General features: G+C 42.2%; 1 protein-coding gene across 1 annotated transcript; it reads left to right on the top strand.

Moving 5' to 3' along the window:
* Positions 1–47,686: 47,686 nt before the first annotated feature.
* On the top strand, positions 47,687–110,962 carry ZNF366 (zinc finger protein 366). The gene is made up of 5 exons (XM_090276371.1): positions 47,687–47,822; positions 91,008–92,353; positions 95,257–95,448; positions 105,348–105,522; positions 107,274–110,962. Exons 2-5 carry the CDS (start codon positions 91,022–91,024, stop codon positions 107,825–107,827), a joined length of 2,253 nt encoding a protein of 750 aa, XP_090132497.1. The 5' UTR covers positions 47,687–47,822; positions 91,008–91,021; the 3' UTR covers positions 107,828–110,962.
* Positions 110,963–144,179: the final 33,217 nt, after the last annotated feature.

The raw sequence follows: 144,179 nt of genomic DNA, 5'->3' as shown, positions 1-144,179 counted from the left end.
GTCATCTCCATTATCAGATTGGTTATCAGAGGAGGAGGGAAAGGCCACATTCACAATACTTTTAGAACAATGTATTGTTATAATTATTATATTTTATTATTACTTGTTGTTAATGTCTTACTGTGCTTAATTTAGAAAGTAAACCTTATTATAAGTATGTATGTGTAGATAAAACATAGTATATTCATGACTTCAGGCATCCACTGGGGGTCTTCGAATGTGTCCCCCATGGATAAGTGGGGACTAGTCTATCAAAACGAGATGGTTCCAATAACCATAGCAATAAGAGTGTTACAGAAGCTACCCTAAAAGTACTTCTAGACCAACTACCTGATGGGAAAGGAGGGTGTAAAGAGAGCCTTTTTAGGAATGATGACAAAAATTTTTAAATTTTAAATGTTTATACCCCATTTAACTTCTCAGTAACACAGTTTTATCAGTGATTGGTAGTTTATTATTTTGGTGGCTGTTAAACTATTCCTAGCTGCTGCTTTCCCCACCATTGAGATTATATTTTAAAAATATGTTTTCATTATTAGACTTCCTATTTGATTATCTTACAACTCTCTCTGCTTTTTTTTGTCAAAATTCCCTATTTTGACTAATGCGTTCTATTTCTACCTCATCTTGATGAACATTTTAAACATATTTATTTTAAAATTACTTTCAGATTACACTAGTATTTGTAATTGTTTGGGTATAATTTCTCTTATTTTTGCACCAGTTGATCATTTCTGAGCAAATTGCATTTCCTTATTTGCTTTCAGATCATCTGCAGTGGAAATGATCTTTAAGTGTCCTGTGCAGACCTGGGTTGTAGGGACAGCCCTGTAGCTCAGTTTGGTGCTCACCTCTGAGAGGGTCCTAAGAGGTTTGCCAGTTTCTCAGCTCTTTCTCTGTGTGTGTGTCTCTCTCTTTCTCTCCCAAAAGTCTGGCCACCCAGCTGCATGCAGAGCAGTGTGGGAGTTCTGATTTTTCAAGGCTGACTCTTCTACCAATAATAGGGAATGGCATTTGTTTCCAAGCCAAGTCTTTGAACTGCAAAGATTTCCCCAACTCCCAGCTTTGTCCAGGAAGTCAAGTCAATTTCTCCCACTTGTGCCAGGACCATGACCTCTGCTTTTCTCTGCCTTTCCCGCATAACTCAGTCTGTAAACTGTAAGAAAATCTGATGTCAGGTTTGCTTACTCCTTGGGTCACGAAACCCCAATTCCACTCAGCACCCAGGGGACCCTATTCATTTCTGGCACCAAGAGCTTTCTCTTGTTTTTGAACTTGACAAATATTGTTAAAATATTTACCCAAACTGCCCAGGCTGGTGTGGCTCAGTGGATTGTGCACCAGCCTGTGAACCGAAAGGTCTCCAGTTCAATTCCTGGTCAGGGCACATGCCTGGGTTGCCGGCCAGGTCCCTGATGGATGTATCTCTTATGCATCAATGTTTCTCTTCCTCTCTTTCTCCCTCCCTTCTCCTCTCTCTAAAAGTAAATAAATAAAATCTTTAAAAAACATCTACCCAATATTTCTGTGTATTTGCTGGGGAGGGAGCTGAATCCATAGAATATTTTCTCTGTTTGCATTTCTCTAGTTAGGGATGTGAGCAAGCTTGGGAAAAACTTTTGTCTGTAGATTTTAGGGATCTGGTGGCTTTAGAGGGAATTGGAGCAGAGATTATCAGCAGTAGTGACCTCATATATTCTAAAATGGGTTTGAAATTAGTCTTGATGTAGTTATTGTTGTGTTCTATAAATTTGGGAGGCTAGGAAGACAAGAAGTTAGAAGCTGTTTTCAGCATTGGATTTGGGGAGATGTAACCTAATTGTAAGGGTAATGGGCTTGTGCCTCCTTGATTTCAGGAACTATTTCAGACTAGCAGCTCCTGAAAAAGGAACCCATAATCTGAAGAAATGTGCACCCACCTCATCCTAGCCTGGAATAATCAAAATGAGAAAAATAACAGAAGTCCTTTTTGGTATGTATCTTAGGACTTCATTTTTCTGTTTTAATCTATGAAAGAGTTTCTCAACCTCAGCACTGTTGACATTTAGGCCAGATAATTCTTTGTTGTGGTGAACTGTTCTCTGAGTTATAGGCTGTTGATCAGCATGTCTGGCCTCTATCCACCAGACACCAGTAGCACCCTCCAACTTTAGTTGGACATAGAAGTTGCCAGATGTCCCTGTGTGTCTGTTTGGGGTGGGAGGGGACCACCCTCCCTTCACTGAGAATCTCTGACCATTGAGAACAAGGGGTTGTCAGCCTTACCTAACTGGATCAATCAATCATTTGACCAAGGTGTGCTGTGAGTGTCCCAGGTAGCAGCTGCTGCCACACAAAATGAATACCTCATATAAGTGGAATCATGCAGAATGTCTTTTGGTGACTGATTTATTTCACTTAGCATAATGTGTTCAAGGTTCATTTGTATTCTAGCATGTATAAGCATTTTCTTCCTTTTAAAAGCTGAATAATATTTCATTGACTGTATATACCACATTTTGCTTATCCATTCATCCATTGACGAGCACTTGAGCAGCTTCCACATTTTAGCTGTAGTGAATGACCCTTGTGAGCATGAGTGTACAAATATTTCTTCAGGAGTCTGCTTTCAATTCTCTTGGGTATATATTCAGAAGTGGCATTGCTGAATCAAAAGGTAATTCTATTTTTAACTGTCTGAGGAAACACCACACTGTTTTTCACAGGGACTATACCTTTTTATATTCCCAAAAACAGTGCACAAGGGTTTCAACCTTCACCAACACTTGTTATTTTCTGGATTTTTTTGTTCGTTTGTTTATTTTGTTTTTTATAGTAGTCATCCTAATGGATGTGAGGTGGTATACCTGCAGTACGAATTTTGGGCTTGCCATAAGTCTGTGAGACAATTTTTTAAAGTAAATTAATAGATAGATAAAGATATGAATATGGATATGAATATAGATATATAGATAGATTATATAGATATAGATGATATGTAGATATATCCAATTGGTTATGCTTCTCTGGAAAAGCCTGGTTAATACAGCTCCCACAACAGTTCTCTGCATACAGTAGTCAGAGGGAGCTCCTTCAAATGAAAATCAGCTTGCCACTCCTCTGATCAGAGAAACACCCCAATAGCCTCACATTTCAAACAGCACAGAAACCAAGCATTTACATGACCTCTGAGGCCCTAGGTGCTCTGACCTGTGTATTCCTCTTCTAATGATATTTCTTTCTATCCTCCCTTTGAAGCTGGTTCATGTTAAAGCGTGTTTTGTAACGAAAGAGTGGATCAGATTCCGTTCATTCGTCACTCAAGGATCAAGGCTGCCCTTTCTGTCTCTCAGGGGTTCACTTTGCTCTCCTCTCCACCCTACCCCTATGTCTGTTCTCTTCTCCTTTGTCCCCCTCTGCTTGTTCATATTGCACTCCGCCTCCAAGTGGCTGGTCCATGCTCCAAGTCACCCAGTCATTTAGCAAGTGCTAAATAAATGCCTATATGTGACAGGCCCTGTGGACAAAGCTGTGAGAAAAACTAACAAAAAATGCTGTCTTTCTAAAGCTTATGTTAGAGTGTGTGTTCTGGAGGTGGAAGGTTAGGGGTAGAAGTGAAATACAAAAATAAAGAAGGTGAATATGCAAAGCATATGTTACATCACACGGTTAAAAGGGTTTCAAGAAAATACAGCTGGGAAGAACAGAGAAAATCAGAGGGGCATGATACTCTCCAAGGTGGTAAGGGAAGGGCTCATTGAGATGACTGGAAGAAAATCTGCTGGAAGGAAGGCAAAGGCAAAGGGAGGAGGGTGGCTGGGCAGAGGAAGAGTGAAGTCAGATTACTGTGGGACAGAGCAGGTTAGGAACGTCCCTGCAGACCAGGAAGGTTCTGACTTTTACTTTTGATGAGACGGAACATTTCTGGAGGGTTTTGAGCAGAGGAATTCTGTGATCCAATTCACATTTTAACAGGGTCACCTGGACCATTGTGTTGAGAACAGACCACAGGCAAACAAGGACAGAAGAAGGCAGTCCATTTAAAAGGTAACTCCAATAATCTGCAAGAGTGGTAGGGCAGCTGGGACAGTGGAAGCAGAGTACCTCCTACTACTCTCGTGTGGTTTGGAATAGATTCTTTGTAAGGGGCTGTGGAAGGAAGGGGTAGAGACCAGAACTTGATCAAAACATGATTCACAATCCTGACTGGTGTAGCTCAGTGGGTTGGGCATTGGCCCGCAAACCAGAAGGTTGCTGGTTCAATTCCCAATCAGGGGGATGTGTGAGAGGCAGCCGATTGATGTTTCTCTCGCACATCAATGATTTTCTCTCTCTCTTTCTCCCTCTCTTCTCCTCTTTATAAAAATAAATTAATAAAATCTTTAAAAAAATTATTAACATTCTCCTTTAATAATCCCACATGGTTGCCACACCATCTGTGAGCAGATAATCAACAAATCCTATCACTAAAATCTTATTCATCATCCACCTTGCCCTCTCCTTGGGGTATTGGAGAGCACTTGTTCTAAACAGGGGAACTAAATTTTAACAAATTTTGTTCAGTGAATTATTTAATTAGAAAAGAACTTTTGCATACCTCACAGGCTTTTTATCTCTATTCTGAAATTAGTTGATGACTCCTTCCAGGACACCTATCGTCATCCCGTTGATGTTAAACAGATCACAATCACCCTGGTGGATTCCAGAGAAAGATTATACTATAAGGTATTAACTTCTCACAGACCTCACCATTTATCTAGTTGATGCAAAGTGCCTTGAGGTAATTTAAAAACTTTTTTCCATCTTATCTTAAGAAGATAAATGAAATGAATTGAAATACTGGAAAATGTATTAAGATAGTTTGAGGATTATTTGAAGGGAAAAGTAAGAATGTCACTTTGGAGGACTCATTCATAGTCCTGGGCTTCTTTCTTTTGTGCACAGTAGGACCTCCAGGGACAGACAGCAGACAGAGCTCCCCGATAACACATTATCTTTGTGCATCTTAAATGGTGAGAGTAAAGCTGCTTCTGCTCAGGGCTTGTGAAGAACAGAAGGAACTGGTCCTGGTCCCAATTCCAGAGTCCCAGAAGACACACCTGATTCTCAAAGTCACCCCCAACATGCCTCAGACTTGGGCGTTTTGGAGGAATGGGAAGAAGGCCTGAATAAGGGCTTGGGAACCACGTTAGATCTACGTTCATTGTCCCTGAGCACGGAGCAGTGACAGGCAGCATATGGGGAGAAAGTGGCCCATCTGTCATTTCCACGGTGCCCACAGTCCCATTCAGAATCAAACAGAAAGTTGCCTCCATGTCGCTGCTTCTGAGACAGGTGAATATTAACACTTGGTGCCTAAAAGGCCATGGCAATTTTTCTTTGGTTTTGTTCTATTCATTACTGTAAATGTAAGTTGAAAGAATACACAGTCCCATAGGAAGCCATGAAGCCATACTCACTTTGAATGAAACACAGTATAGGCTGTAACAGCAGAGAACTTTCCTGAACTGAAAAACAATTGCTCACTCTGGGACAGAACAAAGGCTCTAAAATGAGTAAGGAGATTCAGGATGTCTCAAGGCCAACATGGAGCAGAAGGTTACCTGCCCGGTCTCACACCCACTGTGGCAAAGAGACTCCCTGGCACAGCTCTGGTCTAACTGGAGGGCTGGGTGGGATACCAGTTTCACCCTTATTGACAGCTTGTATACAGTGTGTATAAAAGGACTGTTAGCTAAAATGAAGGGACTTTGCCATGGTGATGTGTCCTACACAAAGAGATGCCGAACTGAAAGGCTCAGATGACTATGAAAGGGGATATGGGGAACCACTGGGGCAATTTCTATAGGAGCTCACTGGTTTGGGTGAGAAGAACAGAAAGTAGGTGGGGAAATCCAGCCTGGGTTCAAGCACTGTGGCCCCAAACCCAGCTTCTCCTATTGAGTTGAATAGCCAGGCTGAGCCTGTGAGGTAGAAGAGAGAATCTTGACTTTCTCCCAAGCAGCCTGCAGAGGGCTAGGAGGCAGTGGATTTTGTGACCACAGTAAGCACCCAGGATGCTCTGGAACTGACAATAAGGCTTGAAATCAAATTATTCTTACATCACACCCAACAAGGTGAGATTTCCTTTCCCTGAAGACACAGGTTAAAGATATCTTTTGCACTGGGGGCTATTCTGAATGTCCCAAGGTGGCTGTTGTTCCTGGGACTTGAGAGACCTTTCTGACATTGTTTTAGGGTTGGAATCTGGGGGCTAGAGCCAGAAGGGTGCGTTTGGAAAATTCAGCAAGCAGACCTGAGACATATATGTGAGCAAACTGGGAGTGTCCAAAAGAAAGAGGAGGCAAGAGCAAAATATGTGAGCCCGCAGGAATAATGGGGCAGCAGGTTGAGGCTCCCAAAAGCCTGGCTCAGTGGGCAGGCAGTCTGATTAGACACTCCAGACCTAACAAGCAGCGGGTTATTATTCCTCACTCTGTAGGGTGAGGTGTTAAGGAGAAGCCTTACCTGTCTCAGTGTCTCTTTACTCTCCCCTCAGGAAAGAGAGGTCAGCGTCATTTCTAAAGTTGGAGAAGTCCTCACATTATACGCTGTGCCCAAAGGACACCGCCGCCACACCATACACAGGCACACATAGACACACACAGGCACACAGACACTCATGCACACACAGGCATTCAGGCACACACAGACACACAGTCACACACACAGGTACACATAGGCAGACATGTACACAGACACGCAGGTACTTACACCTCTGGGAAGGAAGTAAAGAGCTTTCGTGTTTTTGAACCCCTTGGGGAAGTTTAAACTGGGTAGTCCCTCTCGGGGGAGGGTAGGTCTTGAGGCAGCGACCTAAAAGGTATTGCTGGGGGAGCTCCCTGACACTGGGAAGATGGAGGGGGAGCAGATGGAGGATCATGGCATGAGAAAGTGAAGTGGATTTGCCCTTCATCACCAGCTCCAGCCCACCCTCTTCCCTTAGGGACATGTTCGCTTCCCACTGCACACTAAGTCTTTGACTTCTCATTGAGCATTCAGGTTCCTCAGTTCAGAACGTAGTGAAATAGCCATGACCTCAGGAACACAGAGGCTTAAAACAATCTTCACTAACAACCCCTTTGTCCAGACTGCAAGCTCTACTTTTGCATTTAAGTGTCAAGACCCAAGAACCTTTTTCAAGAGTAGCCATCCTTTGGAATGAAGCCTCTTTCAATAGTAATCTTTTAAACTGAAGACAGATTCCAGTGTCGAAATAAAAGATAGCCCCAGTAAAGCCAAACTCACTAGTTAGCACTTTCCAAAGTTCTCTTCCTCTTTTGTTCTTTGCAGTATAAACATGTGTTTACATATGGTCCAGAAGCATTCTACATTAAACGACGGAGTAAGTTTGTTTTCAGCAATAATACAAATGTCTGAAAGTCTTCAGACTCTCAAACAACTTCTACTTTCTTTCTGCTGTTCATATATAAAAAAGGAAACTTTATTACATGCTGTTTTGAGTCCTTACCATAAAAACCGTCATCTCATTTGGTTAGCTGCAGTGAAAAACTAAATGTTTGTTGATTTCCAAAACAAGTTTCCACTCTGGGTTCCCATTGTTTACATGTGATCATGTGTCTTGTTGTGAAATTAAACTCAGAAAGAAAGTTTCTGTCCTGACCAGTGTGGCTCAGTAGGTTAGGCATCACTCTGCAAAGCGAAAGGTAGGGGGTTCCATTACTGGTCAGGGCACATGCCTGAATTGTGGGTTCAGTCCCTGTTTGAGGGCGTGCAAGAGACAACCAATCGATGTTTCTCTCTCTCATTGATGTTTGCTTTCCCTCTCTTTCTCCCTCCCTACCCATCTCTCTAAAAATAAATAAACAAAATCTTTAAAGAAAAAAGATAGATAAGTGATTTAATCTACCACTAAAAATGACATATTTCATACATTTTAAATTATTTAAAATTGTCAGGTTTAATTTTGTAGATTGCTATGTTCCTGAATATTATAACTCCATGGAACTTTAAATGCACAATTTTTGAATTTTACATTATCATGAATAAGTTGACTGTGTGGTTCACCCCTATTGTTTTGGACTGGCAGCAGGTGTCATACTGGTTTTCACTCATAAGCATCAAGTACTGAGGAGAATCTTATCAATTGTCTTTTTACTCAGCAGGTTGGCATGGATGCTACTTTAATTGGAACCCTTTCATTGCATACTCCATACGCAGCTTTCTCTCTAATTGCCCCTTCCTTTTGGGGGTGTCTTCCTCAGATTAATACTTAACTTTAGCTCAACTATTTCTTTCTATGTGATTAACTATTTCTGAAATTTCCTCACAGTTTTCCATTGCAGCTTCCAAGGTCATTTGAAATCTATGTGCTAATGATTATTACCATTCTGATATAATGTTGGAGTAAAAGCAAAATTTTAATTCATTTTATATTGGCCTTTCTTAGACTATATTCCACACAACACTAGTTCCTCTAAATGTTAATATGTGTTATGAAGAAAGGTTCTTTGGTTCACATGATTTGTGTAATGCTGGTGATTATTATACATATTAGCATTTTAAAGACTCCAAGAAGTTCTACAGTAAAGAAGTTTCCTTAATTTGGCTTAACGCAGCATTTCTCAAATTTATTTGCTACAGACCCTCACAGACTGCTCCACCCCCAGCTACCTTCATGAAATACAGTTTGGGACATGAACGTTCATTAATCTTGCATGGGGTAGACAGTCATTATTCAGATAACATAGATAAGGATATATTTACAAATGGAGACAATTACTATTATGACCTCAACTTTGGCAGGGGGTTGGAGATTCTTTTCCCAAGGATGTCATTCTTCTGCTGAGACCTGAATGGTGGAGATAGCTATCTGCTGGTGGGGGTGGAGTGGAGGGAGGAACCTTCCCTAGGCCATGTAGTCCCCCCTTCTGTCTCAGTGGAATGGCTTCTAGGCTTATAGATCTACTCAGAAGACAAGGATTCATAAAAGATATTTATTTTCTGACATAGGGCCATCCCTTTTAATTTCTGGCAACACTGAGATTTCCTTAGAGAGAGAAAAGGAAAGAGCAGAGAAACCACTAAAGCTTTTCGGGGAAACAAAAACCCTCATAGGATTAGGAGACAGCTGGGATGTGGGAGGTGGTAGCTGGCGGCAGTGAGGAGGGAAATGCCAAAGATAACACCCATTTTTCTAACAAGACTTGGTTATTTTTACAAATAATTGTACAGATTGTTCAACTGTGGTCTATGAAACATAGACTGTCACTCGTCAGTAGTTAAAGGATATTGTATAGTACAAACCTCAAGAATTTAGCATATTTCCCATCATGCATTTGTTAATTGAATGCTGAAATTATCTACCTTCACCCATGAATGGACTAAACTTAGTGTTTAAAGGATTGAGACCAGGTGCAGGAGGCATTCACAATTAGGGGAGTGATTATGGGTTTATTTAAAGACCATACAGTTGAAGCTTTTTTCTTTGATTTTTTAAAAAAGATTTTCAGGGAAGATGATCTGAACATTCTCTTTCCTCTGGCAGAAAATCTAGTTTTGAAAAATCTGACATTCACCTTCTTTTAGGCTCCCCAAAATGTAATCCAGTACAGTAAGCCAAACATCACTGCATCATGAAATAGGTGATGGTGGCTTGTTAGGAGCAGCATGGAGTTTGATGATTGATCAACAGAACACTATTGATAAAAGATTTACCCTAGCAGGCACCTCCTGGTCTGTGAGGTCAGATAGTCAGAAATGTAGGAATCTTGCAGACAGAGCCAGAGAAAGAGAGAGAAAGAGAAAGAGGAAGGAGAGAGAGAGAGAGGGAGGGAGAGAGAGAGATCAGCATGTGTGCAAGAGAAAGTGCACAAACAAAACACTTAGACGTGGGTGTGTGAGTAGAATGGATTATCATGAAAGAATAGGGTCTCCAAGGGTTGAAGCTCAAAGGAGGGGCAAAAGACCAATAGCAGTAGGAAGAAACAGTATAGCTCTCAAACACTGGTAGCTTGCTGAGCAACGTGAGATTTCAACCTGCCTTAATGGTGTACACTCAGTGCCATAGGATTTCTCCCCTCATAGCAAATCTAGTTCTACTGTATTGACCCTGAGGGTTCAGGGAGCAGAGGCAGAACAGAGTAAAGGGTTGTAGTGCCAGAGGCAGCCCTCAGACAGGAACTCTTGCAGCCCCGTTCTGATCTGTGTGTTGGTGGCTTTGTAAAGTTAAGCCGTGACTGTGAGCAGTGAAAGCATGAAGTGGGAACCCTTTTCATGTGCTTGCTCTGGGGAAACAAACATCTCTGGTGTGTAGTTGAAGTTCAGAGAACCTCTCTGTGACTTAACTGTCGATTATAATGTGGTCTTCAGAGTGTAGCTTCTGGAGTCAAATGGACTAAACTTTGAGTCCTGACTCAACCACTTATTAAATGCTGTATCAGTCAGGGTCTGTTCAGGAAAACAGAGCCAGTTAGTTACTAGATGCCAGCTACTAGATGAAATTTAATGTGGAGAACTAATTACTAATGGAATGAAAGGGCTAAAGAGCTACACAGGAGACAGTGAGACCACCCAAAGACTAGGAAAAAGGAAGCTGCTTTCACCCCTAGGCCTGGAGGGTAAAAGAGAAGGTTGGGGCTTCCTGGTGGGAACTGGGAACATGGAATAAAGGCACTCTCATGGGACCTGGGACATGAAAAAGGGGAAGCTATTGCCAGAGATATCAAACACAGGGGGAAAAATATCTTGGCTTCTCCCTTTGTCTTGCTATTTAATTTCTTGCCAATGAACCACATGGTGCGTCAGAAGCCAGTTGGCCAGGGAGCCTGGGAAATATAATTTGCACAACCAGCAAAGCAGAGGAAGGCTAGGAAATAGATGTGAGAGCAAATAAGCAAATGACCAGCCTAGGAGCTATGTAATTCAACTTCTTAGTGCCTTGTAACCTCAGTTTCCCCATTTGTAAAATGGGAATATTATTCATACCTCTTAGTTATTGGGAGGATTAAATAACTTAACATATGTTTCAGTTGGGTTTTCATGGTTGTAAGGAACAGCCTCATTCAAAGAACCTCAAGTAATTGGAAGATCCCAGTGAAACCAAGGAACTAGAGTTCCAAGCCCAGGACCAAGCTTAACAGTAACTGATGAGGAGTCAAACCAGCAGCCTCTGGGAGGAAAGGCAGCAATGACTGCAGAGCTGGGTCTCCTGAAGGCTGAAATCAGAAAGACCTTCACCTCCTCTGGATCTCAGTGGTAGGAGTTGTAAACTTTCACTTTTCTTTTCTACATTAACATCAATCAAAATTTCTCTGTGGGTCTGGTTTCCCCATTTAGGTGTCAGGTGGCATCTCCATCCTCCACTCTAAAGCTTATACATTTGTGATCTCAGGGTTTCTGCTTCCTCATGACTCTGTCTTGACGGTGATTCATCTGAGAACTTTGCCCCTCTCTGCCTCAAGATCTTTCAGCTTCAATTTTTACTGAAAATTGTTTACTTCTCAATGTACTTCCTGATGTAATTTCATTGGAACACGAAACATCTGGGACAGTTCTTTTACATTTGGTAGAACTTTTCATTCCAGGCCCCTCATAGGACCCCAAATGCTTGAATGCCTTGGTCCTTGGTCCAGTGTGCAATTTTGGAGGGAGTAGGGCAGGGTGATGTGGTCCAAAATATGGCTTCCAAGCACTGTCCCTTTAGAAGGGGCTGTGGATAAGTAATAGCCTGAGGTCTCACTTCTGTCCCCACGTTCTCTGGGGCATTTTGTTTCCCACAGCCCCACAAGAGTTAGAACCCATGACCATCTCTGCTTACTGATGGTCCCACTGTCCATTTTCTCCTCATTCTATTCTAGTACACAGAGATATCTATCTTGTTTTGAACATGGCCATACTTTTTTATTTTCTTTTTTCTATTTTACAAATCTCACCAGTGCTTTTGGAGCAAAACAAAGCCTCAGATTTTGAACTTCCAACACCATCTTGACTAGAATTCATGCCAATAATGTCTAAAATTTATGACCAATACAAAGCTGGAAGTTTTCAGAGTTAAGTTTTTACAAGAAACTCATTTTAATAAGAATGAGTGGCCAAGTGGAGAAAAGAGGAGAGAGTTGAAGATAATCTAGCTCACAGATAGAGAGAACATGAAAGTGTTGATGTCACTGAAGACAACTGAAAAATTAGAGTGTTGTGAGGATGATAACTGTAGGCACAGGCAGTTTGGGGACCAAGGTAAATATGGACTCTTTATCTTAAAATCAATAAGTTTCTAACTAAAAATCAGAAACCCATAAATAACAATAAAATCAATATAAAATGGAGGAGTGAATATGTTGAGTGATGAAGGGAAAATAAGCTCAGAGACAATTTTAGAATTGAGACGAGGGTGAGACATTTTGTCTTAAAATCATCAAATCCTATTTGTTTCTCCCCACCATACACTGGCCAAAAAAATCGCAAAACAACCACCACCAACAAAAAACATCAAGAACAGCTGCAGTGGGGGTGTGTGGCGGGATCAAGCAAAAAAGAAAAGGGACATAACAACAGTGTGGTGATTATGGGGAGGAGGGGGTGGGTGGAGGTGGAAGAGTGTATAAGGGGAATAGATGGTAATGGAAAAATATGCTAAAAAATAAACTATTAAAAACAGAATAAACCAGGATAAGAAATATATGGAACCATGTGAAAAAATGACCTGCATGTGGAATTTATTGCTAAGTAAATAGAGTTTCTAGGGAGAAAAGGATCACAGTAAAGGATTTCTCAGCATATCGCAGTTCTGCGGTGGAGGTGGACAGAAAGGAGGGAGAGTCGGACCTATCCCACTCAGCACAGTCCCCCACACTTCAGGGCTACGTGGGTCTAGAGCAGTGCTCCAGACTGGCTGTGAATGAGGACACAGTCTTTCCTCAGCCTCCCTATGGCCTGTCAGGACTTAAACCTATTGCTTTCTCCACAAAAGCATTGGGGCCCTCCCTCTTTCTGGGGCAAGAGCAGGCAGGGCAAAGAGAAATGAGAAAGGACTGGCCTTGGAAGTCCCAGGGAGAGAAAAAGAAAGTTTTCTGAGGATTAGCATGTACACTGTGGGGCTTTCCCTTGACCCATTTCCACTGCATGTCAGACTTATGGAGTGAACCCAGACTGGTTAAGGAGTGAAGTAACTGTCTTCAGGGATGGGCGACTTCCCTCATTGGAAATACTCTGGCTGGACGTGCTGACTGGAGAGAGGAGGCTCACATAGTGCTGCCAGAAGAGAAAGGTCTTGGCTGACATCTGCGGTGTTGTTCTTGCCTTCAAACGAGACAGAATATTGACTAGCTGCCTCCTGAACTATTGTCCTGGAGCTGAAAAGTAGGTCAGGCCCTGGTGATTCCGAAGAGACAAGTCAAAGCGAGTTGAATTAAACACGGAGGAGAAGGTTAGCTGGAGTATCAAGAGACGTGGAACCCCTTCAGGGTCCTGAGACCCTCTCACAGTGACCTGGAATTCTTTTTCCTCTTCAGCAGAAGGAAGGATTGGACAACATTATCCTCAAAGTCTTTCCAATGCTAATATTCAATCACATAGGTGGGTGGGGGTGGAACACAGAGCATAGAGAGTGGTTCAGTTGGAAGCCCGGGGAACAGTTTAAGTTTAAACAACAAAATGGCAAAAATGGTGCAGAGAAGAAAGAACCTGATTTCTCTCCTCTCCGAAAGATCAGGACATTTTAGATCTGATCTCATCAAAGTTTTTTATCTCTTTTCTCTTGCGCAAAAAAAGAAAAAAAAGAAAAATCACACTATACTTTATTTTACCTTATAATACCTTACCAGTCTCTGTGTAGCTATTGGTTTTCACATTTAAGGTGGGAGATCTTCATTTAATAATCTTAAACAATCTCTAATGGCCACACTGGGATATCACAGAAGTAGTGTCTAAAGTTTTTGTCACTTCATTATTTCAGATTCATCCCCTCACCTTTTCTTCCAGAGGAAATTCCTTTTGAGATTCAAGGCATTAAATCTATTCACTATTTATCCAATATTGTTAAAAGCTAGCACTGAGATACTGGTAACAAAGGAGGGCACCAGATGTGATCCCGATCTTCTTAGTACCTATAGATATGTGTGGGTGTGGAGGGGCCACATCCTGGAAGCAGGAAAGCAGGAACTGAGTTAGGCAGCTGTGTACTGTGGCGAGCATGGTGAAGTCCACAACAGGCTGAGACAGGAGAGGGCAGGTGATGATGTGCCCTGCTGTGTGTTGAGAAGGGGTGAGGGGAGTTCTTCTGAGTGGGTGGTCATGGAAGGTCTCGTTGCAGAGATGACATTTCCTCCGAAATGTGATAAGGGGAAGCAGCTATGCCAAGAGTGCAGACCGAGCTCTAGGCAGAGAAAAAGTGCTGCGGCTTCTGGCGGGTGAAGATGACTAATGGGAGGAATGGGCGGATCCCCAGTGCATCTGGGAAGATGGATGCATGTTCTCTTCTCTACACACTAACATGTGGAATTTCCATTTGTAAGACTTAATTTAACTGTTGAGAACAACTTCCTAAGTTTATATATATGAAACTTTAGGGAAGGCTCCTTGAGACATGTCTGGAACAGCTCAGCAGGACTGGCCTTCTTCAGCATAGGACCCCGAAGAAATGGACCTGGTGGGCTGTCTCTGTCAAAGTGTGAACACCAACCACATCTGGGCCTAGAAAAATATCCACTTAAAACAAACAAACAAGAAAACAAAACCCTTCCATCAACAGGAGCCCAGAGAATGGAAAGTGTATTCAAATGATAACAGTTAACCTTTATCGAACCTAATCCATGCCATGCTCTTTCTAACTGTTTTACATGTTTACTTTAAGCCTTGCTTCATTTCTATGAGATAAGAATTATTATTAGCCCAATTTTACACATCAAGACAGGCACAAGAGGTCCATATGCTTACCCAAGTTCCCACCGTTGTAGACTCCAGAGCCTATCTCCTTAAACCCTGGGCCACACTGCTTGAAGGATCAGTTTCATAAGGACTCCACCTTGCGCAGCATTACAAAGGAGAGGTGGAGTTTCTTCCTCTTTGTGGAGTTCTTTAAGAGAATACCAATATTCCTTTTAAGAGTGTGATTGCTGGGACCCTCATATATACTCAATTAGAATTTCTAGGGGTGAAATTCAGGAATCTGCATTTTTAGATTGTTGTCCAGTTAATTCTAAATGTTATCTGGTAATGTTTGAAAAACAGAGATGTGGGCATTTACATGTATGGAGCCAAGAGGCCAGACTCTGAATTTCTTCAATAATAACAGTAATAATAACAATAATAATATTTTAAAATTATTATTATTACTAAGTACCTTCTCTGGGCCAGACATTATATTAAGTGTGTCCATGTGTGATTATGTTTAATCTTGATAACTCTGCACAGAGCATATAATTTTACATTTTACAAATGAGGGAATCAACTCAGAGTAAGTAACTTGTCTAAAGTCCTGCAGACAATGAGTTGCAGAACTGATGTTCAAGCCCCATCTGCCTGTTCATGTTCCACAACATCATATACTTGGTATCAATAATTCTGTAGGGTCATTTTTAGAATACAGTGTAACCAGATCAACCTCAAAACTTTTTTTGTCTCATCTCAAAACATAACCAAATAATTAAATGAAATCTTTCTAGATATAAGGCCTTTAGCAAATTGTTTAGTCTCTCCTTCTCTTATTTGCAAAATGGGTAAAAAATAATGCTTACGTAAAAATGTGTTTTAAGGATTAACTGAGACAGTCTATGTAAAGCCTATAAAGAAGTGCCAGCATTTGGTAAATAACTCAACAAATGTTGCTGCTGTTAATATTACTGCTGTTATACTGTCCAACTCTTCCGCAAGTAAATTTCTACAACCAAGATTGATTGCTGGTTTCCTCTTGGTCCTTTTGAACCTTAAAAAGCAAAAGCAGAGTTCTCAGATGTTGTCTTTGACCACCGCTTGCAAGATATCCAGCATGGTGTAATGTTTCTCAACTTAGAACCTTCCAATGGCCACTAGCGTTCTGGTTGTGCATCTGCAAGTTCACCTTCTCATCCCTTTGTCAGGTAAACTTCCACTTTTCACTAATCATTAACACCTTATCCATCCATCCATCCAATATTTGTTGAGGACCTATTCTGTGACAGGTACTCCCTATTCCGGGTACTGTAGATGCCATAGTAAAAAAAAAAAACAAAGATCCTGCCTTTTTGGAGCTTACATTCTAGTGGGGGCTGAGGAACTGCCATAAATACACAAATCAAGTATAAAATAGATTATATGTTGATCAGGGGAAGGATATAAGGAATCCCAGGATGTTGGAATGCAGTTTTAAATAGCATTGCCAGGGAAGCCTTCACGAAGAAGGGAATATTTCAGCGAAGCCTTGAAGGTAGTGAGGGAGTGAATCATGTGGATTTCTGAGGAAAGAACTTTCCAGGGAGAATTTCAGCAAGCGAACAGTGCTTGATGCAGGTATGTTTGAGCAGCTCCAAGTTGAGTGCAGGAGAAGATAATGGCAATGCGGTCAGAGGGACCACGTAGGGACTTTTAGGCAACAGTAAAAGTCTTTGGCTTTTACCCTGAGTGAGAAGGGATGCCACTGGAGGGTTCAGAACTGATCAATGTTAAGCCATGATGACATTTGCGCAAAACCTACTAGTTCCTCTGTTGATAATAGACTATAGAAGGGCAAGGATTGAGTAGAGCAACAATCACACGACTGTCACAAAAATCCAGGTTCACTTAAGCAGAAAAGAAAATTTTTATTGAAAGGATATTGGGTAGCTGATGAAATATCTCAGCAATCCAAAAGCCAGCTCCATCATAGTGTAGAACTGGCCCCACGACACCCTTCCACTGCCAGCACTGCACCCTCACTGGTGTAGCCTGCACCCAATGCCCATCTTAATGCCATCTTACGTCACTTCCAATCATTGACCAGCCTGCTGATCCTAGGCCTGGAGGTTACCTGTGATTAGTGGAGCCTAGGTCAGGTAGTTATGTTCATGCCCTAATGACAAGGGCAGCAGGCAAAATGCACATATGATATTCTTAGCCTTTGTAGTGGAAAGTGGGTGATTCCAGTCTATAGGACAGGGATTCAAAATGTTAATTGGCCAAAAGGAATGACAAGTCCAACACTGGTGGACTCTTCCTGTTCCTTAGCCCTTGCACTTCTGCCTGGTTATGCACCAAATGGTACTGTAGGGTAAGTCTCTCATGGTTTTTCCACAATGGCAGCAGCAATGGAATATCATTGTTCCCATAGTTACCCACACCACACCCTCTCAATGTTGGTAATTCAGGTACATAATGTGAGTTATGCTGAGATGTGACTTCCATACTTTTCCATTGCTCTATAGCATTTTACCTATTCCATCATTTGAGGCATATTGATTGCCTCCTTCTGCTTCTGCTACTATAATTGACAGTTCAGAATGGTAAATAGACGTGGAAATTGAAGAGATATATGGAGTCAGGGATGAGTAATAAACACCCTGCTATTCTCACAGCTGTCAATAGTGTGACCTTAACCACTTTGTTATCAGTTGACTCATGTTATTAGATGAACCAAACATTTGAGATAAAGAGAATTTAGAATCTGCCATTTCTCAAATATCTTAGAGAGACTGGACAACCAGGCATTGTGTTGCATTCCTTAATCCCTTCTCTCCCCCACCCATTTTCAACTCAAAATTTAATATTAATAACACAATGACCGAGGAGGAATTTATATGACTTTCAAACCCAGAAGATGAGAAGGCCCAAGGGCTAATGTTAAAAATTAATATTTGCACATAGTTTATTAGAGATTGGGAGTACATTACCTTCTTCCATGCTTGTTTGATATTATGCATTCAATTTTTACTCTTTGCTTAAAGCTTTTGGTTTTGTAAGTAAAACCTTGATAAGATTTTAAAAGAAAGTTTTTCTGGTAAACTAAACTGGAGAGCTATTAAAAATGCCTACACTTGGGCACATTCAAGATCAATTAAATCAGACTCTCCAAGGCCCAGCCTCCTGCCCGCTTCATTCTAATATGCAGCCACTGGTCTAGACCTTGGAAGCATTTGGATATTGAATCAAAGAATATCCAGGTGGTGGCTCAGCTGGTAACTGAACTTGACTCAGACCAGACATGGGAATGTATCAGATGGTCTAAAGATAGTGTAGGATTTACAACATGGAGGGATAAGATACCAATGTGGGGTTTGGGGGGGGGGGTGAAGTGGTGAGGTTGCAGGAAAAGTTGGTGATTCCTGACAAGGTCACAGGGTTCTATTTCTCCAAAAGAGTTAAAAAGCTGAATTTCTCCAAAGGATGGGATGAGCCTTACACACAAGCAGATGAGTGTCTCAGAGAAATTAAAGAAAATAGAGAAAATGGGTCAAAGAGAGTGGTCCTTGCCAGAGCCAGAGAGAGACCTACAGGGGTGATAACGGGGAACTATCAGGTTGTATGAGACTTTGGTTTGGACGGCAATGCTGTAAAGGTGGTGTCCGGAGATGGCTCTCCGAAGCAGCAGCAGCAGAAGCCCTAGTGAAGCATTGCTGGCCTAAGACCAGTGAGTTCTGTGCCAGCTTTTGCAGCAGGAGGATCTCAGAGGAGCACCTGGTGGTGTAATTTAGGAGGCCTTCCTGGCTTCATTCCCTCCATGCCCGACTGCCCAGACTTCCTAGGGACTGTGGTCCCTCAGCATCTCTCAATAAATCACCATTGCACTTAAGCCAACAGGGGTAAGTCCATGTTTACAATGAAGGAGTCTGAATGATACATATACATTTTTATTTAATATTCATTCAGTTCTATGACATGAAAGATAATATTCCTGTTTAGTAAAAAAAGAGAGAATCGGAGAAGTTAAGAAGCTTGCCCAAGGCCAGACAGACAAAAAAGAAAAAAAGCACAAAACTGAAGTCAAGTTCTTATGTGAATGGCCTCAGAGCCCTTGCCCTACCTAGACTGGAAAAGGAAAAGGAGCTGCAGATACTGAGAAGTGGAGGACTGAATATCTTTGGCTTGGCATCCTTCCTTCCCCTTCATGGTTCAGCCAAGGAAACGATCTGGGGCTCAAGGCTGCCTAAATTTGCTAACAAATGTCTCCCTTCAATTGAAGTTATTCAAAGGATGTGGGCTCTGACTGGTTGCTTCTATGGTTTTGTGTCCGTACTTTGCGATTTCCTAACAAAAAGTTTTTCTGAAAGATTTCTTTTTTTGGCATTGACCTTATAGGAGAAGAGATTTTCCCCACACCTCAGCCAGTATTAGACTGGTCACACGTGTATGGCCTAGGGGCCTGGTTTTAGAAGAACGGTGTTGGGTAGTGAAAATCCCAGGGGGCAGGAAACCAGGAGTCACTGTTGGCTCCTCCTCCCGATGGCTGCTCAGAGACGCCTCCCACCCCGACCTCCACAAACAAAGGGTTTAGACCCAAAGCCATGGTAGGAGGAGCAGCTCTACCCAGTAAACCAACCCTAGTTCTCCTTGGAAAGTCGCTGAATTTAAAAGCTTGAAGGAACCTTAGATACCTCGTTTTGCAATGAGAAAACGAGGCCAGAAGAATTTTCCCAAAGCAACGCTATTAGTGGCCGGTGAGGGTCGTTGCTTTGGGTTGAGCACAAGAGAAACTACAGAAGCGTTTTATAACCAGGAAAAAAAAAGAAAAAGAAAAGAAAAGAAAGCACATATGGCTCTTTCTGTGCTTTACGGTTTAACTGTGGAGGCAAAGACTGAGTAATGGGAGAGAGTGCCAACTGTAATAAAAGTGCTGCAGGATTCAGGATTGAGGGCATCACGAAAGGGCAGGGTGGTCAGAACTGGCTTCAGGGGACGCGGAGGGGCCACAGGGAGAGCCTGGCAGCCGACTCTGGCGAGGAGACAGACACGAGGGCAGCTGGCCCCTCTCTAGCCTGGCCTGGGGAAGGGGCGAGCCCGCCCTGCCACCCACCCCTGCGCTAAAACCCTGGCTTCTGGAGGAAAAATGGGTAAAGCGGACAAGACGGCTTGGCTCTGTGACCCCCTCGCTGTCCCAGCGAGTGCAAGCAAATGCTCGGTTACAGAGCGGCTTAGGGGTCCAGGAGGAGTTTTCCCCCGCCCCCGCAGGGTCATCTTCACCCGCGGCCTTCGCCACCGGCTGCTGCCTTTGCGGGCCCGCGCGCACCGAGGCCCGGGACTGCAGCCCTGCCGCCCGGGGTCCGCAGCCGGTCCTCTTCAGAACCAGCTCCTGTGCCCTCAAATCCCAGTGTCATTGTTTATTTGTTGTTTCCTCCCCATCGGACCCCACCACTGCTGTACATGCTGCAGGGAGGATAACGGCTTCCTTCTTCATGTATTTGTTCACAGAGCCATGCTGTGGAAAGAACGGGTGCACACTATGAACTCCAGGAATAGGGCTGTCAAAAGAATGGGAACAAGACGGGCAGGAAACAGCCAATGTTCCAGAAAGCAGAAGGGGCCTTGCCCGGAGGTTGCTGCCTGGGCCTCCTCCCCTGCAGGGGACAAGGGCTGGGGTCCTTGTGCTCGCCTAGCCCCCACCTTTGCTTTCTAAAAGAATCTCAGCCAGTGGTCCAAGTTTTGGTTGATTTTTGCCTTTTGAAGCTCTCACTAGGGGGGAAAGACCCTTCCAGGATAGAAAGCTTTATCCATTGAACTTTTCGTTTATTCGTTCCACAAATATTTACTGAGTGCCTAATATGAGCCAGGCATTGTTCTAATGAACACACCTAACATCTTTGCCCTCGTAAGAATTTACGTTCTCATGGAAGAAAGAGAAAATAAACAATAAATAAGTGAATTAATTATATGTTAGAGGGTGATTAAAAAAAAAAAAAAAGATCAGGGTAAAAGGCATCAGAGTGTGGAGGGTTCCAATTTAAAATAAGGTGGCCTGAGTAGACCCTCAGAGGACCACACAATGGAAATCGAACAGACAGAAATCAGGCCACCTGCAGATTAGCTGCCACCACCTCAGCGCAACCCCTCTGGGGGTGCTTTGTGTTCACAGGTTTGCGTAAAGCTGGGGAAGCTTGAAAGGGTAGCTATCTTTACTTCTAGGATAAAATGAGAGGTAGAGCATCAATTATTCATATTTTAATAGAGCATTATAGCTCTGACTTTCCCAGTTTCCATTCCTAATCTCTGGAGATCTGGAAAAGGGTGTGACTTTTGAAAATAGGTAGGGAGGTGGGGGCAGGGGAAGATCATAAAATATAAGGAGTTCTGTGCTCAGATGGGCAAGGGGTCCTGAGGTTGGCTTCTGAGAGGGCGAGCACCAGGTGGGCCCCACTTTAGTGTAGGATATACCTATATATGACATGAAGTCAAGGTACATATTATAATAATCCTAAATTAGATTTTTCTTTAGGATTGATAATAGCAACATAATTAAAATAGCTGTTTATTGAGTGCTTCCTGTGCTATGGGCATTGTGCAGATTTCAAAGGTAACCTCTCAGTCTCTGGCTTTTCTTCTACTAGACTGTGAAGGGGTTCAGAACTACCCTCCCCCAACTCCAGTGTGCCACTTTGGCATCTACATCATTTTGACCTGAAGGCAATTAAGACCCTGTATCCCCAAGAGAAACTTTTACCTCTTCCTTAAAGAACTTAAATTTGGGTCCTTGCTCATAGTAACAGTTATTTTCAGAAATAACTTTTTTGACCTATCTATATGGCAGGGCAAACTTCCAATTATTGAATATCTGCTCTTCTTATCATTCTGCAGTGACCTTTTTCCCCTCTGGAGCTCTGAGGCACCTTACCTCATCCTTAGCTCAGAATGTCATATATTCCTCATTTCCCTTTCTGTCTCTGAACCTCATGTATACGGACGGGATCTCTGACTCTCTCACGTGTGTGGGGTTCCCATACAGACATATATAATTAAATCTGGTTATTTTCTCTTGTTAGTCTAGCCTGTCCCATGAAGATTTAATTGTTAGACCCATCAAAAGAACCTAGGATGGTAGAGGAAAGTTCCTTCCTCCCCCACAAAGGTCCTGCAAGCTCCATGAAAAAGAGAACTTGAACTATTTGGCTGCTGTGCCTGGAACAATGCCTGGCATGTAGATGGTACTCACTGAATGAATGAATGATTGCTGTGGGCCTTCCAGTGAGACCCTGAGGAGGCTTTAGTCCCTTTATGTTCTTCAGATGTGGCAAATATAGTAATATATATTTTTCTCCTTATTTTTAACCACTCTGCATATGACTCCAGTCCTGATCAGGGTGATATTTCTTTTCTGTACTATGTTTACCACCTTCTTCTGTCCCACAGTGGATGGGTGGGTACAGGAAGAAAAGGGAGGATGAGGGGGAAAGAGAAACTTTTCCTGCCATTTATCCGTTACCTCATTTAGTTCCTGTAACAACCCACTTTACAGAAGAGGAGACTGAGACTTAGAAAGGTTACATGGTTGCCAAGGAGCCTTGGACTATTTTGCATTGTCTCCATTGTCCTGCTTACCCCACTTCCAGGGGTAGGACAGTGTTTAGGGCAGGTTTCTTGCTATTTAGGGGATACTTAAAAGCATGCCAAATCCTTTAACAATGAATTCAAAGCAAAAGACTACATGATTTTATTTCTTGGAATGAACAGTGAACTGGGTTGAGTTCACTATTACTTAGAGTTGGCTTAGTGCTTGAGGAGTATTGGGCCATGAAAATCATTTGGGAGCAGGGTTTTGCCTGTTTACCTTCCTTAAGGTTGTCAAGGAACAAGGGCGTATTAGTGCCTGTTGTATACTCAGTGCTGAGCAAGCCACTGAGTGCGGAACAGCAACAGAAAGGATGCAATTGCAGTAGAAATTCTCCTACCTGATCTGACTGCACTGTGGTTGACAGTCATTGAGGAGAACAATAAAAAAGAAATGACACTACCCAAAGAGCTTTATTTTAATTGTATATATACATGGAAATTAATATGTAAACATATGAATTCATATAAATACATATAAATGTAAATTCATTTGCCTTTTTTTTTCATGTAAGGCTAAGACTTTTGCTTTGATTGTGTATTGGCTGGTTGGAATTCTGTATTGTCTTTCTAAAATAAATCACACTCATGATAAATCATCTACTATTTCCCAATTTTGTTTTCTTTCAAGTGAATCAACTTCAGGACAATTTTCAAGTATGTTCAGTGCAGAATACTTCTAGATTTTTCAGATATTTCCCCCTTGTATTTTAGAGTTGTCTTTATCACACCTGATTTGAGGTTTTTACATGTGTGTGAAGTTCAACTTCGTGAGTCTTCCTAAAGCATTCCAATTAGTTTTTGTAGAAGCATTTTTTTTTCTATTCACATGCTCTGAGTTGAGCTATGGATTAATTAAATTATGCAATTATAATAAAAGCACTCCTGCTATAAACAGAGAGGGGAGAAGACATATCCTTGGCAGGCTGATCCTTGGCAAGATGAGTGACAGAACAGTTGGGACTGAAGACCCCACGGTGGTCTCTGAGTACACACAGCTATGAGGAAGCAGTAGTTGATGAAGCAGCTGGAGTTTTGGGGGCGGGGGGGAGCTAAGGGGCTCATACACACAGAGAAGCACGGTCTTTGGCGAGGCTCTGATTCAGGGAAGAGGACAAATAGCTGAATTCTTGAGCCACCTTACTTCCTGATAGCATTCCAGTTCTAAAATACATTCCAATACACATGATTCTTTTAGTAACTTCCTTTTTTTCCTGGGGATCATGAGTGAATCTCTGTTCTTTCAAGTCAAAAAGATGGAAACAGAACAAGGACTCTTACTAAATACTGTGTGTAGGTCATCAGAGGTCTAAGGTGTCTAGGGCAGGGGGCCAACACTGCAAGTTTCTGGTCTGTTCTTTGGGCTGCACTACTTGTCCTTGGTTGTTTTCTGGGTTTCTCCAAGCCCCTTCTCCTTACTCTTGGCACGTCTATTTCTTCCTGAATCATCAACATTTCCAGTCTTTGCTCTGGCTTCTTTCTTTTTGTCACTTGCTTCTCATTTTTCATCACATTTTTCTGCTCCTTCTGTTTTTCTCCCATTTAATTCTTTTGGACTATTAGGTTTAGATATTCTCAATGGTTGGCTTTTACAACCTTCTTAGGTCTTGCTCTCCCTGAGTGTGTGCTGTTGTCTAGGGGGTGGGGGAGGGGGGCAATGGTCAACTGGTGTCTTCTGTAACCTTCAAGGTTTTAATCGTCCCAGAGGGCTCACTCCCGGAGGCCTTTGGGGATATTTTCAGGTTTGCAGCTGTTGTGGAGAATAGGGTGTGCCAGACATCAGAGTAATATCAGTTGACTCTTAATACGTTATTATTATTATTATTTTGGAAGTAAAATCTTGCCTTTGGAATCCTTTGCCTATTTTTACAATTAGTTAGCAATTCTATGAGCTCACACTAGTATAGCTGTGGGGGGCAAATGAGCCAAGATGTTTGTTGTGCTAAATTCAGGAAAAAGTCAACTTGAATTAAAAATTGACCTGAGAAAAATATTGTTAGATAATTAAGAACTGATGATAGTGCTGATTTCTAACTTTAGCTAGAAAATACCGGAACACAGTATAAACAAGCAAAATAGAATAATTCAGAGAGAGAGTTTTCAACTTTCCGAATGCCAAACAAGCAAATATCTTATCAGGAAATTTCTTACAGTTTACTTTCTTGAGAGATTGGAAAACCTATTCTTTGTCTAGTTTCTAGATGTCCATGGGTCTTTCCCATCTGACATAAAGGAGAAACTAAGAACCATAGGCTGGCCTAATAGCATGAGAAAATAAAGTTACCCAACATCATTAAAATACCACTTTCTGTGCATGGTTTTAGAAAGTGTGGAGCAAACTGGTTCAGACACAGCACAGTTTTCTATCTCCCCTTTTTCTTCTCCCAGTGAAAGAGTAGAAAACCAGACCTCTCACCATCTGGATATTACTGTGGAGCATTGTTACCCTGGAGCATAAAAGACTGGGCACCAAACAAATAAACAGTGCAAGAATGCAATCTTTCTGCAAGAGAGTCACATTAAAGCAAAGCAAAGCAAAGGAAGCATTGGGAGGAAATACTGAAGGTGGGGTACTTTGTTTTTATTCAGGGGAAAAGGTCATCCATCCGTCCATCCTTCCATCATCCATACATCTAGAATTAAGATTTAGATGTAATTTTTTCCAAAGGATGGGCATTAACATGTTTATTTGAAATCATAAAAATAAAACACAGAAAGCATGTCTGAATGAAAGTAAGTCTGAATTTGCTAATTAATTTTCTTTCTTTTTTTTCATTTGATATGGTTTGATTTTTTAAATTATATTTTACTGATTATGCTATTACAGTTGTCCTAATTTTTCCACCTTTGCCCTCCTCCAATGAGCAACCCCCCTCCCTCAGGCAATTCCCCCCACCATTGTTCATGTCCATGGGTTATGTGATAAGTTCTTTGTCTGCTCCATTTCCTATACTGTACTTTACATCCCCATAGCTATTCTGTAACTACCTATTTGTACTTCTTAATCCCCTCACCTCTTCACTTCCATCCCATCTGGCAACCATCAAAATGCTCTCTGTATCTATGATTCTGTCTCTGTTCTTCTTGTTTGCTTAGTTTGGTTTTTTAGATTCAATTGTTGATAGATTTGTGTTTTTGCCATTTTATTGTTCCTAGTTTTGATCTTCTTCTTTTTCTTAAACAAGTCTCCTTACATTTCATCTAATAATGGTTTGATGATGATGAACTCCTTTAGTTTTCTCTTGTCTGAAAGCTCTTTATCTGCCCTTCAATTCTAAATGATAGCTTTGTTGGGTAGAGCAATCTTGGCTGTAGGTCCCTGCTTTTCATCACTTTCAATATTTTTTGCCAGTCCCTTCTAGCCTGCAAAGCTTCTTTAGAGAAATGAGCTGACAGTCTTATGGGAACTCCCCTGTAGGTAATTAACAGCCTTTCTCTTGCTGCTTTTAAGAGTCTCCTTATTTTTAACCTTTGGCATTTTAATTATGATGTGTCTTGGAGTGGACCTCTTTGCATCCATCTTGTTTGGGACTCTTTGGGCTTCTTAGACTTGCATGTCTATTCCCTTCATCAAATTAGGGATGTTTTCTTTCATTATTTTTGCATATATATTTTCAGTTTCTTGCTCTTTCTCTTCTTCTTCTGGCAACCCTAGGATGTGAATGTTGGACCTCTTGAAGTTGTCTCAAAGGCAGCTTATACTATCCTTATTTTTATGGATTCTTTTTCTTCTTGTTCTGTTGCTTGCTTTTTGCTTCTTTATGTTCCATATCATTGATTTGTTTCTGACTTCCTCCACTCTACTGTTGTTTCCTTGTAAATTGTTCTTTATTTCAATTAGTGTATCCTTTGTTTCTGACTGGATCATTTTTATGCTGTTGTCCTCACTAAGTTCCTTGAACATCCTTATAACTAGTATTTTGAACTCTGCATGTGATAGATTGCTTACCTCTATTTCATTTAGCTCTTTTTTTTCTGGAGATTTGATCTGTTCTTTCATTTGGGTCATGTTTCTTTGTCTTCTTTTTTTGGCAGCCTCCCTATGTTTGTTTCTATGTATTAGGTAGAGCTGCTTTGACTGCATGTCTTGGGAGTGTGGCCTAATGTAGTAGGTGTCCTGTAGGGTCCAGTGGCACAGCCTCCCCTATCGAGTACTCAAACTGGGTACTTGAGGTGCATCTTTCATGTGGGCTGAGTACATCTTCTTCGTGTAGTTGAGCCTTAGTTGCTGTTGATGGATCAATGGGAGGGAATTAGCTGGGCCAGTCAGTTGCAAGGACTGGCTATGACCACTGACCACCAACTTCTGCCGTCCATGGAGGATCAGCTGTGCAGGGGTGGGGTGGTGGTGTTCCAATGTGGTCAGTAGCTCTCCACTGGGTGTACTGGCCCTGGGGTTTCCTGGATAGTGCAGGCCAAGGTCAACCCCTACCTATGTTTTGCCCTGGGGCCACCCTGACTGAGCTATTAAGCAATCTGAGATGGCTGCTACTACCTGTGTTGGACTTGGAGGTTCCAGGTGAAGCCAAGCTGAGGATCCAGGCTAGTGCCAGGTCTGCGACTCACTGAGGCCAGCTGTTGCTTGTTTGATAGGATTTAGGAAGTTGTGAAGCATGAGTCAAGACCAGCCATTCATATGGAAAAGGAGCTTGGGTGGGCCCAGAAGTTGGATGGGACAGAGTCTCTGAGGATCTCTGAGGTGGGTAAAACAGTGAGTCAGGTTGATGGCGTCTCAGAGGTGGCACCAGCTTGCCAACTCTGTGAGGGGAGGGTTTCAAAACCAGACAATGGCCTCTGCTCGCTTTGATGCCAGACAGTTCTGTTCCTTCCTGTATGTCACCAGCCCCTTTTAAGTTGCTACCCCAATGCTGGAGGTCAGAGGGAGTGAGTCTGAGTAGGTTCTTTATGAGGAACTGCTTGGGGCTCCAGAAGTTTCTCCCACCAACTCATTCCATACTGGTTTTTGCAGCCAGAAGTTGTGGCGACTTGTCTTTCTGGCACTGGAACCCTGCGCTGGGTGGCCTGATGTGGGGCTGAGACTCCTCACTCCTGAGATGTCTCTCCTGAATTTTTATCCACCACACGTGGGTGAGGGACCAGTCTGTTCTGCGTCTGCATCCTTCCTGCCAGTCTGGATAGATGTGGTTTCTTTAATTTCATAATTGTCAGATTTCCATTCAATTCAGTATCTGACAGTTCTGAGTGATGGTTATTCTATACTTTAGCTGTAATTTTGATGTGATTGTGTGAAGAGGCAAGCCATGTTGTCTGCCTACACTACCATCTTCACCAGAAGTCACTAATTAATTTTCAACAAGGACAGTTTTGTCAATTAACATAATATGGTAGACATTTTCTATAAGTTATATGAACTAAGCTTATAGTTTCAAAGTTTTAAAAATATTAAAGTATCAAACAATTTAAAATATGGCAGGAATTCCACTCTTTGTAGTTATCTGAATTAGTGTTAAAAATTTAGGATGCCAGCTTAAAAATGCGGGAATGTATATAGAGATTTCGAGAAAAAAATCTCACCTTGGGGATAACAGAGCAAAAGAATAGAGGACAGTTGTCATAAGGAACGGTTGAGGGAATGACAATGTTTGTTTAGCAAAGGAGCGTAGAGGGCAAGTTACGGAGGGTTGTCCTTACACAATTTAATGCAATTAAAAAAATTTGTCATCACTCTTTTTTGTGCAGAACAAGGTGCTACAGGCACATAGAGGAGAGTCAATGTGATGACATTGTCGTGTCCTTAAGCCAGGTTAATTTTTATTTTTTTTAAAAACTATGCCATATAACGCTTTACGAGGAAGTAGATGTCCTAATGAAATAAAAACAAGATATTGTAACTGCAGAAACATTGTGAATCTTGGGAGCAAACCATCTTCCTGGTAGAGAGGGTCAGAACACCAACGGGCAGTCCTGCATCAAACTTTTAAAATGTGATCTGGCATTTGCACAAATGCTCACGGCAGCACTATGCATGTGGTCACAAACCAGACCAACCCAAATATCCTCTTCAGTGGAATATGTATACAAATCCTATATATTTAAGCAACAGAATAGTTTATAACAATGAGCACAAGAGTCCACAAACACCAACTATATACAACATGGTTGAATCTCACAAACATAAGGTGGGTAACAAAAATGACATAAAAGAGTATGCACTATATGATAACTTTTCATGCAAGTTCAGAAACAGGCAAAATGAATGGTTATGATTAGAAGTCTGTCAGGACCATTGTTACACCTGAGGAGCCAGTGGCTGAAAGGGAGGTGAGGACAGGGGCTCTGGGTGCTGATCATGTTCCATCCCAGATCTGGCTCTGTATAAAGTTCACTATGATTTGTGCACTTTTCTGCACGTGTGTCACACTTCAAAGTATTTTTAAAATAAACAACAAAAGAAAAAAGAAAAAACAGCAGTAGCCTGGTATTAAATTAGTCCTGAGTTGCATGAACAGCTCCTCCCTCTCTAAAAATTTGATCTGAAGAAGGAAATAGGAATAAAGATGCCTCAGATGGTAGGATGCCATTTTGAGTAGGCTTGAACAGTTTGTGTGGATATTCAGTTTTGTTGTTACTGTTCCTATTTCCATCAGTTGCTGGCCATAGTTTTTCTCCTCTTTCTCCTCACCCCATCACAAAGTTTTCCAGACCTCTGGCTCTCAGTGAAAGTGTAAATCACCCACAATGAGTGGTTTCCCTGCTGGGTCAGAGGAATGACCAGGTTCCATTTCTACACATGGTTTCCTAAGTTGTCCTCAGTGCAAACATCCTCCTCCACTTTCAGTCAGAATCAGAATGGGCCAGCCGAGAGCTGGAGAGTGAGCTTCACCAGCTGGAGGGGCCTGATTAGAAATCTCTCCCCTGAAACCTCGTGGGAGGGACTTAGGCATTTGAGCTTCTAGACACCCAGTGGGTGACTTGGCAAGTAGCAGAGGATCACTTTTCATGTGATTGGCCGAGCAGAGAGAGGGGGAGAAGCCTGTTTACAGCAGGATGTATGAATGGAACAGCTTGCACAGACAGGGTTGAGAATCCCTTTTGAAAAACTGTGGCTGGCTTCATATCTAAGGCCCATGCTGCTTCACAGCAGTATTTTGAAAACCTGAGACATCGCCTTCCCCTGTTTCCAGAGGTGGTGTCGCCAGATCCCAACCAGACGCCACTCCATCACATCAAAGCTGAGCAGCTCAGGTGGCACATGTCCCCATCTAGGCCTCCTTTGGGTGGGACAGCGGGCTGGGAGGAAACAACACGCCTCAACGTGACAGTCCCCACATTCTGCACACTTGAAAGGGAAATCCTCTGGATTCCTACTGGGCTCCTGGGGCTCAGCCTGGCCTTGCCCCGAGGCTGCAGCATGAGTGAAAACATGGCAAGGGCTGCACGCTGCTGTCGCTGATTCCTCAGGTGATCAGAGACTTTTCACTCCCACAAGCGTTGTGTAGCCTGAGTGTCTTTGTTCCTTCACATCCCCTCATTGTCTGCTGGTGATGCCACAGAGCCCAGGGCAGCCTCTCCCTGCTTCTCCCTCCCCGAACACTCCCCCCTCACCACCACACACACACACACACACACACACACATACACACACACTCACTTCCACCTGCTTTCACTTTTTATGCCACATTTCAGCAGCATTTACCTGCATTTGCTTCTCCACCCTCACCATTACTCCAGCAGTTGCCCCTATATTGCCACTCCTTTAAAAGGGTTGTTTCCTGTTCCTTCCCCCTCCACTTCATTCCCTCAGGCTCTTCTCCTGCATTCTTAGGTTTTCATTTTCATTTTCCTTCCCTTATCTACAAAGGCAGGATACAGAGGAAGGCCAGCAGAGGGCAAAGAGCACCAGAGCTGCACCAGGAGACAGAGGAGCATGTTGGTTTTTGCCACTTGGGTCACCCACACCAGAAACCCGTGTGTTGTGCCAATATTGGTGCCTCGAAGAATCTCTTTCTCCCTCTCTCTCGCTCTCCCCTCCCCTCCACTCTTTCCTCCTTCTCTCTCTCTCTCTCTCTCTCACACACACACACACAAAAAAAAAAAAATCTAAGGGCTGGATCAGAATGTATCTTAACTCCAAGTCACTTTAGTAGCTCCTTGCCACATTCCATTTTAGTGAAATGAAGATATTAACTCCAGGCTGATTTTTATTTTTGCTACCTTATATCCACATTATTGATGGATCATCTTAGTGGTAAATACTACTGTGAAGAAATAGTATTTATTCTAAAATGCAGATTAAATTATACCAACCTCAACAGGCTCTTTGTGAAGATTGAATGAGGAAATATATATAGCAAACAGTTAGTATAGTGCCTCTTTAAATATTAGCAATTACTCCATTGTTTTGCTTTTCTTGTAAATCATTTACCACTGTTTTTAAACTTCATTGGCTTAACTCATTTAAAAAAGCTCTATTTAGATATATTATAATTTGCATATAATAAAATGCACTGAATAATGTTTCAGAGGTTTAGTTGCTCCGTATCCTTACCAATACATAGTAATTTTTCATCTTTTTTATTTTAGCCATTCTAGAGTGTATGTAGTTGTATATATCATTGTGGTTTTAATTTGAATTTCCCTGATGATCAGCAATGTTGGTTGGCGTCTTCTCATGTGCTTACTTGTTATTCATATGTCTTCTTTTGTGAAGTTACTATTCAAGTCTTCCCACAATTAACTGATCACTTGTCTTTTTATTATTGAGTTGTATCACTTCTTTATTCTGGTCCTTCATCAGATGTATGTATCATGAATATTTTCTCTCAGTCTATGATTTGTCTTTTCATTTTCTTAATAATATTTTCTAAAGAAAATGAAGTTTTAATTTTGATGAATTCCAATTTAATAAATTTTTCTCTTGTGGACTGTGCTTTTTATGTCCTAAGAAATCTTTGCTTACTACAAGCTTGCAAAGACTCACTCTTGTGCTTTATCTCAGCTTTGTACATTTTGCTCTTATATTTAAATCTCTGATCCTTTTTGAGTTATTTTTTGTGTATCATGTGAGGTTAAGGTTGAGGTTCATATTTTGTCTTCCCAATTGTTTTAGCATCACTTCTCGAAAGGATTATTTTTCCCCATCAGATTGCCACGGCACTTTAAAAAATCTATTTATTATCTATATGTGGGCCTGTCTGACTCTGCACTGATCTACATGTTATTGTTTCACTGATACCAGTCTTGATCGCTGTAGCTGTATAGTGAGTCTTGAAGTAAGGCAGTGTAAGTCCGCCAGCTATGCTTTTCCTTTTCAGATTGTCCTGTCTCCCTAGGTTCTTCCTATTCCTCTTATAGAATCACCTTGTCAATTTCTGCCAAAAAAAAAAAGCCTGTTGGGAGTTTCATAGCAATTTCATTGACTATATCAATTTGGGGAGAATTCACACGTCAACAAAGTTGAGTCTTGCAATACTGAATATAGCACATTGTTCTATCTATTGGATGTTTAATTTTTTTCAGCAATGTTGTCTAAATTTCAGTGTAGAGCTGTTGTGTAGCTTCTTTTTTTTTTCAGATCGTCTCTAATATCTGCTTGGTTTTACTTATCTTTAATGCTTTCAGGTAATGTGCTTCTAATATACTGTCTGGAGTTTACAATTATTTGCAGCAGAGTTGATTCAATGGGAGCTCCTCAGACATTGCTGGAAGTGGAACCTGTCCTCATGGGAGATGTTCGATTCTAACAACAATTCAAAGAGGGTCTGAGAAGAGACATGCATGTTAGTCTCTCTTATAGATCATATGATAACTCATATAGAGGTGTGTCTTGAGAATGGCTTTCCCATTAGTTTTTAGAGAATGCCTTACACTTAAACAAGTTAATTTCTTCCCAGAAGCCATTTGCTGGGACTCCTTGCTTAATTGCAGAAGGATGCCCACCGAATCCTCCCATAGGCTAGGGCTGGTTATGCAGAGCCAAACTTTGAGAACAGCAGTCTAACGAGTGTCCCCAAAGGCAGACCCAAAAGCTGCCTCTCCTTTGTGCTGGGCTGGACTCTTCAGTGGCTGCTAAGTTCCCAAGGAAGCCTGGTTCTCTGGGCCCATTTTCACTGTCTGGTAACTGGTTTACCTTGCTGGCAGAAGCATCCAACCTCACTCCAAGTGGCAGGAATTCAAAACAAGACTCCTGCTCAAGGAACGTTGACAGTCATCACAGACAGCAGAGAGGGAAAGAAAGACAAAGCTACTAAAGCTATTAGAGCCACTGTCTGGGAGCACGTGTCCTTCTCAGGATCCAGCACATAGTTTTGAGAGGGGTCCTCACGCACATATCATTAGACTGGAAAGAAGCCACTCAGGATGACCTATTGGCATCTTTCCACCCACACTGAACAATGTAACACTTCCTTCTCCCAGCCTTCTCCTCTGATTCTGCTATCAGAGTATTATTTGCTTTTCAATAAAGGTCAGGTCCATTTTCTATCATGAGCTGATATCAGCTGGTATTAGTTCACGTTTTCATTAATGACACAGGGTATAAATCTATATTTCAAAAAGCCTTCTTTGTTTTGCATTTGTTTTTTTTCAGTTACAGTTGACATTCAATATTAGTTTCAGGTATAAAATGATCCCCCCGGGAGGTCTAGTACTCATCTGACACTGTACATAGTTACTATAACATTATTAACTATATTTCTTATGCTGTACTTTATATCTCCATGACTATTCTGTAACTACCAGTTTTTACTTCTTAATCCCTTCACCGTGTTTACGCAAATCCCAACCCCCTTCCCTCTGGCAACCACCAGTCTGTTCTCTTTGTCTATTAGTTTTGTTTTGTTTATCAAAAAGCCTTCTTTCTTGATGGTGTTTAGTACTTTTAGCAGGCTTCTTTGCAGATCTGATAGATTATCATTGTTTTTGCTTCGTAATATGCTTAAAAAAGTAGAAAATATGTCAGGTCTGCTATTTTCTTGTTCTTTGCTTGAGCTTGTACTATTAATACTCTATTTAACTTGTAGTTATTTTGGCAGGAATCTTTTTAAGCCAATTGTCCAAATTGTTAATTGGCAAAATATAAGCTGTATTTCATTGCAATACACTGAAAGCCAGTGAAGAAATTACAGTATGAGGATCAACCACTTCCTGGTGTAGGATTCCTATTTTTCCCCACAAGATAACCTCATCTCTGTTTGTGACCTGTGACCGTCTTACATATGGACCAAGTGAGGGAGGGTACTAGTGTCCTTAGGTGCATGAAATGTCGATAAATCTAAATTTCTTATGGGGAGGAAATTCATATAAATAGCTTTGGAAGCTCTTCCCATCTTTCTTTAGAGACCAATGAGTTGCATTTTTCATTTGCTAACTCATTGTTGAAGATTCTGACATGAGTATGAACAGTCATTTAAAGAGTACTTATATTATCTTTACGGCATCTTCACGTCTAACATATACCACTTCGGTATGCTATCTCCGGTATCTTGCTCAGTAGTAGAGGCTTAAGATAATTCAATTTTATCTCAGCAGAGGGCGTCCCTTCCTTCTAGGAATGTGACAAACCCTTCGCTACAAGACACTCTCTTAAGACCTGGGACCTATGAAAAGAGGTCATGAGAGCAGTTTCTATGACTGTGAGGGTTCATGAAGCTCACTCACTTACTCATTATCCAACCTGATGTGCTTATTTCCTGGGGGAGCGGAAGTGCAGAGAACTGCTCAGAATTCCATGGTTAGTTGATGACTAAACCAGCACCTGAATTCAGGCCTCCTCCCCTTGGCCCAGCGCACTCTCTAACATTCCTCAGAGCCTTCTGATGTACAAGTGTTAAGCAATAGTAAGGCTAACCCATTTCCATTTAATGTAATCACTGACATATTTGAGATTTAATCTATCATCTTATGATTTCAATATATCCAACCTCTTCTTTGATTCTTTTTCTTTTCTGTTCTGACTTCTTTTGGATTGACTAAGATTAACTTATTGTTATTTTTCCCCCTTCTTGTTTTGAATTGTACCCTTTTTTAATGGTTAGCTTAAAAACTGTTATTTCTATTAAATTATTATTAATTTATTTTTAACCTTGGATTGTTAACTTATCCAAGTCTAATATAAATGCTGATCTCTATCATTGGCCTATATATTCAGAAACATAAACACTTTGATCCCATTTACCCACAACCCAACTCATTTGCTATTGTCAAAATTTTAAATTCTGTATAACTTCTGAATTCCACAATATACTTTTTATTTTTTGCTCTTTATTTCATCTTGCATCTCATACTTTACATCTGGATCACTTTACCTCATCCTAAAGTATATGTGTTAGAATTTCCCAAGCTCTCTTATTTAAAAGTCTTTATTCATCTTTATTATGTATATACACACACACACATAATACACAACAGATTTTATATATATACACATATATATATATATGTGTGTGTGTGTGTATATATATATATATATATATATATATATATATATGTATATTTACTGGGAATAGAATTCTAACCAGCCATTTATTTTCTTTCAGTTTGTTGACAATTTCATTTTAGTGTCCTCTAACATACATCATTCACTTTTAGAAACCAGCTGTAAATTTAACTTTATGTCTTTGAAGGAAATATGTCTTTTTCCCTATGGGTGCTCTTAAGATATGGTTTATATACAGTTCAATTTATCTGGGTTTTTATGGTTTTACTATGATATGTATTAGAGTGTTGTAGAAATATACTGTAGAATCTATGGATTGATGTCTATCATTAGTTCTAAATATTCTCAGCTATTATATCTTAAAACATTAACTTTGGAGTTCTCTTTTCTTCCAACAAGAGTCTCTCTCTCTTTTTTGCAAACATGACATATAATTTGTGGCTAATAATTCCAACAGACATTATCTCTAGTGCTTATGGGCCTATTTGAATTGTCTGTTGTTTCTGTTGGCTCTTGCTCAGTATGTTTTGTATCTGCACAACTGAAAAATTTTGGCAGTGTGTTGGACATTGTATTTTAAGTACTGTTTGTGAGAATAATTTGAGGTTTAGCATGATAATATCTTCTTCCAAGGATGATTTTCATTTGCCTCTACAGGACACCTAAGGTGTTACCAGTCTGGATCTGTTACAGAACCCCTGGGCTGCTCCAATTGAAACAGAATCCATGGGCTTTTTAGCTAGGGGTCCGATTGCCCGCCGCCAAAATTATAACTCTCAATACAAGAGTTTAGTGAAAAGAAAAAGAATTGTTTATTTAACAGTTATATAGATTTAGATTATTTGCAGATTTCTGCTGTTAAACACCCATAAACACATATCCTTGTCTTCCCCCTCCCAGACATGGCCAGTCTTAAGAAGGTCAGAAACACCGTTTCCCTACTTTCCAAACACAGTTCAGCTTTACCAGCAGCTGCCAATCACCCAATTCTGATTGGGGAGGTCCTTTCTGTGCTGTGGTGCCCTTCAGCTCTCAATGCAGAATCGCCTGGATTCTCAGCCTCCTTGTAAACTGCCTTCTTCCTGCAAACCGCATGGATCTCCTCTCCTTCTCAAAATCGCATGGCGAGAGCCTCTTCTTAAAGCAGCCTGGTGACCCCTTCTCCAAGTCACATGGAGGGAGCGCACGAGAGCGAAAGAGCTAAAATGTCCGCAGCTGCTTATATATCCCTGACTGTGTCCTCTGATGCATTGGGTGTTGCAAACAGTTCTGACCATTCACAGAACCTTACGTAGGCTCTGTGTGGTTTTTCCATACCATCCCCTGGTTCAACACCCCTCCCAACTACCTGAGGCTTTGGATGCATTAAAGCCATTTTGCATAAGAAAGACACTAGCCACCAGCCTAGGCATGTGGAGGCATTCTGAAAGCTGTTTCCTTCTCCCCATCCCCTAGCCGCAAACTCTGGGGATTTTTGGACTCCCCTGTTTCTGTAACAGATCCATCTCAAACCAAGTTCAAGGCTTGAAGTTCCTTGGACCACTCAGAAGAAAATTCTTTGCAGGGATTGATTTATTAGTGATTGACCTTACTGGAAACAGTAACTCTTTGAGATCCCAGTTTGAAGTAGAGGTGTTTTATTGGAGTCCCTACTTCCAGTGAGTTGCAGGTCTTGCCTTTCACCCCCTGGCCCCAGGAATTTGTCAAAAGTACAGCTCAGCTTTACAGCTGTTTCTTTAGGATTGGCAAAGGCCCTTAAGGCAACATCAGGTTTGACTATCAGGCTTGTTTTCTGGGTTCTCCTCTTCTTAATTTTGGCTTTTAAACTCTGTGCTACTTTGTTAACATTTTGATGCTTTTAAGAAGATTTAAAAAAAATTTTTTTTTTGTCCAGTTCGTTAGGTTTCCTTGGTGGGAGGGTTGGTTCAAATTTCCAGTCATCAATTACTGGGAGTAGAAGTTACAATTTATATATTCATCGGAGGAAAGGAAAATTTTCATAGTCCTCTGTTCCTACTTCATGTTTTCAGTTGTTTATCCCTGTAAAGTACTTTACATATGCCAAGGATGTAATATATCCCACAGAACAAAAATTATTATGTAACACCCATCAAATCCGTTTAAAAGAGCCAATCTGGTATTATATAAAATAGTTCATGAGATCATTTTAAGTCATGACTACTTCTGGCTTTGGGATTCAGGATGATGAACTTGTACCTCATCAACTCATTAAAATATAATGGAAGATCCCATATTCCATATAATAACTTACATATATAATAACATATCCTGCTAAGGGCACTTGCTCTTCCTCTTCCTTCGCCTCTTTCAGATGTTTTCTCTCTGCTCACTTTCTCAGTGAGGCCTTCCCTAAACATCCTATTTGAAATTCGAAACTCCCCCTCAGCCCCACACTGCTTAATCTCCTCCCATCCTTTTCTTTACATCCTCCACCATCTTCTGTACCATGTATTATATATCCTGGCTCTATTTATCACTGCCCCTCCAGTTTTGATAAATCACCTTAGCCTCTACATTTCTCGGTTTCTCAAGATATAAAATAGGGTTAAGAAAAATATCCCATCATTCTTCACATGGATGTTTCACAGATGAATGTAGTGATAGATTAGAAAGTGATTCTAAAAAGCTATTAAAAAAAAGAACTAAATGAAAATTATAGAACTGAAAGTTACAAGATCTTTAAAAAAATTTACTGGTTGGGCTTAACAGTAAAATAGAGAGAACAGGAAAAAAAATAGCGAACTTTAAAATAGTTCAATATGAGTGCTCCAATATGGAAAAAAAAGAGAAGAGAGATTGAAAAAAATGAGCAGATCCTCAGAAACCTGTGGACAATATCTAAAGGTCTAATTATGTTCAATGGGAGCCACCAAAGGAGAAGAGAGAAAAATGGGGCAGGAAAGAATATAAAAAAATAGATGAAAAATTTCCAACTTTGGAGAAAGAAATAAACTTACAGATTTTGGAAGGAGAGCAAACCCTCACAGCATAGATTTAAACACACACACACACACACACGCATACACACACACTCTCACACTCACATATGCCCAAAATATCACAGTCAAAATACTAAAAATTAATGCTGGGGAGAACAATCTTGAAAGAATTCAAAAGGATTTTGTCACAGACTCATTCCACGTCAAGTAAAATACTGCAGCCAAAGTTTAGTGAACTTGAAGTCCTGGGGAAGTTTTTCAATGGAGGAGAAACTGCTGCTTTTCACTGCATAGTGCACCCGCTAGGAGAGGAGCTCATTGGCAGTGAGAGGTTGGGTAGGTGGCGATGGTGGCCTGGCAGGAGGCTTGCAGCCCTTCTTTGCCATTTTGGTCGGGCAAGGTTTTCTGGAAGAGACAGGATGCTGCACGTTCTCTGGAAGGCAGAAAGATTTTTGATACAAATGACTCTAAAATCAGGGAAAGAGAGAAGTGAAATCCTCATGCTAAACTTGAAAATGGCCTGACCAGAAAGTATAGTGCTCCTTGGAGCCAGGGGGATTTTTGAAGTAGAACTAGAGGAAAGAAATTTGGGGAATATGGGGAAGACCCAGAGATTTTGATTATTTTGAGAGGTCAAAAGTTTTCTCAGCATGATTTTCTTCCTTTCTCTCACCATTTAAGCTACCCCTTCTCAGGGTGGGTAAGCCTCATGAGCAAGTACTTTGAAACGTAAGAAGGCAGATTCTTTCCCTTCCCTTTACACCAAGAAATCGCAGGGTTCTGCCAGCAGCTACAGAGAAATCAGTTGTGGCTCTGTTTTGGCAAATGTGGCGTCTTTAGTTCATGGAGGAGGATTTTAATAGTTGAAAACAAATAGATAAAACCCCAGAAAGTAAATGCAAAATTTGCTACTTGTTGTAATTATATTTTCCATACTAGATGGAAAATAGGTCATGGTGTTTTTGTTTTTAATGTAAGCCTCTTTCCTGCTTCTTGTTCCCCCTTCCCTCCCTGCCCACTGTCCATCCCTCACCATCTTTATGCTTTAGGATCAATATTCCCAAGGGAAGAGAGAAGTAAGCACAGTCCAAGAAATAGCTGAAGGCTGGTCACCTGAGTGGAGGCCAGGCGGAGCAGTGGGGAAAGATACAAACGCCAGCAGCATCTCAGCAAGTCTCCCAAGCCTGTCTGCAACTCTTCCTGTAACCAGAGGCCTTTTCCTGTGTTTGAACTCTGCCACCAATGGCTGTCCTACCAAAGGTAAACAGCAGCAGTCTAAGCAAACTACTCTTTTTCCAAAAGAAAGCTTTTAACTTTTCTTTTGGAGAAAGCAGGAGGGGGTTGTTTGAGTGCTGGGGGGAGCAGAGGAGGGAGGAGGTGAGACCAGAGGAAATACAAGTGACCCTGAGCCCTGCTCTGCCCTGTGTGGTCTTTTCTTTTCTTTTCTTTTCTTTCTTTCTTTTTTTTTTAATTTTCACCTCCCCCATTATTTTTGGCTGGCTCCTTTGTACAGGTCGCCTTCCATTCACTGACAGCTGCTTTGAACATCAGTCATGTCAGGTCATCTGCCAAGCTGTGCACCTCAGGTCACATCGCACTGAGGCCTCCTGTTTGTCAGCTTCAAAGTGCCTCACAAATGGTGACTTGCCTCCTTCGGATTGAATATTAAAAGAAGGGGAAGCCTGGACAGCTTGTGACACCTCTGGAGTTAAGGCTGGAAGCTTATTTTGCAGAAGAAGCAATCAGAACCAGAGAAGAGCTGTGAGGCCTACTGCCAGGCCTTGTGGCCAGTAAGTGGAAGGACAGGTTCTTCCTGGTGCTTGCATGTAAAGCTGTGTTTAAGAAGTCTTAGTCTTCTTGAAGGTGCCTCAGAAATGATGATATTTGAGAGGGAATGGGGGAAGGGAGGGGGAAGGAAAATTCCCAGGGAATAGTACTTCACCCTCTTCCTCCAGTGGAGCCTCTTACTTTTGGTTTCATTCATTCACTCATTGATTCATTTACTCATTCATTTATTCATTCATTCAAAAAATTCCTCCTGAGCAGCTACCATGTGCTAGGTGACTTCCAGACACTGGAAATATAACAATGCACCAGCAAAGTCTAGGTTCCTGTGAAACTTACATTTTGTTGTCTGTGTTAGTTTCTAAGTAGGATTATTTTTTTGGCAAAGGTTTCTGTTATTGCTTCTTCTTTTAAATAAAATCCAATATTTAGCTTTAAAAGGATTAACAGGTACTCGTTAAGCCCTCACAACACTAAGTGGAGATTTTACCACCACATAAAACAAATTAGTTGCTGATCTTCTGACTCCTGTCAATTTAAAATCTACGAAGCAAAGATATCTAAAAAGAGAACTTGCCCCAGATAGCATCACCTCCACTCCCTGACAAATGCAGGAGAGAAAGAAGAAACAAATTGATGGTATAGGTGGTGAGTTGAACTCATAGTCTGTTATATCCATGCCAGGGGTTACGAATGCACTTTTCTCTCAGGTATTCCATGTAGGAGACGATAGTATGGGAATACCCTAAAGCTGACCCCCTTTGGTGGTGGTGTGGAGGTGAGCGTAGCAGTTAACAGCCTTGTTGAGTTTCAGGGTCAAACTGTGATTGCTACCAGCAAATATTCCCACCTGGGATTTCTTATTTGAAAAGTTAAGGCCAAAAGTTGTAAATTAGCAGCCTCTCCAATGCTAATGTATTCATTATATTTTGGGGTATAACAAATTACCCCAAAGTGTAGTGGCTTAGAAAAAAAGCAAAAATTTATTATCTCACAGTGTCTATGGGTCAGGGGTTTAGGTAGAGCTTAGCTGGGCGATTTGGCTCTAGGTCTCCCGTGGGCTTTCCGTCAGAATGTGGCGGGGCTGCTGGCACCTGAAAGCTTGGCGGGACTGGATGATCCATTACCAAGACAATGCCCTCGCAGGGCTGTTACAGCAGGACTCAGTTTTGCTTCACGCAGCCCTTTCCACAGGTTACCAAAGTGTCCTCATGACATGGCAGCTAACTTCCCCCAGAGCCAGCTAACTGAGTGAGAGTGAGGAAGAAACCTTCCTGCCTTTTGTGACCTGTCTCCTAAGTCACTCCCCATTACTTCCACCTTATTCTTCTATTTTTAGGAATAAATTACTAAGTCTAAGTCATTAGATCTCAAGGGATGGGCAATAGAGGCTCTCTCTCAAGGAGTGGAATATTAAAGAATTTAAAATATGTAGATATATTTTAAAGCCATCAAATTTAGATTATCTTTGCAAAAAAATGTTTGTTTGTTTTTTTTGTAGAATCTTAAAACAAATCACATTTTATCTGGTAATACTTCACTATATATTTTTAAAGGAAAGCTGCCATACTGTTATCATGCCCCCCTCAAATTATAATAATTCCTTAATATCTTTGAGAAAAGTCTTTAATTCTAAAAATTTTAAAAAGAGATTTCACATAAAAATCCAGATGTTTTTCTTACTTTTAAAAAATAAGACGATCTGGTCACCTTAAGCCTGTGTTCTCACAGGGTCACATGCCACTTTAGATAGGACATGGACTCTTCAATTTGCCACGTGCCCCACCACACTCTCTTGTATTACACATGGGGCACTGATTTATGTTACTGGTTCATTAAAGATTTAATTTTACTACTGGTATAGGTACAAAGAAACTGAATGGGATAGCATTGGGATTGAGAAAGGGAAAAGTCTGACCCCTATGTGAGCTGGATCCCAAAAGATCGGGAAATGAGACAGACTGGGTTTTCTTAGAGTAGGAGAAACCTTGGGTCTGTATGTAGGGCTGTACAGATAACAGGGATAACTGTAGAGGTTGGGGCATTAGTCAGTATGGTCCTGGAAAATTTGATGGACATTCCTGAGACAGAATTTGGTCCGGAGAGTATAGAGCCATGAGCAGAGCCAGCCACCTCTGAGGGGGCCATGAATCAGCCAACACTGGTCAAGGCTGAGAGCCATGAGAAGAAATGATAGAGTTGTTAGCTGACTTTATCAAGGACAGAGGACTCTAATCATATATGATTTAATGTATAAAATTCAGTTATTTCTTATCTCTTTTGTGCCATAGACACATATGATCTTAGGATGCTTCAAGAGAGCCTATAAGGAAAAGCCACTCTAGAGGAAGAATGTGTGAAGATGAGTTCTACTGAGCTATGAATGTGAGTACTGGAGGAGAATGCTTGCTCACCTCTGACCTGGTAATAAATCCACAGTTGCTTTTGAATAGAACTATTGCCATTCCCTAACTTAAAAACGCTCATTTACTTCTATTAGATACTTGGAGCCCAGAATGCATTTTTTTTTTTTTTTGTACAAACCACATGTTCCATTGTGATTATGTCCACAGGCCAGTCCTTAAGACCCATAATATGCTGCAACTAAATTATAACACTACCAATCCACCATGTATGACAGACTCTCCTTAGAAAATTTCTGCATGAGATCTAACATGGAATGCCTGAGATACATTTTCTTCAACCCTAGTAGTTCCAACACTGAGTTCTACTCCATCCCTCAAACTCACCACTCCTGGACTAACTTTGAGGATGCCACCAGCTTTTCAGTAATGCACTGGATATTTAATAGAGGAACACAAACTCTGTTGGGTAAATGTCAAGAAGTTTAAGCATGGGGATACACCTTAGGACAGTGAGAGCAAGGCAAGTAGACCAGGAGTTTGGGGGGTGGGCGTGAAGGCAGACAGGGACTAAGCTTTAGAGGCTTTGGGAGTTGGGATGGGGTGGCAGTGTGATAGAGATGTTACCATTCAAAAATATGAACTTCCATAAGCTAGCTGTCTGTGTGCCAGGCACAGCCTATATTCATTCTCCAACAGACCCTTGGCGTACAACATATCAGCGTAGCTCTCAAACTGTATCATCCCATGATGTCTCCAGGCAACTAACACGTCCACCTGCATCTCCTGATAGCCCTTACTGGCATGATCAAATTTAGACTAGGCTTTACAACTCTTCATCTGATTCCACTCTTGCCTCTCCACAATCCATTTTTTACATAATGATCAAAATCAGGGTTTTGAAATGCAGATCTGATCATGTCCCATTCCTGTGTAAAGTCTTTAATGATTTCTCATTCATCTTACAATCAAGCTCAGAATCTGAACTTGGACTCACTGGGCTGCCCCTTGCATAAGCTGCTGCCTCCCCATCTTTGCCTGGAATGTGCTACTCCTTCTCAGTTTACATGTCATTTGTTTTGGAAGATCTTTTCTGACCTTTTGTACAGACTTGGTACCTCACTATAAGCTCTCTTGACTCCCAGATTTCCTCTTCAGAGCACAGACCACAATTGCTTAGATATTCTGATATCATTTGTTTAATATGTCTACCAAGCAGTAAAACCCAGAAGCACATTAACCATGCCCAGCATAGGGCCTTCTGGTCAATTAGACATGTCCACTAAATGGTTGCAAAATGAACCTCTGTGCCATACATTTTTTATCTTTGGTATTATAACAGATGCTGCTCTCCAGTTTGAGGGACCATTTATTGTGTTTTTACTGTGTGAAAGGCAGTGTTTATTCAGAGGGCAGGGCAAGTTAGTGTCATGGTTAAAAATTACAACTCTGAGCTAGACTTCCCTGAATTTGAAACTTTACCAGTTGTATGATATTGGGGAAGAAGTATAATTTCTCCATGCCTCAGTTTCCTCATTTATAAAGACGAGGAGGTAGAGGATGACAATAGCAGCTATTTCATAGGGCTATTGTGATGATTAAATAAGGCATGACATGTAGAGTGTTTAGAACAGTGCCTGGCACATGGTAAGAATGTGAAAGATGTCAGCTATTCTTCTATTTCTTTACTCCTAATACTGTGAAAAATAGGTGTTCTGTGATTATTCCTACTTGTCAAATAAGGAAACTAGATGCATAAAGCAGACTTTCTTCAACGACTTATTTAAATGAATTCTTCATATCATCTTTTCATGCTAAGAAAAGGGCTGAAAAGGAAGAAAGAAATGAATGTTCTCATGTTTTGAGGGTTGGGACTTGGAGGATATTGGGGTTTGGCAAGATGAGGAGAATAAATCAAAGAAACAAAGGAAGTGTCACAGCTGTTTCAGGCCCGAGACTTGGCCATCTTTTCTGCACGTTAATGTTGTGAAACTTAGGCTATCGTGAGAAGCCCAGAGGAGGGACCACTTCCCACAGAATCTGGACATGAGATGGCTAGCCGGCGGAGCATGACTCAGAGCAGTGGGAACTAGCATCTCCAGGTTGCAGCCGGAAGTGAGAACAGTGGCTTCCAACTTCTTCCAAAGCGCCTCAGGAACTCTGCCAATATCTGCAAGGGCATCAGTGTGTCCTCAAACCAAAGCCATTTGAATTTTTAAAATCCATGTATGCCAGCCATCCCATGTGAGAAGAGATGTGTTCCAAAGGAAAGCAAATGAAAAGGTTGTGAGTCCCTGACACGGACAACCTTCCTGGAGAGAGGTGAGCCCTGCATCAGACTTAAAAAGCCACCTGGCAGGAACAGCAGTATTGCTGGCAGCCCATTTGAAATGACCTTGAACTAGAAACAACCCAAATGCCCATCTTCAATAGAGCACATGCATAAACTGTGATGTAGTCACAGAATAAAAGTGAATGAGCTCCACCTACATTCAACCATAGGGGTGACTCTCACAACTATAATACTGAGGCAAAGCAACCCAGAACAACAAAAAGTACCATCAGAAGTCATTTGTTGTGTAAATTTCATAACAGATAATTAATACACATGTAGGTCAGATGTAGGAATTAGGACCTTGTGATCCTTGAAAGGAGGTACTGGCTAGCGGGCCACAGGGGATCTTCTGTTCTGTTTCTGTTACTCAGATGTGTTTGTTTTATGAAAGGTCACTGGCATGTCCACTTATTTTTTGTGCACTGTTCTGAACATATATTTCAGTCCACCCCTGCTCCCCCACCCACCATGCTCAGGGGTTAACTTACTTCTGGGGTGAGCAGGAGCATATAGCTCTAGAGTTTTGTATATCAGAAGCTGGACAAGTACCAATTAGGATTTTTTAGAAGTGGGAAGTCATTTTGAGCAGAGCTTGTATTTCTGTGGTTCTGAGTTGGGTCACTGCTTTGGTCACACCGAATTCTACATGTTGTTGTTTCTCCCTGTCCCCTGATCCAGTGTGAGGGTCTTGCAGCCCTCTCTCTACTCAGATGATCTCTAATATCCACTGCAATTAATGGCTTCCCTGCTGGGTCAGAGGCATGGCCCGGTTCCATTTCTACACATGGTTTCCTAAGTTGTCCTCAGTGCAAACATCCTCCTCCACTTTCAGTCAGAATTGGAATGGGCCAGCCGAGGGCTGGAGAGTGAGCTTCAGCAGCTGGAGGGGCCTGATTAGAAATCTCTCCCGTGAAATCTCGTGGGAGGGACTTAGGCATTTGAGCTTCTAGACACCTAGTGGGTGACTTGGCAAGTAGCAGAGGATCACTTTTCATGTGATTGGCCGAGCAGAGAGAGGGGGAGAAGCCTGTTTACAGCAGGATGTATGAATGGAACAGCTTGCACAGACAGGGTTGAGAATCCCTTTTGAAAAACTGTGGCTGGCTTCATATCTAAGGCCCATGCTGCTTCACAGCAGTATTTTGAAAACCTGAGACATCGCCTTCCCCTGTTTCCAGAGGTGGTGTCGCCAGATCCCAACCAGACGCCACTCCATCACATCAAAGCTGAGCAGCTCAGGTGGCACATGTCCCCATCTAGGCCTCCTTTGGGTGGGACAGCGGGCTGGGAGGAAACAACACGCCTCAACGTGACAGTCCCCACATTCTGCACACTTGAAAGGGAAATCCTCTGGATTCCTACTGGGCTCCTGGGGCTCAGCCTGGCCTTGCCCCGAGGCTGCAGCAAGAGTGAAAACATGGCAAGGGCTGCACGCTGCTGTTGCTGATTCCTCAGGTGATCAGAGACTTTTCACTCCCACAAGCGTTGTGTAGCCTGAGTGTCTTTGTTCCTTCACATCCCCTCATTGTCTGCTGGTGATGCCACAGAGCCCAGGGCAGCCTCTCCCTGCTTCTCCCTCCCCGAACACTCCCCCCTCACCACCACACACACACACACACACACACACACACACACACACACACACTCACTTCCACCTGCTTTCACTTTTTATGCCACATTTCAGCAGCATTTACCTGCATTTGCTTCTCCACCCTCACCATTACTCCAGCAGTTGCCCCTATATTGCCACTCCTTTAAAAGGGTTGTTTCCTGTTCCTTCCCCCTCCACTTCATTCTCTCAGGCTCTTCTCCTGCATTCTTAGGTTTTCATTTTCATTTTCCTTCCCTTATCTACAAAGGCAGGATACAGAGGAAGGCCAGCAGAGGGCAAAGAGCACCAGAGCTGCACCAGGAGACAGAGGAGCATGTTGGTTTTGCCACTAATGTGTGTGACCTTGGGCAAACTGTACACACTCTTTTCTGAGTGTCAGTTTTCTCATCTGTAGATTGGGTTGGGTCACCCATGCCAGAAACCCGTGTATTGTGCCAGTATTGGTGTCTTGGGGAAGGCAAAGAATAAGACTGTCCTGGCTCTTGCAAACCTACTGAATCACAATATCCTTATGTTCTGTCTGATACACAGCTTAGATGGATAGATCAATAGATAGATAATTACTAGGAGGGAGAAAACTATTGGGATAAAATAATAATCTTATAGACCATAAGAGTCCAATAAAAGTCCTACAGAGAGACTAAATCAGAGTCACTCTTCCCTGGTTATTACTGTAGATGCTTTTTGTCATCAGGTATAACTCTCCACACCCTTTCCCACAACTAAGTGAAATAAGGAACTATCTTAAAGCTGGTTTTTATTTTGCTGCCACAAAGGTCCACATAGCTGCTGGTTCCTGTTCATGGTGACATGGTATTAACCAAATGAATGAAGGGCATAAAACATACAACACGAATCAGAGATTTTTAAGCCTAGCTTATTCTTAAGTGCCTAACCCTAAACGGGGCACATGCCTGCCCACTCAACTGCTAAGTTCCCCCAGCTTGGTAAAGAACATTATTTCCACTTTCTCTCTCTTTCTATTCAGCCTCCCCGCCTCTTTTTTAGAAACTGTGGCTGAGTGGTCTAAGACCTACGCTGCTCCACAGTATTTTGTGACTCTAAGAAGCATTAAGTATGTAAAGGATAGGACGATATAGCCAACACTTCTGAGAAAATTATGTCCAGCACCAGTGTGTTAAGTTGCTTTCTAAACATTGTTTAATCATCAGCGAAGACGGACGCTTGGTTCTGTCTATGGCAGAAAGCTCCGTGACCAGTGCATAACTGTGCTGTTCGATCCTGGAAGAATGCTAAGGATCTAGGGGTGGGTGAGGGCCCATGTGCTGGCTCACTAGCTGCCTCCAGCTCCTACAGGCTGCACGTTCACCTCAGTTAGTGCAACAGACCAAACTTGCCTTTGCTCAGAGTCGGCATGACATGATTCGTTCCCTTCTGGCTCTGTCCGTTCTACAAACCAGATAACCAGAGACTGCAAGCTCAGGAGAGCTGTCTCTCTGGAACAGCATTTGTTTGGACAGGACAGGCCACTAAGACATTTCATCTCTTTAAAGCTCCCAGGGCAGAGAGCATTTTTGAAGAATTCCGTTTTTCAAAGTTTTTTTTTTTTTTTTTTTTTTTGCCCCTTCCAACATTTTGTTTAAGAGAAAATGAGATGTCTATCTTCTGTTTCCTTATTTTTTTTCAGGAAAGCAAAGGGTTGTTGACTTCCTCCCTCTCCCCTCCCTTCCTTCCTTCTTCCCGAAGGTACTCATCTGAGAAAAAGAGAACGAAGTATTGTTCCTGTTCTCTTTCTTAAGTCATTTCAAACACTGTCCCTGTGAGTCCTTTAAGTTCCTTGCAATCTGTACACAAGAGAAAGAGGGAGAGAGAGAGGGAGAGGCACAGAGAGAGCAAGGGATCAGGTAAAGCACTGGGGCTGCTGCAGCCATTCACTCAGGAGCTGGTAAGTCACCATGGAATCCTTTCTGCTTCCACTTCAATATCCCTGGGATGGATATGCCGTGGGCATCTTCAACAGAAAATGCCTGACTGGGTGTAATCCTTAATCAAAGGGCACAACGGATGGATGGCCCAGAATTTAAGCTTATACTTTTTAAAAAAGAGTACTGATGCGTTGCAGAGCTGAGGCTGGCAGAATTGGAAATAGAATTGCATTGGGGCTAAGGAGGACATTGTGCTAAACCTGAATTCTGGCATAGATAAGTGGCTGGCTTAGCCAGGAGCCACTGGGGTGTGTGATGCATCTCCCTGGAGAATTCACCTTGCCCTCAGGGCTCTGTCTTGGAAATCTTATCAGGGTGTCTGCTAAAAATTGTGGTTTGTTTTGGAGCTTTTGTTACCCGTTGTCTGGATTGAGGAACCTTCTCTTGTTCTTTTCTTTCCACTCAGCACCCTCCAAAAGAGAAATGTTAATTTATGGCTGTTATTCTGCATCAGTGAGAGAGGAGGGAAAAAAAGAAAGGAATATCACTTTGAATTGTACTGTATGTGTGTGTGTGGAGGGGGGTGCTTTTGTGTTGAGGCTCCAGAGGTGTGTTGAGTATAAATTGATTATCCACTGTCAATGGAAGATGTCATCTGCCACAAAAGAGAAGACAAAGATTTTGGGCCATATAACTTTAGTTTCGGAAAATGACATGCAACTGGAATAGAAGGATTGAGATTGATTGCTTGTGTCAGGAGGAGTGAAAAACCAAGCTATAGATGTAAATGAGAACTATTCACCCAGAGCCTGGTTTTCCATGCTCCAGTTAGGACACAGCAGATGAGTCAAGCTTAAAAACATACAACTTGTTTTTTTAAAGTCTATAATTTTCAATTAAATATGTCAGAAAAGATATGTTACCAACAATTCATGGTGGAAAGCCAGGAGGGAGGCCAGATCACATTGTCAAAAATAGGCCAGCAATCTCTCTCGGAAAGACTGTAAATTTACTAATATTAATCATTTAATTGAAAGAGGTATTGAATGGGTGAAAGATGAAAACTGTGCAGAATTTTAAAATATTCATTTCTATGCAATCTACTGATTGAAGTCACCAGGGATGTGAAGAGTATAATAAAAATAGCCAGTCTCTCATTTATACATTAATTTGGCCAGACTATACATTAACCACAATCAAGTAATTAGTCTTTATTCAAAGCTGAGCTATCGTCTTAACAAGTGTGTGAAAATATGATGGAAGTGGATTGTTATGTAGGTTTTGTTCCATTAGCAGGTTTCTGTTTTCTTCTCCTTTTTCCAGAGACCTTCCTTAGGAGCATTATAAAATAAGGTAAAAGAAACGTGATTAGCGTTTGCCTGCTTGAGCGAGCAAAATCATTCTCATCACAGTTGGCGGTGGCGTCCAGCTCCCCTGCCACCTACCCTAGTCGCCCATTCCACAGATCTTCTGGTCAAGGGATAGCAGGAACCGACTGGATTGGGCACTTTGCATCTTTTATCTGCAATTGTGACCCCAGTCAAAAACTCAGGGCTGCGATTTTAACTTGCTTCTTTCGGTTTCACTTTTCCTTGATAATGTATTTAATTTTGTGCCCAATTAAAACAACATCACAGAACTCTCTCCAGTTTTTGTTCTTGGATAAAAACATCAGATGCAACACAATATAGAAAAAAACTGACAGCAGGGTCACACTGACAGCAGACGAGGCCAGTGAAAGGTGATAGGCCCATGGTGCCCAGAACAGCCCACTGCCAGCTCGGGTCTTCACTGTGGCCGAGACTCAGGAGCTTGGGATGTGTTCTTTTCTTCTAAAGAAGAAAATATGTATTCAATATTTCCATTCAAGTGAAGTCATTGCCATGAGACTGTTTGATGAGGGCAAAAAATGTCAGCTACCCAAAGAAAAAAGCCATTGACTAGTTTAGTCTGGTTAGTACCAATCTGTCTTCACTCAACTCCAAGGAGTGAGCTGGCTGGCATTTGTGGAAACTTCCAGTGTGTGATTCTTCTTTGGGGTCATCAGATGCTCTTTTGTGAAATCATGAGGGGAACTCCAGCTTGGAATGATCCAGAATTTGACAAACAGAAGACTGTATTAAGACTGTACCCAGACTGTAAATATACTGTAAGTTATAAATTTGTCATATAAATATTATGTTAGGATGTGTCCTGTAGGTCTTTGTGCTGGTATGTGTCTCAGAGCATCAAAAACACAAGCTTTGTTATTATACAAATTGGGGTTTTAATCCCAGTTTTTTGACTCACTGACTGGGCCTTATTCCAGGTAATTAACTTCTTTAAGCATCAGTTTCCCCAAATGTAAAATTTCATCAACATGATAGACTTGTCATGAAGATTAAATGAGGTTATTTATGCAATGCAATTAACACAATGTGTGGCAAGTAGTAGGAGTCAATGTCAGCTGTAATGTTTTCAGAGTCGCATTAATTACTGTGTTTTTTGAATGCAGAGAATAGAATACATCTCTTAAAATTTGTGTCATAACTCTTGATCAATACTATACCAAGCAAAGGTCTATCAGAACAAAAATTATTCCTCATAGCCCTCGAGTTGGGCACACATTGAGTGAAGATATCCTGAATCCCAAATTCTTGTAAAATAAAGGAAGGTAAAGATAAATATTTTGATGTTCATAACTGATAATGGCAGAAATGCCAGATTCGGCCTCATTAAAATGCCAGCTGTGTTCAGTAGAGCTCCATGCAAGGGAAAGTTTGTCTTGGGATAAAAGTTACCAATTTAGATGAATATTCAAAGAGACCACTATCATACTGTAGACATGTCATTCTTTCTTTCTGCCAATTTCCCAAGCTCTTGAGCTCTGTGTCTTTCATGACCTTTTCCCTGGCCATGGAGGGCTGGAAGTGCTTTTGTTGGAAACTGTTGTGGCAGTTCCATGAGAACCAGAGAGAAAAGGACTTAAAGTAATCTGTTCTCCCACCCACAAAGGGCTAAGCGTCCTTGGCGATCCTGCTCCTCAGACATTTTAGTATCAAGCCACTTACCTTCATCAATAAACAGTGTGTATGGGTAGGGTAGGGGGATTTGATCCAACTGCTATTTTTTCCCAAATTCTAAACTTTAAAGCATACATGCTAGTTAGTTTGTCAAGTAAAAACGTACTTTAACTTAGTCAAACTTAGTCAAACTTCCCTCTTCACTTTCCAAAAGCAAAACACACAACTACAACAACCACCCAAAATCGACCATCAAACCTGTGAGGTTCTTTAGTTAGAATAAGAAGGTCTGATACAATTGAAACTTGTTTGGGCAACTTAACATTTGGAGAGCAAAGAGAAGCTGGGTTGTTGTACACTGATGTCCAAAAGGTGTCTTTTACTGAAGCTTAGTGTTGTAGAAAAAAAAACATTTCTCTGTTGTTCTGCCACCCCCGATATGTGAGGCTTGACAGGTTTATTTTCTCGCTTGAACCTCGGTTTCCCCATCTATAAAATGATGGGGTTGGATTAAATCAGTGAGTCCTACGGTGGTGTGTGTGTGTGTGTGTGTGTGTGTGTGTGTGTGTGTGTGTGTGTGACTGTGCATCAGAACTCACCTGCAGGCTTGTTTACACTCTTCTTCTCTTCTGTTCTCTGCACTAGAAGATTTATGGGGTTCTGACACTGACATCCTGTGACTCTCTTAAATGGATGGTCAGTGTCTTGCTCTGTCTTCTTCAGGGTTGCATTGACAATAAATTAAAATGTAATGTTTTAAGAACCATGCTTTTAAGAGGAATTCCTACTCAGCTTTGAATGTTCTCTTTAGAAATTAGTTTTAAATATATCAATTGCTATTCTAGAATTATTATGGAGCAGGCATATGCTAGTTAGTCAAGCAATCTGATGAGACTGACCAATGTTTTATAACCATATATAAATAATAAAAAAAGCAATTACTGAGATCCATAAATATTATAATTCTGTATGAATAGCCCTTTTTGGTGTATGCACTTCTATATTATTTGTACCTTATAGTGAGCATGCATTCTTAATCAAGAAAAACACATAGAATAAAATTTTCTGTTCACTTTTAATTTTTTAATTTTTTGAATTTTATTTATTATTATTTTTTAGAGGGAGGGGAAGGATGGGAGAAAGAGAGGGAGAGCAACATCGATGTGTGACTCTCGCATACCCCCAACTGAGGACCTGGCCCGCAACCCAGGCATATGCCCCGAAAGGGAATCGAACCGGTAACCTTTTGGTTTGCAGGCCAGCACTCAATCCACTGAGCCACACCAGCCATGGCTCTGTTCACTTTTAAAAAAATATTGGTAGAGTCAGGCTTGTAAGTTTCTTTCAGTTTAGTTTTGTTTTTACCTTTTTACAACACGTGTTGTGTTGAGCTTATTTTAGAAGCAGATCCTTGACCCTAAGTTAATGGTGATGTGGCAAGGCAAAAGACTAATGATAATGTTTGAAAAACCAGCACTCATCATGGTAAGTCTGCTTTAATTATAAGAAAAATTTGTAACTTACAGAAAAAAGTTGTTTTGGTTTCCCTGATTTTATTTCCACCTAAATCACTTGATAATTTTCCTCCTATGTTTATATGGCCAATCAAGTAATGCACCAATGGACAGAGGTCTTCATCTGAGAGGAACAGAGAAGCAATAAATATTTTGATATACACTCTCAGAAACAGCTAGCCAAATACATCCAGATGAAACTATGACATTTATATAAAATAATATGAGCATGTCTGCATCAGAAGTCATGTGTAATATATAAGCTCACTAGAAAGTAAGCATCATGAGGACAGGGACCTCATTCGATCACCTGTATGCCCAGAGCCTAGAATAGTGTATAGCATATAGTATATGCACAATAAATATTTGTTGAATAGATGATTTCATAAATAAGTGAGTTGTAGAGTAAAATATGCTACCTCTATATACTGCCAAATGCAGCAGTTAATAAGTAAAAAAGTGAGTCAAACTTTTTTTTGGGTCTGGATAATGGCATATTTATCCCCCTCGGAACTGGCTGGAATGACGGCTTGTCCCACCATTATGTTCATGGAGTTGCTTCATGTATGTGACCTGTCATCTTGGAAAAGACGCCACCCACTTGATCATGGAGAGAAACATTTATCAGATACACAGAAAGGACTGTTGGTTGTATTTAATTTTTCATTTGTTCTCTGGGCAAAAGATGGGTTAGCAGATTGTTTTTGGCGAGAAAGAGAACAGTTGTTTGTTCTTCCTTGACTGAAGGAGCTGCGATCCAGGATTCAACCTTGTAGGAAATGCTGAGCGCTCCCTGTTTTTTTTAGGCAGTGCTGTAAATCCAAGCTAAAGGGATGCCTCTTGGGCTGCGTTTACACAAACACGAGGGGGTGAACTCAGAGGGGGAAATGCGATATCCTTGTGGAGCACAATACCCTTTCCTTTATATAATTAGGCCATGGAGACAGCTAAATGAACAAACACTGGATTGAGGCAGTTTTTCACTTACTTGGCAAATTTAAAGTGGTTAATATAAATACATTAACAACATTGGGGTCTAAGATTTCTGTTATTTGTGGTAGAAATGGAAGAAGCTCTCTCTGTTCACATTGACAGAACCTATCCCTTTGGTGCCAAGCATCAGGGCCCACAGAGGCAATTCTGACTATTCTCCTATTTTCCTTTGATACATTCTGGCCTCTCTTACACCTCAACCTAGGATGGCCACTGATATTAAGTGCAAAAATGAGATAACCAGAAGAGCACTACCACCTCACCGGCCACTTTTGGAGGAGTCCTCATCAAGTTTGGGGCCTGCTGAGAACTCTGCATACATCATTTCACTAACCCTCCCATTCTAAGAAGTAGGTGCTTTACTACCCCATTGTAGAGATGAAGAATGGCAGCCACCTGGTTTAATAGATACACTGGAAGTGATTTGTTCAAGGTCACCAAATCAATGTTGCTCATTTATAGGTTTCTCATTAAGATGAAAGTGTCATCTGTAATTTATATTTTTTTAAAATTAAGTGTCCCTTAAGACAGTGCTCCTTAAAAGTGGCCCAAGAACCAAGAGCATAGCATCATGTGGGAATCTGTTAGAATCTCAGGCTCCATCCCAGACCTCTTGCATTTTAAGATGATTTCCACGTGATTCATGTCTCAGCAGCATTACTTCAGGGTTTTGCCCTAGGCGTACACAGATTGATTTTAAAGTATAGGTCTCTGTTCCAAAGAGTGACAAGGTTAACTCTGACCTTGTCCAAGAACACATTACTCCCCCCTGGATAGTGGTGTTACTGGACCCATCTTGAGTCTCTTTAGCTCTGAGCAACATTTTGAGGGGTCCTGATAATTTCAGAGAGGAAAGGTCTGGGATATTGTTTTTCAAGTGTGTTCTGAGCACCAAACCTCAGAATCACCTAGGGAGGATTCCTAGGCCTTTCTCCAGGTCTAATAAACCTGGGGAAGGATCCAAGTCTTTGTCTATTCCACAAAATATTGGCTCAAGGTAAGAAAGTCCCAACAGGGGCAGTGACAGGTATTTTGGGGATATCACCCCAAGAAAGATGGTCAGCTTTTTCAGCAGTTTAAAAAATATTTAAAAGCAATGGTGTAACAGAGATTACCTCAGAGTCCTTTCAGGAAAAAGATAATCTGCGTTTGAATGCTAAAGAATGGGGACAAGAACCTCTGCTACCTGCCTTGTGTCTTTCCCAGGGAGAAGGGAGGAGGGCCTTGGTCTCCAGCATCACCGCCACAGGGCAGATGCCAGAGCATACACCTCACTCTCCCCAGTTAGAAAACTGCGGAAAGAATCCTTGGAGTTTCCTTTGCACGAGGGACTCACCGTTCCCTCTTGGAACAGAAATCAAGAGGGGGCTATTGTTGGAGGGGTGCGGAAAGGAAGCAGGGCCGGAAGAGAGTGAGGGTGAGGACCGGAATCGCCTCTGGTTTGCTTCAGCCTGGACAAAACGGGACCTCTGCCTGGATGGAGATGATGGTACCCCACCCCCAGTGGAGGTCCTCTGGTCTTCTTCCGTGGGAAGTGAAGGGAGAGGAGGCACTTCAGGTTTTCAGTGCTGTTTCATGGAACTCCCACCACAGCGCACCACCACTTTGTTCTTGCTGTTGCTCTAGTTCAGGCAGTTTTCTTTCCCACAACGTAGTGGCACTTCCTCCCCTCACCCTACCCCCATGGGCTTTTTCAGATTGAAAAAATGTACAAACAGAGGTCTTCCAGCATTATCCTAAAAAAATATGTTTATATTGAACACATTCAAGGTGCTAAGGAGCACTATATTTAATCCATAATGACAGAGTTTCTGAATTATTAGAATTTTAACTCTCAGGAGGAGGAATGTGCAAAAAACTCTACATGGTTATTCCTATATAGAGAGAGAATCCTGACTCCTTCAAGATTTTTAAAGAGATATTAGCATCAGCTTTCTTGAGTATCAGGAGATAGCCAATAATGGAGCAAGCAAGCTGGCATCTCCTCCAGCATCATCTATAGCCCTCCTGAGCCCCAGTCACATCCTGGTGCATCACTCATTTCTGGCTCCATTAAGGTCCCCAGAGATGGAGAGCTTTTATCTCCTGGCTGCAGCCCAGGCCCTGAGTCTGAAAGGGAATGTTAGAAAAAGAGTGGAGAGCCCAGTTATTGGAAAAGGAGGTGCAGCCCAATACAACAGCATTTTGAAGACAATTCCATTTGGTGTGTCTACAACCTCCAAGTGCTCACACAACCCACTCCTCACCATGGCCTACCTTGGATCCTTTCTCGTTCTTCTGAGCCTCCTAGAAGAGGAATTTTGGCATCACATATTTAATGCCTGCAATTAGGAAGGACATTGAACCATGAGTAAATCTTATCCCAGAAGGATCAAGATATAAAGTACCAAATTTATTTGCTCTTCAAAACCAATATGGATTTAGGGGCAGGGAGAGTTGGTTAACTTACAAAGAGCTACCTCTTCTGTATGTAGCACATCTGCCTTACACATGTGTGCATAAGCACATACACACTCACAGTCTATCCAAAAGTATTGGCTCTTATGGAAGGAAACCATGAATTAGCACCAAATTATTTATTTGACTCAAGGACGTAATATCTGATTTTCATTCCCCTGTATTTCCAAACAGATTTACTGTCATAATTATGTATTTCTTAGCAATGCTTAAAAGAGTTTGAATTTTGTAGCTAATGGCAGTGGAGTAGAAGGTGAGAGATGATTTAACTGTTGTTGCAGACAATTCGTAAGTGCTTCATTCACTTACTGGGTGTCGTTTGGAGAATGTTGCAGGAGAGAAGGCTAAACTTGGATTCAGAGAATAGAGGTGAGAGACTACTTGTTGACACATACAAATATGGCAAATTAGTGAATCCAAATGCATATGGGCATTTAATATATGATAAAAATGTCATTGTACATCCAAGGAGAAAGTTAGATTATGTAATTATTGATGTTGGGACAACTATTTGGTAAGTAGCTATTTGGGAAAAAAATAGACTTATATCCCTACTTTATTTCTTCAAATATATTCCATATTAAAGATTTAAAATATTAAAAATATTAAAAACAAAAATACTAGAAAAATAAGAGATTTATTTTTTGAATCTTGGAGTAGGGGAATTCTTTCTACTTTTACCCAGGCTTAGCATTTATTATATACTTTATTACATTAAAATTAAAAGCTTCTACAGGACTCAAACTCAATAAATAAGGTCAAAAGACAAATAAAAAACTGGAGGAAATACTTGTAATGTGTATCACAAAGAACTTAAAATGAACAGAATATAGGCAAATGACATGGAACACATATTTCCCATAAATGAAATATAGTTGGTTCGTAAAAAATAAAGACACCCATCCCATTTCATAAAAAGATCAAATGAAAACTGAGACACAATTCTTTACCTACTTAATGAAACAAAAGATGAAACACTTGTTATCATGTTTATTTCTGAGGATCTGAAGCTACTGACATGCACTGACAGCATAATAAGTGAATGAATAAAGCTTCCATAGAGCTCAATCTGTGAATGCTATCAAAATGTAAAACTGACTCCTCTTGAAATTTATTCTACAAGTATAAGATGAAAAAAAAAAAAGACATGCAATATATATGCCAAAGCATGATTTCAAAACAAAAAAAAAGATCAGAAATAGGACAATTGTCCACGGATAAGAGATTGGTTAAATTAAGTAAAATACATCTATGCAATGGAATATTATGCAGCCCTAATAAAATAAAGGAATAGAATAGAGTCCAGGAATGTACTCTGAGTATATGCTCACCTGATTTTGACAAGTTGTGAAAGTAAAGGAATAATCATTTTGAAACAAATGGCACTGGAACAGGTGAATATATATATATATATGCAAAAGGAAAAATGAACTTAGGTTTACTTCTTATCACACACACAGATCAACTTAGAGTAGATCATAGACCTAAATGTAAAAGTTAGAACTATAAAATTCCTAAAAGGAAACAGGAGAAAATATTTGTAACCTTGGGTTAATCAACAATTTCTTGGTCATGACACAAAATACACAATAAATAAATAACCGATGGCTTGGACTTCATCAAAATTAAACACTTTTGCTCTTCAAAAAAAAGGACGCCATTATAAAAATGAAAACACAAGCCATAAACTAGGAGAAAATATTTGCAAAACAGATCTGATAAGGACTTGTTTCCAGAACATATAAAGAACTGTTAACTCCATAATAAGAAAAACAACCCAGTTAAAAATGGGGAAAAAATGATGAATAGATACCTTAAGCAAAGAAGATATACAAATGGCAAATAAGCACTGAAAAGATATGCAATATCAATAGAAAAAGAAAAGGCAAACCAAAATCACAGTGAAATACTGTTATACATCCAGTAAAATGTCTAAAACCAAAAATGCTGAAAATACCAAATATTGGCAGGGATGTAAAGAAACTAGAGCTCTAATACAGAGCCGGAGGGAATGTAAAAGGGTACTGCTATTTCAGTAAACAGTTTGGAAATTTCTCAAATAGTCATATGTATATATATCATGCACCATGGCAATTCTACTTCTGTGTAACTAACCCCCCCCAAATTAAATCAAATGTCCACCTAGAGACTTTTACACAAATGCTCATAGTAGCATTATTCATGATGTTCCCAAATTCAAAGCAATTCAAAGGTCCATCAGTTGGTGAGTGGATAAACAAAAAGTTTATACAACAGAATACTGCTCAGCAATAAAAAGAAATGTCTGTTGTATGCAACTTGTGAGTAAATCTCAAAACCATCATGCTAAGCCCTACACAATATTATTTAAGGAGCCAGATATACAATAAATATTGCATGATTTCATCTATATGTAATTTTGAAAAGCACAAAATTACGGAGGCAGAAAGTAGATTAGTGGATGCTTGGGGCTCAGGTGGAAGCTGGGAGTGACTGCAGATGAGCATAATGGAACTTTTGAAGGGTGATAAGATTATTTCAAAATTGGATTTTGGTAATGACTTTACAACTGTATATATTTTCTAAAAGTTATCACATTGATTCTTAAACATGCATGAATTTTATATTATGTGATTCGACCTCAATTCAGCTGTTAAGAAGTTGGAAAAATAAAAAAGAATGAGGTAGCACTATATGTTCAGATAATGGAGCAATCTCTAACCTGGACAGTTAAATTTAAAAAAGCAAGATTTGGCCAGTGTGTAGAATGATATAATTTTTGTGTTTAAAAAAGAAGCCTATTTTTGACATGCATAGAATATCTCTAGAAGGACACAGTAGACTACTAATAGCATTTGCCTTTGGGGAGGGATCTGATGGCTGGGGGCAGGGAAAGGTGTATAAGGGATAACTTTTCACTATCCTTTTGTACACGATCAAAAATAATTATTGAGAGAGAAGGGAGAGAGTGAGAGAGTTATGAGTCTCCCATCAGGTCTGGGGTCATGGGCACCTGCCTGAAACTCTATTTCTTCATCTGTGAAATGAAGGGGTTAGACAGTTGATCTTTAAGAATACTTCTGATTTTAAGTTCTGTACTCTGAGAATTTAGTTAAGGGTATCCCCCTCACACCCGTCTACGTTCCTCTTGTCCTTTCCCTGCCAGCACGTCATCAACTACCAGCTAGAAAGCCACAACCAAAGGCTTCGTTCTTTCTCACTCGGTTTCCTTTCAATTTTTTGTGCCCCATCCTCTTAGCAACATGTAGGGGTGTCAGCCAGAGTGAGAAGGCAGCCCAGAAAGCCCTCAATGAGGCAGTGGCAGCACAGTGCAGAGGAGCAGTTACAACCCACGTCTTTGGGGCTACTTGCCATGCTGTGACCACGGGGGTTGTAATTTCTTCTTCTACATGACAGATGCAGAATCGCACCGCCCTCTTAGGTTTTGCTGTGAGGATGAAGGGCACTAATTCATGTCATTGCTTAGCACAGTGCCTGGTAATATTCCATAACGGTTACCCCTTTTAATGATTAATCTAACTCCTCCTGCTCACGGGCCCTGGGGCTTTCCTGGAGGCATCTAAGTTATCAAGCTGTGTACTCATTAACACCACGAACTGGGAGTTGTGGCCATGAAATTGCTTTTCTTTTTTCAATCCAACAACCCTAAAGGACAGACTGGAGTAATTTCTGCTGCCAATATTATTGAGAGAAACTTCTTCCAAATTTCATCCCCTGGAGGCAGTTATATCCTGTGAATGTGATGGATGCAGGCTGTAAAATTACAAGATTGTGACATTATGCAGGGGTTGAACCAGTTAAGTTAAACAGTGAGTTTCTTTTTGTGTGATAAATGTGCCTTAAATTACATTGGAATTAAAATGGCATTAAATATTAATATTAGGGCCATTGTATAACTTCCTCTCTATGGTAGTCATTTAACATGAATTGTAGCTTCAAACCAAACCAAAAGTCCTCTATCACCGTGGTGTGCACACACATGTTTTCCCAGCATTGCCTCAGTGCAGCACAGCAAGGGATGTATCTTCACTGGCAACCTGTGGGTTCCTATAACTTCAAGGTTCTCAGCCATTGATAGCACCCCCACCCCCAGAATATATCTGTATTTGCTCTTAGTGATAACTGAATTCCCTGTGTGGAAGGTGAGCGAAACCCGTCTGCATGCACCCTCTGCCTTACAGATCATCAGATCACCTTCTAGAACTAGATCTCTGAGGCGGAGTTTAGTTTCGCGGGTTGCCCTGCTTACTGATTCTTTCATGCATATCTGTTCTCTCCAACTACATTGGAACACTATTTGTCAGGGATTGTGTTTTTAACCATTTTTATACTCTCCAGGATAAAAAATGTCCAAATTCTTTCTGGTCTCACATTATTGTCTCTGAGATCCTCTGAAAAACCTTTCGTTATCTCCATTTTGGAGATGAGGACACTGATGCTCAGAGAAGATAAAGAATTTGGCTGAAGCCATACAGCCCTGTGGATCTCTGGGGGTCTGCGGGGGGAGCCAAGGAGTCTCTATTTAGATGTCAGGTGCCTGATGTTTGCTTACTGACTAAAACAGTGTTTTGAAAGTAGATGAAACTCTGCTTTGGCAATCTAGTTATAGTGTAGTAATTAATAAATATAAATTAATTTAAAGCTGTTACTGAATTCACAATAGCTTTTGGTTATTTTGTATTTTTTATAACTTACTGGAGATTTGAAAAATAAGTTTATCTTTAAAATTTACAAAGGGAGTCCTCACGCTGAGAAGCCTGGGACCACTGCAGTGGACCAAAGCTGGGGCTTCCTAATACATTGTAGGGAGGTACTTTGAATAATCTTGGGCTTCTGGTGGCAAAACTTTTCCATTCTAAAGCTGCTTCCTAGAATAAGTTTGCATATTTGATAGAAGTCTAGAAAGCATCTGTAAGTATATATCATTATTGTTTAATTTCTTCCTTCTAACAACTGTCTACAAAAACAAACAAACAAACAAACAAAAACCCCTCCTGGTTCCTTCTTTTATTATCTCTGTGACCTTGCACATTTTTAACCCATTTGTGTCCTAGTTTCCTCAGTGGCAAAATGAGGAAAAAGAGTCATACTTACCTCATGGGGCTGCTGTGATAGTCATGTGTATTAATGCCTTTAACACATTCTTGGTGCATAGCAGACAGTCAGCCAATGTGTTACGCACCACTTGCCACTGTTTTTGACCAGGGTTGAGACTTGACAGACATTCTTAGAGTCAATTAGTGAATAAATGAAAATGTGATCTAGGAATAAAGGGCAGTTCTAGATATGTAACTCCCCATCTACATTTTTATCCAAAGCTCCAGTGAGCTCAAGTTAGACAGATGATAATGTTTCTGTATCTTCTGGTCCGGCAGACTCTACAAGTCTATCAACTATATGTGTTAGGTTCATCAAGACATGTGCTTAAGGGATCAGGCAGAAAAGAGTTTGGGCTTGGAACTGATGTCAAGTACAGGCTTTAGTTTTCATTAAAAACTATAGGAGGAAACAAGACCAGCAGACCATCAGACATGCAGAGAGAAACAATGCTTTCTTGCCACAAACTAAAATGCTGAGGACCACAGTTATAAGAGGGTCAAAGGAAGTTAATGACCTTTTATAGCAGGCTCAATGCTTATCCAGCTTAAAATTTCACTTTCAGATCATCCCACAGATAGTTTTTTAGCTTTATTACATAAACAGTCTTTGAGTCTGATACACACTTTTTTCTTTGGTGTTTTCAAAGTCTGGTGGTGAAGGTAGAAGAAGAGGACCAGATGCTAGGCTTTAAAAGGTGGGCTGTCCGGAGGTTCCCAGCTGGCTGACACTCACCTGCAGGCTTGTTTACTCTCTTAACAAGGTCTGGGCGGATGCGTCAATGAAGAGATAATCAGCTTCTCAGAATTGGCTTTTTTCCCCCCAAGACCAGCCAGTAAAAATTCTGGCAGTTACTGCTCCTTGTCTGTCCCATGTGGATGAGGCTCTATGCCAATGCTATAGAAACTAGAGGGAATAAGATCCAGTGTGAGCCTTCTAGAAGTTTCCAGTACATTAATGGTTATACTGAATGGAGATGAATGCTTCCCTCATCACCTCCATCCACTGGCCCTGTTTCTACCAACTGGGATCACAGGAAACAAATCCAGTCCATCTAAATGTCAGCTCTTTGAAGTATTTAAACATAAGCTATCAGGGCCCCAGGCTTCCAACACACCTCTTTCATAACATGCCAGATTCCTTCTGCCATCTCAGTAAGATATGGGTTCAGGTCTCCTCACCTCCGCTTTCTCTCTAGTTTGTCCCTCCCCTCATGTCTGGCCCAGAATGGCCTCTCTCCCCATCCCAGTGGTCTGGCCAGTGCACGACAGCTGGGCTCTCTGAGGCCCATCTTCAGGGTCACAGAAGATGCTGGGATTCTTCCTCAAAAGGTCCAGATGAAGGGGCCCGGAGTAAAAATAAGAAACTTGGAATGAGAATTAATTTTTAAAAAAATCATCTTAACTATTTTTTAAACTTTATTTTTATTGTTGACACTATTACAGATGTTCCCCTTTTCCCTCACTTTGCCCACCTCCAACCAGCCCCTACCCACCTCCCTCTGGCCATCATCACACTGTTGTCTGTGTCTCTGTGTTAAGCATATATGTTCTTTGGCTCCTCCCTTCACCTTCTTTCAAACTGTCCCCCCCCTCCCCGTCCCCTCTTACAGCTGTCAGTCTGTTCCACATGTCCATGCCTCTGTTTCTATTTTGTTCGTCAGTTCATTTTGTTCATTAGATTCCACATGTAAGTGAGATCCTATGGTGTCTGTCTTTCTCTGACTGGCTTTTTTTACTTAGCCTACTAATCTCCAGGTCCCTCCATGCTGTTGCAAAAGGAATGGGAATTATTGATTTGCCTTATTGTTTTTCTATCTCCCCATTGTAATCTTGTCTTAGATCTTCCGCCTTCCTTTTTACAACTGTGAGAATATCTTCCTTACCAGGGTTGTCAGGAAGTAAAAATACTGGCATATGTACTATATATATTTATTGAGTGCCTTCTTTTTTTTTTTTTTTTACATCAGAGGCTTTCTAATTTTTATTTTATAACCCTGTGAGATGGGTTATTATTATTTTTTATTGCCATTTTCTACATGGAAATTGAGGCTCAGAGATTAAGTAACTTGTCACAGTTGAAGCAACTTCAGAGGTTATATAGTTCTATCTCATCTACATTCCATTCCTTTTTCCTTCCCCTCTTCTCAAACTTTTCAACAATTTGGAGACCTACAGCTGTAATAAATGCCTTCTAAATTGATTAATTGGGATTTGCCCTTTGAGTAAAGTTCAAAGACATGGCCTTCCAGAGTAACTTTAGGTAGGAACTTTTTTTCCTTCAAAGTAAGTTTAACCACCCTAAAAAGGTATCGTTCCGGTCATCTAATTGAATAAGTTGCTAAGTGATTGACTCAAAGCATTTACTCAACTCACCAGCAGTGGCCCAGTTGGCCTCCTCTCTTAGACCCATGAAGCTATAGCCTGGATCAGTGCGAGGAAGAGACAGGTCTCTTAAGGAACCAGTGAGGAAAAAGCTGAAAGCTTGAGGTCTGACCATCTTCATTATTTTCGCTGAAATGGAAGCTGGTTCTAAGGTACAGATAACCTGCTAAAGGAGAGTCAGAACTGGATCCGCATGAGCTATCTGGGCCCTGATCCCAGCTTTATGATCGCAGCACAGTGCTGTGGGGTAGAGTGCTCTCTGTGGCTGGAAATTTTCAGAGTTCATTGGTTTTGCTTTCTGGCTGATTTCTTTCATAAGACCCTTAGCTCCTTTCTCTTTTATATACTTCAGGGAATCAGGTTCTCTTCTCATCATGGGAATTCCCAACTCGGCTCCACTTAGGGGCTCTCTCATTTTTTAAAAAAGGTTTTAGGAAATACTTGAAGAACCTTAACATAAACTTCATTTCTGTTTTTCTTTCATTGAAAAACTCTCTGAAGAGTAGCATAGCTCAGGGCTGATAAGGAAGGGCTGGGAAGGATCACAAAGCAGAGAAATTTGGTAAGGGAGCAAAGAAAGAACATTATTTGATAAGGGAGCAAAAAAACAATTATGCTGTTTGCCAAGCATATTACCTATTAGGTAACCCATTTTAATCATCCTCCAGGTCCATGAAGGAGTATTTGTCAGGATAGACTGGGTTATGCTTTAATAACAAACAACCTCCAGAAAAGAAAAAGAGAGAGAGAGAGAGAAAGAAAGAAAGAAAGAGAGAAAGAAAGAAAGAAAGAAAGAAAGAAAGAAAGAAAGAAAGAAAGAAAGAAAGAAAGAAAGAAAGAAAGAAAGAAAAAAATAAAGATCTATTTCTCACTTTCATCACGTATCCATTACAGGTGGCACCTGTAGCTTTGACTCAGGTCATCTTAACGTAAGGCTCCAGACTGAGAGAACAGCTGTTACTGGAAATGCTTGAGGTTGCTGTGGCAAAGGGAAGGAAAATTATGTGGAATCGTGGATTGTTTCTCAAAGATTGCACAGAGAAATTGTACATGTCACTTGTGCTCACATTTTATTGGCCAAAGAAAGGCTCATGGCCATGTCTACATATAAAGGGAATAGGGAAATGCAATCCAACCATGTGCCTACAACAGATAGAAATATTTGATAAATAAAGTATTATTATGCCTGAGAAAATGGATACTTAGGAAAGTCAATAAGTAGGTGGTGGAGCTGAGATTCAAAGCCTGGTTTTCTGACTTTGTCTCCTGAGCTCTTTGCTCTCCTACAGAGGGTACATTCTACAAGCACATTACATGCATGGTGTTGTATCTTCTCTCCAAGTGCTATGCTGGGCTAAACTGTCCTCAGGGCTTAAGGAGATACATAGGCATGTGCATATAAGTGAGGATAGGTAACACCAAGTCAAAGTTACTGTGGCTCAGCCTTTTCTTTATTTGACTCATTTCTGTCCTCTTTAAAGGTCTTCAACACATTCAGCATGAAATCATTATGTAACAGAAGTTTCATCTTTGAACACATGCCAGATTTTTCTTCTTAATCATAGCCTCAAGTACGATGGGTTTCCTTGCTTATTGCTTTTATTTGGGAAGTATTAAGAAAAGGGCTGTCTGTCCTCGGTCTGGTAAGACTGCTGCCTGGTGGGTGTTTAAGGACAGGAAAGAGGATGGGGCAGGTTTCTTCTATTACTAAGAGTTTCCAGAAAAAAACTTCTTGCTCAAAGAAACAATAAAATAACAAGATTGATTCCACTAGCCCTTAGAAAATCAATCCCAATGTTTCATCTCCCTGGAGCCAAGAGGAAAGACTATTATGTCAGTTCTTCTCAGACTTTTTACATCTGAGTACCCCTATTGGGACAGAAAAATTGAGAAAAGAAATCCTAGGTGGTCTGCCAGAGGTGGAATTTCACACTTGAACCTGTCCTGGTTTTGGGGGGTTTGTTTGTTTGTTTGTTTATTTTTTGCATTCTGCTTCAGAACATATCTATATTTGTTTGCATTTTAAATGTTTTCTATTGCTCACCACTACAGAAAATTAATAGGCCAGGAAGAGGCACCAACTTATTCCATAGTTTTCACCACCCTTAGAGACTTGATCTCAAGCCTTCCCCATTTATTAACCGTATGGTTAGCACCTGAAAATGAGTTCCATAGGGAAAGAGATAAGGGTTCCTGTCGGGGCAGGGGTATGGTAGGTTCCCTTTGGCAGGTAGAGTATCCCAGAAACTGGGAGAGGACGAAGGCAAGGAAGAGGAGGAGGAGGAGTGGTAGGGGAGAAGGGAAGAGGAATGGGAAATGGTATCCAGAGACAGCATGGAGCCAGTACGGCCAAGGGAGGAAGTCACAATATGGCTTTAAAAAGCACAAAGAAAGAACTCAGAACTAATTAAGTGAGGAAGACAGTTGTTATTGGTTATATTTTCCTATCCATTAAAAGAGACAAAGTACTTTATCCCATGCACAACTAGCTGTAGCCTTAGGCAAATTGTTTAACCTTCCTGGTTTCCCAGCCATCAGGCATGAACTCAAGTGCTGCTCAGCCTAATGGAGTATAAAATTTGCAAAACTCTTTGAAGGCAGAGAGTGCAATTTAAGTATTATGTATTATTAAATAAAGTACCTGTTTAGGAAGGTAACTTTCCATTAGCATTATATGTGCCTTAACTAGCCATCCATACCTGGTAGAGCTGGTTGTCAAAATTGTTTTGACAGAAGAGACCCAGGTGTTGATCACTTAAAATAGAAAATAAGAGAACAAAGAAACAAGCATAGGCAGTAAAAAATGGCATGCTCCATTAAGGCAGTGGCTTGGTTCAGAGAGAGATTCCTGAACTAAAGAAGACCTCCTTTACGGGAATGGAAAAATATAGGGCCAGGAAATTGCTCAGAGGTCTTCTGTCTTTTCCTGTCCATTCAGAAGCACTATGTGTTGGCTACTGTTTTGGATCAGAATCTCAGTTTTAGAAATAGCCTGAGTTGTGTCCTTGGAAAGGGAGAGGACTGTGTGGTATATTTGTGTGTGGTGGGGGTAGAAGGGGGAGTAGAGGGAGGATGTTTGGAAGAGCCATTTAGATGCTCTCTGGAACCAAACTGCTTCCTTGAGCCTCACAGACAGTTACAGAAATTAGCTGGGAGACTGAGCTTAAGCAGGGCTTAGGGAGCCTCGGAGCCTCCTGAACTAGCTCCAAGGTAGAGCCCTGTGTGTCCCCCTGACAACACAGGCCAACTCTGCATGTTCACGCTCAATGGCTGGGTTCAAGCATGCCTATTTTCTGGGTGCTTAACCCGAGCCGTAGTCTTTTCTACCTCCTAGTAGACACTGTTTTAGGCCCGGGAATGTATCAGGGAACAAAAGACAAAGTAGGGAAGGAGATAGGGTAGGGAGCGCTGGGTGAGGGAGGGCAGAGTTAGGGTGGCTTCATAGAAAAGGTAATATTGAGCAAAAACTTGAAGGAAGAAGAGAGCCATGTAGGTATCTTGAAGAAGAGCTGTCCAAGCAGAAAGGACAGCAGGTGTGAGGCTCTAAGGGGTAAAATGCTTGGTGTGAGTGAGAAACCACCAGAGGCCAGAGGGACTGGAGTAGAGTAAACAAGGGAGAGTGTAGTGAGGAATGAGGTCAGAGGGGTAACTATCTTATGGAGAGCCTTGCAGGCTATTGGGTATGCTTTGGATTTTACTCTAAAATAGAAAATCACTGGAGGGTTTCAGGCAGGGGAGTGGCAAAACGGCACTTACATGTTAATAAAATCAGTTTGACTATTGTGTTGAATAGGCTAAAGGGAGCCAAGGGTGGAAGTAAGGAGAAGAATTAGGAAGCTTTTAGGAAGTGATTTTCCATCTATTTCAGGAAAAAAGCCAAAGTTCCTGGAAGAAGGTTGTTGTGGCTTGGAACAAGATGGAAGCAATGGAGGTGGTAAGAAATGGTTGGATTCTGGACAGGCAATAAAAACAGAACCCATAGAATGTTCTAATCCATATACTGGGTTACTCAGGTGCTCTGTTGAGGGCTATGTTAGTGAGCTGTGAAGGAATGATGAGGGGTGTTCCCTCTCCTCTCAAGAGTAGTAAAGGAAGAAGAGGGAAGGTTCTTGTTGGTATAAATTACCTTGCCTTTCTTCCTTTGTCCTTCCTGTTAATTGAGGCCCTATTATGTGCCAGGCACTGTGCTGGGAGACAATGGTGAATGTGAACTAACAGACTTGCTGCCCTGCTGGAGCAAAGGATCTACAAAGGGAGTCAGACATTAAGAAATGATCTCACAAATAAATGTAAGATGACCACTCTGATACACCCTGAGTGTCAAAATGGGTACACTTGCCCTGGGCAGGAGGTGCGCAGGAAGGGACACTTGAGCAGGGATCTGAATAAATAGGTGTCAACCAGGCAGAGAAGGCAGCAGGAGAGGAATATTGTTCTAGGCAATGGGAATGGCATGTCTGGAGGTCCTGGAGGGAGGGGGACTATAGTATGGATGAGGAACAGAAAGAAGGCCAATATGAGGAAAATGCAGAAGGCTTGGGGAACATGGGCAAGAAGCAGCTGGAGAAATGGATGAGGGTCAGACCATATCGGGCTTGTGGACCATGTTCAAATTTTGAACTTCACCCTGAAATCACTGGGAAAATACTGGAGGCCTTCCAGTAGGTCAATGACACAGTCACATGTACTTGTTGAGAAGCTTACTATGGCTGCTTTGAGGAGAAAAGATTACAAGAGTGCAGTAAGAGTGATGTGGAAGACCACTTGTGAGACAAAGGTGAGATCCTGGTTGCTTGGACCGTAGAGCTGGGGAGGGTGAATGTAGAGATCTGAGAGCTATTTAGTAAGTATAAGTTGGTTTCGAATTGGCCATGAGGGTTGATGAGTTCAGGAATAACTGCTAGTGTTTTGATTAAAATCCTTGTACAAGTGGATATAAGACTCCCTAGTACTTGTATTCGATCAAGCCACAGAAATTAGAAAATTAATTTTTCTACAGACCTTTAAAGTAAGATTGACTGTAGGATGATTTAGTAAGTGTCGAGCCTTACTGGAAAGAGGGGGTGGGATAGATGACCTCCCCCAGACCTCTCCAGCCCCATGGCCTGGTTATATAATAAATTGACAGAATCCTTCATCAAAAACAATCTCTAAACCAGCATTATTCAATAGAAATATAATGTAATGCAAGCCACAAATGTAATTTTATATTCCCAGTAATTATATTAAAAAAGCAAAAAGAAACAAGTGAAATTAATTTGAATAACCTATTTTTTATTGTCATTCTATTACATTGTCCCAATTTCCCCCTGTTGCTCTCCCCTGCCCTGCCTGCTGCGCTGCTCCCACAGTCGGTCCCCACCCTGTAGTCCATGTCCGTGGGCCCTTGTACCTGTTCCTTGACTAGACTCTTCCCCTTCTTAAACCAATAAATAAAAAACATTATTTAAGCATGGAATCAATCCAATAATTGTCAGTGAGGTATGTTACTTTTTAAACAAGTTTTTAGACTCTAGTGCACTTTTTACATGCACAGCATGTCTCGATTCAGATCAGCCAAATCTCATGTGCTCAGAGCCACCCACGGCTAGTGAGGGCTACATTGGCCAGCACAGCTCTAAACCAGCAACGCAGACACTAGCCCTGTACAAGGCGCTGGGAATATGGGTCCTGCTGCACTTAAAAGACAAGTACACTTTAAACAGAGCCTCTTAAATTCGAATGTTTGACCTCTCATCAAGACTTAGAGAGTAGGTGCTCATTTTTCACTCCCAAAGGGAGATCATTGTTAATGTCTAGACAAAACAGTGTCTACAAAGAGAGAGAACAGGACTCAGTCTGAGAATGTTTTCCTTTTGCATTTTCATCAGCCAAAGGAATAACGAGTTTAGGGTACCAACATATGGCACACATGTGAATTTTAAGGAAATTTGGCACAGTCAACATGCTACACCATGCTACTTTCTATACATGGTATTTGGCTTCAGTAGTAGCAATACAGTGCCAGGTTTTCTTTAATGTCAGGAATTTTAAGAAATTTCTCTCAATTTAAAATTATACACACAAAAAATAAATGGAAATGCTACTGAATATTTCTAAATAAAATAAATTTGACCCCAGGGGAAAATGAGGCAACAGCTGACCGAGGTCATGGTGGACTGTTGATTGGCCATCAAACATCGGCAGAGTGCCATTTTAATTTCCAGGCAATTTATTGCAATTCTATAGTGCACTAACCAGACAATAATCTGCCAAGAATATCCAAACCTTGGGGGTGGAAGGAGCCTTGACAGTTTTCCTTGAAGATTCCTCCTGTCTGTTGACAGAACTCACCTATGCTCCCTAAGTCACATGAGCAGGTGAGAATTATCCAAGGAAAACAATTCCCCCTGTGTCTCAGCATACTACAGCATGGAGCCATCCTCATGGTCAGAATAGTCTGGTAAAATATGTTGAACTTGGAGCCCTAGACTAGTTATTACTGTTTCCTTTACTTCAGTTTATTAAGTCCACCCCAAGTTCAGACTTGACTTTCAAATTCATTGGCTCATTGTCTTCCACATGCTCTCGGGATTTCTCTTCTGGGTCGTCATGCACACCACAGAAAAAGTGCTCATTTCAAGATTGCTCGTCTCTGCTTATGAGTCTGAGTTCAGATTTCTAGTTATTGCAAAACTTCATGACAGGGAGAGATTGAATAGTGTACTTTCCAATGGATTGATAAAACAGTGCAGGGGGAGGAGGAAACTGGGAATGAGTCAGAGCCTTACAGAGGCCAGTACAGAGTCAAGGTCACCAGTGGGAAGGTGATACATGAAGTGAGACTCTAGACACTGAGGCTCTAGAACTTTAAAACTCTCATATCCTCCCTGTGCCTCTGGCAGACTGAAACGTTAATAAAATCTGAACAAGATGATGTCTGAAATCCTCTCCCATGCTCCAACCATTCTGCAATTAATTCTCTTCATCTCATGGGGTTTTCTGGGGGACTAACTGTAAATAATGGTATGAGAGGTTTGGAAAACGTTGAGAATTATCTCAGTGTCTGTTACCACAAATATCACAAAATAATTCTCTCAATAAAGCTGGAATTTTTTTTTTTATTCCTATTACGACACTGTTGGCTCAACCTTAGGAGCTTATTTAACTTCAGGTGGAAAAAGTAGGTAAAAAATACATTTAAAGAAATGAGTAGTTTAAGTATAAATTAAGGTGACCTTTCTGGAAATCAATATAGCAATATGTTTAAGACCTGAAAATTCATATCCTTTGATTTAGTAATTCTATTTCTAGAGAATCTAATCTAAGGAAATAGAGACTCACCCAAGATTTATGTATAAAGCTGTCTGCTGCAGTATTATTTGTGTATTACATATATATGGATAGTAAATAGTGTTATAAAAGAAAACATTTATGCATATAAAAGACTTGAAAGAAACAAACCAAAATATTAACAGTTATTTTCGGGAGAGGTATTGTTGTTTTCTTTATCTTCTTTAAACATTTCAGTATTAAATTTTATTTACAAGTGTAATGAGTTTATATTATCTAAAGGTCATTAAAAATAAATTGTACAGAGTAGGTCACCTTCATCTAATTCTGGTGCCAACTCATTTTGTCTTTTAATCCTTCTTGATCAATAATCCCCAGCTTTTCTCAACTGCGTCCATGACTTTCTTCTTGTTCTTCTGCTTACCACCACACCATGTATATAACAGAGTAGTGTAGTATTCAGACTCTCAGAACAGCCCTTCAGTATCTTAATTGACTTTTCCTTACCACCTCATCAATTTGTCACATAATTTTTATTCAGTTTAGATCCAGCTATTCCTACACACTTTTACATCAATTTGGAAAACGTCCTTCACACTTCAGTTTTTATCTCTATTTATGAAATGTCATTTGCATTTGGATGATTTAGTTTCATGAATGGATTTTCCCCAGAGTGATTTTGCCTTAGATGAGCCTCAGGTCTTGTATATTTAATTCCAGACATCATTCCAAAACAAGAGTTTGTGGGGCTGCTTCCATCTTCTCCCTAAATATATATACAGTTGACCCTTGAACAACACCAGGGTTAGAAGTGCCAACACTCCACCCGTATACAGTTGAAAACCCACATATACCTTTTGACTCCCCCAAAACTTAACTAATAACCTACTGTTGTTGACTGGAAGCCTTATCAATGACATAGTCAATCAACACATATTTTGTGTGTTATGTGTATTGTATATTATATTCTTACAATAAGGTAAGCTAGAGAATAGAAAATGTTATAAAGAAATCTTCAGGAAAAGAAAACACATTTACTGTATTTATTGAAAAAACAAATCCTCTTATAAGTGAACCAGTGCAGTTCAAGCCTGTGCTGTTCAAGGGTAAACTGTGTGTATTTCTTTCTCTCTTTGTCCAAGTTCTCAGAGTTAAAATCTTGGTTATATTTGTATATGCTGTTTTCACAAATTTTAAATCTGACATTCAGTCCAATCCTTGTCTCCATTACCATTCTTCAAATGTTTCAAGCAGGTGCAGGTTTATTTATATAGAGAGAGTATACACACCCACACATGCATACACATCTTAAATATGCCAGATATAATCCTGTATGTCTTGTCAAAACATTTCCATTACCAGTGATTCCACGAAAATTGGGTGTTAGGCATTACTGGAAATTATCTAAGAAAGTTTTTTTTTTTTAATTTGTCTTTAGAATTGTTCTTGTGCATTGCCTTCTGACGGCCTTTGCTCTGTTTTCCATACTAAGTAGTCACTTTTGTGAATGATTTGTAGAAGCTCTTAAATATCAAATAATACTATCTGTGTTATATGTTGCAAACATTTTTCAAGTTTGCCATTTCCTTTTTAAGTTATGTAATTTTTATATACAAGAATTTTTTTTCTTATAATCAAGCTATTCAACTTCTCTGCTTTCTAACTTTTAGACAAGGGTTTTGAAAGATCACAGGTTTAAGGCAAAGACACACGAAAGCCCTCACAACCAGTGAGCTGGAACTGTGGGCTTTGAATGAAGTTGGTACCATGTTCTCTCCACACTGTTGAAACAACTGGGCAGGAATTTGGTCAGAGAGAAAGGGCTGGATTTACACTCATTTCATGATGGAAAAGCCCATTTGAAACTAAAAGAATAGAATTAGGAGAATCTCTTGGGAGGAAGGTGGGGTGAGATGGTGATGACACTTATGTGTGTGTTTGTACAAGTCATTTATGTGACTAGAAATTGGATGACTATTCTGTAACCTTTTCCAAGTTCCTGAGCTTTGGGCTGATTTCAGGGGATTTCTGGGGGCCAATTCCTTCCCAGTCTTGGGCAATATGAATGATTCAGTAGCTGGGGTCCCCTGGGTGCAGGGGAACCCTTTCAGTAGCCAGCAGTGTGGTGAGGAGGTGAAAGGGCCTGCCTCACCACAACTCTGACCAGTTCCCTGACGATGCCACTCCTGTACGTGCCCAGAAATGTTTCATGTTTGCAAGGGTCTTTCACATACTATACAGCAACTATATGAAGCAAGTAGGGTACGGCAAGTCTTCTTATTCTCCTTTTTACAGAGTAGAACTAAATAGAATTTCAAATTTAACTGACTTTCCAAACTCACTTAGTGATTGAATTGAGAAGCAAGGTGACATGTGCAGTCCACTGTGAAGGGCAGTATGACCTAATGGAAGGTGTATAGGCTAATAAATTGGGCACATCTGGGATGAAATGCCAGCTTAGCCACTCATTTGCTCTTTGACCTCAGGCAAGTCACTTCCTTTCTGATATTCTCTTTCTCATCTATAAAATGGAATAACGACACCTGTCTTGCAGGATTGATATAGGGATTGTATATAATGCTCCACTTTCTTAAATTCTTTGATCCTGTAGTGTGTTTTTGCATGCCACCTTGAAACTTGAATGGAAGGAGTGGCATATAAAGACTCTCTGAAGACATGGGAGAGCAGGAAGAACCCCTCTCTGGGGCCTGGCACTGAGCGGATGCTACAAAAACCTAACTCCTCCTCCACCATGCTGACATACAAACTCCTGAGAGCTAAGATGCACTCGGAGGCTTTCCTCCATACGTAAATGTAAAAGATCTTGAAAGGAGATTATTTATATAAAAGAGTCCAGCAACAGGCCTCAAGAGAGAGCTTAGTGTCATGGCTAAGAGTTAGAAAAATATAGCCTCAAGGGCAAAAGCAGCCCACCACTTGTTTTTGTTAGTAAAGTTTTATTGAAACACAGGCACTCCCCTTTGTTTACCTGGCAACTATAGTTGCTTTCATTACAACAGGGTTGAGTAGTTTCAGCTGAGACTGTAGACCTCACAAAACCAAAAATATTTACTCTCTCTTTATAGTAAAAGTTTACCAAACCCTGGCTAAGAGCTGCTACTTCCAAGCTGTGACTTTCAACAGATCATTTGTAACCATTGTACCTCAAATTCCTTGTCTATATAATAGGGATAATTGTAGTAGAGATTGAAAGAGGTAATCCATGTAAAAGTCTTGCATATATATGGTGAGTCCTCAGTTAATATAGCTATCATGATTACTACTAATGCCATTGATTTATAGCAAAGCCCTTTAATTAAAACACTCACCCAGACCCAGGGACAAAAATCTGATTGTTCAACCCCAGTTTCAAAGCTTCCTCCTTGTGGCTATCAACAGTAACAAGATCTTTTCCTGCCACAATCGTGTTTTCTTAAGTTCAGCCATTTCAATGCCATTAGCTCAGGTTCCAGGATATCACAAGTGTATTCTACCTTTCCTCCACACTTAATGTAGACGTTTGGATTAGTATCATCGAATATTTTATGTGTACCCTATCTGGGAGAGAGAAAATTGAATGAAACATTTTGTTGAAATTAAATGTCAAGAGAACCAACTGCTTCTTTCTAAAAATATGAGCTAGATATTCCAAAAGGTGTGACCCATCAATCAAACTATAAGGGAAGATTTTACATTTTATTTGGGAAAATTTTTTAAAAGAAAACCATAAAATAGCATTGAAAGCTATTAAGGAAGCTGAAATAACAGCAGGCCCCCTTTATCTCCTAAATATAGTGAGGAATGCTTTCTCAATATAAAGAAGAAGTCTTATACTATAGTTCAATCAGCATATGGAGGTGATTTCCAAGAGAGAAGTGAAAAGAGAAAAAATCCCACAGCTCAACCTTTCAGAAATATAGTCATGCAGGAAGAAGACCTTCCTGCATCCTCTTCCTCATTGTCAAGCATTGTGGGCAGGACCTTGGGGTGGAGTGGAGGCTTGGAAAGAGAAAAGGGAGTGGGAAGGGGTCTCTAATCTAAGAGGCATATGCCTGCAAATGGAGTACTGGTAGCACACACACAATCCCCCACCAGAGTACAAGCATAATCTATCCAGGATTGCTTCCCTTTGTGGATTACCTGGACCCAAAATGGCCATTTCCATAGACCGTGCTTCATCAACTCAGTCTTGGAATGGAAAAGAATATTCTCATTACTGCCACACTCCATTACTAGTAGCCTGGGTGGGTGGTGGGAAGGCCGGGGTGACTGGAAATCACAGAGCTTCTTCCATCAGAATCCCTTCTCTCCTACCTCTTGCCCATTTGTACTCTCCTTAGTGAAGAGGTCGGGTCATCTACGTTCAACAGAGCTTTCCTGAGCATCTCCCTGAAGTAGCTCTTAACCTTGGATACCCATGAAAATCACTACAGAGATCTTAAAACACACCAATACCTAGGCTCTACCCCAGAGATCCCGATGTAATTTAGGCCTGGGGAGGCAGCTAGGCATCACATGTTGTATGTGTGTGGTGGGGGGAGTGTGGTATGTATAAAATTTCTCAAGTGATTCTAATGCACTGATCTACTGTATTCAGGACGTTCTTCTGGGTGAGCACAACGGCGAGTAGCACAGGCAAGATACCTGGCCTCATGGAGGTCATGGTCTAGCAGGGCAGGACAGAATGAATGAATGAATGGACAAGAGATGCTGTGATATTGCTACCAGGACTATGCACTTGGGGCTATGAAAGAGGGAGCTGGAGGATGGGGAGATTCGTAACTTTAGATTACTGTATTTTTCACTCCATAAGATGCACAGTTTTCCCCCCCAAAAGTGGGGGGAAATGTCTGTATGTCTTATGGAGTGAATACTGCGTCACAGACCGTGATGTGTATTATCTGACCTGTCAGTGGTAGCTGTTAGAAGAGGAAGCGGTGGGCTCCAGCGAAACCCCTGGGGACGCTTAAATGTCCCACTTTATTGCTGAATCTCAGGGTGTCTGGTCAGTTGCTGTCTGCCTCTGCCCATCACCCAGGACCTGGGAGAGTGCAGAGAGCCACCTGACACTCCCAGCCACAACCGCTGACCTGTCGAACCAGCTGAGGCTAATAACGAGTATGAGGCACAGTGCCAATTACCAATTGTCTTTGATACTGGGTGGGGTTTGTGTCAGTAGAACTGCCTCCAATCACCAATCACTGTGTCTTAAGCTCTGCCAATCATGAGAGGCAGATGGGTGGAGCTGAAGTAACAGGTTCTTGGCTGGCTACTGGCTCCATTAGATGTTACAGCTGTCTCATCTACCTCCATACTGTCTCCAGTGCACACCAGATTTCTGTGTGAGGAGGCCTGCAGTAACTGGGTGAGCAGCCATAAATGCTGAAGTTTGTAGTATATAAAGGGAGTTATGGTGGGGTCACTATTCTAGTAGTAACACAGGCACTGAGGGGTAGCCCGCCAGAACCTGTAACTAAGATACGTAGTGAATACTCTCAGTGACTGTTACAACTAGTGATACCTCTTAACTCCCTCAATGCCTGTTATTAAAGGCCCCCATAAATTCTGACACTAGGGATGATGAGTTCTTGGGGTTCCCAGAAAACTAGAAGAGTACTTGAACCTTAAAGTTTCCTCATTTGTTAATGACAGTGATGATGGTTCTGAATACCACTGTTGACTACTGTTCACTTTACATGGTTGAAATATTATTCTGTTTTATTTTATTAAATATTTTAGTACACCATTTGGTTCAGAATATTTTTTTTCTTGTTTTCCCCCTCTAAACCGAGGTGCGTCTTATGGTCAGGTGCATCTTATAGTGCGAAAAATACGGTACATAACTTTAGATAGAGCGATCAGGCCATCAGTGTTGTGGGCTCATACTTCTTCACTTGCAAGGTGTTAGGAACAAGAGTGCCTGCTCCTTGTTCACTGTGTTCCCTAAGCCAAGTTTCTACAGGCTGATGGAACATGGGAGACCCCCTTGATCAGATATCCCAGACAACTACTGTAACCAGAAACCATCTCCCATGGCATGCCCTCTCTTCAGGGCTTTAATTCTAGAATGCCGCCATCCCCTTTCCCTTTGACCTCATTGACCACCTCACTCTGAAGGGATACCCTATTGTCAGCAGCATTTATTGAACACAATTTTCTGACTTGTCATAATGATAATAGTAAAAGCAGATTGAACTATACTTATTATGTGCCAGCACTCTGCAAGGTATGTTATTTCATTTAACCCACTACTAAGGGGGCATTACCGACCCCATCAATGTAGAAACCAAAGAGACTTATAATATAGCTTACTTCTGTAGACCTTCTAGGTCCCCTCCAACTCAGAGAATCTATTTAGTGCTCTCCAGCTCATTTCCTCAACTAGGTGGCAAGCTCCCCGAGGAAACATATCGCACCTTACACATCTTTGCAGGAGAGCCCCTTCTCTCCTTGTCTCCACAAGCTTGCTTGGAATGGCAATGAATGTATCAAAGGTCTTCCTGTGGAGGCAGCTTGGCTGTCACTCCTGAGCCTCTGAAGCTTCAAGGAGCCTTCAAGGCCCGCAGGCCTTAGTGTTGTCGCTCATAAGCTTGGACTCCTTTTCTTTTAGCCTCAAGGCTGCTCAGTGGGGTTCTCACCTCTGAGACTTTTCAGAAGGGCCCCAAAGCAACTCACAGACATTTATAAATGGTTCCTGTGGGCGTTTGCCCCAATGTCTGTCCCATGGAAAATCCAAAAGAAACCATTTTTCATGCTTTCCTTCGGTTTTTTGTTCGTTTTGCTAATTAATTTTTTAAAACTTAAATTAAAACACCAAATAAGGAAGTCATTGTGATTCCTAGGCTAAGGATCATTATTCCATAAGGCAGACTTGTGCTATTTAAGGTATTAGGAGAAACTATACTTTTGAAGATAATTCTCTCCCTCTCTCTTTTTTTAGCTTTCTTGAGGTATAATTGACAAATAAAATTGTAAGATATTTAAAGTGTACAACATGATGTTTTGATACATATATACATTATAAAAATATCCCACCATCTAGTTAACACATCTATCACTCTACATATTCCACCCCGCCTCCATTTTTGGTGAGAATATTTAAGTTCTAGTCTCTCAGCAAATTTCAATTTACAATATAGTGTTATAAACTATAGTCACTATGTTATACATTAGATCCTCAGCCTTATTCATCTTAAAAGGAAAGTTTGTACCCTTTTTAGCAAGGTCTTCCTATTCCTCTCCCTAGTCCCTGGTATCTACTTCTCTACCCTCTATGAGTTTGACTGACTTTGTTTAATTTTGGCATATAAGCGATACCATGTAGTAATTGTCTTTCTCTGGTGTACTTCACTTAGCATACTGCCCTCAAGGTCCATCCATGTTGTAGCAAATGGTGGGTTCTCCTTCTTTTTAAAGACTGAATAATATTCCATTACACACACACACACACACACACACACACACACACACACTCCACATTTTCTTTATCCATTTATCCACTTGTGGACACTTAGGTTATTCCCATACCTTGGTTATTATGAAATAATCCTTCAACGAACATGAGAATATGATATTTCTTTGAGATAATGATTTCATTTCCTTTGGATATGTATCTAGAAGTGGGATTTACTAGATCATATAGCAGTTCTATTTTCGGTTTCTTGAGGAATCTCCATAGTATTTTCCATAGTGGCTGTAACTCTATTTTATTTTAACTATAACACACACACACACGAAGAATATAGTAATACTTCTGAGTGCGTGTGCATGTATGTGTGTTTATGTTTGAGACAGAGGAAGAAAGCAAGGATACAAATGTAGTTATATCTCATTGAAGAAAAATAAATATAGAAAATTGAGAAGTTACATTAACCTTCATTTCTGAATTTGGATATCCCCTCCCTGCACTGATGTCCTTTTTGATTTTCAGTTAAGTGCCTAAGGAGGAACACAAAACTGTAAATATAAGTCCCATGATTATTTCCATTTCACAGAAGAATAATTAAACCCTCAGAGGTTTAATCAACAGTAGCCTCTCTCCCTTTGTGTTCCAAGGAAAATGCTGCCCTCCAAGGAGGCTTTTGGGCTGTATCTGCAGTCATCCTGCCCCAGCTCCATGCAGGAGCTGGACAGCAGATTTGTGGCTCCTTGCCCAAGCTGCACCTTTTAACTGGCCTTTGCTCCCTTCTGAGACAGGGAGAGATGGGCACCAAATAGTCCTAATCTCATACCTCTTAATGCTGATAATTCAGATTTAATAGGATGGAGGTTGATCTCCAATCCCAGTAAATGCTCTAGCAACATGTGGATCCAACATAACACTCACAGTGATAAGGAAAGCACAGTGAGCATGTCTGCTACTGCAAATTTCTCCCCATGGCAAATTAATCCATACTGATTCTGAACTGGCAACCAATGATACTATTAACTTACCAGATGGAAATACAGCCTAAGTTCACACGTGCTGTTAAAGCCACAGCAAACCTGTTTTTAAAAGCAGATAGAGCAATGCATACTAACAGAATCCCAACCAGGCAACTGCAGGGCACTGGGTGTCTTCCTGGTGATCAGTATCATTCAAGATGCAATGGGAGATAGAAGGGGGAGAATCCCACGATAAAGGGAGCTTATTCACTGGTTGGGAAAACAAAATATAACCATGAAATAACCAGAGTGTAACACAGGGGAAAACACTGTATTTATTTTAACACAGGGCTCTGTGAGGTGATGCAATAGGATTCTAGAGAAAGGAGAGATAATTGGGCATAAGACTATGGAGGGGAGGCTTCCAGAAAGAATAGCATGGATCAATGGAAAAAAGTATTCTTAAAAGCCAGCCAATCTAAGCAAAGGCAAAACGGCATAAAGAGAACAGTGAGAGCTTGGGGTTAAGGAGATTTTAGAGAAGGGGAATTGAATTGGAGCTGATTATAAAGGACTTTGAAAGTCAGGGAGAGGAGTTTACATTTGATTTGCTTTGTGTCTCAACTGGGTTTAGCCACAAGCCCCAGAACTCTGAATACATTATCTTAGCCAAGTAAAGGATTCATTTTCTCAAATAACAAGCAAACCAGTACCAAGCGGGTACAGTAGCTCCATATCGACACTTTCCGCCTTCCCCTCTATCACATCTTGTGGGAGGCAATGCCATTAACCATGTAGCTTCCCAGTTCCAGTATGACAGTGCCGCCTCCAGCCTCATATCCACATTCCAGGCAGAAAGAAGAAAGGCAGTAAACCATAAGCAGGTGGTTTCTGCATTAGCAAAGCAAAAGCTTTCTCAGAAATCCCTAGCAGTCTTCTACTTACCTGTCACTGGCCTGAACTGTGGCCAAGAGCAAGCCCTAACTGTAAGGATGTCTGGAAAAGCTAGTGTTTTTGCTGGGATATGGTCACCACAAGCAAAATCAGAGTTTTGTTTCATAAGGGAGAAAGGGGAACAAATATTGAAGCAACCATTAGCAATCTCCACACTATGGACAGCAACAATCTCTATACACTATTATTGCGAGTTCCTGAAGAGAGTTGTCTTAGAAAAGATGATGAATTTTTAGGAGATGGATTTGGCTATGTATTCGAGGCATATGGAAGGAAGGACAAGAAAGATCTGGAAGAGTGAATGGAAACTGGTGAAAGTAATCTAGGGGTGAAGTGATGGCCACTTGAACTGAAGTTCTGCATATGGGACTGGAAAGGAGAGAAGCTAATAGTCATTTCCAAGAAACAATGAACAAGATTTTGTAAAAACCATCCAAGAATGAATGGTCAAGGTGAAAGGTATTGGCAATGGACCCTTGGTCTCCCTTTTTTCTATGCATAATGTTAACATTTGAGGTGAGTGGGAGAGAACATACTAGAAAAAAGAAATTGATAAAAGAAAATCCAAGAATCAGAGACATGTTTAAGCAATAACAAATCCTGGAGTATAATTACATTTTAACATATAGGCACCTGAGGTTCAGAAAAGGGTGAGTTAGGTTCAAAGTTACGAGATTCTAGTATGAATGTGCTCCTTCTTGGGAGCATGAGCATTGCTTTCCAGGATCATTCTCTAAACACAACACGTTAGGAAACCCTCTAGAATACACCTGTGTTTAAAATCAAGACGAACCAGATCTGAAAACAAATTACATTCCTTTTGATGGCTAATCCTAAACAACAACAACAAAAGCATTCTGTCTATTTGTTAGAGGAGAACAGAAAGGGAGGAGTACAAGGAAAGATTTCCAGAGATTTTTTTTTGGTAGTTTTTATCGACTAGTTATTGTTAAAGAACAGAAAATCATTTTAAGATTGGAAAATTATTATAATTTGAAAACTCATTACTAAGAAGGAAGTAAGTGCCAGTCACTATACACAGCATGAAAGACACAGAAAAGTTCAGGCTTTGTGCTTTGACATTTTATGCTTCTGTAGTGGCACAAATAGGTTTGGACTTTTATTTTAGGCTGAAAGAAATTTTAAGCAACCCCCACCCTGGGGGAAGACCTGACATTGTCCCCAATCCAACAGTCTCATTCTTAACACCTCAGAGTTCCTTGTCAGCATTGGGGAAGGAGCCAAGGAAAAACTCAGGGATGGGTAGAACAGAGAAACTGGATTAGTCATATTGGCCACGTGTGATTCTGTAATTACTGTGAATTTTCACATCAAGTTCATGTTTATCTGATTTTCAAGGTTGAAAGAAATTTATGTTTGACTTACGCCTGGCTTTCTTAATACAGTTTATGAAAGGTCGACCCCAGTTGTCAAGCCACCGAAGTCCCTCTGTTCTGCAGAACACCCTGATAGGGAAGGCGGGGCACTGACTGGGGAAGCCGGGGGGCGGGGGGGGGATTTTCCTTGCTTGCCCCACTTTTACAGCTATTCCTTCATCTGTTTTATCTTGTTCTAACCTAGGTTTTAATGATAAAAAGGAAAAAAAAATCTTGAAAGAAAATATTTTATGTCAGTCAAAGAAATGTCATTCTTATTGTTCTTTCATATTCAGCAAATCAACATACCTATTCAAGATTCTTCTACTGTAGCTCTTAGAACAGATTTCCCCACATCTATCTGTCACTTTCTTCTCCCAGGTGGTGAGTTCCTTGAAGCCAGTGTCTGGCTTATTTGACATTGTCTTTCTGATCCCCAGCACAGTGCAGGCACAGAGGAGGCAGCTGGAGTGGTTTGCCAAGTAAATGCCTTGGGGAGGCTTCTCACAGTCAGGGTCCTTTCAGTTTCTTATACTTATTTCCCTGATGCTGTAAGCCTGGGTCATAATGCTGAGTGCCCAATGTACAAACTAGAATGAACTCTGCCAGGGGCATCAAAAGGCCTTGGGCAGAAAAATCGAGTAGTCCAAAGAAACGCTTTGAGAGCATTCTTAAAAAGAAGAGAATCCAGTACTAATTTTGTCTGAATGTTTGCTGTTTGAAAGCCAATATGAACTTTTATTTCATTTTTTTTAACGCAAGTATTTGAATAGTTAAGTCAGTCATAGTGTACAAAAGTATGAGTTGAAAGGGTATACAATTAAGAGTCTCCACCTAGGGAACTGGTCAACAGCAAAGGTGCCTTTCTGTAGACTATGAAGTTGGGAACTTGGCTGCTGGTCCCAAGCCTTCCTCCCCCAGCCACAGAGTGCTCCTCCCCAGGGGCAACCAGTATTAACAGATTCTTGTATTTTTTTCCCAGAGGTGGGCTATGGGTATGTGAGGAACTAAGTACATATATTTTATAAGTACATATATTCTTCAAGAATGATTTTAGTGAGCAGAATCAACAGGAAAAAATCAACACAAAGCAGGCCAATCAAGATCTTGAACTATAAGGATAAGGGAGAAAATGTATCTAAGATGAAGAGTGATCGCTCATCAGAAGGCAGTAATAGAGCAGAAATTCTATCTACATTAAAAAAAAAGTGAGGTCACAGATCCATCTGCTCATTAGGGTGGGCATTTCCACAAAGTTAAGGGACATTTGCCTGGAGGACCATGGGGGAACATACAGTTGTTGTGTGAGAGAAATTGTGGTGGCCTGCCCTCCAGGAACATTGTTTGCTAGAATGTAGGCATGTTCTAATTTATGGTGATATACTCCCTCAGAGACTTCAATGTTTCTCTCCTTTTCTTTCTCCCTCCCATCTGCTCTCTCTCTAAAAAAAAAAAAAAAAAAAAAAAAAAAAAAAACATACCAAAGAAAGAAGACCGGGGTGCTCAGGTAGACTTCATGGGATAGCAGTGTCTGGTGGGGTTGCCATGACTCAGAATTTGGTCTGGGGGTTTGGAGATTCATGAGTTCCATATTATAAGAGCACTCGATTAATCAGGCTTAGGGAAAATGATTCTAAGAGTGATCTATGGGCCTGAATATCAAAGCCAATCTATTGATTTACAAAGGGTAGGAGTATATTTTCTAATGATCAAAATGATCTTGTCCACTAATGGTAGATTACTTTACATATCAAAGAATGTTGGAGCAATTATAGAAGATTGTTTACTGAATGCAATGAGGGCCAAACATTAGAAGATTCTGAAAGAGAACTTAATGCGCCATCCTTGCCCCACAAATATTCTTGCTGAATAGAATGCATACAAAGGGGAAAAAAAGCTGTTTTCTGCCATTAAAATTTCTCTTTTGAATAGAGCAGAAATTAATATTATCAATTCATATAACCCAGTTCCCCTCTTTATAGGCCATATGCATATTATTGGATGTATTCAATAGATATGAACTGATTAGAGGGTGAGTCTGGTCACCTTGACTATTCTTGGATATTTCCCAAATAGCCTCTATTACTCTTCTTAGAATGATGTGCAGAGTATCGTGTTCTTCTTGTACATTTCTTGTACATTTCTTTTATATTTTTAAACTTGTTTTTAAAGCACATACAGTAAAATTCATCCTTTGAGTTTTATGACTTTTAAAAAATAGAGAGAAGTGTAACAAGTACCACCATCAAGATATAAAACAGTTCTTCACATCCCCCAATACTGCCTTGAGTTACCCTTTCAAAACAGAATTCTTCCACAGATGGCTAACCTCTATTACGTGTTGATCCTTACAACTTTTGCTTGCAGAAGGTCATATTTTCTGGCATTATCTACCAATTCTGAGGCCCACCAGACCTGATATGCTCTCATTCCCAGAGGTGGGTAAAATGAGGCTTTCAAATATCCATGTGTATGTATAGTTGCTTAGCTAGCAGTATCAAGTATACTTGGTCTATGAATACAAAGCAGAACAAAAAAATTTACATGCAGTCTAAGGACATTTCCCCCAACAAAAGAAGGAGAAAAACTCTGAAGATTCCAGTTGGAACTCTATCCACAAGAGCTATATTAGCTCTGAGGGTTGGGAAAGAACTGCTAAGTCATATCTCCAATTCACTTCCTTCCTTTAAGTGGGTCACGAGGAGAGAGATAATTCCTACACTCTAGCAGCTGCTCTGGTGCTCAAATAATTATATTCACTCCTGCTTTCCAGAAACTAGACCTAGGCATTAAGAACTTTCCTAAGTGAAATAGGCATCCATTTAACCTATGGACATTAGTAGCTGAATTTGTTGTGGTTGTTTGAATAAGGGCTCTTTAAAAATATGTATATAAAAATGTATATAAATGCTCATTATAGACAATATAAACAATGGAAAACTAAACTTGACTTTAACTATATTATGTCTTGGTGGTATTTAGGAACTTAAATAAATTGTGTGAGTTCAATTGATAATTTCACATGTGAACAGGTCTCATTAATATTTCTGCCCACCTAGGGGACTCAGTCCGTGGCATGGGTTGACAGATTAGTTTTTATAATAAAATGGGAGACATTTTGGTATATAATTAAATCATGTCCAAAAGAACATCCAGAAAGGCGCCCTGGGGTCTGGCTACCAAGCATCTGGTAACCTCTTCTTGGCTCTGCCGCTAACCCAGGGAATGACAAGGCAGGCCATTTCTTTGAGAACATACTGCTCTATCTTCCAGTTGTATACTGAGACCCTCTATTGCTGCCAGTCACAGGAATACAAGACTGAATGATTTTTTTTTTTTTTTTTGCCAAATACATGCAAATGAAGAAATCAGCAGTACAGCTACATATATATTAAAACAATTATGTTGAATCATCAGAACATTTAATTCTAAGATTCAAAGTCTCCTGTTATCACAAATTCAGAAAGAACCAGGTGGTCTAATAAAATCTCATGTAAGAGGAGTCTTATGACAAGATCCCGTTGTCTGAACAGAGAGGTTGGCAGTCTGTGCATATATTTATAATCTGGCCTTCCTGTTATCCTCCCACATCTCCCCAACCTTTGCTTCTCTTAGCACTGCTTCTTATTCTTAACTTTTCCTCGACTCTTACCTCCTCTTTGCTTCCATTTTTGTTGAAAGTATACCATATAGGTAAACAGCCATTCTCCCAAATTAAAAGGGAAGCCAGTGTCTCCAATAGTAAAAGGTAACATTTTCCAATGAAGCCCTGGAAATACTCAAGGAACAAAGAACATGAGAGTGAGGGCAGGGTATAGGGTAGTCGGGCAGGGAAGAGCAACAGGGGGAAAATTGGGACAACTGTAAAAGAACAAACAACAACAACAAAAAAAAAAAGGCAAAAAAAAAAAAAAAGTGAGAGCGTTTTTTTCATGAATTTCAGGATGAGCAGAAATGGGATAAATAGGTCTACCCCTGGCATGCTGACTCACCATGACTCTTCTACTAGCACTTACTGGAATGACCTTCGATTTGAATGAGAACCACAAAATACCAGTAATTTTATCTGGGGAATATTTATATTTTGGTGCAGTAGGTGAATTCCCAATTAAAGGGCATTATTAGAAGCATTCCCCACCCCACCCCCCCAAACGAAATGCAGTTTCATATTGGTTAGGCCTTGCATTTCTATTTGGTCATTATGGTTCAAAGAGGAGATTTTGTTTTTGTTTTTAAAATCTATTCTATCACCATTTCTTCATAAGCAACTCTTATGGATAATACCTACTAAAAATATAATTTAAAAAAAATTGTTTTTAAAAGGAAGACATCCTGAGTCCTAGATTCCTCTAACACAGATCAACCCAATACTTTTCTCCCCAAACAATTTGTTGCTGACGTACAGCCTATTGGGTTTGGTGATTGAGTATATACATGTAAGAAAGCCAGGAACTCAAAACATTCTCTGAACACAGCAATAAAAAAGTATGATTATTCTCTCTAAGGCCTCTCCTTCCCCAGCCCCACATTAGTACAAAGGGTAAACTGCTACTAACTTCCCAAACATTTCCTTTGGGTGGAAGCATGCATAAACCACTCTTGGTTTATGTTTTCCATTCTCAGTCTAGGGAATGCTACTGCTCGTTAGACTTTCTGGGTGTCTGTTTTATGACTGCGTTGCAGAACCTTGTGGCACTTTAAGGAGGCCTTTCCCCAAATCTGAGGGTTGGTTCAGAGAATGATGCCCTTGGAAACTGAGGAGGGTAAGCAACACCACACACCAAATTCTTCCCACAATAACTTCCTGAGAATTTGTGAGTGTGCCCATGATCTGATTAGGGCCATACCTAAAAATCACCTGCTGTCTAATAATTTTAGATGAAATCATACATTTTTTTTCCTTAACTATTTTTTCATTGTTATTCTATTATAGTCCCAAATTTCCCCCATTGCCCTCCTCTGCCCATCCGAGTCCCTACTGCTACAGCAAATTCCCACACCGTTGTCCATGTCCATGAAGTTCCATATGGAGACTTTAAAAACGAGAACCATTCATTCCTTCACTTATCCCACAACAGTTTACTGATCATCTACTCTGTGCCAGGAACTATGCCAGGGACTTGGAAACACAGCAGTGACTAAAACAGACCCAGTCCCTGCCCTCACGGCCTAGCAGGAATTGCAAGCACCAGTGTTGACCCAGCACTGTCCCAGAGTCTGAGACTTTGGGTTTGACAAACAGGTCCTCCTGTTCCTAGGAAGGTGACATTTGATATCAAACTAGGGGCAATTCTTCAGCTTCCCATAAACTGACTGAAACAGCTCACAGGACCACCCAATCCCTATTGTCCCCACTTAGCAAAGCCACCTGTTATTAATAAAGACTCGGGGATATTATCTCCATAATAGGAAAGAGAGCCATAGAGAAGGGATGAGGGATATTCTTAAACTAGAAGGCTGATCTCTACACTGAATGAAGAAACTCACCCTGGCCTAACCCACCAGCCTCTTTGAGTGTGGTTCACATTCAACTCACTGCTGTGACAAGACTAACTCAGGGTAGATGGGCAAAGCCTTGGTTTTGAACTTGCAAAGCAGAGGCCCAGATCCCAGTCAATGGTGAAAAAAGCTTCAGCTTGGTAAACAGAGATGATGTCCGTCAGCATCGATCCACTGATCATTACCTCAGCCATCCTCTTCCGTCCACTCTTTCTTACCCCTCGAGTACCACACTGTTCAGTGCTTAATATAATTCCACATACACAGTCTATTTTAAAGTCTTCATCAACCCAATGGGGATATCCCAACCCTCCTGTCAGAGATGAAAAAATCAAACCTCCCAGAAAACACGCTCAGTTCCCCACAGCTGTAACACAAAGCCAGTGTTCCAACCCAGACCCTCAGGCTCCAAGCCAGTGTGCTTTCCACTATCCAGTATCTGTTTACTTTTATATTTTAGCTCTTCTTTATTTTTGCCTATTATTTCAGCATGTCCTGATGGGCAACTCTCCTACAATCTACAGGGTTCCTGGGAGCAGCCAGATCACTGACCAGGGAGGGCCTGCAGCTCCCCCGCCCTTGGCCTGCCTTGTCCGAGTACATCATTGCTGCCCCCAGACCTCTTTTGCTTCCCATAGGAATCCCATATCTGTCATGGATTTTTATAGAGGCTGCTCAGAGTTTTGAACTGACTGATTTCAAGATAAATTACCTCCTGAAGAATACATCTTTCCCCTGCTCTTCCCTTCAACACTCCTCATCCCCAATGTGTATTTGTTTTTTGGGGTACTTTTCTTTTACCCCCTGTGGCTTGGCCTTGATGCTCTGTGCTCAGAAGACAGGAATATTGATAACTAGTAACAACTCTAGCTTATTTACCTCTTAAGAGGGCTGAGAGGATACAGATCTAGCTTCTCCTTGGCCTCTGTAGGAATTGGCAGTGCTCCTTAAGATTTTTATGCGGAAAGGGACTTCTGTTTTAAAGATCTAGAAATATGTCCATGGATAGATCCCAATGTTTTTTAAACCTCCTGTTGTTAATAACTACTATTTTAGGGGTGAGGTGTGAATATGCACAAGTCAGAAACGGAGTGAAATTTATTTTTAAGATTTTATTTACTTTTAGAGAGAGGGGAAGGGAAAGAGAAAGAGAGGGAGAGAAACATTGACGTGTGGTTGCCAATTGGGGACCTGGCCGGCAACCCAGGCACGTGCCCTGACTGGGAATCGAACTGGCAATGTTTTGGTTTGCAGGCTGGCGCTCAATCCACTGAGCCACACCGGCCAGGGTGGACATTTTTTATTATACTAAAATAATGAGGAAATTAAGATGTACATATGTAAAGTCTCAGGGTTTTGGAGATATAATTTCGCCATTTATGTTTAAAACACATTACTTCCATTCAACAATATTTCTTTGCTTTATTAGGTTAAAGGTGATAAAACAAAATGCAGACACTGAAAATAAGTATACTTTTGAAATGACCATTTTATTATAAATGTCACTCTTAAAATATTAAGATGAGTCAATTAGTGAACTATGTCACAACTAAAACCATAAATGCTAAACAAAGGTGACAATAATGTATGTAAACTGAAATATCTTCAGTTTTAAAATTAGTGACAACATTCCTTTCCAATTAAGCTTCCCAATATAAGATACAAAACATAAAACAAAGATACCAGACATCATGAGCTACACATCTTCAAATACCTTCTTAACAATAAAATACACACAAAATTCAATAAGTTCTGGGCATGTTCTGACATTTATATTGAAGAGCTTAATTTTCCAGTCAAGCTCTCTACTATGAAGTAAGAATCAACGGACTCTTTTAATCAGATCAGAATAAAACAGACAGAACCCATTTGCATTTGGATGGGCTCTGCTTTGGTTTGCCATAGTCATGTGTAGCCTGGAAGAGCTCTCTCCAGTCTGAGCCGCCTTTTTAAAAATTATTTATTTATTTTTTATTTTTAAATAATTTGTTTATTTGTTTATTTATTTTTAGAGAGAGGGGAAAGGAGAAAGAGAGGAAGAGAAACATCACTGTGTGGTTGCCTCTCACTCACACCTCCAACTGGGGACCTGACGTGCAACCTAGTCATGTGCCCTGACTGGGAATCGAACCAGTGACACTTGGCTTGCAGGCCAATGCTCAATCCACTGAGCCACAGCAGCCAGGGCTTAAGCAGCCTTTTTACAGATAGGATTTTATCTCCAAAGAGGGTATAAAACCAACTGTGGCTAAAAAGAAAGTCCAGAGAAAGATGCTGCTATTTTCTCTCCATTTTAACAGGACACATTAGCCTAATCTGAAAGCTAATTATGTCTATACACGCAAAAAATCCTTGGGGCAGGCCAGCACTTCTATAACTCTATAGAATTTATGGCTCAGGACTTGCTGAACTGTAAGCCAAGCAACAATCTAGTAAACATGAAAAACCACCCTAGAGCTTCCGCCCTCTCCATCCTGCCGTGGTCCTTTTGACAGTGACAACACCGCTCTCCTCACCTTGATACCCTTCCCACACCTCTCCAGGTCTCATGAAGATAGACATTTCATTCTCCGACTGCACTTACCACTTCCTACAAGTGCCTGGTGCTTGAGGCAGCAGTGGTAGAAGACTTAGCATCTAGCTAATAATGTCAGAAAAGAGCAGAAGAAGAGTGGAACACAGAGCTGGGCCTCCCTTTGCTGGACATGCAAGCTCTCACTCTTAATTACTAAGCCTGAAACCCAGGGAAAGAAGACAATACAGAGCTATCTTCCCACTCACATAAACACAAAAATTAATAGATAGGATTTTTTTAGTTCTCTAATACTTTCACATAACAATTTTAAATAATACCCAAGTACTCATAAAATAAGGGCACATAATTTTTCTCTCAGTTACATTGCCTGTGTATGGAATTGGTAATCCAGTATAAAAAGGTTCATTTCTTAAAACTGTGCTGCAGTTCTCAAACCTCTCATAAACACACACATGCGATCTGGGAAGATCTAGGTACTTGAAAAAACTGTATTTACCTTACCAAGGACAACAGAAAACCCCTGGGGATTGTTGACTTTCTCACCCCTGGGCCCTCAACCTGTACTGCTCAGCATGTAGCCATGTCCAAGGGCCACGGCCCTGAGTTATCCATGACCCTCTCCCAGTCCTGTCTCCAGTGTCCCCCTGGGCCGGTCTTCAGTGACCTAAGGCCAGACCTTGCAGCTGACCAGGGCAACTGGCTCTGAGGAGTCCTCTAATGAGCAAAAACAACCAATCCTCTTAAAACTCAAGAGATTTAGGTAGAAATGGCTTTCACTAGAATTGCAGAGTCAGTCACTTAGATCTTCCCATCAGTATCCATGTGAGGACAATAGAAAAATGGCAAGGAGACATGTGAAAGGAAGCATGCCCCTGGTTTAGATGGTCTCAGCAGAGAAATGTCTGCACTGCAGGAGTCACCAAAGGCCATGCATTACTCTGACGCCTGTGTGAAGAGGGAGATGCAAGCTTAGTTTTAGAGACTCACAATCCTGGAATTTTCCTGACGCTGCTTTAGGTGTTACATTAAAATACATAAATGCCAAGATGACTTGGTCACATTGGGTTTTATGCTTTTCTTAATCACATTGATCTCGTCCACTTAATGCGCCCAGCAGCACACCTTACTCTGCGTGGATCCTCAGAAAATCCAAGGTCTGAGTTAATTGTTCAAGGCCTCTGTCCCACATGGCCTTGCATTTCCCCTTCCCTCAGCAGTGGGGCCTCCAGACAGAGAGGCAGTGGAAATCACTGGTTCCCTTAAAGAAGAAACAACCCTAAAAGACACATTTAAGTCACCATCTGTGGATGTAATTCCACCTCAGGCTGAAAAGTCCCAGCAGAACGTGTCCCAGTTCTGACTGGTGCACCCAGAAGCTGTGGTACATGAGCATGCCATTTCATCTCTATGGGCCTTGGTACCCTCTTCTTAAGTGGGGACAATAGCTCGATGAGTTCTTAGGTTTCTTCTTCCCAACCTAGTGCACTCCCACAGCCCCCCGCCCCCAACTCCTCCCAGCTATGGTTCTGTGGCTGAGGGTTTACTGGAGCCCAAGGCTCCCACTCCGGGAGGCCAGTGCTCTCCACAATTGTAATCAGGTTTGCAAAGGGGGGAAAAGTACTGTGAATAGCCCTGGGATAAATGAGGGTCAGCATTAAGCAAGCATTCCTCTTCATACATTAGTACTGACATCTAGCCAAAACCCTTAATGGAAAAAACGATTCTTTTTTAAACAATATGTTTCTTTTTCTTTAAAGGAAAGTTGCCAAGGATGCAGACGGAAATGAAGATGATCAAAGATGAGGATGTGCATTTCAATTTGGGTGTGAAGAGGGCCCCCTCCTTTCCCCATTGCTTGCAGCCAATGGCTTCTCGAGGGAAAGCTCCCCAAAGACACCCCTTCCCAGAAGCTCTCCGGGGGCCTTTTTCCCAGTTCCGGTATGAACCCCCTCCAGGAGACCTTGACGGATTCCAGGGAGTCTTTGAAGGAGGAGGGTCTCGGAAACGGAAGAGCGTGCCGACCAAGATGCCCTATAACCACCCATCTGAAGAAGCCACTCTTGCCCTCCACTCCGAAGAGAGCAAAACCCATGGCCTCCCGAACTTCCCTCTGCTGTTCCCGCAGCCCCCGCGCCCCAAGTATGACTCGCAGATGATCGACCTGTGTAACGTGGGCTTCCAGTTCTACCGCACCCTGGAGCACTTGGGAGGCAAACCCGTCAAGCAGGAGCCGGTGAAGCCCAGTGCCGTGTGGCCCCAGCCGACCCCGGCGCCGTTCCTGCCCACGCCCTACCCCTACTACCCGAAAGTCCCGCCGGGCCTCATGTTCCCCTTCTTTGTGCCCTCGGCCTCCCCCTTCCCCTTCAGCCGGCACACCTTCATGCCCAAGCAGCCCGCGGACCCGCTGCTGCCCAGAAAGGCTGAGCCCCAGGAGAGCGAGGAGGCCAAGCAGAAGGTGGAGAGGGTGGACGTGAACGTGCAGATCGACGACAGTTACTACGTGGACGTGGGCGGGGCGCAGAAGCGCTGGCAGTGCCCCAACTGCGAGAAGTCCTATACCTCCAAGTACAACCTGGTGACGCACATCCTGGGCCACAGCGGGATCAAGCCGCACGCGTGCACCCGCTGCGGGAAGCTCTTCAAGCAGCTCAGCCACCTGCACACCCACATGCTCACCCACCAGGGCACGAGGCCCCACAAATGCCAGGTGTGCCACAAGGCCTTCACGCAGACCAGCCACCTGAAGCGCCACATGATGCAGCACAGCGAGGTGAAGCCGCACAACTGCCGCGTGTGCGGCCGGGGCTTCGCCTACCCCAGCGAGCTCAAGGCCCACGAGGCCAAGCACGCCAGCGGGCGGGAGAACATCTGCGTGGAGTGCGGCCTCGACTTCCCCACCCTGGCCCAGCTGAAGAGGCACCTCACCACGCACCGCGGGCCCATCCAGTACAACTGCTCCGAGTGCGACAAGACCTTCCAGTACCCGAGCCAGCTGCAGAACCACATGATGAAGCACAAGGACATCCGGCCGTACATCTGCTCCGAGTGCGGCATGGAGTTCGTGCAGCCCCACCACCTCAAGCAGCACTCTCTCACCCACAAGGTACTGAGGGAGCCGGAGGCTGGGGTGGGGGCTGGCTGGGCCCCCGGAAAATGAGCAGAGCCCTGCGGACCCGGCCAAGAGGCCTGCCCTGCTTCTGGCCTCTGACCGCAGGAGCTGTGTGGCCCTGGGTGAGAGGCTTCCCTTCCCTGGGCCCTGCCATCCTTCCTCACCTGGGAATGGGGGAGCAAGAGGAGGCTGGAAATCAAGCCCTTTCCCAGCTAGCCATTTTGAGTCTCAGATGGGCCTAGAAATGACGTGGACTGTTTGGAGAAGAGGGTGGGGAGGATGAAGGAAAGAGCTGGTCTTTGTACTCTTTCTTCTTAGCTTCCTAGAATTTCTAAAATTCTGTTTCTGGAAACTTCATCCAGGGCACTAAGCACAAGTGTGTCATCAGGTTCTGTCTACCCAAGACCAGCTCTGTGCCTGAGATATATTAATCAGAGCCTTTTTCTAGACAATTCTCTTGGTCTATTGCTGCTGAAGCAGTGGCTACCTTTCTGGCTGTTTTCTCCCTCAACTGTGAGATCTGCTTCATGGGCAGGTGGCTCTGGAGATGCAAAGGCTGCATCCTGCAGGGTCCATGCTTACCCTGCTGGAGGCCCTGCCTCCTTGACTGCCAGGCCACGTGGTTTGTGTTTAGGAGGCATGAGAGAGCACCTTCTCTGTTTGGTTGGGTTTTATCTACCCTGCGCTCAGGTCTTCAAGGAGAAATGCAGACCCACAGGTCTTCGTTCAGCCTAGTTTGTAATCAAAGCCCTGGAATCATTCAGGATGAACTAAAACAAGGCCCTGGTGATGTCCCTGAAATCCTACCCAGCTGAGCTGGCTGGGGGCTGCTTTGAGCTTCTGAGAGTGGAGGTTTGCCCCACTGACCTTTACCCTCACACCTTTGACCTCAAGTGCTTTTCTTGGCAGGAGAGACTTCCAGCAAGCCAGAGTCTCTAAGACAATTTTTAGTTCTTAATGTCAGTGGAGGGTTTTGCCCAGCCAGGATACCATTTATGTTCCGCTATGATGGGTTTCATGTGATAGGTTAAGGCAAAACACAAGGTGTTCCTGGCTCTGCTGTGGAGATGAAACACATGGCTGCCTTGTGGACTCTGCAGACAGCGCCTGCCCTACACAGGGTGCCTGTAGATAGCATCCAGAGAGGAGGGTCCCGCCAAGTGCAGGGACCATCAACAAAGAAACCATACTGAGGTTCAGCCACCAAGGGGATCATTTGCTGATTTCAGGGACTCCTACGTGTGTGGAAAAAGATTCAAATGTGCATTATGAAACATATAAAAATTCCATAAGGTAGTAGAAAATGATGTCAAAATGGAAAATAACCTCATTTAAATTAGGAAACAAAATACATTTTAATAAAGGATGTCAGCAACTAGCAAGAGATAGTATTTACTGAACACTTGCTATGTGCCAGCTGCTTTACTTCTCATTTGATCCTCTTCAAAAACACTAAGAGCTACTTACAGGTATCATTACTTGAAAATTGCAAATGAGGCACTGAGGCATGTGGAGGTCACCCAGAATCTCTGACTCCAGCACTTGAGCTCTTGAACGCTCTTGACAAGATTTCGCTTTCTTCACCCTCTCCCCTCCCCTCATCCCTAACAACCCTTGCAGGCTCCCCCTCTGTGGTTTCACCTAACCTTTTAGAGACATGGCAGCTTCCTGTGTTCCCAAAAGTTCTGTCCAGGCTCCCGTTCATGTGGGTTCTAGGTCAACCCACATGTGAATTTTACTTCGTAATTCCCTAAAGACAGTGATAAGTAGATACTTCTCCTCGGTCCCAGCACAACTGGGTCATAGCCAAGTATAGAGACAACTTTGAGAAGAATGATGTTGAAGTAAATTTCACAACCCATTAAGAAAATCGTTTTCATTAATTTCATAATTTTGAACTCACGGTTTGAATATGTAACACATTTTTAAAATTCATTTTCTTAGGAGAGTAATAAAATTGAGATATCTTCATTAGCATAAACCCTTACTCGTTTGCAATAATCTAGACTAGAGAACATTCCAGCTGGGAGGAGTCCCAGCTTCTCATGGCTCACCTCTTCATCTTGAGATGAGGAAGCCTTCACCAGGAAAGGCCACAAGGCTTATCTTGGGTTTTGCAGCCAGTAAGTGGTTGGGCAGAGACCTACACTCACCCTTTAGTGCCATGGGCTCTTTCAACTGAGGGCATCGCTGCTTAAGTTATTCAAACACTCCTTCACAAACAGCAAGGAAACTAGAAAATCTCCTTTGATCCTGTTTTCTAATTCAGAAAACTATCCTCCCTCAAATTTCTCTAGAAGACAGAAGCTAGCTTACACGAAGTTCCATACCCAAATCCCACAACGGTCACTATGGCCAGTGGGACCCAGGGCACCATCTCAAGAGGTGATTATCAAGTTCTAATTTATTGAAGTGTGGATATGAGTTATTATTCTGGGATTTTCAAGTCCACTAATGAGAACTCAAGAGAATGTTGATTTTCGTATGGGAAATGCTATTATCAGTTTAGGAGGTTAATTTTTTTCATTTTCATGAAAGCCAGATTATAGACTCTTTTCTCATAGCATTGCGCAGTGCTCTTACCAAAATCCTGTTAATCCCCAAGAACCATTACTATAGTAGAGTTAACCCCAACAGCAGCAGGAGCAACAAAAGCAATAGCTTCCTTTTTTTGTAACTTTATGTAGTTTATGGTTCTCAGAAGAAAAAAAGATTATGTAATCAACATTTTTCAAGAAAATAATAATGTAACAAGGTAAAGCCACACCATTTGGAAGTAAACATCTCTCAGGAAGCTCTTCATGGATTTATGTGGCAGAGATAAAAACAAAGACTACAACCCCGATGAAAGCCCCTTACTTGCTAACCACAGGTTTTTGAATCTTGCCTCCCTCCAGGGTGTGAAGGAGCACAAGTGTGGGATTTGCGGGCGGGAGTTCACTCTGTTGGCCAACATGAAGAGACACGTGCTGATCCACACCAACATCCGTGCCTACCAGTGTCACCTCTGCTATAAGAGTTTTGTGCAGAAGCAGACCCTCAAGGCACACATGATCGTCCACTCTGATGTCAAGCCTTTCAAATGCAAGGTGGGTAGGGGACCCTGGGAGAGTGCAGAAAGGGAGGACTCAAGAGCGTTGTGCAAATGCCCAGTGGGGGAAGAGTCTCCAGGGAACCTTCTACTTGGTTTCATCAGTGGGGCCACTGAGGCTCAGAGTGGGCCTATGGCCAATCCCAGGCTCATCTGTTGCTCTTTCTCTCTTTCCACCACACCTACGTTTACACCAAACCTCAGCTGTGCAACCAGTGCCCAGGGGGTGGAGGCAGCCAGCAGGGGAAGGTCTGAGGGTAGAAAGCCCATTGGGGAGTGAGGTTATTAAAGGATGAAGGTGATGTGGCGAGCTCCTGTTCTAGAAAGGAACAATCCACTGTAGCCCTCTTCCCCTTACAAGCCAATAAGTAGAATACAGAATGGAGCCAGAGAAGCTTCTAGCACTACCCCCACTCTCATCCCACTCCTTCCCTCCTGCCCTCCTGATACTTGGACTGAATAACGTAATTTGAGGGTAGGTCTTCCAGAGAGGACAACAGAGATTCTGAAACTAGCCCTTAGAGGATCTCAGAAATACTTACTTAGACCAAAGAAAACTGAGCACAGTCATCAGGAGGTTTTCTCATTTATTCCTAAGGACCATGGAGCATCTTTGTGAAAGTCTCTGTGTCACATTGACTTGGTTGGATTTTTCTTTCATCAGTTGAGATAACGTGTGAGCTGGAGATCTGTAAAACCCAAGGCACTGACTGGTGTCACTCAGAAATGCTCGGGCTTCCCAGGCTGCCCCCTACCCCCATCCCAGCATCATTTCCCTTCATTTCTAAAATGAAAAGGAATCTCGCTCACAGTTGGGTGGTTTCGTTCAAGGAAGGAACCAGCAACTGTTACCCAGGTCTTAAGGAGAAGGCGGAGGGGCAAAAAGAGGGAAATCATCATGTTCGCATACCATTAGAGCCTTATTGTTTGAAATGGAAGTTTGCCTTCCCTCTGTTATTGCATGTCTGATGGGGTCCAAATGATTCTCTCAGTCAGTTCCTGTTTCTAAAGTAAGGTGTCCTGCTTCCAGGGGCTGCTTCTGCCTTAATGCTCTGCAGCATGTCTCCCCACTTGAAGGAACCCCCTGTGAAGTTGACTTCTTTCCTGTGCTGGCCACTCCTGGACAGGGTGAGAGGGGTCAGGAACCAGAGCTTCCCTAGACCTGTGTGGGCATGCTGCGGAGCTGGGGGAGGGAGATTTCTCCCTCCAGCCCTTTTCCTGCCACCTACTTGTGTTTCCCCTCCTTTCCTTCAAGTTCCAGTGGTTTGAAAGTCAATTTATGTCCACCTTGAGTCATCTGAACTGAATGGGGAGGAAACTGCATGCAGGACCAGGTGCAAAAGGAAAATGTGAGGGCCCTTTTGTTCAAATGTTATGAAGAATTTAAGATGGTAAATGCAGGGCATTATGCCAAACTCAGCACCCTCCTGAGTTTGGGGTCCTGTGTGGCTGCCCAGGTTGCATGCACATCCATAAACCAACTCCTCTCTCTCTCTCTCTCTCTCTCTCTACTTCTTTGATTTCTTATCCACTTCACAGATCCCTTTGACCCCTTCACTTTTAATAGAGCTCTTCCTGCCTGCCAGGGGTTTCCTGCCTCCTACAATGGAGGTGCAGACAGCAGCTCTTTTCCACTTCAAGCACAGATTATATATATTTTTTATCTTATCAATTGGTGGTAGAGAGCACATAAAGTTGTTAAAATATGAAGGGAGCCATTGCATAATTAATAGTCCCCTAAAAATTCACACCTGTCCAGTCCAGCCAACTCCCACCTCCACCTCATCAATTCAGGTTCAGCAGTACTGGTTAAACCAGATAGAAAACATCTCTGAAATGAAAGAATATGTTGGGGATGGGGATTATGGAGCCAATACAGGAGAAGGGCTAGCAGGCTATGTGTGATTTGGGAGCACAGAGACAGTCCTGTTTCTCTATATCAAGGGCCTCAGAGAGGCCTAGATGATTTCTTGGCCCAGGAGGTATCTGAGGATTTAGAGGGTTCTCTCAGTGTATAGCAGACTGTACAACGTAGTACAACCTGGGCCCAATAATGCAGGGAGCCAGCACAGCTTGAGGTTTCAGGCCTTTCTTCATGAGCAACTGCCCCCTACTTCACCTCAATGACAGGGTACTATATGTGGTTCACAGGGTGTCTGATGGTCAACTTTATGGTTCAGAAACTCAATTTGACCTCTCCTTGGGTGTGCGTTAGGCTCTGGATATCTGATCACACCATGAGAGAGGTGCTTGTAGCATAAAACACCAGCTCTGAAACGATGCACAGTTTACACTCTTCAGTGGGAGGTGGGCCTGGCACAGGAATTGGACTGATTATGCTCAGGATCACTTCTTCCTGGGAGGTAGGTTCTCTCCATAGACCACGCTGTGGGTCAGGAGCCTGCCTAAGAGAGTGTAGATATCATTAGAACAAGAGCATTGGATGCGAAAGGGTATTTTTATCAAACTTAAGTGGCCCTTTTCCATTCTGAGGTAGCTCTGAAACGAGACAGGTGTCAGTCAGCTTATCAAGAGCTCTCTGTCTCTTGGAATGTTCCAGGTTCTTCTTCTATTTGTTCCCATCTCCCTGCAAAGTGCCACCCTGCTCAGTGTCCTCTTCCTGCTATCACTCCCTTCAGTTCAAAGGAATTTGAGAGCATGTCTGCTCCAGATGCCATGGTGGGTGGACCATCTCAAGATGATGTCCTGTGGATTTGCTTCTCATCTATGTTGTGCTGGATTCTTGGACATCTGGCCCTGGGTGGAGCTTGCTGGGAGTTTGGAAGTTGGGAGGGGAATGGAGGGTCATTTGCTCATTGCTATGCAATCTGTAGGCATCAGGGAGGAGTGGCGGCAAGCTACATAGTGATGGTGGAGAACAGGCCCAGACAACTAAACCAAGTCCTTATCATGGTAACAGAGCAGACTTATTCCCTTCGCATGATTGGCATGGCTGGAATAAATAAAGGCAGGTCTTGCTCCAGCCATACTCTGAGAGTTAGCTCTGTCTCCTCTATCCCAAATCTTGCAAAAAACGGGGGGGTGGTAGGGGGGGCAGGGGGGATTCTTTAAGTAAGAGATTCTAATTTCTTGGTACTCTCACCACCAAAAAGCCTTCCTAAAATAAACCCCTCCCCCTGTTGCAACATGAACTGGTTCTCTCTGGCCGCAGCCTGTACTCAATGGAAACAGCTGTCCACAGCAAGCAGCAAAGCTCGCTCACTGTGGGATTAAGCATTAACAATAGAATGGAAAATTAGAGGAGAAAAAGATTTCCATTCTATGTTTCTTTTTTTATTTTTTCCTTATAAAAAAATTTCTGCCCTTCTGGGCTCTATTGCTATTGGCTCAACTTCTGGCTCCTTGCTTCTTGGAGTCAGCTGGAGCTTCTCCAGGGACCTGCGCCTGTGCACTTAAGCCATGTTTCAGAAGATGCTTCCCAGATTGTGCGTAAGCATGCAGGGGTGCACTTGGATGTTATCCTTGTAGCCGCTGTGCTCCATAAAAGCAAAGAACCAGCTGCTGTCTTAGGGAAACCTGTCCAGGAAAAGCAGCCATCCAGAGTTTCCGGGACAAATTCTCCTTTGAGATGGGTGAAGCTGGGAGCTGCCTAAGTTATGAATCACCAGGTCATCTGCAGCCTGGTCTGAGGCAGAAGCCTGAAGGTCTAGGGCAGAGCTGATAGAAGAGGCTGATGTCTCCTTGAAAAGAGTCCCCACCAACTCTACCAAACAGGCTCCATCTTCCCCTCCAAGCTCTTGGATGCCACGTAGGAGAGAAACCACGTGGGGACTTTAGGGGCTCAGTACTTAAAACCGAGGTTCTCAGGCTGGCATTGAGGGGGTTAAGGCAGTGACCAGATAGCAGCCTTTTGGCAGCAAAGCCCTCCTCAGCAGAAGGAAGGATATAGCTGTATGAACTGCCTGCTTAACAATGCCTCACATGTCCCCAGGGGCCCGCCTGCAAATAGATTTCATCTTGCTTTCTCTTGTACTTTTCAAAGCTTCCTGTTTTCTCACGGCCCTTTTGGACAGTTTACAGTCTCTCTCTCCCTCCCTCCCTCTCTCTCCATGTGAGGAAAGGAACACCCTTCTTACTGAGAGAGAGAGAAAGAGAGAGAGAGAGAGAATGTAAGGGAAGGGCAGTTTAGCTGAGGCCATTCTTTTGGCCTGCAGCTCTTTGACCTTTGCTCTCAGAATAGGGAAAACACAGGCTTCCTGGTGCATCTCAGTCCTCAGGCTCAGACCAGGCTGGTTGGCACAAAGCAATGTGGCTCCTCTTGGCTTTGTGGGCCTCTGGCCCCAGCCCAGCAGCTGTCTGCTGCCCTCAGCCTGTCTCTGCACACAGCCGACCTGACTTCTCTGTGACTCTGGATGTCAGTATTGTCGCCGGGGCTCATGGGAAGTTGCATGAGGCATCACTGGGCCCTGGAATGGGGAGAGAAGCACCGGGGAGCTGGGATTTGGAACTGCTGTGAAGATGAGAAACAGGGCACCTGCCAGCTGTTTAAAGGGCTAAGGATCAGAGAGCCAGATAATGGGATATCCCAAACCCTGCAATCTGAGACAAATCTTCTCTTTTCATCAGGCACCACTGCTTCCATTTCTGTTATACCTCAAGTAACGTGGCAGGTATTTACTCAAAGGTTCCTCACTTCCTTCAATATCCCCTCCAAATAATTTAGTTTAAAAGGACAACACCCTCATCTTCAAAGATCTTTTATTTCTGGAATATCATGTACCATGCACATGATAATGATAGTAATAGAAGCTCATATTTATTGAGCTCTATTTGCCAAACCCTTTACGTAAATGATCCCATTTGATCTTTATAACAACCTTCATAAGAAACTATTATTATCGACATTTTACAGAAAAGAAAATGGAGCTAGTTCTCTTTCCCTCTGGGGTCTCACCATCACCTCTCTGTTCTGCCATCTCAAGGCCTAATGATCCATGCAACCCATTTTTAAAGGACAGTTCAAAACATTTGTTCTTATTTTCTATTAAATGTTGAAGCCCACCTACCTCTTAAAAAGTAGGTGTAAAAGTGGGCATCGATGGAAGAGCTGGGATTTTGTGTCAGGCTTGCTAATATCCCTCATTAGAGGAACTGAGAGTTCAGGAGGGGTGGGCTGGTTGAGGACCCCCTGCAAGAGGAGAGCTGAGTCCTCACCACTCCAGCAGCTTCCTGTACCTGCCTGTATTTTCATCTTTGCAGACTTGGGCAGGAGATGATTCAGCAAGTATTGACTTGAGCAAGCTCTTAGCCTTACATGTCACGATTAAAGGGGCCTTGACATAAATGGCTGCTGTTCTCAGAAGAAACAAACTAGAGTTTTGGCACTCCCTCCCAACCATTCTTTTTCCTCTCAGTCTAACTCCCCTCCTCTACTACAGTGAGTGTGCTTGGAGCTCATATCTCAGACCCCACCAAGGAGGCCATCTTTAATTGACCCATTCTTTTTCAGGCCTCTCTTCACTAACAGTGACTAAGAGGCCTCTTTCTGAACTTTAGAGACACAAAATACCTCCATATAGTCATGTATTGTCATGTGAGGACCATCTTCTGAGAAAGGTGAAGCCAAGTGTTCTAGATGAAAACCAAAGGGCTTGAGGAAAGATCAGAGGCTGAGAGGAAGAAGTTAAAGATGCCAACCACTGAGCTGTGAATGGTACCCAAGTACCTTGGGGCCTCAGTTATTTGTCTTTATTCTTGTACTACCAAGTACAAACTAGTGTGTATAGGGTTGTAAATATTATTGTGGTGAAAGGAAGACAGTGGTGGTGGCTGGTTTTTGGAATCTTTGCATGGGGTAGTGACATTTTCCTGACTTGTTTATTTATTCCCCCAACCAAATATTTAGATATTTATTAATCATTACCATGTATGTACCCCTTTGCTTGATACTGAGGTTAGCCACAAAGGCAAGGTAGGTAGCCCTAGCATTTTTGAAGATGATCTCAGAACCTTTGAGTGCCCCAAACATCTTTCAGAGTTGACACATCTCCACTCAGCCCTGGGAAAGCTCTCCATTGACTGGCCCAGGAAGCACCATAAATGATGAAGTATAACTCTGGTATATAAAAATTAAATTTTACCAACACCACAGAAACTCGTCTCCTTTACCAATCACACATCAGGTAATATAGCTTATCAGCCATGTCCCACAGTGGCTCTTCCTTGAGGCCATAGGCCTTGCCTTCAGGGGACAATATCATTTTAATGTCCTAATGTCTCCATGTTCCATTGAAATGTCCCAGGAAGTTCAGTAGTGAATGAATAGAGCCAGAAAAACATTAAAATAGAAAAATACAAACTGGGCTATGATAAAGGATCATAAAACATTGCTTGTCTAAGGCTGAGGATGATTCTGGAACATGCCCAGTGGTAGTCTTTGTGATGTGTGCACACCTGTGTGTGTGAGGTGGGAGAGGGGAGAGGGGGAAGGGAGGTAGGACCTTGGGTCAGGTAAATTGCAGCATCTGCTCTGACCCCAAAGTTACAGGAGCTGCAGCAGCAACAAGCAGTTGATCATAATCACAACAATGATAGTTCCCTTGCCTGTAGTTTAAGATGGAACACGGTGTCTAAAAACATTTAATGAAAATACTTTATTTTTGTGTAAAAACAAAACAAAGGCCACTCGACACATTCTTCAAGGTTAGGCTAAAATTCCATCTCCTTTATAAAAACCCTTTTGGACTAGTTCAGCTTCTAATATATCTTTGTTGGCCTATAGGACTGTGAGTCCCATCTAGGCTTGGCCTAGTGCAGTAGCGTAATCTTCCGTCCTCCAGCTCCCGTCTCCCTATGTGTCTTGTTGTGCAGGAGAGGCGGAGAGGAGCTGGATTTTGCTGTTTTCAAATCTTCTACAGCATCATTCCAAATAATTAGGAACCAAATGAAATATACTTTTTCTAAAGTGACCTGCTACTGGAAATATCCAATTCAGAATCTTTAAATTCAAAGTTTTTCTTTTCTTTAGTCAAGATGGAGAATTGCATAAGCTAAACTAACACATGGATCAAAAAAGTTGCCAAATTTGCACACATATGCAAAACAAAGTACAGGTTGATGATATCTTAATAAATGATCTCCATTGAAAATAAAAGAAAGCAAGTATCTGTTCCACATGTAGGGCTCCCTAGTGTTACTGAGCAAAGCAGGGCTCATTAACGTGGTCATGCCTTGGTGTAAGACCTAACAATTAGCATTGAGAAAAATGGGTCTCTATTTATAATATTCCAACCTGGGGCAGAGCAGGGGGCTCTGTGAGCATTCCTGCTCGGAGCATTGTGCTCCCACGAGACCCAGCACCTCCCTGGCTCCCCAAAAGCTATAAGCCAAAAACATGCCCAGAAGTTCCCCACTCTATCTGTCAGCTCTCTCCTTCAGGATGTGGGGTTGGATGTCATCAGCTTCCGTATAATAGTCCAGGAAGGCATGTACCATGTTACACTGGATCATGGTGAAGTCCCGGAAAGGCACAGGTCCTAAGAGAGTGTCTTCTCCTATGTCCCAAGTTCCAGGAGTCTAGATAGAGTCCAGGTCTGCAAGGCGGAGTCCTTGGCGGCTTCAGAGTCAGCTGGAGCGGGCACGATCAAAGCAGCAGCGTGCCTGCCTTCTTACTAGCCCAGGCCGCACAGCTGGACCCTGACTGCAGACCGCACAGCTGCTGCTTCTCCCCTGGCTGCTGCAACCTGCTGCTCCATCATGCTCCTCTAATGTGCTCCTTCCTTCATGCTTCTTCTCATGGCTGACAGGGGCCCTTCTTCCCATCAGACTCCATGGCAGATTGGTGGGGTCCCTCTGCAGTGTTTCAAACCATGTGGCTCTCCTCCTACACACCAAACCTCATGGTGAGCTGGTGTAGTCCCTCTGCAGTCTTTCAAACTGCATGGCCCCACACCCCAAATGGCTGCCACCTTAGTTTTAAACCCTGGCTGCGGCCTGTGACGCAGTCAGTAAGGTGACTGGTCCAGGCCACATGCAGAATCTCACTCAGGCCCTGTAAGCTTTTTGTCACCATTCTGTGGTCAAAGTCCCTTCCATCTCCTTATCACCATGGATCAGCCATAGCCATTTGCATAACTAAGAAACTAGCTACCAGCCATATATATGCAAAGTACCCCCAGAGCTGCACTATCTCCTTCCTTCATCCCCAAAACCACAGGCTGTGGGGAATTTGGGGATCCTGCTTTGTAACATGAGAATGTTGAAATTAGACCAACTTCTCAGGCTTTTCCTTCCTGGGGCCACATTTCCAAATGATATGGTGTGCAGATACTCTGAACTCGGAGCATGGGACACCATATGCTGAATTCATACTTGCTCATAAGGAAGTAAAAAGGGGAAAAAGTACTTAAAATTCCCAAATGTGAATCATTTAAAATTATACAACCAACTATTCATTATCCATGTGTGGATTGTCTGTGACCAAGTTATAATCTCAGGCTGGCTTCCTCCTACCACCCAGCATTCGTTTGGGCTAATCCTTTAAGGTCACCATTTGCTAGGTTGACAGTCCTTTAAGGTCACCATTTGCTAGGTTGACCCCTTCTCCCAATGCTAGTTCAACTTGCCCCTCCACAGCCAGCCGAGGAGAACATTGCTGTCATTAATAAAAAATTCAATCTGCAATCCCCACTATTGGCCCTGAAAATACCTCTCAGTGAGAAAGGAAAACTGATGTCGGCTTCAGAGGACGCTGCACCCCAAGTCCTTTCTCTGTGTCATCTCTGTCTATTGCAGCCTGCACCACACAGCTTCTGAGGTCGGGGAGGGAAGGAGAATGCCCCTCCCTTAACACTCTGGTCTGAGCACAGACACAGAAATCCTTTTTTGCATTCCTCCCAGCACAGCCAAGGAGGGGCTGGAGTCTCCAGCCCTGCTCTGCCCAGGCTAGGGGACAACAAGAGCCAGCAAAGCATCCCAGAGCAGCAGCCTCTGCCTTACATTGTCCCCAGCTGCAGACAGGGCCTTTGAAAAGATAGCCTCTCTCCTGAAAGAAGTGAGAGAACCACTGCTGTGGCCCATCATGCATTTGCACTTTACTAGAACTCAAGAGAAAGGATAACAAAAAGAAATTAATAAAACCTGCTTATTTTTTGTATACCTGAGATATTTTCAGTACTTCAAATTTCTACCCTAAAATAAAACACACTCCTTCCTTTACATGTCTTCTCCTTCCTTTTGACTTTGAAATTCATCCCAATAATTAGCAAATTTAAAAATTAGAGAAGTATTGCCTCATCTAGTCTAACAGAAGAGATTGTGGGGGGGACACAGCATGATGTGGTGGTTGACCACGTGGCCTCTGGTGTCCAATGACCTGAGTTTCTTATCCCCAGCTCCTGCACCCACCAGCTGTGTGCCTTGGCCAGTCCCTTCATCTTAATCCCTTAGTCTGTCCATCTGTAAAATGGGATGACAACAGCACCCGTCTCACAGGATTGATGTGAGAATTAAGTGAGATAGTCCCTGGCAGCCTTAGGATAGTGTCTTTCATATTGTAAATGCTCCATAAATATTAAACAAGTAGTTGTATCCTTATTATTCAAGTGAAGCAAACTTTGAACAATTGCTTTTTGGATCAGCTTATCTCCTTTTCAAATGGTTCAAAAGAAGCTTTAATAGCTTTGTGGTTTTTTACCTTGATTTTAAAAATCCTGTACTGCAGGACCAAAATCTCACAAATCCATTCCTACCTGCTTCACCTCTGAATCTGGGTACAGTCCAGCCCCTCTCCCTGACTTCCATGGGTACATTTGCTTTGGAAGCAGCTTAAGATGCCCAGATCCAAACAAAGAGCCTCACATGGGCCTGGGTGTGGATTAACATGGGTAAGGATCCCTGCCTGTGAGTAACCTGTGTTCTCGTCACTGTCTCCAACAGCTGTGTGGGAAAGAATTCAACCGAATGCACAACCTAATGGGCCACATGCACCTGCACTCTGACAGCAAACCCTTCAAGTGCCTCTATTGCCCCAGCAAATTCACCCTGAAGGGGAACCTGACACGCCACATGAAAGTCAAACATGGGGTCATGGAGCGGGGCCTCCATTCTCAAGGTAATCACTCTTCCAAGAAGCTCCCAAGCCTGCCGAGACCAGTGAGTAATGAATGAATGGGAGGTGACCTGGTTTATAGGGGCCTTTACTTTATTCTTATGGTCAAAAAAGAGTGTACTTTTCAAGGCTACAGCAAGGTAGCAGGAGCACACTGACAATGCTACTGTAACAAATACAATGCTAAGATCTGAAGGTAGTAAGTAAAAGTGAACCCTACAAAGTAAATTGGAACATGGTAATAATGCCAGTTCATGCCATTATTAGTTTTTTGTTCTAGACACTGCGTCAGGTGCCTTGCCTCCTTGAATCTTCACAGCAGCTTCAGGCTGGAGGAACTTCTGTTATCCCTTTTTTACAGATGGGGCAACTGAGGCATCAAGACATTAGCTTGCCCCAAGCCACTCAACTGGAAAGTGGCAGTCAGGATTTGGACACAGATCTTTCTGACTCTAAAGCCTGTGTTATGTCTAGTTTATCACATCACTGTTTAAGGTCATGCGATTTTTTTTTTCTTTTCAAGAAAACTGGTTTGCAGGCTCTGTTGTCAGCAGAAGTGTGTCTGTAGCAGGCTAGGCCTCCTCGTACCCATTCAGGACCACACATACTCAAGGACAATTTTCTTGCTTGGTGGGGCTGATGGGCCCATACGCAGAGCAGGGGCTCACATCTCTCTGCCTCGGTCCTGACTGCACTGATGGGAAGTTCTCGCCTCCTTTATTATCTCAGTCCCAGGACTCCCTCAGGAGTAAAGAGTTCATGTTCCAGATCTACTGCATTTTGCAGGTTGCTCCTAAGTCACTTAATTAGGCAGTCGTTCAATAAACAGGCCGTCAGTGACTCTGCCCGACAGTGTGCTATGTGCCATGGCAGAGGGGAGGGGAAAGACACCACCTTTTCTTTTTCTTTTTTTTAAGATGAAAATACCCTGCGAACCAAGCGTCGCTGGTTCGATTCCCAGTCAGGGCACATGACCAGGTTGCACACCAGACCCCAGTTGGGGGCGCATGAGAGGCAACCACATATTGATGTTTCTCTCCCTCTCTTTCTCGTTTCCCCTCTCTCTAAAAAAACAGATAAAATAAAAATAAAATAAAGTGACATTGTTAAAAATTAATTTAAAAAAGATGAAAATACCTTTATTATTTTTAATTTTTTTCTTATGGTTAAATATATGCTCACTGAAAATAATAAAATAGATTAGAAATAAAAAGAAAAATGTCAAAATCACTTCATTATGAGGTTTTTGACATATATCTTTTGTTTTTTTGAAAGAGAGAGAAGAGAGAATGAATGAATTGGGTCTACACTATAAATGTTTTTGCTTAAAATATATAGAGAATACTTTTTTATGATTATTAGGGCCCTACATCTCCCACACATAGTTCATTGTATGGATGTACTAGTATTTATTCAAACAAACCTGTCACAGTTTCATTATAAAAAATGTGGTGATGAGCAGCTTACAGATTTTGTGCACTTGCCAATTTTCATAGTGTAAATTCTCAGTAGTGTAATTGCTAAGTCAGAGCTGGGCTTATTTTAAGCTTTTGGTGCCCGTTGCCAAATTCACCTTAAAGGGGTTAGACCCACATAGACTCCTTCTGAGACAAGACCCATCCACACATCCTTGCTGGGAGTTTATCTAGTTTTAAAATGCAAACTCAAACTACACTAAACGGCCCTGGATACCTCGCAACCAGCCATTTTCAAAGGCTCTTCCTGGGGCCTGACCGCTGCCTTTGCTGTTGCAGGTTTTGGAAGGGGCAGAATCACCCTGGCCCAGACGGCAGGGGTCCTGAGGAGACTGGAGCAAGAGGAGCCCTTCGACCTGTCCCAGAAGCGCCGGGCGTTCCAGTCTGACGGGGAGAGCGCCAGGGGCAGCTCCTGCCACGAAGAGGAGGATGAGGACAACTGTTACGAGGTGGAGCGGGACAGCCCGGGCCTGGCCCCCCAGAGCAGGCAGCTCTGCGAGCCCCAGGATCTCTCCAGCAAGCCCCAGCCGGCCCCCAGAGCGCTGCAGGAAGCCCGTGAAGAGGGGGAGAAGGAGGAGGAAGAGGAGAAGGAGAACGACAACGACGTGCAGAAGGAAGATCGCCAGGAGAAGGGCAAGGGCAGCCTTGGGGCGGAGGGCGGCCAGGAGAGAGGCGGTGAGCGCAGAGAGGAGTGTCCCAGCCTCAGGGCGCTGCAGAGCGCCCGGCGGGGTGCCTCCTTCTCTGATTACTTGTACTTCAAGCACGGAGATGAGAGCTTAAAAGAATTACTGGAGAGGAAAATGGAAAAACAAGCGGTGCTTTTAGGTATCTAAGTGGACAGTTTTAGAATTACATTTGGGAAATGAGCAGTAGGCCATTCAAATACAGCTTTTCCCATGAGCTATCATTTGCTGGGATGGGCGCATGGCGCACATCTTCACAAATGGCTCTCAGACTAAATGAGCAGGGACCGTCCTCACTAATGTAAGTGCTTCTCAGGTCATACTGGTCCTTGATTTTTAACACACAGGCAGCGTCTTCAGTGTTACTTTATGCATCTCCAATATTATAAGCTGTACATATTCTTCTTGATATCTAGTTGTAAGCTGATGCTGACAGGATTTAGAAATTCTATTTTTCTTTGACTAATATGTAATACATGGTAAATTTCTTTTGGGTTGCAAAAATTTGGTGCTTGATATGTTACCTTATTAATGACTATTTAGTTGAATATGTGAAAATTATATTTTTCCTGATAGATGAAAATGAGTAGTTGTATATATAAAAATTGCCTTTACTAAAAAATAAAAATACCAGACAGAAATGACACAGAAGGATGAGTTATTGAAAAGAGTGTTCTCACATAGTCACAGAAATCAGATAAAATTTCAACAGAAAACGAATAATTTTGACTACAGAAAGCCCAGCCACACTTAGGTTTCTGCTTGGGTCTGCCTTGTTCTGCTCCAGCTACCTTCACTAGGTGTGGCATTAGGAGCGGATTTTCAGATGGCCCGACAGTGCTCATGCCTTGTGTCCTCAGCAGAGCTCCTTCGCGAAGGAGCCTCATGCCCCATAAAGAAGACTTGGTTTTTCCTCGGGGCTGGAGCAGGAGGAGTAGGGGAGCACTTCTCCCTGAAATCTAAAGTCTGACTTATTTGGAGTATCAAAATAACCAGCACCTAATCACTAGTAGCAGAGAGTCTGGGTTATGTTCTCAATGTGGCTTCACATTAGTAATCAGCTTGGGGAGCCTTTTTAGAAATACTCAAGCTGAGGTCTCACCCTCTGAGATTCTGATTGACTTGGTCTAGAGTAGAGCCCAGCATTGGTTAGTTTCTAAATCACATGATTGTTATGGGCAGCCAGAGTTAAGAAAGACTGGCTGGGCTAAGATAGTGTCTCCCAGGACCCCTCCCAGGGTCTCCATAAATATTTCTGTGTCTGCCTTTAGACTCATTAAGACTGAGAGCAGGAGACCTCGAAATCATACTGCTGATACAAGCTTGTTACCTGTTCTGTAAGAGCCCCACAAGGGGACACACACACACACACACACACAGTATAAACACACACTTTCTGTATTACAAGGTGATGCTTGTGATGTTTATGGCCACTTAATATGTTTTAAAATGCATAACCAGCGTATAGTGACTAATTATTTCTTCCCAGACATTTGAACCATGATTCCAGCCAATGACAATGATTATAGTGGGTGAGTTGAGCCCAGCAGGTAGACTTTCCTCAGGCATGGTCACTGAGTAAAGCTGACAGGGTCACATACATGTGATTGACCATAAGCAGGAACCCTCTGGTACTGTGTCTGTATTTATGTAAAACCTGTCTCTAAGTTGATAGCTTCAACCCTTATTTGTAGTGCTATGTACTGTTTATTATTTTGCTTCCTCTCCTTCCAAAGTCCCCAATACATTTCTTTAGAAAACCCGGCCCACCTCTGGATGCTGGATGCTGGCTTTTTCTCTTGGCCAAGGTGCTTCCCCATTAGCCTCATCCAGTTCTCATCCACCCAGTTGCGTTGTCAATTCCTGATGCTTTTCCCCTGCCACTGGACGTAAAGCTCCTTCCTTCAGCCTTACCACCACGAAATGCCAAAGCTGCTTGGGTTTTTGATTGCCACCTGCACAGGGCAGGTGAAGGGAGTACTGTGGTTTCTGCAGTTACAAACACAACTCTGGGCCAAGAACCTGCTTTCCATGCATTATTGTATAGCTCATCAATGCACTGATAAAATCACCTGGGAAGCTGAGGTGAAGCCTGTGAGGTCCCCAGTCTAGGGTCCTATAACATATTCATTCTTTTGGCAGTTATGTGTTGAAGACCTACTATAAGGGTTGCAGACTTCTAGTTCATTTTGGGTCTGGCTAGCTGGAAAAGGAGCCAGGAAATCTAGAACAGCAAGCTCTAGTCCTTTCCAACCAAAATGGATCATGTGGGAACATTTGAGGAACAAGTTAATGTTGAGACAGAAAGAGTATAGTCTAGAAGAGTGGTTTTCAAGTTGTCTGTTGCAGAGCCGAGGTCCCTCCAGAGCCCTTGCAGTGCTGCAAGCAAAGGAGAAACTCTCAGCCCTTGTGCACATGTCACTCAGAGTGGCTCAGACTTCACCTGTTTTGTATGTTAGCCTTCTAAGTAAAATTTCATTTGGAGAGAGTAAAAGGTCTACGAAAAGTAGTGAAAAGTTGTTACAGGGTGTATTCTAAAGCCTGTTTATAGTTCTTGACTCTGGGTATGAGATATTTAATTAGATCTAACCCCATGGTTAGTATACATTGATCTTCTGAGAACCAATGTTAAAATGTTGGTTTTGTATGTTGTTGAGTGACCAGCATCCAGGTTTGCCTACGACAGCCCTGGTTTGTACCTGCTGTCCTAGGGTAATTACCCGCAGTGTCACCTAAACTCTCAAAAGTGTCCCAGTTCAGGTAATAAATTATATGGACAGTTATGTATAAATGCAGAGCTCAGAAAAGAATCGGCCAACCCTGCCTGATAAGCTCATTAACTAGAATGAAAACCGGAAGGAGAGCCTCTGGGGCCATCCTCAGAGAACTAAGGGATGAAATCATCCAAGGATACTAGAACACTAGGACCAGGACAGCATGACAGTAATCACATTGTGACACTCTGAAAATAAGTCACTACCACATGATTTTTAGGCTTTTGGCCATTGTCACATTGAACCAACCAACCAACCAACCAGCTAAGGGGCATGTTTTTCTTTTTCTTTTCAATTCAGGCCTATGACCACCCCCTCGTATTGCCTTTCAATTCTTATATTCTTTCTTTAAAAAAACCTGACTCTCCACTGGCCATGAGACTGAGGCTGACCTTTTATAACCCCGCAAGGGTAACTGGTGTATTTGTATTTGAGTAGCTGCCCCAAATGTGCCTACTATATTTATTAAGCCCTGAAGGCATTTAATAAAATATTAACATCGTGTTTTGAATCATGATCTTTGTCTGCTTTGCTGGAACAAAATGTAACAGAGCTAACATTTAAAATCCTTCACATATTTAGACAACATTACACCAAATGTTGATTTTGTACAGAATTCTGGCTTGCTATTTAAAAATTAAATCTCCAAGTATATAGCAACCCAAGTTGTAAATATTGCTTTCTGCTTCAGTGAAAAAGCAGTTTACCTGAAAAGAGCATGTAACCTATATTTTGTTAATTTAAGCAAATAAAGACATGTTGAAAACTCTGAGTTAATTATCTGCAAATACCCAAAATTTTGCAAGGAAGATACCATTGTCAGTGTCTCACTCCTGCCCCTACGCTCATACCCTCTGCCAGGTGTTTCCAATTAGCTGGGGCCTCAGCCCCAGGATGCAGATGTTGGCTTCTCTCTCCCTCAAGGCTTCAGAAACAATTAATAAACCTCATTGCATCTGCAGGCAGGTGATATCTTCCTCATCCTCTTCATCTTTCCTAGTCAAAAAGCTTAGTTCTGGAAGGGTGTAATGGGGAACTGGAAGGTTAGAGGCAGGGTTGCCTTATTCTGCATCAAGTTCTTCATAGAATAAAGTTCAGCCAGCAGGCAGTGTATGCTAGTGGTTTCTGAGTTTGAAGCCCAGTTCTCCCGATTTGAACCTTTGGGACCTCAGACCAATTTATGAACTTCTCTGTGCCTCAGTTTCCTCATCTATAAAATGGAACTAAGAATAGTACCTTCCTCACCAGGTTGTTGTGTGGGTTAAATGAGTTAATGTATGTGAGACATTTATGTGCCTGGCTCACTGTTTATGCTATGTAAGAAATAGCCATTATTATCATAGGCAGAGTGGCCAGAAAACAGAACTCAGCTCTTGCTCCTCAACAAAGAACTCACAAAGCATGAGAAACTGTCCATTTCTGTGGGCACTCCCCTTCTAAACATTGCACACTGTTATATGCTGACCACTGTGCCAGGTGATTTATACACTCAATCTCATCTAAGCCTCACACAACTCTGAGGGACAAACATTGTTCTCTGTTTTATTGATGCAGAAGTGGAGGTTCAGGAGAGTGAAATAGCTTGCCTCAAATTGCCTGGCTGGTAAGTTCCTCTTTTACCTTCAAAGCATTTTGCCTGTACCAGGTTAAAGTCTCTGGAAGCTGATGCTGAGAGAAACATGAGTGTAAGGTGCTTATTAGGAATTGGCATCAAGTTAAAAGAAGGGGGATGAAAGAAGCCTGAGCAGAGAAGCCAAACTGTGATATAGGCCCAAGCAAGCCTCTGTAGGCAGCTCTGGGTAAGGACTGCTCGATCAGTTGTGCCACACTGGGCAGAGATATCCAGGCCTTTGTACCCCTACTGGAAGGCCGTGACCTCAGAAAGGTGTGACCCTTCAGCAGGGGCAGACTCTCAAGGAGCCAGTGGCTGGAGGCTGTGTGCTGACTGCCCTCCTCACAGGTCGGTGCAAGCCCTTCCTTGAAGAGAGACTGGGTGAGTCGTCTCTGTGCTCCTGAATGGAGCATCTCCTCCAGGAGTCTAGTGGGCCTCTTCCCGCGGGAAAACTTAGAAGACCAGAGTTAGTGGGACAAACTTCAGCCCTCACTGCAGCAATTAGTCTAAGAGACACAACTGACACTCATTTTCTCCTTCCTCCATGACCCGTCCAGGTACCTCTCACCTTTCCAAGTGGCATGACCCAGAAGCCCCACCGCCACAGGGCCCAAGCCCTGGTCATCACGTTGCTGTGGACTCAGGGTTTGTGTTACTCCGAAGTTGGGGATTGAAACCCTGACCCCTAGTATGACAGTATTTGGAGGTGAAGACTTTGGAAGGTAATTCAGTTTAGATAAAGTCATGAGGATGAGGCCCTCATGATGGGATTAATGTTCTTAGAAGAAAAAGGAGGAGACCAGAGCTCTCTTTCTCCCCTCCATGTAAGGATGCAGCAAGAAGGCAGGCATCTGAAAGCCAGGAAGCAGGCCCTCACCAGACACAGAACCTGTCAGCACCTTGACCTTGGACTTCCCAGCCTCCAGAACTGTGAGACATAAATGCTGGTATTTTGTTATAGCAGCTCAAACAAACATGTGCCCTCATCAGAATGGGATCATTGTGCCTGTTCATTTATAGCCACAGGTGGAGAAAGAAGTACCAAAGGAAACCCAAGTGAGTCACTGGGTTCACATGTATCCCTCCCTGACCCATTGTGTGATAACAGCCCTGCTCCCTCCTGGCAACCAGCAGAACACAGCAGGAGAGAGGGAGTGATGCAAGGCGAGGCTGACATGGAAAGCCACGGAGCATGAGGGTAACAGGAGGAGACTGACATTTCCTAAAGCTCATTCTGACTGTAGTGTGGAGGATGAGTTGGATGGAAGCCAGGATGGTGCTCAGAGAACAGTCTATGCGTGATAATATTGGCCTGGACTAGGGAGGTAGCAAAGAAACAGCTAGAAGCTGATGATTCAAAATCTGTTTTGGAGGTCCAGATTGACTTTCCTCCCAAAGGCAAATTTTAATAAGATAAATGCATATTTTCCTAAGTAAAAAATGACAATACAAGGTCCATCTCCTCATATGACAGAAGATGGTTTAGATTTTTATAGCTATCATAAGACTCGTGTTCTTTACTCGGTGGTCAGAGAATATACTTACCAAGAATGTAATATATGTAGAATTCAGTCCATCTTGGTTTCTCTCAGTTTTGTTCTGGATTACAATTGGTAAAGGAGTAAACAGTCTAGATTGAACAGGACCATGAAGCTTCTCAGACACAGATCCTGGGAAGAAATGGCCGACGTGAAAACAAACAAGCACAGAATCAGAGACCAGAGAACCAATGGAAAGAGGCTAGGACTCCAAGACCATAACGTGAGGCTGCAGAATCCTTTTCATCCATAAGGGTCTGAGAGCATCTCAATAAACTAATGCATGTTCATGATAATGAACTCGCATGGTCAAAGAACTGTTAGTTAATCTGCACCATATTTATTAACTAAATGCACTCCAAATACATTTCGCTTTTAAACTGTTCAGTTCTCAAAGGGTGACAGTCCAGTGAGCTGAAAGATGTTTATCCGGAGCACACATTATTTTACAAGACAGAATAAATGAGATGTTGTCATATTTTAAGTCCTAAAGTGAACTGGCCCATGGCACTACAAACAGCACCTTAAGAAGAAATAAAAACAAAACGTGGGAAGAGCTTGTCCCTGCCCTTAAGGAACACACAGTTCTCAGCAGGCCCAGGGAAGCTGGCAGGAATTCGGCTAATGATGTTTCAAATCTCCTTTCTCCAAATCTCCAAAACCTTCAAGCTAAAAACTGTCCTCTCTGTGAAAACCCAGGTGTTAAAATAGCGAGTTCCCTGAAGCATAGTGTCATTTCTTTTTATTTATTTATTTATTTATTATTTTTTATATTTTTTGCACAGCAGAGCTGAGCCAAAAGTAACTTTCAGTCCCATTACGAACTTGTGCTACAAGTGGAGGAAGACGTGCTCATTTGATAGCTGGGGAGTGACCCTTAGAGGGCCCCTGGGGACCCAGTATCAGTGGCGCTCACTGTTTCCTCTTCCCTGGATGCAACAATATATTAAGAGAGAGAAAAAAAGGAGGTTGGCTCTTTTCATGATTTTCCTCTTTAATTTTTGTTGAAAATGGAACTGTGTTCTCTTGATCCTTCAAACAAATGGAGGGGAAGTGGAAGCTCAAAAGCTTCTCTTAGGTTCCCCAGAGAGGGGGTCTTTGTTTGTGGTGTCACGTGGGAAAAGGCCTGTGTATCTATCTGCTGCATTGTCCCGTCCTCCCAGAGTGATTTGCAGTGGGCAGTGTGGGATGAATACGATTTCTGTGTGAGAGAAAGTGATGCAGCCACACAGCCTTTGGATCAAAGATCTCACTGGCCCTTCATCTGTAAGATGTGCTTCCCCTGACCTCCACACCCCATCTTTAATAGAGGATGAAAGAAAGGCAAGAACTCTCTCTGAACTTGACCCAAACGAGAAGTCCAGCCAGAAATCCTTGCTATTCAGAATGCACGTGGGCAGGGAGGGGGAGAAGGGGAGGGTGCTTGGAAGGACAGGCTGGAGATCACAGGCAATGGAGGCGGGGGGGCGGGGGGGGGGGCCTGCTAAAGCTTCTGGCATCATTCCTGAAGAATCACTTCATACCGACGTTCAAAATGTGCACTGTGAGTCTTTTCACAGGGTAGACCTTAGACAAGTAGTCTCTGGAAGGAAAATGGAGAGATACATTAAGAGACATCTAACAGGATTGCAAGGATACTTCTTTCCTTTTAGCAATTCATCATATTAAGATGATGGCAAATAATTTTGTTTCTTCTAGAAAGTAATAATAATGAAACTGGTCTCCAGCCTGTGAAGGATGAGAGGATGGGTGAGGTAAAATCTATTCAACATTCTTGACTTGCAGAGACTGTGTAATTTGCCATTGTTGAAGGACAGCTTCCCTCTCCACCTGCAGCAAGTCCAGTGAAAAAAGCAGCTTCACTTGGAGTAGCAGGTTATCCAAGTCAGAAAAATGTAAAAACCTGAGCTGTGATTGTGGTTGTGCAAGACTATGTACATAGAGCATGGTGTCGACTGCCTTTTCTCACTCCTGGAAAACTAAGAAAACAAAAGGAATGTAAAATCCCCAGCAACAGCAAAGTCATTACAAGAGGAAAAAGCAAAAAATCAAAGCAAGATGATGCAAAGCCTTAGAAACAGATCGTTACAATGCCGGCATCTCAGGGGATATTCAGTAAACAGTCATCGAGTATAATGACGCATCTCTGTGAAGGAAGCAATGCCAACAGAGGCCAATGCTAACAGAGGCCAATCCCCTCAGAAGTCACTCTAAGACTCTATTAGCAGACACATTTTTGTGGATTTCAAAGGGCTTGTCTTTGCCAAGGCTCTGTGTGCCTCCACACTGCTAATCTCCTTACCTTCCTGCTGGGACACTTTACTTTTGATCTCAGGTTTATGTAATTAAATGCCTCACCTTGTTCAAGTTACTAGTTCTCCGAGCCAAGGGCTTGGTCGCCACTACACCATCTCCTGCAAGTTTTTAGACAGACTTGAGATTGGATGGAGCCTTGGGAGACTAGAAGAGTGTAAGATTGATACATGAACTTACCAGAAAGATCCTTCAAGAGGCCCTGTACAAAAAAATGCTGCTGTCCAAAAACATACATCTTTCCATTATGGTCCATTAAAACTCTATGGAGGTGGGGCACTTCCCAAATGGTGGAGAGAGGACCAGGGAAACCTCACCCTCAGAGAGACAGCTATTGAACTGGTAAGAATGAGCAAAGACAATCATCCAAAATCTCTGGAGACTGGTCAAAGGGCTTAAAGCAATTTAAGGAATATTTAGTCAATGAAATCTACAGAAACCCAGTAGGAATGGTGGAAGGCATGGCTGCATCCACCCCACCCACCCAGACACATGCTGTGGGAGATCATTCCAGTGGGCTTGACAGCCAAGTGGCCAACCCCATGTCCCCAGCTTCGTGCAGAAGACCTATGCTGGGGGTGGCAGTGGCCAGGCACAGTGGCAGTTCCTTACTCCAAACCCCTGTTCAGTAAGGAGGAGCTGAGTAGGGCAGCTGGTGAGGAAAGTCTCTCCTTCCCACACAGACCTGTGTCCTAGAAAATCTATTACAGTGGATTTCCAAGTGGGTGTTCCAAGTGGCAGCTCCCATCCTCCCCTGTTCCTGGTGTAGGAGAGCTGAGCCAGCTGAGCAGCTAGAGAACATCGGCAGAGCCTGTTCTCCCAACTGTGCAGCAGAACCCCTATTCTGGGGGAGGTGGCAGCAGCTGGTAGTGATGTTTGTACAACATTGTGAATGTAATTAATGTATTCTCAGGTTTTATAATATGTTCTTTTTTATTGTGGTAAAATATACATAATGTAAAATGGCCACTTAAACTATTTTGAAGTGTGCTATTTACTAACATTAAGTACATTCATAATGTTGTACAACTATTGCCACTATCCATTTCCAGAAATTTTTTATCATCCTAAACAGAAACTGTACCCACTAAACAATAACTCCCTACTCTCCCCTCCCCCTAATCCCTGGTAACCTATATTCTACTTTCTGGCTCTATGAATTTGACTACTCTAGATAAGTTAATCTACATGGAATATTTGTTTTCTATATCTGGCTTATTTTACTTAGCTTTATGTTTTCAAGGTTCATCCATATTGTAGCATGTATCAAAATTTTATTCCTTTTAAAGAATGAATAATAGTTCATCATATATATATCTATTATATATATATTATATATCTATAATCTATCTGCCAGAGAAGGAAAACTCTGACTCCAAAAAACCTCCGCTGCCTTGCGGCATACCTCTTCAGGGGAAAGGCTAAGGGAGTAAACCCCGACAGAAAATCCGGAGCTGGAGTCCCTAAGGCGGTTTGACGTTGTAGTCAACACCGGCAACTCCTGCGGCGCACCTGAAGCCAAGCTGTATTGACTCCGTCTTTCCCTTGGACCCTTCAGCTGCGAAGAGAGGGGGGGTCTGCTGCATGGGCAACAGCAGACCCTCCATATCACCCTGCCCAGGCTCTGTAGCTTCAGCTTCACTGGAGAGGACACTCCAGCGTCGATTCAACACGGGAGGAGACAGATACCGTGTCACTCCCGAGTCGGACTGCACAGCCATTCTCGGCGGTGCAGATAGACTCTTAAGAAGCTACACCATCGTCTCTCGAGACGGACGGCTGCCGATACGATACGATCTATAATCTATCTATTTAGCCACATTTTGTTTATCCTTTCAAAGGTGGGTTGTTTCCACCTTTTAGCTATTGTGAGTGATGCTGCTGTAAACATTAGTGTAAAAATACATGTTTGAGTCCCGAATTTAATTCCTTTGGGTATATACCTGAAAGTGAAATTGCTGGGTCATATGGTGACTCTTTGTTTAAATGTTGAGGAACTGCCAAACTGTTTTCCACAGCAGAAGCACCATTTCATATTCCCATCAGCAGCACATAAATGTTCCAATCTCTCCACATCCTCTCTAACACTCGTAATTTTCCATTTGGGGGATAATATCCATTCTGATGGGTGTTAAGTAGTATCTCTTGATAGTAATTTTTAAATTTCTCCAATCTGTTCAGCTGTTAATGCTGAGATCCTTATCTAGTTTTATAATCTTTTTTTTTCTCATGCATGTAAAAATAGAAAAACAAAAGATGGACTGGAACTTCTTCCTTACAAAGAGCAACTGAATTTATCTGGGTTTGATTCATATTATGTTGTACCTTCAAAGGACAAGGACTCAGCTTAATTTTTTTTAAAGTATATTTTATTGACTATGTTGTTACAGTAGTTCCAATTTTTTTCCCCTTTTCTCCCCTCTTCCCAGTACCCCTCTTCCCTCCAGCTATCCCACCCCCCTCAGTTCATGTCCATGGGTCATGCATATAAGTTCTTTGGCCTCACCCTTTCCTATATTATTCTTAACTTCCCCCTGTCTATTTTGTACCAACCAATTATGCTTCTTAGTCCCCGCACCATTTCCTCATTTCTCCCCCTTCCGCCTCCCAGCTGATAACCCTCCAAATGATCCCCATACCTATGGTTCTGTTCCTATTCAGGTTTGCCGAGTTGGATTCTGTTTTTAATTTTTAGATTCAGTTGTTGATAGTTGTGAGTTTGTTGTCATTTTAGTGTTCATAGTTTTGACATTCTTTTCCTTTGACATTTCATATAATAATGGCTTGGTGATGATGAACTCCTTTAGCTTTACTTTATCTGGGAAGGACTTCATCTGCCCTTCCATTCCAAATGATAGCTTTGCTGGATAGAGTAATCTTAGTTGTAGGTTGCTTTTCATCACATTGAATACTGCTTGCCAGTCCCTTCCTGCCTGCAAAGTGTCCTTTGAGAAATCAGCTGATAGTCCTATAGGCTCCCCCCTGCAGGCAACTCTCCGCCTCTCTCTTGCTGCCCACAGGATTCTCTCTTTATCTTTCCTCTTTGGCATCTCAATCATGATTCATCCTGGTGTGCTCCCCTCTGGGTCCGGCTTGCCCAGGACCCTCTGTGCTTCCCGGACCTGAATGTCCATCACCTTTGAAAAATTTGGGAAGTTTTCCTCATTTTTTTCAATTCTTGATTCCTCTTTCTGCACCTGTTGACTTTTTTAATTCCTTATGTTCCAAATCATTGATTTGAACCCTGGTTTCCTTCCCTTCACCATTGGTTTTGTGAGGATTTCCCTTTGTTTCACTTAGCATAGCCTTCACTTCTTCTCTTATGTGTTTGCTGTACTCAAGCATCTTTACCACCATTGTTTTGAATTCTGCATCTGTTAGGTTGTCTATCTCCTCCTCTGTGAGGTTGGCTATCTCCTCGTCACTTAGTTCTCTCACTGGAACCCTGATCCGTTCCCCCTTTTGGGCCATACTTCTCTGTCTCCTCATTCTGACAGGCTCCTGTGTTTGTTTGCCTCCATGTCCAAGGCAGAGCTGTTGCTCCTGTTACATTGTAAGGGGTGGAGCCTTAGGGGTTCGTCAGTACAGGGCGACTCATTTCACCATGTTGTGGCACTGTCTGTGGGGGAGGGATCTGAGAGGGAACAATGCCACCTGCCCAGCACTCGCCCCTTTTCCAGGCACTTCTCCCACTTCCCTATGGGACTGGTGCCTCTCTAGCTGCTGCCTTGGCTGTCATTCCCAGAGTGGGTGGGTCTGCGGACGTTCTAGGACCGTGGGGGCCCTCTAAACAAGCGGACTCTGCTGAGAGACCAGCAGTTTCTGCCTCCACCCCAACCCCCACTGGTCTGCACAGTCAGAAGCAATGAGGCTTGATTTTCCCTGATGCTGGGACAGTGAGTTGTGAGGTCCAGTGAGGAGCTGGGAATGCTCTCCAGGTGTCCCTCCTGACTTTCTAAAACATGTGACTGCATTTTCCACTGGCTTGCTGCTGCTGCTGCTGCTACTGCTGCCGCTGCCGCTGCCGCTGCCGCCGCCGCCGCCGCCGCCGCCGCCACCACCACACCACGTCCTCTCCGCCCCTCCTGCCTGTCTGGATGAGTATTTCTTCTTTATATCTTTGTTTGCTGGACTTCCATGCAGTTTGATTTTCTGGAACTTCTGATTGTTTCTAGCTTTGAAGTAGTTGTATTCCTTCTTAGTTGTGGAAGGAGATGCAGCATGTCTGTCTATGCCTCCATCTTTGCTGGAAGTCTGATTTTTTTTTTAAATAAGTATTTATCAGAGTTGTTTTTCCCCTTTTACCAATCCATTGTGGGGGGTGATCCTAGTTTCCTTTGACCCCAAGTTGACAGGTGACTTAATAGTCATAGCAAGCTGGCTATACCCTTGGTTGGCCCTTGTAAAGCTTGTGCCAAAAAAAAATTGGGGTTTCTAGGATGTGTCTATGCCTGGTAGTGGAGAACTACATCCTTCATGTGGGTGGCAGTGATGTACATGCAGAAGAACTTGTATCCAGTCAGGATTCAGATTGCTGGGAACTATATAACTCCTTGTTCAAGCCTGCATATTTTAAACTGTAAAAACTTAAAAATATATAAGCAACCCAAATCTCCATAAGACATTTGTTTATTTGTTCAGAGAGAAACAAAACCAATGAGACTAGCTTAGTACTAGTATGAGTCATTTAGTGATCAAAACCTATACTTAGCCTCTAAAGCTATAGTCATCGTCGGCAGCCGTCCGTCTCGAGAGACGATGGTGTAGCTTCTTAAGAGTCTATCTGTACCGCCGAGAATGGCTGTGCAGTCCGACTCGGGAGTGACATGGTATCTGTCTCCTCCCGTGTTGAATCGACATCTTGTGATGACGCTGAAGCTACAGAGCCTGGGCAGGGTAATATGGAGCTCCGGATTTTCTGTCGGGGTTTACTCCCTTAGCCTTTCCCCTGAAGAGGTATGCCGCAAGGCAGCGGAGGTTTTTTGGAGTCAGAGTTTTCCTTCTCTGGCAGATAGATTATAGATATATAATATATATATATATATATATATATATATATAATAGATATATATATGATGAACTATTATTCATTCTTTAAAAGGAATAAAATTTTGATACATGCTACAATATGGATGAACCTTGAAAACATAAAGCTATAGAACAGTGTTTATTCATCAAAACCTTGACACGCTTAAAGTTAAAAATTTTCCTATAGTAAATATTTTCCAACCATTATTTTCCCATTTGAAATTTAAAAAGAAAGGATCAAAACCTTTATTTACTCATTCTATGAATGTTGATTGAGCACCTGCTATGTGATGGGCACTGGGCTGGGAGGCTGTGGAGATACCAGGATAAGCACTACAGACACAGTCCCTGTCCTGAATGACCCTGTGTGGCTGTTATATGAAAAGGCCATTCATCTAAGCACCCTAATAAATAACAATACATAAGTAATATAGAAAGTTCCTAAATTATAAGCAGAATAATGACACTCCTGTTGAGGCAATGATTATAGAATTCTGCTCATGTAAAATAAGTATGTATCATATTAACAACTATTAACACTATTCCTGAAATGACTTCAGTGGTATTAGTAGAGGTTGCCAATCTAGACATCTTCCTCTTCAATTGAATTTTAAATGTCTTTCCTGATGCTAGAAACCCCTTTTCTGGAGCTTTCTTTACAAGGTAACAATGGAAAAGGACTAGAGTGCTAAGTGTTCTAAGAACCACGCAGCATGCTCCTGCCCTCCCCAACTTGCTTCTATTTATTTAAGCAATGAAGTTAACATTGCTTTTGGGCTCTCATAAGGTGCGTGGGTTCAGAAGGAAATTTAAGAGACAAGTCTTTATATTGAAATGAAAAAAAATTTAAGTCTTCACACCTGTAGGGCTGAGCTTGCGAGAACTTAGAAATGTCCCCAAGTTTGCACTGTTATTTGTCTAAAGATGCAGGATGATTTATGAGACCCACTCCCTCATCCTTCACCCCTGTCCAGCTTGTGGAGAATCAACATTATTGTTCTTCAACAGCAGCGCTGGGGGTGTTTCACCCAACTATAGGAACTTCATTCCTGGCAGATCCACATCTCCCCTTAAATTACTACAGGTCACTGTGGGCTTATGATGCAGGAGTGCCAAGCAGCTCTAGTGAAAGGACATGGTGTCCAGATAGACTCCACGTGAATCCCGGCTCTGCCACCTCTTAGCTGTGTGACCTTGGACTGACTACTTAACCTATCTGAGCCAGTTTCCTATCCATCAAATGAAGATGTTGTAGGGTAGCGATGACAAGTACAGGCTCTGGTCTCTGGTCCTTTCTCTGTCTTACACCAGCAATGTAACCAGGAAGAAATTGTTCTCTCTAAGCTTCAGTTTTCTCCTCTGCAAAATTGGGAATCACTAGCATTTGCTTCATGGAATTGTGAGACTTAAAGCAAAATAAGCACTCCATACACATTGGTTCTTAATACCCTTACTACAGTGACCACATGGGGATGTGCCTATAGCAGGGCCTGACACACAGGTGACTTACAAATCGTGTCAATGTCTCTCCGCTTTCTTCCTGAGCTGAACTCAACCAACATGGGGTCATTAGTACTGCTCTCGGGGTGACGACATAAGACTAGGGCGAATCCTCCCACACCTGAACTCCTTTCTTGACCTTCTCTTCAACTCCATTCTCCTGGTTTCCTCACTCAACAGATCACTCTTCCAAGTGACAGAGACACACGCCCCCCTCTGCCATGTAACCCAGTAGGCTACACAGAAACAGATTCTTGACCGGGGCTGACTACATTTGCATTCTCTTCATGGAGCTGCATCAAAGAGCATCTGGAGGGAAAGTGCCTCCCCAACTGTGACAGACAATCAAGCAGAATGACAGAGGCAGGTGCACTTACTGATGTTCCCATCACCAGCACCAAATTATAACACATTATTGCCAACTTCTGAGGCAGTCTCAGATTTATGTTGCTTCCAGTACATTAGCGAGGATAACTTTTAACTTTTAAAAGAAGAATTTAGCAAGAAGAAGATAAAGACTTTTAAGATTTTTATTACACAAGGCAAACACCTGCAATTTACCCCAGGCCTGTGGTGTGGCATAGAGAGCAGGTTTTTCAAACTACAGGTAGTGACCCATTAATGGCTCATAAAGTCAAGTGGGCTGAGACCTGTATTTTTATAAATAGAATAGACTAGAATAAAAAACTATCTGATTATATTATGCATAATAAGGCTTAGTGCTTTGGGTTATATTTTTAATAGATAGATAGATAGAAATGTAAATGCTTCCTTGCTGCTGGTCATGGTCAAAATAGTGAAAGTCACTGAAATACTAGATGTACAGAACTAACATGTGCATTTTAACAAATAAATGAAAACACTCAGACCTCAAAAAACCTGAATTATGGGCCAATTATAAATTGATTATAAAGTTTTTTTTTTAGATTCCACATATAATTGAAATCATATAGTATTTGTCTTTCTTTGTTCAACCTATTTCACTTAGCATAATACCCTCTAGGTCCATCCATGTTGTCGCGAGTGACAACATTTCATTCTTTTTATGGGTGATTCATGATTCGTTGCCTATATGCCCCACAACTTCTTTATTCACTCACCTTTCATTGAGCACTTAGGCTGCTTCCATATCTTGGCTATTGTAAATAATGCTGCAAGGAACACAGGGGTGCACATATCTTTTTAGTTAGTGTTTAGATTTCTTTGGATAGATACCCATAAGTGGAATTGTTGGGTCATGCGGTAGTTCTATTTTTAATATTTTTGAGGAAACTTTGCACTGTTTTCCACAGTGGCTACAAACAGAGAAAAAGACTCATAGATACAGAGAACAAGCTGATGGTTGCCAGAAGGGAGCCTGGTAGGGAGATGGGAGAAAAAAGGTGAAGGGGATTAAGAAGCACAAACTTCCAGTAATAAAATAAGTCATGGTAAAATTTGAAGAAGCTTACATATATTTGATTCTAGACAGGACATTAAAGAACTAGGCATCACAATAATTTTTAAAATTCTTTCTTGTTGAAGATTCTGTCATTAAAGAAAGATGGTCACGGGGAATGAGCAGCTAGCTACACGACTGGCATAAGTTCCTAGCACATGTTATGAAGGAACACACTCAATAGGATAAGAGTAAATGGCATTCCTGAAACTATGGGGTGGGAGAAATGTTCTAAGAAAAACTATAACATCCAATCTTAGGAAGAGTACCAGGTATGAAAGAAAGATGTAACTGTATCAGGAAGTCCATAGTCTGTACCCATATAGAATGGGTTACTAATGTTATTGAGGGGAAAATTAATCATTTTCAGTAGGAAATAATGGGATTCAGAAACAATATTTATGATTTCCAATGTTTATATCTAAACCCAAAATATGATTGTTAAAGTAATTCAATATTTTAATATGAGGTAAATGTTTGTTGATACATCTTTATAAATGATGTGGGACCACAATGTGAATAGAATCTCAGCGGTATTGTTAAAAATGGCACAGAGATTACTGGTATCCCTGGGACTTCCACTATTCAGGAACCTGCAGGAAGTCCCATCTTCCTAATAACAGAGCATCTCATAAATTTCTAATGCCCATTACCTCAACATCCCTTTTCAGAAACAAATGGATCAATAAAGGCAACACTGGCCAATGCTTAATTCTGAGAAAAAAAGGTAGAACTTATTGGTAAAGTGGAAGTGCGGTGAACCTTGGGAGACAGTAGCTAGTGGTCACTTGTTCTTCAGCATTCTGTCATGCTTTCACCCACTACAGGTAATTGCACCCTAGTTCCCTCTAGAGTGATTACCTCCCCACATGTCAATCATGATTCCCTGCCTTCTCCCAGCCAAGGGACAGGTGTTGGACTTAGCTGGGCCAATCAACTCACTGTCTTCCACAGGACTTTTAATCTTAAGTAATTTGACACAAAGACAGATTAATTCCTGCTGAGTGAACTCCTGGAGCCACTCTGGTTCCATCTGTTTCAGAGCCTGGTTCTGAATCTTCTTATTAGTCTGTGAGCTTTCTGATAACCCATCCAACAAATTCCACTTTTGTTTAACTTAGCCAAAGTCTGTTCCTTCTGCTACTAACCTTATAGCCATATTGAATATAACATCCATGCACTATTGAATATAACACTCCATAAGATCCTTGTCGTAGCCCAGAGGAAAACAGAGGGTACAATGAAGCATCTATCTGAGATTTCAAAAGCTCAAAGAAAAGATAGGTTTGTCGATGTAGTTAGAGTCTATAAAGCGGAAGTGACTCTACAAAAAATTTCTGAAAATATAATTTAAAAAAATGATCTTGGGTAAAAGAATTAAGCACAAAAAGACTCTCATAGAAGGGTGAGAAGAGGTTAAAGAAGGTAAAGGAGGGATAAATGATGATGGAAGGGGGCTTGACTTGGGGTGGTGAACACACAATATAATATACAAATGATGTATTATAGAATTGTACACCTGAAACCTATATAATATTATTAATCAGTCACTCCAATAAATTCAATAAAAAAGAAAAAAAATGTAATGATCTTGGTGTGAAGGAAAAGAGAGAGGAATATAATGAATAAATGAATGACTAATGGGCCACTTCAATGAAATCAGATTATAAAAGACCACGCACACACACACACAAACACACGACTGGAACTGGAGAACAGTGCATTACTATTACTACGGGAAAAAAGAAAGATTGACGTAAAAGTAAAAATCACAGCTGGTAGATTGGAGCCAAGAAAAATGAATAAAAGTTTATGAAACAAATCTGAGGCATCAAAATGGTCCTTTGGTGGATATGCCTATTGGAAAAAAGGTCAGGATGGTGTACTGAGGATGATGGGAGAGAAATAGAACTTCTTTCCAACTTTTATTTTGCTTCATCTTCTTTATGAAAGTGAAAGATCTTCAAACCTGGAAGTGTGGAATTAACATGGTTAGGAGGTCACTGAAGTCCAAGATAGCAGCCAAGATAGTGGGAGAACAGGAAGCTTCTGTCAAAGACTTCACCTTCAGATCTGGATGAATTCTATCCCGAGGTGCTGAAAACAAACCAAAGTAAGTGAAGGATCACTGTCAGTAATTTGGGGAAAATCAAAAAATGGAAAAGAAGCTGAAAATTAGAAATGGACAAATGACTATTTTTTGAAAAGAGGTAGGATAATATAATATTGGGTTTGGAATCTACAAATAGTTAACTTAATGTGAAGCCTGGTTATATTTAATCTTCTTCTTTTAGTTTATGACATTTTTGGTGAACAAGCATTCCTTTTATAATAAGAAAAATAATAAAAAGCTTTATTTCAAAATGAAAATCCATTGGCTGAAACAATATAAAAACAAGCCAGATGAAAGTTAACAAGAATAACTATAAAACCCTGTGTCAAGGCAAAAAAAAGAAATATATATATATATATATATATATATATATATATATATATATATATATATATATATATATATGCATTAACCCCTGGCTGGTTTGGCTCAGTGGATTGACCGTCGGCCTGCGAGCTAAGTGTCGCTGGTTCGATCTTCCAGTCAGGGCACATCAGAGAAGGAAAACTCTGACTCCAAAAAACCTCCGCTGCCTTGCGGCATACCTCTTCAGGGGAAAGGCTAAGGGAGTAAACCCCGACAGAAAATCCGGAGCCGGAGTCCCTAAGGCGGTTTGACGTTGTAGTCAACACTGGCAACTCCTGCGGCGCACCTGAAGCCAAGCTGTATTGACTCCATCTTTCCCTTGGACCCTTCGGCTGCGAAGAGAGGGGGGGTCTCCTGCATGGGCAACAGCAGACCCTCCATATCACCCTGCCCAGGCTCTGTAGCTTCAGCTTCACTGGAGAGGACACTCCAGCGTCATCGCAAGATGTCGATTCAACACGGGAGGAGACAGATACCGTGTCACTCCCAAGTCGGACTGCACAGCCATTCTCGGCGGTGCAGATAGACTCTTGAGAAGCTACACCATCGTTTCTCGAGACGGACGGCTGCCGACGATATATGCATTAAATGAAGAAAGATGGGTTTGAGGATAGTTTATGTGAAAAATGTTTGGAAGCCTTGGGCCCAAAGTCAGTATGTGCCAAAAAGGAAACAAATGCAATTATAGGCAGAATGAATAGACTATAAAAGATTGGGAGAAGGGAAGTAATGTTGCAATAAATTGTGGTCAGATACCACATAGCACTGTGTCTAGTCCTGAGCTCTATATACTAAGATGGGCATTGAAGGCTAAGAAAATGGTTAGAGGAAGGTCAGCTGAACAGTGACAGGTTTGAAGACCAAGTCAGTTGAGAACGTGTGACCTAACTTAATTGTCCTAGGTCAGAAAAGACTTCGGGGATGACAGCTGTCATAACCACAGCTCATTCAGTAATGGTATAGGACAGAGCAGAATCCACAGAACAGAAAAACCTACCATGCAGTGGCTGTGATTGGGGAAGTTTCTAGCATCTGGAAGGTGGATGGAGAACAGGTAACAGAAGGCAGAGGGCCAGGAAAACAAGTAGTATCAGGGGCATCTGAAAGCAGAGAGCAGGCACCCAGTTTTTTCTGGCCTTTGGAGCATTTCATTTCCTGTGGAGTTGGGGTACCAGGCAGGTAACAAAGCAAGCAACTCAAAAATGGGGATCAAAAGAAGGGTTCCGTTAGCACCAACTAGTGGTTCTAAAAATGTGCTTCTTAGACTAGCAGCACCTAGGAACTAGTTAGAAATTAAATTCTCAGGCTCAGACCAACTGAAATTAGAAACACCCAGCAATCTGTGTTTGAACAGCCCCTCTGGGAGTCTAACTCATGCTCAAATTTAAGAACCACTGGCTTAGTGATTAAGTCCATAGACTTGAGAGACAGAGTGCCTGTCTTTGAATCCCAGCTCGGCCAGAAACTAGCTGTGTGATCTCAATTTCCTTGTTTATAAAAATAATACCTCATAGGGCAGTTTTGAGAGTTTACACACACACACACACACACACACAAAGGGTTTAGAACGGTGACTGGCACATGTGTTCACCAACATTGCTCTTATCATGAGTCATTAGAACTCAGGTACTCAGGTGAAGAAGATGTGGAAGCACAGAGGTTTGAAATCCTGGCCCTTTCACCTGGGTCCCTGACTGGCCTACAGTGAGGGGTAAGCAGTTCTAGCTGTGGAAACCAGGGGATTCAGGGAGCCAGTGAGTGAGTGTACTAACTGGCTTTAAATGTTTGAGGACTCTGCTGCCCCGTTCCACATTACTTCTAAAGAGCAATGCTAAGGCTGAAAGGTGGAGTGGAGCATGTTTTTAAGATAAGGAAGAACTTCAAAACCGGTTAAAATGTTCAAGGAATGGAATGAGCCACCTCCAGAGAAGCAAGTTCTTCCTGCCGTGTGTGCACTGTGGTCTGATACGAGGTTGGCGTTTGCAGGGGGTCAGGAAACAGACTTCCATACCAGTGTCTCCATGATACCTTTTTTAGAATCAAAGATAGTAGATCTTTGAGCATTTAAATTTGCAATGGGCCCCTTATGAATGTCATTTCTATTAGCATAAACGTCCCCTCCCTATCTCCACTATTTTCTTTTGGCACACATTTATTTCAGCTTTGGAATCCAGATGTGACCTGATTTTGAGTCTGGAATGAATTAATATGTAACAAGATGAGTTATTGTAATATTAATTGTTGCCTTTTTTCCCCTCTTTACTCTAGGCTTTTGGAAAGAAACAAAGGGGACTTTACCCCCTTTGCCCCACAAGTAAAGGCTAGGCAGTTGGGCCTTTATTCTTACTTTTAAGGGGGAGTTGCCAGTGGTTTTGCATGCTTCAGTGATGCTCCATGTGCACGTGAGAACACACACACACACACACACACACACACACACACACACACAGAAGGAAAGCCACAGACCCCAGGAGGACAGCTACAAAGAGACCTTATTTTCAAAGGCCTGAGGTGACCCTGCATGGAGAAAGCCTTTTGTGTTTTGAAGATAAAAAAGGAGAGTGTTTCTCATTGGGGTTGCTGGTTTCTGGGATACCAGGAGAGGCCAGAGCTTGTGGGCTCCTTATGGGGTACAGTCCGACCCGCAAGACCTATGTGTTGCCTGCAGAAGCCAGACACCAAAAGACTCTGCTGACCTTCAGAGCAGAGCTGGGCCTGTACGTCTAAACTTCCAGTGGAGGCAGAGACCTGCAGGAGCCTGTCCGGAGTGGCCTCACCAACAAACGGGGCAGCCTTCAACAACAGGGGTATGCAGCAGAAGGCCAGTAATGGCAGGGAGACCAGAGTGAACCGAGACCCTACACACACGTGCACACACACACACAAATATGCACAAGCTCTTGCATGCACACACGGATGCACAAATGTGCATGTGCTCACATGCACACAAATGTGCACATGCACACATGCATACATCTTTGGAGAACATCTAGGAAGGGCCACTGTCCAGGTGCAAACCAAAGGAAAAGGAGAACATGAAAAATGACAGATATTAGTCTGACATTGACCCTCCCAAGTGGGATGTCAGGACCAGAATGTGTTGTTGAAGCTGAAGTGGCCTGATGCAACTGATACATGTTATAAAGCTATAAATCTTTCCTGACTACCTAGGAAGGGGCATGACATCCAACATGATGGTGGACTCTGTCTCTCTTGGAAAACAAGTGTCTGGAAATTATTTCAAAGGCTCTACCAAGTTGCAAAATGCCTCATATCCCTTAAGGTGCCTGTGGGGCCTTTTTGTCATCACTTCAGTTACACGGGGAAAGAATAGACAAATCTGAGTCCAGTGGTGGGAAGGCAGTCTCTGCTTTTGATTTGCCTGAGCCCCTCATACTGTGAGCCGAGGGCAGGGTGTCAGGGACAAGCACTGGCTCTGCTTCAGCTGTCTGCAAGGTGAGCAAGCTGCTTCCTCTCTGCAGGTCCCATAGGCTCTTCTTTATGTTGCTGCAATGTTGTCTTTTGGTCTGAAACCTGGATGTGTTCCTGGGTTACTTTATTTTAAATCAGTTTAGACACAGATCTAGGAAGCTGCCTTGCCTGAGGAAAAGTAAGCTGGTATTTCAGGGCCTGAGGCAAGTCTCGTTTCTGAGAACATTGCCAGGGGTGGTAATTTGATGTTATTCTGTGAGAAAATGAGTCCCTATCTTACTTTTGAGTTTATGTGGTGCTGTCTATGCTGATGTTAATTGCAAAGAGAATATATGTGTACTCATTTCTCATCGTTACACACACACACACACACACACACACACACACACACGACACCTACTGGGAGCCTTACACTGGGCTGCACTCAAGGTTATGAAGTGAAGGAGGAAATTCTTCCAAGCGTTTGCCATCCTGCAGGCTGAGCCACTAAGCCAGGGAATCAGAAGGCAGAACCTGTGGGATTCCTTACTGGGTTTTCAAGTTGCATCTGCTGTATGTTTTGAGAACAAACACCAAAGAGAAGCTTCAGTGTTCAGAAAGAAAATGGGCACTCTCATCAAAGGCAGCTCTCACTGTACATGTGAGAGGCACTTCACACTTAAGTCCATGTAGTTTCTGAGCACTCACTGGTGTGTATGAGGCACTTGTTAGCAGTAGTTTTCATTGAGTGATAAAGTTAAAGGGATTTTAATGTTTTCTGTTCACTTGTCTAGTTTCCAAATTTCTTGCAAATGCATATGTATTGCCTTTGAAATTAGACAATGTTACTTGAAACATTGAATATTACAACTGAAAATGTTATTTATTAAATGTAAATCATCATTACTGGCCTAGGAGTTACTTATTATTGTGGGAGTGTTGGTAGGCACTTTTTGGGAAGCACTGGGCAATGCAGCAAACTCTTAAACTTCCACACTCCTGTGCCAGTCTAGGTCCATTTCCCCACAGGCTACTTCCTCTGCTCCCCCTGGTCTGCTCTGAAGGAAAGGGGGCTGGTCCCTGCAGGTCATTTTTTTCAGACTCCCTGGTCACCTGGCCATGGGAGGTACTGGTGAGAAGCTGGGGGATGGGAGGGAAGCAGAAGGCAGGTCCCCTGCCTGTCACCTTGAGTAGCACATCTGAAAGCCACTGCTGGGGATTCAGTTCCTGCTTACAGGCCTATTGTAGTTCTAGATTCCATCGGATGCCCGCACGAGTGGTTGTGGCTTTGCCCCTAAACTCTGGGCAACCTCATCTCCCCTGATGCTCCTCAACCACTTCTAGAGCAAATGTAATCAATTCTTTTGTATAAATTCCTCATTATTATAAAAACCTAAGAGAATTTTTTGTTTTCATGATTGGACTCTAATACTCCATCTGATCCATCACTTACTTCTAATAACATAGCAGAGAAATAACCACAGAAGGTGATACCAAAGATTTCTATAAAAGAATATTTATTGCAGTATTATCATTTGGAAAAATTACAAACAATATAAATGTCCAATAGGAAGTGTGGGTTGAATTGCATCCCCCAAGAATATATGTTGAATTCCCACCCTCTAGTACCTGTGAATGTGACCATATTTGGTAATAGGGACTTTCCAAAGTAATTAAGTTAAGGTGAGTCGTACTCCATTAGAGTGGGTCCTAATCCAATAACCGGCACCTTCATTAGAAGGGGGAGATAGGAACACACACACCCAGGAGAGAAGGCCACGAGGCAATGGAGGCAGAGACTGGACTGGGCCTCTACAAGCCAGGAAATGCCAAAGATTGCTGGCAACTCCCAGAAACTAGGAGAAGTGAGGAAGAATTCTTCCTTAGCGTCTTCAGAGGGACCATGGGCATGGTAACTCCTAGAATTTAGAGTTCTAGCCTTCAGAATGATGAGAGACTGCCCTTGTCACCTTATGACACCTAATTTGTGGTAATTTTTTTTTAAGCTGTAGGAAACTGATATATTGCAAGCCAATAATTAGTGAATGTTTTGAAAGAACTGGAATTACCTAAGATAACTGATATATATATATATATATATATATATATATATATATATGTATGTATATATATATATAAAATCTAAATTATATACATAAAACCTAAATTATATTTATATATAATCTAAAAAATAACATAAAACATAATGAGACAGCATGTTTAAAATACATGTTCCTGGGCTCCAGATATTCTGTAGATACTCTGATGCAGTACATCTGCTTAGCAGCCACTCATATGTTCTAGAAATCTTAGCTATCATCAGGGGGCAGACTTCTCAGCCACCGCTGGCTGGAGTCAATCACAGTTGAACCTTAATCTTATTCCCTGAGATGTAATTTCGGTGATTTGGGAGAGAGGGGCAGGGCAGAGAGAAAGACAGAGAAATCATTTTTCTTCATTTTCACTCCCAAGTAGTCTCAGCTTCAATGGAGTGTTAATTTTCAGCTAATTAACCTGTCAGTCTTACTTAGAAGAAGTTGGTTTCCTTCTATCAGAATTGGGAGGATAGCCCTGAAGCCTGAAGAGGTGTTTGCCAGCTGACAGTCTTAGATAAGGCTCTTCTGATCCCAAATTACAGAAATCAACCCTGATCAATTTAAACAGGCAGGTAGGTAAGTAAATAAATAAGTGAGGAAGCCCCAGGAAAATCTGAACCACCAGCCTGAGGGAGGGCTGGGCCCATAGCAGATTCAGTCATTAGCATCAGCAACAATTCAGGCTGCTGTCCTCACTCAGTTGCATGCATTTCTGATGATCTGTTCTTCTCAGTTCAAAATTCCAAATTCCTCAGAGGCAAATCTATCTAATTGTTGCCACTGAGGTCCAAAAGTCCCCTGGACCAATTAGCTCTGGCTAAGAAAGAATAGGGTTGTGTAGGTTAGACATGGCAGTGGAGGGTGTATCCATGTGAAAGCAGGCCAGTTCTCAGAGTGAGCAAACAAGAGTGGCCACTGCCCCAAGATACAGCCACTCCCCTGACTCCCTCCCCCAACCCCTGCCCTTGGTTCTTCTCTGAGGGGAGGTCTTCAGCTGTTCCTAGGCTGGACCATTTCTGTATTCCCTTCCCAGTCCACACTTCATTCCAGACCAACCCATTTCCGAAATGCCTCCAGAGTCCTCCTTCCCCACAGGTCACACCCATGTGAAATGTGGATTCTTGTTCATTGGCACACTTACACGTTTCTGTGAAATCCCTTCTCTGGAGGAGGGGATTCATTTAGAATCAATGAGACAGTGTTACTCTTTGGATAAATTAGACCAGAAAATCAGAACCAGTAAGTCTTAGTTTGGGTATTTTTCTAGGGGCAGTGGTGGGTCTTGTTGATTCATCTATACTAGTTTCCATTGTAACCAATACCACACATGGGAGAGCAAACTGACTGATTAGGGGACAGTCTTTGGCTGAAGGCAAAACAGGGCTTTCCTCAGCAAAAACTGGGTGGCCAGTGCAGGCAGTGAAAACTTAATCCAGGCACAGCAGCACCACACCCTCAATGAAATGAGTTGTCAGGGCTGAAAATGACTTCAGTTATTCAAGCCAACTCTCCTCCCCGCAGTCTCTCTTCAAGGGTGAGCTGACCCCACGGTTAGAAATCAAAGCAGTTTCCTTGGGCACCTTCATACTTTTCTCCTGAGAAACTAGCCCAGCAACCACATCATCAAACAGCTATTACAACGCAGTTAGCTCTCAGAGCCACGGCAAGGAGCCACCAAACTCAGACATGCTGTCCTCTAAATGAACTAAGGTAAACGCATAATGGGAATTCTTAGTTTACACACCGTGCTATTTTGGGGGCCCAGTTACATAACCTCTCTGTGACTATTTTCTCATCAGCAAGATGGCATAATAATAGTTCCCCCCTCAGGGGATTGTTGAAATGATTAAGTAAGTGTAAAAAAAAAAAAATTAGAGCGGTTCCTAGCATGTGGTAAGTGCTCAATAAATGGTAGTTATTATATCCATTTCCTGACACCCTCAGGTGATGTTTGATACATCCTGCCTCTAGAGAGTATCCTGCTTTGTAAATGTTAGTTTATAGTCTGTTCTCACCCCTAGATGAGCGTTCCAGGCGGGAATCCCTTCACATTTGTATCTCCAGTGTCCAAGGAGCCAGTGACACAGGAGGCATGAGTGGATGGTTGCTGGAGACCCAGGTGTGTCACCAGGACTCAAGGGTGATACTGAGAACTGGGACCCCGAATTTCTTTAGCCTGTATGAGGAGTGAGTATGTAAATTGGGGCGCGGGGTGGGGGGGAGTTGCCCAAAGATCATTAAGAGACAGTAGAGAGGACTAGCTAGCTAGGAGTTTCCTGTGACGTTGGACTAGCTGTTTAACCATTTGTAGCCTCAGTTTCTTCATGTGTAACACATGGACTGGCCTTACCTCAGAGCACTGGGTGAGAATTGAATGCAGTGCCAGGAGTAAAGTGCTTGGCATGCCATAAGTATACGTAATAACTACTCAAGAAATAAAGTAGCTCCACAAGTCATAGCTTGCTCACCCAAAGTGATGAATAGCTCAGTGACAAAAGCCGATAATACCACCCACTGATGCCTCAGGCTCTGACTCTGCTTTTACCAACTGACCTCCTAAGTAGTGAATTGGTTTCCTAGGTAGGCTTACCTAGAGGAGGGGCAGCACTCACCAGCTAACAGGGGTACACTTGACTCTTACGAGTGTCACTTAAAAATGGGCATTTATAAGTTTTTCTGGAGAGTCCCAGTGAGCTGGCGCAACACCTGGTGACATAGAAGGATGTTTTGGGACCTGCAGAGGTCAAGACTTGACATGTGGCAGCCCTCTCAAGTTCAGCCACCAGCTCAAGTGTATTTACCAGGGGCACCGGCTCATCTCCTGCTTCCCTCTCTAACAGCAGGAGCCAGACATGGGATGACAGAGTCAAGTCTAATGAGACTTATGACTGCAGCACCATTTCACAGAAGGGCAAGTTGCATTGCAATACTCTTGTATTCTGGGAGTACTCTTTTGGAAGATACGATGATAATTCTGAGTCATAGTTTTATATAAAATATACCTTTCATGGTTGGCCCTGGCTGGTTTAGCTCAGTGGATTGAGCGTCGGCCTGTGAGCTAAGTGTCGCTGGTTCGATCTTCCAGTCAGGGTACATCAGAGAAGGAAAACTCTGACTCCAAAAAACCTCCGCTGCCTTGCGGCATACCTCTTCAGGGGAAAGGCTAAGGGAGTAAACCCCGACAGAAAATCTGGAGCCGGAGTCCCTAAGGCGGTTTGACGTTGTAGTCAACACCGGCAACTCCTGCGGCGCACCTGAACCCAAGCTGTATTGACTCCGTCTTTCCCTTGGATCCTTCAGCTGCGAAGAGAGGGGGGGTCTGCTGCATGGGCAACAGCAGACCCTCCATATTACCCTGCCCAGGCTCTGTAGCTTCAGCGTCATCGCAAGATGTCGATTCAACACGGGAGGAGACAGATACTACCATGTCACTCCCGAGTCGGACTGCACAGCCATTCTCGGCGGTGCAGATAGACTCTTAAGAAGCTACACCATCGTCTCTCGAGACAGACGGCTGCCGACGACGACGACCTTTCATGGTTTGAAAGTTATATTATTAGGCAGAAGACTATAGTGTGCTAAAAATCATGGAAAATGTTTAAATGCATAAACTATTTCTAGAAAGATTTATAATAAGCTGATTACCTTGGGGGCCTATGGCTGGGGGAGTTGAGTGGTTGGAGGATGGGGGTAAGAGGGAGACTTTTCACTGTGTGTCCTCCTGAATCTTTTATTTTGAACCATGTAAATATATTTGCTTGGTCAAAAACCACATTTTAAAAATGTTAAGAAATTCAATGAAAGAATCCATTTCTGCCACATTTAGTAATTTCCTGAAGTCTTTTATGCTTATGGTTAATTTTCATGCATGGCCTTATGCAGCTAGTTCAAAAATTGCATTTTAGTTATTCCATTCTTAAGGATATTTATTTTCTAATTCTTATTTAGGTCTCCTGTCACTTGGTTATTGATTTCCACCTACTCTTTTAAAATCTCAACAAAAATTTTTAATGGAAATTCTTTTTTATTTGAAAAGGAGTAAATGGCTCAAATGATGACAGATAGTGTTTTCTAACTGGGGGTGATGTGGGGAGGTGGAGTTAAAAGCAAGAAGAAAAGGGGAACATTTTTTAAAGGCATGTTTTCTGTTTCCATTCATTATGAGATCATTCTGATATTTGACTGAAAATTTCATTATTAAACTTGCCCTAAATCTCTGGTCATCTAAGTAAAATAAGTGAATGATTAGCTTATAGATGTTTATCAGGCCCTGTGATAGAAGCTCTCCTGACAGCATTTGATTCCTTGGCATGGAGTGTGTGGACCACAGGCACCCTGCCTGGAGCCTCAGAGGGAGGCTGAGGGAGGTCTGAGTGAAGCTGAGCACTCTGAGGTCTCTCACCTCTACTTCAGTTACCTCCCCCTTCCCATGGTGCCTTCTGCTTCATGTCACCCCTTCCCTCCGAGTCCCAGGGTCCTCCCCACAACATAGACACACACAGACACTCCCACCCAGTACCTCAGGTCTATAGAAAAGGTTGTCACATGTGAGTATATGACAAATCACCTGCAGAGCTTGTTAAAACCCAGATTTCCGCCCTGACTGGTGTGGCTCAGTTGGTTGGGCATCTTTCCATAAAACAAAAGGTCAACAATTCAATCCCCAATCAGGGCACATGCCTGGTTATGGAGAGCAGGACCAATAAAATGACATTGATCCAGTCAAGGTAGGATAAAGTATATAAAACAAAGTGGAGTCAACCAAGGTGGCTGCTAGTCAGCCATGACACTTTGGTTCAAGAAGGAAACTGCCTAAGTCATAGCAGACACAACTGGCAAGGAAAACCTGCACACATGACCAGAACAGCCGTGTCCACAGAACGGGACCACCTGCAGATAGGTTTCTGGGGAAATTCCCCATTTGTCATCAGGGTTATCAAGAGATTCAGAAGGGTGGAGTACATTGCTCTCAAAGGTATAACTGAGGCAGACTCCAGACCACTGCTGAGACAGCTGAACTCCACACACCAGAGTGCTGCTCCATGCCACACAGACCTCCCTTTGCATCAGCTGTCAGAGGCTCTGCCCTGCTGGACTGAGGACTTCATCTGCCCTGCTGCCCACCTGGCTCCAGAGATCTTTCCTTGCAAGATGCCGATGACTTCCTTGCCAACTGTGCTGTCTCTCAGACTCACTGACTGAGACTCTGGGACTTGGGTTTGTTATTCCCCACTGATTGCTCTGTGTGTGTGTGTTATATTTCTCTTAGATTGTGAAACTGTGAGTAGGATATTTATGTAGATGTTCGACTTTGAGTGAACTTGAATTCAAGAAAAGCTGAGTGAATAGCATAGTTACTGTGTGTGACTCTTGTCTATTCCTTGGTGCTGAGTTGCTCAGTAGGCAGCTAGCCAAGAAGTTGCCCGGCTGACTTATAGGAAAGACTGTATCACAAACATAAGCTTGTGACACTGGCTGTGAGTTTGGTCCCAGTTGGGGCATGTGTGAGAGGCAGCAATGTTTCTCACATTGATGTTTCTCTCCCTTTCTCCCTCCCTTCTCCTCTCTCCAAAAATAAATAAATAAAATCTTAAAACAACAACAACAACAACCCAGATTTCTGGATCCCATTGCGGAGTTTTTGATCCAGAAACCTGGGGTGGGACCCAGCAGTTTGCACTTCTAACAAGTTCCCAGGGCAGTGCTAAAGCTGCTGATCTGAGACCCACACTTTGAGGACTTATTTATATATTTCTCTCCTCTGTTCATAGTCTGGTCTCTGTTCATGGGCACTTAGAAACAATCCATATCTAATTAATGGACTTATTCTAGTATAGTGGCAAGAGCTTGGGCTTTGAAGCCAAGGAAAGCGGGTTCACAGACTCTGTCATTTGTTATCTGTGTGATGCTGAATAAGAATCTCAACTTCTCTCAGCCTCAATTTCCTCATCTGTAAAATGGGAATACTAATCCTACCTCACATAATTAAACTATATAATGTGTGAAACTAGACCATATTAGAGACTCAGTGACTGTCAGGTTCTTTAACCTTCATTCCCTATCCTGCTGTGTAAGAGGCTAAAAGGGTTAACCCTTCCAGGAATGCCCAGGATGATAAGAGCAATTTCTTATGTTTGTACTACTCTTTACATTTACAAAATAAATAGTATACATTATCTTCTGAAGGAGGCCTGAGAATCTACACTTTTAACAAGCACCCGCAGTAATTTTCATAGGCACCAGTATTCAAAGCAACTAATATCTCATTTAATCCTCAAAACAACCTGAAAGATGGCATTGTTAATCAGATTTTATAGTGGAGAAACAGGGGCTCAAAGTGGTGAAGTGACTCTGCCACAGTAACACAGTGACACAATCCCAGACCTCTGACTCGTGAACTCAGTTCTTCAAAGCAAAGATAAAAACCTTTAATGGTGGCATTACAGTCATCAGAGACCGGGGAGTGACACAGATGTTTTTGCCTACGAGACTGTTCTTGGCACCACCTGTTACCTGATGGGTGATTTGCATGGGGATTCAAGAGGCTGATTGGTCAGTTCACATTAGACATCGTTCGAGTGTGTAGCCCCTGTGCCACTGAGATGAGGAAGGAAGCACCTGATCCAGGTGTACTGGGGCCTTTCCACACTGAATGGCTGACCCAGTGCCAGCTGGCTTTCTGGAGTGAAGTATTTAGTGAACGTGCTGACAGACAAGCTTCCCCCTTTGCATTCCTTCTTCTAATGCAGCTGCTCCTAAATGTGGTTCTGAAAAAGTCTTAATGCAGGTAAAAGTGAATCTTGTCTTGGACCATTGCCATCAGCCAACATACCACCAAATTTATGTGTAAGCTACCTCCTTTCAGCTTCTGCCTAATCTAAAATGTCCCAGAAACCAAAAGCTGGAGTTGAAATTAACAAAACAAAATATTTAGTGTACATCCACATGGCTTTCTATCATAATAGCGAACTTCTATGCAGACATCTATATTAGAGGCTCACTGTTTAAATAGCTGTTTTTAACCAAGGCTGACCTGATTCTTTCTCTGACCTTCCCATCCTAAATCTTCTGCCTCTTGTGCTCCTGTGTAAGGATTGCCCCTCAGACCAGCATGGAGATTTTCATTTTCTGTATACTTATGTACTTTGACTAAAGGATTCTTGAGACATAAACATAACGATGGATAAGGGCACTGAACCTAGCCCAGAGAGAAATTAATCCTGAGCTGGTAAAGAGTTTGGCCACCGGAAATGGGTTTCTTACACATGAGGACATTCTGATCTCGATGGCTGAGGCAGTAAAATCATGTAAGCCAAAAAAATTTTCCCATGAACTTTGGCAGGAAAATCCCACTTTCTTAGCAAAGAAATGTAGTTGATCCCCTTCTACTTCCAATTAATTTAGAAACAGAACATGATTTTTCTTTATGCTATAATTCACAATAAGCCCCACTGGGAATATGCTACCTGGAACTCAGCAGTTAGAGCCAGTGCTTAAGGAAAAGAGCTAGAATAGCGTTACTTAGACCAGATTGTGAAATTACGTTAGTGTTTAAATTTACATTTTCATTTCTTTTACAGGTGAGCATGGGTCTCGGTGGAAGTGGGTGGTAATGGACTCCCAAGGAACTGGTAACAGTAAACTAGACTATTTTTACATTATAGACATGGCTAATTTGGGCTGTTCACAGGCCATGATGCAATCAAACCAGAAACATTAAAACCAATTTCTGCACTCTAGCTAAAGACCTGAAACAAAAGTTTATGAGAGGATGAATGCAAAGGTGCTTCCTGGGAATATTCTTATGATCACAAAAATATAAATTGCAAGCCAAATCGTTTTCTTCTCACATTATGAATTTCTCCAATTGGGAGTGGAAGTTTTCAAGAAGAATATCAACCAGTTCAGTCTTTTGCTGTCTAAAGTAGACCTTGTTTCCTAGATAGGGTCAAGACCACTCACCTTGAGCCATCTGCCTGTAGGCTTTTTCCAGGTAGGTTGCATCAGCTGCTAGAATCCTCCTCAATCAGGGGATTCCAGACAATGGGTGAGCCAGGGCCCTTCTCTGTTAGCTTCAGTAGTTTTACTTAGGGCTAAACCTGTAATAATTTGCACTATAAAATGCTGGACTTAAACTCCAGACCCAAGTAAACCTGATTCACGCCATAATAAGGAAGACAAAATTAGAAAGCCTGGGTGTTGTGACAACATGAACAATTTATGTGTAATTCGAAAGTGCGAGTAATCGATTCCATTTATTTACTCATTCATCCATTTCATAAGTATAGGGCTGGGCAAAATTAGGTTTTCAGTTGTTTGTATGGAAAAAGACATGCAGATTATGATTATTACAATAGCTTTATTAACTCTGTGTTTTGTGTACTCACAACTGTAAACTCACTTTTGCCCACCCCGTATATAGTAAGCTCCTGTCAGAGGGGCACTGCACAACCCTAGGGTGGTGTGCCTTTCGCAGATGCTTCCATGTTCTATGTAAAGCTCCGGGACACAAGGGACAGTCCAGCCTTCAGGGTCTCATGTGCCGTGGGAGAAAGGCACAAGAGGTCAGGCAAGTGCAATACAACAGGAAGACTTAAGATAGAATGATTGGCAGCAGTGAACATGGGGCTCACAGGTGGGACACCTAGCCCAGCCTCAGGGGATGGAGGGCAGCTACCTGTAAAGAGCTGCACCTGAGAAGACACTGAAGGAGCAGACAAGATGCAGCCAAGCGAAGAGGAAGGAGGACAGTCCAGGGCGAAGGTAACCCACATGCAAATTCAAAGAGAGGAGGGAGAGAAGGCAGGCATGCTAAAGAAGCCATTTCAGACAGCTGAGGAGACAGAGGAATGCAGACAGTTGCCAAAAAAAGGAGAGAAGAGAAGGGAAGAGGGAAGGAAGAAAGAAAGGGGGAGGGAAAGATGAGGGACAGCAGGACAGAAGAGGAGAGAAGGTAGCCAGAGCCCAAAGCTGCCTTTGTGCTCACTCTCCCTGCGGCCTAGCAACCACATTGCCCTGGTGTTAGCAAGTGACCACACTGTTCCTTACGATCAGGAATAACAGGGGCTGCTGATACTCAACAGACTGAAATGCAAGTCAGGGATTCTTTTAGCATGCAGCTGATTAGCATGTGACTTACAAAGGGTTGTTCAATTAAACTGCCATTTTAGTTGAGAGCCCATTGCTGGATTCAGACAGCTCCTCAGGACTGGAGGGGGAAACATCTAGTTTGGCCCCTTTCTATTAAACACTTCCTCTGTTCACACTGGCTTTGTCAGCCCACCTGAAGAAATGCTTACTCTGAATTCTCCCTTCTAGTCCTGAGGCTCAACAGTCGGGCATCCATCGATGGGATCATTAGAGGAAATACTGGTTGCGGACTTTTCAAAGCTAGATCTCCACCTAACAATACAAGATATTCAAGTGGGGGAAAAAGGCTGTAAAAGAAGTTTAAAAACATAAATAACAAAAGCGTTATGTCTTCCTACATATCAACTCTTCTGTCTCCATAATTCCCAGTTCAATGAATAATAACTGCTTAACAAGGATAAGAACAGAAAGAACTTAAACTTATTTTGACGAATGTATTCTCTTCTGGCCACTTTGCCACTTCCTATTCAACCATCGTCTATTAATTTTTTTCACACCACGCTCAGAAACCGATAAAACAAAGTTACTGAACATAAACATCTCTCATCTACCTCTTTCTTACAGTTTTGTTCCTCATTTTTCTTCTCACTTCCCCTTAAGGAGGATTTTTCTCTCTTTCCTAAATGGGCTCAAGCCCATAATTAGTCCCATGAAAGCTTGTACAGGATCTTATTTTCAAACGTTTTCACATACAAAATGCCTTTAGGGCTTCAATCTCAACATAACAATTTCCAATAATATGGACACTATTTTTGAGAGAGTAAAAAAGAAATTCTAGGAAGCCTGGTTACTAATCAGTAATAGGCTTTGCAAACAGTTGTAGCCATAAGCAAACAAACAAAATAGATGTTCTCATATGCCCTACTTAGTGAACATCACTTGTCTTTATTTTCTTAGTCACACCTTCTAATTATAATCATCATCTTCGATTATTAAAAAAGAAACATACTATTGGGGTCATCAATGTCACTCTTCTCATGTCATGGTTTTTATAGTCTGCTTAATATTTTCTTATTAACCATTTTTAGCCCATCCAATCCTTCCTTTGCCTCTATGCAAAATGGATAGCCTGAGGGCTTCAAATTGAGCATACTGAAATCAAATGTCACCAACCGAAGCAGTCTTCTTTATTTCACTGGCAGCCCTGGGGGACCCTTGTCACAGTCCTGTGGGCACTCTTCACATTCCCTTAAGTGAGCCGTTTCCCATGGTGTGCGAACCACACTCTATCGCTACTTCTCTCTCATAGTTTCAATTCTTAAAACATGCTAATACTGAATCTTTTCTTCATTTCCTCCCAAGAAAAATGAATTCCACTCTAGGAGGTACACTTTTCTCTCAGAATTTTTTCCACCTTGTCTCTTATTCTACCTCCTTTATAAGATTCCTTCAACCCATGAATCCATTTTGCAGCAGTGTTATCCTGTTCTGCCAATCTAGAGTGGGCAAGATAGAAATTAATTCTCTCTCTGGCTCTTTTTCTTCATAGCTTAAAAACATATGAAGAAAATGTGTTCATTTTATTCAGTCTTAAAAAAACATGGTTAAGCAGTGATTACCTCTGAGTGTGGGATTGGGGTGATTTTAGGATAAAGATTGAGATGGGAATGGGGAACTCTTATATTTTATTTTACCTATTTTTACTTAAGTTTTTTATGATAATAATGTATTTCTTTTGTAATGAAAAATATTTCTTTTATTTAAAAATATCTTTACACTGTTCAGAAGGGAAAGGATCCCCACCTAATGCTTTTTAAATTCTGAAATGATGGTTATCAAGATTTTCATAACTAAATCGCTATTTACTGAAGACATGAAGGGAACAGAGATAGTGAGAGACTGTGAACCTCAGAGAGACAGTATTATTCAAAGTCAGCATTCCCTGTACCTGTGATTCGTCTGTGAGCATATGACTAAGTTCTGTGAGCATCACGCTGGGAAGGCTGTGCACAGAGGGAGTTTAGGTAAGTCTGAAGTAAGACTAGGTAAGTTATGTTGATGTCCCTTTAGGAACTTTGGAATTTCTGATCCAAAAGAAAATGGTGGCTCTCAACTTTTTCTCTATACAATTTGATATACTCAGAAATAAAACACACACACACCACACACACACACACATCGATCAATTTAATCAAGTTTCTTTCCTAATGCCTAGCACGAAGTTATGGTATTTGCCAGGGTCCCAGCAGGGGTCTAGAGGGAAAAGGGTCCTGCTGAAAGGCAGCCTTCCAGGAGCAAGAACAGAGCAGTCACAGGCGGGGAGAAGATTCAGAGGACAGAATGGGAAATAATCAGCACAGGTGTGATGACTTCGTTATTTTACTAGTTATATGTTTATAGAACATCATGCTCAAAAATGGAAGCACATATTTTAAAACTCAGTCACAGCCGTTAATATATGCCATAAATAAGTCTGCCCGGTGGCTCTAAGCTATTCAGTGCTTACAACCGTATTTGCAGGCCTAGAGAATTAGGGGGAAATTGCCAGTCTCTGAAATACTCTTCAATAACAATCAATTTAACTGTGACATGTGTGGGTCATGGTATTATTCTAAGCCCAGGTGTAGATCCAGGCCCTTTAAATGATCTGCCTGTCAATTGCTTTCCTGGTTCTCATAACCTGTTGGCAAATCCCCAGGCCTTTCCAAACTGAATTACTATGTCTAACATTGTGATGTGAAAGGTACTCATCCCCGGCATCACCTTCCAAAATACGGACTTTTTCTGGATTTCCTATATAGAGGAGGTTCTGTTTACAGAACTGAACTTGTCCTCAGTGTTTTCCACACCTTCATTTTTAAGTACTGGCATGGGGCTTAAGGTAGGAATTCCTTATTTCTGCTTTCTTACGGCATTCAAAATACCTCTGCTCTTACGGAAATTTTTTTGGCAGCTCTGTGTTATTAACCACCTTAAAATCTCTTCTGAAAACTCTCCTCTGACAAGTACAGCCTAACTTCTAAGAAGAGCTTTTCCTTGTGGTGGAATCATAAGCAAAAAATAGTCTCAGAGGTTATCTATGCCTTCATTTGACTGATGAGGAAAATTCTTCCTGCTTTTTTCTTTTTTAATGACAGTACTTAGATTTCAACTAATCTCTTCCTCCCTCATTTGTTCTCCCACATCATTTATCTTTCAACTGGAGTCTAAGATCTCCCACACC

Source organism: Furipterus horrens, unplaced genomic scaffold, assembly GCF_987537825.1.
Source record: "Furipterus horrens unplaced genomic scaffold, mFurHor1.1.pri manual_scaffold_5, whole genome shotgun sequence".
Lineage (NCBI taxonomy): Eukaryota > Metazoa > Chordata > Mammalia > Chiroptera > Furipteridae > Furipterus > Furipterus horrens.
The sequence above is the reverse complement of the archived record's forward strand: the minus strand, read 5'-3'. Positions and strand labels throughout refer to the sequence as shown.

What these genes read in the sequence shown, in the direction of transcription:
- ZNF366 (XM_090276371.1), top strand. Translation starts at nt 91,022, where the DNA reads ATGCAGACGGAAATGAAGATGATCAAAGATGAGGATGTGCATTTCAAT. An exon ending in TCAAGCCTTTCAAATGCAAG is followed by an intron (nt 95,449 to 105,347) that starts GTGGGTAGGGGA and finishes TGTCTCCAACAG; the next exon opens with CTGTGTGGGAAAGAATTCAA. An exon ending in GCGGGGCCTCCATTCTCAAG is followed by an intron (nt 105,523 to 107,273) that starts GTAATCACTCTT and finishes TTGCTGTTGCAG; the next exon opens with GTTTTGGAAGGGGCAGAATC.